At 37.8% G+C, this 144,179-nt stretch overlaps 6 protein-coding genes and 3 long non-coding RNA genes across 17 annotated transcripts in view; 4 read left to right on the top strand and 5 right to left on the bottom strand.

Annotated features, from left to right (window-relative positions):
• Window positions 1–14: 14 nt before the first annotated feature.
• On the bottom strand, window positions 15–12,780 carry zdhhc20b (zinc finger DHHC-type palmitoyltransferase 20b). Of its 2 annotated transcripts, XM_067434923.1 has the most exons (14): window positions 12,337–12,780; window positions 11,727–11,753; window positions 11,163–11,257; window positions 10,877–10,997; window positions 9,073–9,142; window positions 8,889–8,921; window positions 8,692–8,812; window positions 6,136–6,171; window positions 5,813–5,945; window positions 4,852–4,978; window positions 3,551–3,643; window positions 3,329–3,444; window positions 2,922–2,969; window positions 15–776 (listed from the first exon to the last, which is right to left on the bottom strand). In XM_067434923.1, exons 1-13 carry the CDS (start codon window positions 12,452–12,454, stop codon window positions 2,926–2,928), a joined length of 1,134 nt encoding a protein of 377 aa, XP_067291024.1. In that variant the 5' UTR covers window positions 12,455–12,780; the 3' UTR covers window positions 15–776; window positions 2,922–2,925. The 2 variants fall into 2 exon arrangements, with proteins under 2 accessions (XP_067291024.1, XP_067291025.1); XM_067434924.1 differs by lacking the exon at window positions 6,136–6,171 and having other exon boundaries at window positions 12,337–12,777.
• A 1,232-nt stretch (window positions 12,781–14,012) lies between these two features.
• Window positions 14,013–24,762, bottom strand: nup58 (nucleoporin 58). Of its 4 annotated transcripts, none has more exons than XM_067434515.1 (14): window positions 24,377–24,761; window positions 23,783–23,940; window positions 23,660–23,692; window positions 22,888–23,157; window positions 22,641–22,803; window positions 22,497–22,562; window positions 21,271–21,445; window positions 21,099–21,178; window positions 20,889–21,007; window positions 20,694–20,776; window positions 19,327–19,528; window positions 15,917–16,000; window positions 15,036–15,128; window positions 14,013–14,760 (listed from the first exon to the last, which is right to left on the bottom strand). In XM_067434515.1, exons 1-14 carry the CDS (start codon window positions 24,454–24,456, stop codon window positions 14,591–14,593), a joined length of 1,776 nt encoding a protein of 591 aa, XP_067290616.1. In that variant the 5' UTR covers window positions 24,457–24,761; the 3' UTR covers window positions 14,013–14,590. The 4 variants fall into 4 exon arrangements, with proteins under 4 accessions (XP_067290616.1, XP_067290618.1, XP_067290620.1 ...); XM_067434518.1 differs by lacking the exon at window positions 14,013–14,760 and adding an exon at window positions 14,774–14,938 and having other exon boundaries at window positions 24,377–24,762; XM_067434517.1 differs by lacking the exon at window positions 15,036–15,128 and having other exon boundaries at window positions 24,377–24,760.
• Window positions 24,763–25,467: 705 nt separating this feature from the next.
• Window positions 25,468–38,104, top strand: mtmr6 (myotubularin related protein 6). Its single transcript, XM_067435098.1, has 14 exons — window positions 25,468–25,681; window positions 27,193–27,312; window positions 31,179–31,341; window positions 31,585–31,742; window positions 33,279–33,407; window positions 33,777–33,911; window positions 33,998–34,130; window positions 34,223–34,332; window positions 35,582–35,707; window positions 35,783–35,832; window positions 35,913–36,113; window positions 36,191–36,325; window positions 36,412–36,538; window positions 37,399–38,104. The coding sequence occupies exons 1-14, from the start codon at window positions 25,658–25,660 to the stop codon at window positions 37,714–37,716; spliced, it is 1,929 nt and encodes a 642-aa protein (XP_067291199.1). The 5' UTR covers window positions 25,468–25,657; the 3' UTR covers window positions 37,717–38,104.
• Window positions 38,105–46,524: 8,420 nt separating this feature from the next.
• amer2 (APC membrane recruitment protein 2) lies at window positions 46,525–50,146 on the top strand. Its single transcript, XM_067435292.1, has one exon. The coding sequence runs from the start codon at window positions 46,817–46,819 to the stop codon at window positions 48,785–48,787; it is 1,971 nt and encodes a 656-aa protein (XP_067291393.1). The 5' UTR covers window positions 46,525–46,816; the 3' UTR covers window positions 48,788–50,146.
• Window positions 50,147–66,064: 15,918 nt separating this feature from the next.
• On the bottom strand, window positions 66,065–125,142 carry phldb2b (pleckstrin homology-like domain, family B, member 2b). Of its 5 annotated transcripts, XM_067434874.1 has the most exons (23): window positions 124,855–125,142; window positions 109,887–109,955; window positions 109,695–109,818; window positions 106,365–106,547; window positions 100,935–101,054; window positions 97,363–98,510; window positions 94,696–95,037; window positions 89,987–90,124; window positions 88,662–88,799; window positions 81,953–82,081; window positions 80,442–80,597; window positions 79,431–79,541; window positions 79,226–79,315; window positions 78,826–78,960; window positions 78,071–78,244; window positions 77,329–77,472; window positions 76,381–76,486; window positions 73,469–73,667; window positions 70,780–70,870; window positions 70,305–70,451; window positions 67,895–68,114; window positions 67,730–67,815; window positions 66,065–67,377 (listed from the first exon to the last, which is right to left on the bottom strand). In XM_067434874.1, the coding sequence occupies exons 1-23, from the start codon at window positions 124,876–124,878 to the stop codon at window positions 67,237–67,239; spliced, it is 4,215 nt and encodes a 1,404-aa protein (XP_067290975.1). In that variant the 5' UTR covers window positions 124,879–125,142; the 3' UTR covers window positions 66,065–67,236. The 5 variants fall into 5 exon arrangements, with proteins under 5 accessions (XP_067290975.1, XP_067290977.1, XP_067290976.1 ...); XM_067434876.1 differs by lacking the exon at window positions 78,826–78,960; XM_067434875.1 differs by lacking the exon at window positions 81,953–82,081.
• LOC137063628 (uncharacterized) lies at window positions 109,352–115,674 on the top strand. Its single transcript, XR_010901410.1, has 3 exons — window positions 109,352–109,461; window positions 110,421–110,534; window positions 115,404–115,674. It is a non-coding gene; the product is annotated as an uncharacterized lncRNA (long non-coding RNA).
• Window positions 112,220–114,130, top strand: LOC137064067 (uncharacterized). Its single transcript, XR_010901480.1, has 3 exons — window positions 112,220–112,300; window positions 113,496–113,583; window positions 113,679–114,130. It is a non-coding gene; the product is annotated as an uncharacterized lncRNA (long non-coding RNA).
• An 8,545-nt stretch (window positions 125,143–133,687) lies between the features above and the next one.
• On the bottom strand, window positions 133,688–136,253 carry LOC137064077 (uncharacterized). The gene is made up of 4 exons (XR_010901486.1): window positions 135,983–136,253; window positions 135,350–135,442; window positions 134,701–134,822; window positions 133,688–133,982 (listed from the first exon to the last, which is right to left on the bottom strand). It is a non-coding gene; the product is annotated as an uncharacterized lncRNA (long non-coding RNA).
• Window positions 136,254–139,009: 2,756 nt separating this feature from the next.
• The window catches only part of plcxd2 (phosphatidylinositol-specific phospholipase C, X domain containing 2), a 12,503-nt gene continuing 7,333 nt past the window's right edge, over window positions 139,010–144,179 (bottom strand). The window contains exons 3-4 of the mRNA XM_067435396.1: window positions 142,378–142,619; window positions 139,010–139,266 (exon numbers count right to left, since the gene is read on the bottom strand). Of these exons, the coding sequence (XP_067291497.1) occupies window positions 139,113–139,266; window positions 142,378–142,619 (396 nt within the window). The 3' untranslated portion in view covers window positions 139,010–139,112. The remainder of the gene's footprint in view (window positions 139,267–142,377; window positions 142,620–144,179) is intronic.

Below are 144,179 nucleotides of genomic sequence, written 5' to 3'. Positions count from 1 at the left end.
ATAGAGTTCAGAGCTCTGGTATTAAGCCCTTTATTTGGCATACGTAAAGTGTGCACAACATTTCACACCAGAATCATCTCAAGACTGACAACAAAATAAGTCACCATACAAGTGGAGCAGCTTAAGAATACACAAGGGTCTTTTGCAGGCATCCTCTGCCTGGTCACACTCTGTTGCACTTTGTGAACACGTGTGTTTATATCTTAGAAGAATGTCAATGAAGTAAAAAAAACAACAAAAAAAGTATAATATTCCAAAAAAAGATAGAATGACCATGCCCATTTACTCTGAAACCGGCGACATTCTGTGGCACGCAGGATTTCCAGATGTCCATTCGCTTGGCACAGATCCAGAAAAATATATTATTTCCCCTCACGTAAATAGCAGTTGGTACCAGATGTGCTGCGTTTCCTGGTAAACTTGGGGAAGTTGTATCGCCAGTATCAATTGACATGCAAGTAAAATCTGCATGTCTTGTGGGGTCTGTGCAGGCCTGAGCAACAAAACTGTTTGTTGTGCAAAAAACGATGGATGTGAGAAGACATGCGTGCAAATCTCTGTTAAAAGAGTGCAGCTATTGTAGCTGAACGGGGACTGGGAGTCATTTTATAGACGTCATGTACAGCACAGATTTGGGATGCTCTGTAAGCGAGGGGGAATGGAAAATGTTCAGGAGCTGTTTAAGGCATCAGCTTAGATGGCTGTGATTCTCCTCAACAGTACTGGGAGTCAAAGGCACGAGACCAATGAGGACTCACCCCTCACCAGCTTCAGTCCTAGGAAAGGAAATGACATCAGAAAGGTCTTAACGCATGCTCACCAAGGCTACATTTATTTGATCAAAAATACAGTAAAACCCTTTTCTGTTGTAATATATTTTCAAATATATTAATTTATGGATATATAATTTATTCGTGTGATGGCAAGGCTGGATTTTCAGCATCATTACTCCAGTCTTCAGTCACATGATCTTTCAGAAACCATTCTAATATCCTGATTTGCTGCTCAAGCATTCTTATTAACAAGGTTGAAAACAGTTGTATTGATTAATATTTTTGCTAGGGCTGTGCAATATATCGAAATATCGCAAACGTACAAAATCGCAATATGCATATCGCAATGGCACACAATATCTGAATGATTTAAATAGGCTACTTCAACTTTGTGAAAAGTATACATTTTTGGCGGACGTGTATAGCAGAGAATAGACTGGGCACACGACTGTTACTTATGTGACTTTCTTGATGTTAAAAAGAGTTATTAAAGACAATAACTTGTGAAAAACAACTCCTTGCAGTCTCGCGCTGTCTGACACACACACACCAAAATGTGCGCACAAGCCGCCTCTCTGAAAGTGTGTGATCCCTTCAGTTCTGTTTCGTTTCTTGTTACTCACACAAAACTGTCAACACACAGAGTTATGTCAAAACGGCTGTCTTGACGAATAATCATGTAAAAACAGTAGGTTATGCTTTAACTGAATGATATCAGTTGAGGAAAGATACCAAACAACAGAAGAACAAGAGAAAATCACTCAGTACTCTTGGCTGAATAACCTTTGTAGCTTTATCATCAGTGTATATTTAATTCATGTGAAGACTACTGTTTTTAGTTCTTATTATATTGACAAAGATAAATTAAAATAACCAAAATAATCTTCCACCCCTATAGTTCAGGAATCTTTGTTTACCTGGATGTTGTTGATGTTCAGTTTTAGGTAGATATAACTATATATTACCAAAGTCAAGCAAAGAGTTTATGGTATTTAAATATTTGCATTACATTTTTTGTTTGTTTACATTGATGTTAAAATTATATTGTCAGATTTATGAAATACATTTTTGCTAAAACGCTGCTGGTCACTTTCAGAAGTTGTAGCGTTGCTTTATTTTCCCAGAAAGACTGTGTAACACATAAATAATATCTCACTCAGATTTTAAATACTTTTTAAATAGATTTTACACACTAATAGCAATATGATGTTGCATATCGCATTTTTCTTCAATATCGCACAGCCCTAAATTTTGCCTAAACTGTGATACATTTTTGTTCTGAATTTTCTTATCAATAGAAAGTTGAATACAATTATAAATATTGAATGTTCATTTTGATCAATTTGATGCATCCTTGTTGAACAAAAGTATTAATTTCTTTACAAAAAATCTTACTGAAGGCCCATTCACACCAAGAACAATAACTATAAAGTTAACTATAACGACTACTATATTAGCATCCACACCAGCGGACAATAACATTCGGTTAATTCTAAGAATGCATTGCAGTTTTGTTATCTGTTGTTTTAAAGGTGCAGTGTGTAATATTAGTGAGGATCTATTGACAGAAATGCAATATAATATACACCACTATGTTTTCAGAGGTGTAAAAACCTTACATAATTAATCATTGTATTTTTATTACCTTAGAATGAGCCAATTATATCTACATACACTGCAGGTCCCTGTTTCTACAGTAGCCCTAAATGGACAAACTGCTCTACAGAGCGCTAGCTACTCTCTGCTGTCTCAGATGAAAACGTTTTTGTCCTGTGTTGGCCAGTGTAGTTTCTCTGTGTTTCGAAATATAGGGGTGAGCTGTTGCAATTCGCGACCTCACCGCTAGATGCTGCTAAAATGTACACAGTGCACCTTTAAAGGTTGAAGCTCTTAAACGGATTCTGATTGGCTGTCAATGCTTTTTAATTATTCATCAGCTAAATAAAAATGCTCTGAAAGGGATCCCAATGATATTATTTCTCTGTGCCATTATCGTTATAGTTCTTTGTGGACTTTTATATTTCAATTTTTTATTTATTTATCTTTATCGATACAGTTACTGTCTTTGGTTTGAATGGGCCTTGACACTAAACTTGTATACTGCATATATTACATATTCAAACAATACTTAGTGTGATATTACCTTACCTGGCTATGACTCGCTCTCAATGGAGATAGTGATGGCCTCACTTTCATCTGAAAGGCAAGATGAAGGTTATACCAAAGTCCTTTTAAGAAAAGCCATTTCATATGGCGGTCATCTTTGAAACAGCTCTCAGGCATGATAGTGCAGGATGTGTAGTCCTAAATGCGTCTCAGATCACTGCCAGTTTCTTTAGCAACCGGAGCTTCTAACTGCAACTGTGGTGATTCTAAGCCTTTACTACTCAACGATTGGCTCTTTCATTTAGAAGGTGGGGCTTAGTCACCATATTGGGTGTTGCACTTTCTCCCAAGTAATCGGAGTGTATGTCTTCCTATATATAAAATGTCTGGTTATTCTCAAAAATTATTCCACTTAGGTCTGCTAGAATGGAGCAAAATACGAAACGTACCGGACTTTAGGATGTCTGGCTCTTTGTGATCTCCTTCACTGTGGTAATCGTTGCCTAGCAAACGGTTTTGGGATTCACTGAGAGGGCTGGTTTGCTCAGCCGATCCTTCTACAGCACTGTGGGAATAAACCACACAGAGTTACTGCTATTCGTCTCTTTTTGGCTGGTTTTCCACAAACACTGCTACTCAATGGTGAGAGATGAGATGAAACGCCACCTCACCATTTATCCAACCCGCCAGGCTGGGGACATTCAATGGGCTGCTCAGGATCAACAGTCACCAACCGTGTAGGAAAAGAAAGTCCATCTCCTTGACTATAGCAGAAAAAACAATATTTAAATGAATCTTTTTATACTTGCTTTATCTAATTCTATCTAATCTAATTTTATGAATGTCAAATAAATTTTACCTGGTAGCGTCACTATACTTAAAGTGAAGCCATTTAGTTACTAAGAAATATATGCTAGAACTTTCTTAGTTTCTAAGCTATTTTATTAATAAATCACAGACTAGTGTTGACATTACATTTTTCTGCGCTACTGAATGTTTCTATGCGCGGACGATTTGCACGTGATCTGCGAGTTACTTGTATGTGTGTGCATTACAATGCAGCAGTGCTTTAGTTAGTTAGCGAATGACGATTAACTTTATGCGACCTGATTATTTATATTTATACTGCGTCTGAACTGTGCCGTAGCCTCTACACCAGGGGCTACTGTCGATTTTCATTTACTTTTGCATCGTTGTCCGCATTGACATGTAATTACACAAGCAGAGGAAGCATGATAAACCCTGACTGTGCGTTTACACCGGCGGTGGCGAGAGCGTCAAGGTGGCCGGAAGTCATTCATTTTCAATGGGAGCCGGCGGCGAGCTTCGGCGAGAGTGGCGCGGCACGTCTTAGACGATTTGGCTGTTGAGGAGAGTTGAAATCAGCTCAACTTTATGGTAATGAGCTATGACGTGGTACAGCGGCAACCAATTGAAATAGAGAAGTGCTCCGCTTGAGAGAAATCCACAGAACGCAGGCCTGTACACTTTGGTTCTGACCAAATTAGTTTCCAAGCAAAATAGAGGAGAAGTTGATCATTGCTGTGCGGGTTTCCCTATCATTTATGACGTGATCATTCATAGTGATGTGTAATTTGTTAAGAAGGCACGCAAATTTTTGGAGAGGTTCATGTCAGGCTATACACAGATTATGACCTAGCTACAGCATACACTCGACATAGAAGTAAAAAATTTGGCTTTACATGTAACATATTGTGGAGTGCTCTTGGACTTCAAAGATTTCTTATCCTGTTGCGCCCATGACCAGCAACTAGTCAACAAAGCTTAAAGGGATAGTTCACCCAAACATGAAAATGTTATGTTTATCTGCTTTCCCCCAGGGCATCGAAGATATAGACACAAACCGATTGGTTTGTGCGAGAAACTGAACAGCATTTATATAAAAAAATTAACCTCGATCGAATACAACACTGTCTTAGCAAGTAGAACTAATACAAATATTCAAAGTCACCTGGTAAAGACAGGAAGTAGCCAGTACTTCTTCTGGTCCCCAAACACCTGAGCAATGTTCTTGCTGAATCCCAAGGAAAATCCACTTTTATCAGGGCCGTTTCGGAAGACTGGGGCTCTGAACGCTTCTGAACATAAAGAACAATCCAGAAGAGGGTTAAAATGCAGTTTAAAAGTTTTTAGTCGGTAAGATTGATTACTTTTATTTATCAAGGATGCATTAAATTGATCAGTGGCAAAAGTGGCAGTAAAACATTACAAAAGGTGTTTTCTTTACATTACAACTTTCAATATAATCAAATCTTTTTTTCTTCCAGTTTTCACAAAAATATTAAACAGAACAACTGGTTTTTAAAGATAACAATAAAATAATAAGAACCAAATCAGCATATTAGAATGATTTCTGAAGGAGTTCTGGAGTAATTATGCTAAAAATTGAACTTTGACATAACAGGAATAAATAACACTTTATAATATATTCAAATAGAAATCTTTTATTTTAAATTGTTAAACAATATTTCACAATATTGCCACTTTTACTGTATTTTTGATCAAATAAATGCAGCCTTGGTGATACTTCTTTAAAAAAAAACACAATCTTAACGAATCCTAACTTTTGAACATAGAATAAATGCATGACAAATCATTGAGCTCTTGTTGTGACTGAAGCTGACTGAGTGCATTAAAGCGTTTTCAAACTAAATTACAGAGGCTGATGGGAAAACAAGCAGGAAATTGCTTCAAAGACTGATTTGGTCAACACATGGAGATTTGAACGATCAGTTTACCAAAATAAAACTGAACACCTTTTTGCTTGTGCACAGCAGGCCTACTGTTGTTGCTATGGAAACAATAGTGAGCAAGTTGTCTACAGGCATGTAAGCTTTGTTAGAAACATGAATCTATCTACACAATACATGTAGACAAAGATACAGAGAAGTGAGTATGGTCAGGTGTGTTACCTATGGTGGACCTGTTTTTTCCCACAAGCCACAAGTGGTAAGTGAAGAGTGAAAGAATGCTGATGCAGAACATGGCCGCCACAAAAAAGAGAAACAAGACATGGAATTTGGCGTGAGACTCTGGCAGGTCACTCTGAGAGAGGGGGGGAGAGAGAGAAAGGAGAGCTGTGAGACAAAGATAAACAACAAGCAAGACATGGGCACATGTCGTACCCACACACTCCTGATGGGTACGTTAGGGTCACAGGGTTAAAACGACAAAAAACAGTCAACGTAACAATGCGCTAACACCGACACGTTTACTAAACACTGTGAGGGATTACCTTTGGACAATTCTCTGCCGATTTCCTCCGGCAAAGCTTAGTGCAAACAGAGACAGACTGTTAGACACAGGAAGAGCACAGCGGGAGAGCAAAAGCTGAGACGCAGGCGAGAAGGCTTTAAAGCAGCAAACAAGTGCTTATGGAAACATATACACTATTACTGTTCAAGAGTTTGGATTTTTTAAAGAAAGATTTTTGAAAGAAGTATCTTATGCTCACCAATGCATGAATACAGTAATACTATGAAATATTATTGCAATTTAAAATATCTGTTCTTTTTTAAATCTATTTTAAAATGGAATTTATTCCTGTGATGGCAAAGCAGAATTTTACTCAAGTCTTCAGTCACATGATCTTTCAGAAATCATTGTAATATGTTGATTTGCTGCTCAAGAAACATTTCTTATTATCAATGTTTAAGTTTTTTTTTTTACGATGAATATAAAGTTCAAATGAACAGCATTAATTTGAAATCTTTTGTAACAATTAAAGCATCACTTTTGTTTAATTTAATGCATCTTTGCTAAATAAAAGTAATTGATTTATTTTTTATATATAATTGTAGTGACTTTTGAACTGTGTAGTGTAAGTTAAACAAGCAGATAAAATGGAAAAGACAGGAATGGACAGAAATGGAAAGGACAGCACAACAGTAGTAAAAGGGTGAATGAGTAGACAAGGATGGTAGATTGGTGGGGTGACCAGATTTCTCAGGGTGGAATAGGGGATGGGATGGGACAGCTCCCCCCAAAGCAATTGCATACACTAGGACAAATACGATAGAAATGAAATAAAAGTTTTTGAGGTACAGTATAGGATTACATTAGTATAGATTAACATTAATGATACAGGTGTTTTAGGCTGCTGTCACCTGAAGACCGAATGCTAGGATCTAATTTACCGACACATACCCAGGGTTCATCGGGCCGTTTACATTCACTTAAGTCATAATCTACTGTGTTAAAGTGAGATATTCCACATGATGGCCATTTTGACCACCGTGACTGTATTTGACCATTCAGGTGCAACAAGAACTAAATTCGGGACTATGCGTTGTCTGAACTGTCCCTTTAAGGACAAGTGTTCACAATCAGTAGGCTGCGCTGCTAAGACCTGCTCGCATCTCATAAGCCCCTTTCACACTGCACGTCGGACCCGCAATATTCCCGGAACATTGCCGGGTCGCCTTCTGTGTGAAAGCAAACACGTCCCGAAATTGAACCCAGGTCGGGGACCTTGTAACATTGCGGGGTTCGATCCGGGATGAGCACTGTGTGAACAAAAGCCAAAAGTAATGCCGCAACGTGTACGTAGTTATCGTGTGACTCCTAGAGCTTGTTTTTTCAATAATACAACCCTGCAGTGCCAGAAGAGCTAGTCTGCGTTTTAAACGCAGAGAGTGTTCGTATACAAAAGAAACTAAAATTAAACATGCAGAAACGTGCACAAACTGGACACAACGCGAGACCACGGAGCTTCTTACTCACGGAGCTCTTTTGTGGGCGGCAGTGGCTCATTGGTTCATGTAGGTTGTCTACAAACCAGAAGGTTGGTGGTTCAATCCCCGGTTCCACCTGGATGGCGCCTTACATGGCTGACATCGCCGTCGGTGTATGAATGGGTGAATGTGAGGCAAAAATGTAAAGCGCTTTGGATAAAAGCGCTATATAAATGCAGTCCATTTCACTTACTATCCGCGCTGAAGCGGAGATCGCTCGCCATTATACGTCACATCCGGATGTCACGTGTCAACTCGATCCGGGACCATTACGGGTTGTGTGTGAAAGCGCACATATTATGGAATTTCACTGGCAGTGTGAATGGACCAAATCTGGCGGCCCAGGAACAAATGCCGGGTCGCATTATCCGTGTATTTGCCGGAATCGCAGTGTGAAAGGGGCTATATACAGACACACGCGACTGAGTTTATAAATGTTAACCTTGTTTATCTGAAAGTATTAGCGCAGTAAGACTACTTAGTCAAGTAATCACACGTATTTGACAGGCGTGCATGCTCACCTCAGCGCATGTGAAACGAGAATGAAATTTCTCGTTGAAACCGGCAAGGCTTTAAAATGCGGCTAAACACCCCCTACCTTTAGTGCATATGATTGGATATTTGGTCATATCAGCACGTAGATTCACAGGCACACTCAAAAAGGGTAAAATAAACTAAGAGAAATATTAAGACGAAGAGAAATAGAAATAATTAATTAAATGCAAAACGTATTGAACCGTGAATGATGTACCAAGCGGTTCAAGATTACATTGATAATTGTGACATCTCTATAGGACACTAAAAATAAGAGCTGAAATATGGGACTGTCCTGGAGAAAAAAATACTCTGGTCACCCTATAGATTAGACATAAACTGATGTATGACTAGCAATGTAGCACATGGAGGAAATTCAGACAGGAAACCGCTGGGATCACGTATCTATCCACAGGTATAATGCATGATGACCTGCATATGACACAATATGACAATGAAAACTTTCACATACAAGGAAGTACGGTACACGAACGAGTATGATGAAAGGTGAGGGATCTACTTACGGTCCAGAACTTTATGAAGTATTGGAGGACAGAGGCTGCGATGAATAAGCAGTAAACAAGCGAGTAGGTCAGGAACAGGATGAAGAACTTGTAGTTGGAGAAACCCACACAGTTATTCACCCTGTGGATAATGGAGGGAAAGAGAGATATAAGCTAAAAAAAATCATTTGAATCCCAACCGCCTGTATTCCACTTACCACGGACAGTGATGATCCATCTTTAGTACACACCTGTGAATAACAAGAACAAGCATTTAGAAGAAAGAATGAAGGCCACCCAAAAAATATATGGTATGTCAAGTCACTAAAATGACATTAAAATTAAAAGTGAAATTAAACTAAATGCCATCAGAACTGACCATGAGACCCTACAGTAACTTACATGTCACACGCAGAACAATGGTGACATCTGTCTGGCTTGATGACCTGGCAGCGGTCACAGTACCGGATAGCTACAAGAAAAGGAAAAAAAAAAATCCAAATTTCATATTTTTTTAATGGCAAATCCAGGTTGAAACAGAGAGCAACAAAAGGTAAAAATAAATTAATAATACTAAAAGTAATAATAAACAAAGAATAATAAATAGGTAATAAAATAATAATTAAAAGACAATATAAATAACAATTATTAGGTTGATATTAATAATCATAAAAGATTTGGGGTTTTAGATCTCCAGAGTGAGCCACATATGGTCTTAAAGTGGCTTTGAGTGAGCGAGAAAGCAAGCAACGGATGGATGGATGGATGGATGGATAGATGAAAAATACTGATTTATACAGGACTCCATACAAGGGTGGTAATCTTCTTGGCTGCACCTAAACTACCGGCAAAGCTAAAACCTTGTCTTCATAATTACTTTTTTTTTGGAAAGAAATTATATATATATTAGAATTTCCAGTCAGGATTTAGACTGACTGCTCTCATTAGAGTTACAAATGATTTGCTCTTATCATCCGACCGTGGTTGTATCTCTGTTAGTTTTACTCGATCTTAGCGCTGCATTCGATACTATCGACCACAACATTCTTCTGAATAGACTCGAAAATTATGTTGGCTGTTAGTGGAATTGCATTGGCATGGTTTAAATCATACTTATCTGACCATTATCAGTTTGTAGCAGTAAATGAAGAGATGTCACAACGATCATGAGTTCAGTATGGAGTACCGCAAGGCTCAGTGCTAGGACCGTTGCTTTTCACTGTGTACATGCTACCACTGGGAGATATCATTAGGAAGCAAGGCATTAGTTTTCATTGTTATGCGGACGATACTCAGCTCAATATTTCTTTGTGCCCTGACGAAACTTACACAAACTCCATAAGTAGTAACCTAGAATACTGTCTAACACTTCATGGCTGCTCTGTCAAGCCCTCGTCGTCAGTGAGGAACCTGGGTGCTCTTTGATACTAATCTTTCATTTGAAAGCCACGCTTCTAGCATCTGTAAAACCGCATTCCACCATTTTAAAAATATAATTACGGCACATGCTTTTCAATGGATGCTGAACAGTTAGTTCATGCGTTCATGAGCTCAAGGCTAGATTATTGTAATGCTCTACTGGGTGGTTGCCCTGCTCGCTTAATAAACAAACTCCAAATAGTCCAAAACGCAGCAGCTAGAGTTCTTACTAAAACTAGGAAGTATGATCATATTAGCTTGGTTCTGTCAACACTACGCTGGCTCCCTATTAAACATTGTATATATTTTAAAATCTTGCTTATTATTTACAAAGCAATTCTGGCCAGTTGATAATCTAGATTATCAAAATCAACTGCAGGCGGTCGATCCTTTTCCTATTTAGCACCTAAACTCTGGAACATTCTTCCTAGCATTGTTCGGGAAGCAGACACACTCTGTCAGTTTAAATCTAGACTAAAAACACATCTCTTTACTATGGCATGCACATAGAACATTATCAATTTCTATTATTCAAATCAGTTATATGATCGTTAGGCTGCATTAACTAGGTCAGCCGGAACCGGGAACACTTCCCATAACACCTGATGTACTCGTTACATCATAAGAAGAATGGCATATACGCTAATGTTCCAGTGAACCACTGTTGACAAAGTAGGGTAAACCTGTGTTTGGCTAAATCTAGTATTCATGCCCGTGAGGTTCAAACCAGTTGGTCATATTTTGTTCAATATTCTATGTGTTTCAGGGTGTAAAGTCAGTCTCTAACCTCCTGCCCCAGTGCGGGTGTAGAGGGGAAGACTGGTGGCCACTCTCTTTAGGATCTCCTGTTGAGTTTCTGGACGCTGTTCCTTCTCATACTGTTCCTTCTCAGATTTGGGTAGACAGAACTAAGACACAATACAATACAGTCAGCTCAGTGTTTGACAAATCAGCAACATATTTCATTTGAACAACAATAGTTTGTTAAAATTATAAATAAACAGCACTCTCTCCATGGAAACAAATAAACATTTTGTGCATTTATTCATAATGGCCGGATTAAAATTGTGTACCTCTTTGGAAGGGTTTGCTGGTCTTGTAAATATGGTTTTCCAGTACGACCATACAAACATGATAAATGAAAGGTGAAACACAACCAGGTAGATGCCTGAAAGGAACAAAGAGTATACAGTGATTAACAACAAGACTTCATGAGCCTGCAGAGAAACCTGCCAGAAACAGTCTGAATATAAATCAGTCACTATAAAGGCTTTTGTGATTACTAATGCAGTTTGACTGTGGTGGAGGGCACACAGTCAGCACAAGCTGAATGAAGCCCTAACACCCTGACAACTGTGCCAAAGTGACTCTGTACCTTTATAAACATACATACAAATATCTGCAACTCTAAAGTACACTGAATGGTTATGAATTTAAGAATTTTTTTTACAAGGCTCTTTGGAATAATTGATTCTGACTGGTTAAGATGCATATTTTATTTTTACATTCATTTTTTATAAATTCATATGTATACTTATTTATACAAGTTAATGCACCAGAAACAGGTCATAGACACATTTAAAAGAAATGAAACATCATGATTTGTACATTATTTCTTGTGTAAAAGGTTTACTCACATTTTTCACCGTTATTGGGAATAGTAACTGCAGAAAATATAAAAACAGAAAGAGAAAGAAAATGTTTAGCAGATGTGACTCATGGCACATCGGCCTTATCACACGTCTCCTTCTGTGAACATTGGTATAGAATATAGACGTGGACAAACTTCACTTGGACATGTGACAGAAGACTTGAGGCTTTGACGCTGCGTCAGGGATTTCTGAACTGCTTTTAAATTTATATAAACATCTTATCCATATTGAAAATAAAATGTTTTGCTATATTTCAGTAGGAATCAACAATCTAGTTTCTGATGTCTGGACACTGGATAAACAGGGACGGGTGGTATATTTATGGGTTCCCTACTGTAACACTTGGGGAAAATGTATACTTGGATAATGGTGTATATTTACATTAAAAATAACAGTAAATTAAACAAATAACTTAGAAACACTACCGAATGATACACCGCACAATGTATGCTCTAAAACCACATTAAAACCATAAGCCTTGTTTTGCTTCCAGTTTGAAATCAATACGCCAGTTCATGTAAACAAATCATTCATTTAGTACAGTGACTTCCGGTAGGCGTATGCCCCTGTGGTATGAATAATAAAGTACACTCACATATACACAGCTCCACCACGTATGCATAATACGACCAGCACACAACTAAGGCAATAAATATCACCGGTATCCAAGCTAGACCCCTCTGGCAGCATCTCAGTACATGTGTAGGCGCCATCTTTCTTCTTCCTTGACTACAAAAGACGGGAAAGGGAGGGATGTGATCCGTGCCCCACCAACATCGCCGGTTCGGATCCGCCTCTACTTTGCAGTACTACGGTAAAAGACTAGATCATGAATATTCACGACGTTGCACTACATTAACTCAGTAGACCTACCTGATTGGGCGAAAAGCAGACGTCGGTAGTTCGCTTTTAATATTTATTAGGTTACGTATCTGGACGTCAGGGAAGTCGCCTACGTAAATATAAGATTGCCATAGTTGGAGTCATAAATTCCACGCCAGTCTAGCACGGATATGATGTTTTTGCGTTTATGGATGCATTTTTGATTGGCTTACGTCTAGACCAATCGAGCCTAACAGAGCAGTTCAAAACACAAGCTGAAATATTGCCTTTTTAAATGCACACGCGTTTATGGACATGCACATTATATATATATATATATATATATATATATATATATATATATATATATATATATATATATATATATATATGTATATATATATGTATATATGTATATATATATGTATATATGTATATATATATATATATATATATATGTATATGTATATATATATATGTATATATATATATATATATATATATATATATATATATATATATATGTATATATATATATATATATATGTATATATATGTATATATATATATATATATATATATATATATATATATATTTATATGTATATATATATGTATATATATATATATATATATATATATGTATATATATGTATATATATATATTATATATATATATGTATATATATATATTATATATATATATATATGTATATATATATATTATATATATATTATATATATATATATGTATATATATATATATGTATATATATATATATATATATATGTATATATATATATATATATATATATATATATGTATATATATATATATATTATATATATATATATTATATATGTATATATATATTATATATGTATATGTATATTATATATGTATATGTATATTATATATGTATATGTATATATATATATATATATATATAAAATGCCACTGATCAGGCATAATACAGTCAATAACACTTATTATCTCTATCACAGCACCTGTCAGTAGTTGGGATATAGGCAGCAAGTGAACATTTTGTCCTCAAAGTTGATTGGAAACTTTGAAGCTTGAGGATTTGACAGCCCCCAAGGGCTCTGGGGTGTTCCCGGTCTGCAGTGGTCAGTATTTAGAAGTGATCAAAAAAAGGAACAGTGGTGAACTTCATAGCCGTAGACCAGTCAGGATGCCCATGCTGAACCGTATCCACTGCCAAAAGTGAGCATCAAACTTGACCACGGAGCAAAGGAAAAAGGTGGACTGGTCTGAAAAAAATGTTTTCTTTTACATCATGTGGGTTGCCGGGTGCGTTGTTTAATTAATTGGGGAACACATGGCACAAGGATGCACTATGTACATACACACATATATATTCAGCAATTAATAAATGCATCTTTCTTACAAACTCCTGACGCATAAAAAAAACATGACTCAAAACAATATCATTGTCGCATCTTTTAATAACACAAACTTCTTTCGAGTCAAAAAATACTTGTTTGCACAAAGTCTGCTTAAGAATAGAAATATTTTTCACTATTTTGTAACAAAGAGACAAAAACAAAAATGGGGTATACAAACTTAACAGGTTCTTTTTCAGGTTGACATCTATTTGGTACATTTAATCAGGAAACCGATTACATAAGTCATCTTAATAGGATGGGTTGACAGTGACACATTTACAATCACAGCACATGTGGTTTAAAATAAAGCCACTGACACAGGTAAACTTAGTTCAAAAGTATCAATATCAAGAGCATCTATATCGAAATTCCTTCACAGGTGTTCTGTGCATCCGTTAGCTCTTATGCAATTCATGGGACAACAGTAAACAAAAGAGAACAGCACAGTCACAAGGGTAAAAGCGAGAGCCGAACAAAATCTCAAAAATCCTTAGATGGCATCCAACAGAGAAAATATGCATGTACAGACACACACATATATATATATAAAAATAAAGATCTGAGAGACACTTCATCTTTACCTCGTGACCTTTCCCTTTACCCCAAAACAACATGCTGTTTTATCTCTTGCCTCTCTTGTTTCCCGCTGGTGGTTTTTTGAGCTGTAGCAGTGGCCCACCGGTCCCAAATCCAGGAGTTTGTGTGTTGGAAACACCAAAGGTCAACCCAGCTGATGCATTGATGCCTGGGTTACTGAAGTTGAAGCCTGAAGTGTTCGATGTTCCAAACCCTGATAAAGAAATAGAGTTTAAAATTAGTGCGGTAAAAATTCTCAACTTTTGCTATAGACAAGCATTACTGGGCATTTAAGCAAGCCACATTACAGCTGTTAAATAAACCATGCACATTTTACATTTCACTCTTTGATATGCAGTGCTTGCCCATACACAGCATGATGTTGATGCATTCTGGGGGGTAAAGGGAAATTATATTTAAAGGGGAGCAGTTAGCATGGTTAGTGTTGATGAAAACGGAGAAGATGGAGGAGGGTGCTAACAAACACACCTGCGCTCAGGCTCCCTCCAGATGGCTTGCTAGAGGAAAACCCGAACGACAAACCTCCTGTTGCGCCCCCAAACCCAGGGCCGCTACCAAACGCTGCCGAGAGACAGAGGGAGGGGGCATTTAGGTGTCACGACTACATATACACCAGAGAGAACCTCGCAGTCATAGGGCAGGGGAATGGGGGCCAGGAATGAATGATGAGTTATATGTGAGAAAAAAAATTCATGAAGGAAAAACATGGTTAGGGAAATGTGAAAATTCCACATCTTTGAAGGAATTGTCCACTCAGTAACAAAAATCATTTTAAACCATTTTTGCAATACAACACTACGTCAGAGATCATGCTTGCAAAGATCCAAAAAGACTTGTGTCCAAATAACATATACTATTTTCTGAAGTCATTGACAGCCTTGTATGAAAAATACCAAAATTTAAGATAATATTTCCCTCCAGTGATATGTAGTTTAATTATTTAGTACAGTTTGGGAACTGGACAGACTATTTTAATAGAAAAGAATAAGCTCTAAAGAACGACTTGTTTATAATTCAGACTCATGCATTTCCTTAATGACCCAGTTACAGCCATTCTTGAGTAAACAGAAACACAAAGCTATCACAACTTCAGAAGATATTGCATGGACCATTTTTATATTGCTTTATGTAGTATTTTCTATCATATTTTGGAGCTTGTGAACAGCAATGTTCACTATGAACTGTCATTGTATGACAAAGTCCTGCATGAAAATTTTTCAAAATATATAAATAAACAATAAGGATTTTCATTTTGGGATGAATGATCCCATTAAGATTGAATAAGAGTGAAAGACTTGTGAAAAATGTAGAGACAGAAAGGGAGAGGAGAGGTATATTACAGGAAGTACCTCCGAGGCTTGATGAGCCCATGCTAGTGCCAATACCCGAGGAAAATGGAGTGCCAAAACTGGCCCCCAAGGGCGCCTGTGGTCCTGGGACAAAGAAAGAGAGCAGAGGAACTTACTCTCATGCACTCTATCAGATCCAAATGATCAATTAGCATACTCATAAAAAATTGATTACAGTCTTGTGAGAGAAGCACATGCTTTGAAAGCATCTTTTGGACACAGTCCTTAATGAAAGTGGCACAGTGTAGATTTTAATTAACACTCATCTAAATTACTGCTCATTAGGGACCAAATGCAAACTACAATATCAAAAAAAAAGGGTGCTACTGGTGGCAATTTCACTTTTTAATTTACTGTACTAATCTGCTTCTAGTTTTGCTTTTACTTACCTTGGAGCCACACTTGTGTTCTTATTGTAATAGATTGACTATAATATAACTTAATAACTTGGGACAAAAGTTATTTATTTCCTAAACTACATCTGCTGGGCCTGCTGTTACTTAATGCATGAAATGTGCTCCTGTCTCGTTTCCTTTTAGCTGGTTTAAATTTGATTCAATTTTTAATTTAGAGATGTGATAAATCAGCATCTCAAATGCAGTCTTTTTATCCAATTCATTGACAAATATCAATGATTTATCAGTCAAAAAGAAACAAAGACAAGGGCTTTTCTTTAAAAAACTGATTTATTGTCAATTCAAATTACATTAAACATGACAGACAGTTGAGGACAAACCGATTCCTAGTAGTAGCTATGGCATTAACACTGTTCAAAACGATTAAAGCCAACCTGTGCCAAAAATGCATTTTAAACAATGGTTAAGACTAAATGCTGTATCCAAAAGGCACACAATTTCATATGCATCAACAAGCATAATTAAAAAAAAAAAAAAAAATTATAAGTTAGATTATATAATTCACTATGATACTATTTGTAAACAACCAAAATAATAAGCCCCATATGTGTTCCATGGAATGGAAACGTATACAGAGGTTCAGACATGTCTATAAACAGACATCCTTTTTAAGAGCTAAGGTACCAACACACAAAAGCCACAACTTGCTAAAAGCGTTTTAAAAAAAACATGACATGCAGTAAGAGCATTTGTTTGTATAATATATTGGTGATTAAAAGCAAAAAGAAAGCCTGTAAGATCTGAGATTCGTAACAGCCTGTGGTGGACGTCTGATCTGATTCTCATCTTTCCCACAGAAAGCATGTTACTTTCCTCTTTAGTAAGAAACGTTGTAAGAAAAGGTATTACCAACTCCACTATTACTCAGACTTTCAAGTTATGACAGCCATGGTAGAGAAAGATAGATTTAAACATGAAATAGCAGCTTTGGACCATCAAAAGACTAAGATTCACAAAAACTGCAGTTCTGAATACTGAAGTTTGGCACAATCCTTCACCGTGGACCCTAAACAGTCCCATAAAGCAGCAAGTTCACTCAAACTGAAGGCTTGAACGTTGTAGCCCTTAAATAAAGTGAGAATATGAACAACAACTAGTGTATGTGTGTGATTTTTATCTTTATCAAACTTTACTGCAATGTCTTAGCCATTTGTGATAGGGCTGATTCTACAAGGAAATGCCAAAAATTATATCTCACAACTGGTGATGTGTGTATAACACTGTGCAACTAAAGAAGCCATGCCACTGGTTTAGCGCACTACATATTTACAGTTAATTTGATATGCAAAAGGACCCACAACAGCCTAGACTTCCTTAGGCACAAAGGCATAGTCCATTTCCAAAAAATACTGTATTACTGTAAAAAAAAAAATCTATATATTGTGAAAACGACAATGTGAATGAGGAACAGTCAGGTATTCAGTCAAATGATTTTGATTAATGATCACACTGATGAAGCCCTTTTGTCCACTTATTTCTAGTAAAATCACAAATCAAAAACGCCTGAAAGTTGATTAGTCTCTGAAGCATGAGAACCCAGAACAAATTGATTCTGTGCCATTGGAAGTGGAACAACCAACACTACCTCTCACACCTCCGACCTGCTATTATTGCCAGCAAGTCACCATGGAAACCACAAATGCAACCATGGTTACAGAAGAATGGAGGGTGTCACACCAAAGCAAAAAAACCTTCAATCAAGAACGAAAAAACACACAAAGTTTCATGTTCACCGAGCTGTCGAATGAAATACAGTAAATGACCTTAATGCGCCTCAGAATCAGTAGCTTGCACACTCCCTTCATACATATCTAAACATGCATATGCAAACCTGGAAATCCAGTTAATTCAAATCACCACAATGACGCAAAGAAAGCCAATGTACATATTTGGGAATAAAACAGTCTGAAATCATCTTTCCATCACTAAACCAAACAAGAACCTACTTGCTGTTCTGATAGATCAAGACGTAAAGATGCACATTTTCTGTATTTAAACTGACCGCAGACGAGATGTGGAGGCTCATGCAAAAAGATTTACTTCAAAACAATCAATTATGAACATTATTCAAGAATAGTTTTGTATGCAGCTATCAAAATGCATGTTAGCAGTAGGATGCCATCAACTGAGAAAAATATGGAAAGAACTAAAGGTGTTCTTGTCCTGAGGTATGACAATCCCTTCCCTGCATGACATGTTCTTTTTTAAAAGAATTGGCCAGCCTGTATCTGTATATAGCCATCTAAATTAACAACATATTGCTCAGAAAGCCTCAGCGGTTGTGTTGGCAGAAAAGTGTATGTTGGCACTTCAAAATATCAACTTTCACATCTTCCATGAAGGTTTAGTTGATTATTATAAAATTGTGAGTTACACGGAAAGAAGTGTGAAAGTGTTTAATCCGTGTGTAGCAGGTACGAGTCTACAAAGTGTTTGGCTACTTTGTGTAGTGTGGCTACATTAGTGCTGTTGGAATATCAGAGATGGAATCCTAAGTCATTCTGTGACACTCAAATAGAAAACCCATCCATCCAAAACACAAACGGACCACCACAAGATGGAAAAACCCCTTCTAAACCCATACTTGATTTGGAATGTACCCATATAATCATGGTTAAAACTTATGGGCTGTATCTAAATAGCATTTGATGCTCCTGCTTTACAGACAGGAAAAGAGATTAGAAAGAAAACGGAAGTGGGCAAGACAGTCAGCATCTAAAATCTCAACACACTAGATGGCACACGTAGTCACATGATGTATGTGAAAAGAACCCTGTTGCTCCATATCTCCAAGAGAGACAAAGTTTAAAAATATATTTAAAAAAAAATACAGACATGGCACTGACTGAATTTACGGTTTATTCTTGAATTATTTAGCTTTTTATCTGCCTTTCTCTGTCATTTCCCCCTTCCCTCGTTCTTTCTATTCCTCCCTCCCCTCGTCATTCTATCAGTCTAGAGGTCAAGATGTCTAGAACTTGAAGGCGGTCAGACCTGGAGCCGGCTGCTGCTGCTGAGTGAGAGTGGCAGCCATGGCAACGGCTGCTGCGTTGGGAACGCTGCCAAAGGGGGCGGGGCCTGTGGTGACGTGTGTAGAGCTCTGCCATTTCTTGCCTGCAACACGCCTCGACTCGAACACGTCAGAGGAGTCGTCAAGGAAGGCTCGTCTGTAGCCCAGGTACTGATGTTTGAGAGTCTACAGAGAACAAGAGAGGAGATTTTACAAACAGAATAATTCTACTTTAATCCTATTATGAAATCTAAATGTATTGATAAATTATTGTGCTTTGAATTATCAGTGCATGATTCTAAAGAATGTGTATAATATACACTACCGTTCAAAAGTTTGGGGGTCAAAGATGCTTTTAAAAAATAAAAATACCTTTTAGCATTAAATTGATTTAAAAAAAAAATCTAATTTATGATATAAAAATGTACATTTCAAGTAAATAATGTACTTCCCGTTCACAAAAGACTCCTCAAAAAAAAATGTATCACTAGCTACGTAGACACTTTTGTTTCAATCTGAAGAATCTAAACACTGCACAAACACACAGTTTCCCACTGTTCACATAGCATACAGTTCTCCTAAACTTCTTATTTTCTTTGTTTTAAAGAGGAGAATTGATATTTATCTATTACGGGTCCTAATTAGGAGACGTCGAGCACATGAAGCTTTGTGCCGTGCTGCTAATATTAATCAAAGAGTAAAAATGCCCATTACTGTGCCCAAAACAAAGCATCTGTGGATGAAAGTCCTAAAAAAGGACTAGTGGGACATTGTCCTGCTCCACTCTAGACAATGAGTGGAAGGAAAATTTTAGAAGGACACGACTTGTTCTTCATTCAACAACAACAGCCCGTTCCACAAGTCATACATTTCTACGCGACTGCAAATGTGCAGTTCTTTCCAATGTCGGTTTTCAAACCTATCAAGTGTTAACATGTCCTCTCGATCGGATTAGAAAAGGTTTAAACCACCCCTTACAAGCCAAAGGAAATGTAAGTTGGATTTGGCCATTTTATTCTAACTGTGTCCGATTACAAACAGAATTATTAGGGTCCATGTAAACGCAACTATTGTTTCCACACACACAAAAATATTTTCAACATTAATAAGAAATTAAGTTTTTGAGCACCAAATCAGCATATTAGAATGATTTCTAGATGATCATGTGATAAATGATACTTTGCCATCACAGAAAATGTAATATTTCACAAGATTAGTTTTTATTACAGTAAGAAACTCTTATTGATCTCAAACGTTTGAACAGAACTGTGTGTATATTTAAATATATACATTTAAATAATAATAATAATTTATATATATATATATATATATATATATATTGTTAACTTACCTTAACATTCTCATGAACTCCCTGCAACTGTGCAGCAAGTGCAACAAACGTCTGGTAGAGTCTCTGCATGGCCAAGGACAAATCTACATGATAGATGACATCATAAAGTCACTAGGATACAAGAGCTACGTTTCAATCATGTGAATCAGGGCAGTGTTTTATTTAGTTGACAAATAGCATAGCGTTGATTAAAACCTTGAGGGGTGATGTGGGAGCCACTGCTCTGGGTGGTCAGATGATTCTCGAGTTCTTCAATCTGCTGACGGTACTGCTGTAACTGCACCTCAAATTGCTCCACCAGAGCCCGGAAATAACTGGAGGGAGAGATGGACAGCACATTGGTGGAAAATTTATAGTAAGCAACTTTTACTGTCTTTAGTTGTAGAAGCAGTGTGCTTCACTCACTCAGAAGGTGCTGTGTTTTCATGTTGGAGTCCAGGAGGTGTCTTCTGGGTGCGAAGTGCGATATCAGCATTCTTCAATTCCTGGATGAAGAAAAAGATGGATTACAAGATTGAACAACGCTCAGCTGAGCTGCATTAGCTGTTTGTAATGGTCTGAAGGACATCTGACTAACCTGAGAAGTTTCCAACTTCAGTTTGTCTATGGAGAGCGAATTTCTCTGCAGCCCACTGGCAGAAACAGAGAGGAGCTGTCTGAGCGTCTTGATGTCCTCCTGTACTTTGAGAATGGCTTTAGAGGACATCCTGCTGATCTCTTCCTGGACTTGCTTCTGTTCCTTGACAAACTTCCTGTGGAACAACAGATATTAAAGCTAGCATGAAATGAAAGTTCTGATCACTATATTGAAAAAATGACATTGTAATATTTAGATTTACTGTGATATATATATTGCTTTATGAAAACAGTTCCACCATATGAATAGCCTTATTAGGAAAAGAATGAATCAATTTTGTTGGGAGTGAATCGGTAAGCAATAAGTTATTTTATGAGGACGCTAACTGGTAAGGGCCTTTTGACATCATTTTGTGTGTGCGTCCGTTTATTCACAAACAGACGAGACAGATAACAGAGAAAGAAAATGGTGTTCGCATTATGTCTGTGCCGCTCTGTGTGTGTGCACAGAAAACAAGGCAAAAGTTCTGAATTGAGCTATCTTGCAAATTATAAACTTTGACTCCATGATGGTTTATTTTGTTATTAAAGCTATACTATGTAATTCTTCCATCCACTAGAGGGAGCCTATTCAAAACAAAGGTGTAGTTTGATGACGCCAGGTTTGAGCAAAGAATCTTGGTACATGTGGTCTTCACCTCACAGCCGGTGGTGAAGACTCGCGTAGAAATAGTGTTCATGGATGCGATTATTAACGTTACTGCAGTATGAAGCAGAGCAGGACAGAGTGTTGTGGAGCTGAGTAAGGCTGCTAGAGTGAAAGTTATGCAACACACGGCTCGCAAGCAGCGGGACTTATTAAGAAGAGACAGTCGCTGGCACTATTTCCTCTTTTCCGGTCATGAGTGTGAGGTAATGCAACTCCTTTTATCATATCTGATACATTTGAGTGTGTTTAAAATGATGTTATGATGTTACTCTGTGCGTTTGATCAGCAGCTGCTTTGACACTTGTACACTGCTAAGAGTAAAGAGTTTCTGGCAAATAAACACGGAAACCGAGGGTAAGATATATAACGCAATTGACAGGCGACTCCCTCAGACGTCCCGGCATTAGATGTGCACAGATTAATCATTTAAAATAAACACTTCAATATTTAATTAAAAATAAGAATTGTTAAGTTTGATATCATGGTTACTTAAAGCACCCAAAAAGTGGTAAACTCACTGAAAGTAGTCTACATCTTGACAGATCGGACCAGGCAGGTTTTCATCTTTGAGGGCTTTACTGTCCCTGTAGAGATTAACAGCATTGTAAGAACAATAACAACATAAACTCTGAGTCAAAAAGTTATTATGGTATGGTTCTTACTCCGGTCTGGTGCTGGATAATTTGTCAGTATTCTTTTCAGAGGAAGTGCTGAAGTCTACTCCACCTAAGCCAAGACTGGGTGCAGGGGCAGAGGTGGTTGCAATAGAGGTAGAGACTAAACCACCCAGACTCAGAGTTCCACCTAATGTAGACTGTCCCAAACCTGAAACACACATTAAATAAGTAAGAGAGCAAAACCACTAGTTTAAACTGAATGTAACATGATCAAAGAGTGAAAATGACTGACCAGTCAAGGCAGGGTTGGAAAAGAGACTGGAACTAAAGGAAAAACCAGGGGCAGGTGCAGATGAAGTGGTGGTTGCTCCTCCCAAGTTAAGGGAGAAGCCAGTGGAGCTGGTTTGAGGGGCTGTGGAGGTGAGGACGGAGCCCAGGGTCAGGCCTGTGCCTGCGGGTGCAGCGGTGGTGGTGGTCAGTGAGAATGGTGCAGCAGAGGCCGCTGGCTTTCCGAAGCCCAGGCTGAACCCAGTGGATCCAGCAGTCGAGGTGGTAAGACTCCCTAAGGACAGGCAATAACAAAAAGTGGCTGTGAGTAAAGCATGACTGACAGACTCAACCAGGGGGCCACAGCAAATGTGGGCTTCAAAGCAAAAATGAAGATGATTTTTTTTTGCTTGTTTGTTTTTAACACACCAGCTTCTGTGGCTATTTTCATGGCAAGAAAAAAATATGGTAATATCATCAGGTTTTTACAATTTATTTTTGTAAAAAAAAAAATATATATATACTTGTTAAAAAAAATTTATATAGTTAACTATGTAAAAAGGTTTCCCACTAGGTTAAAACCAGCACAATCTAATGAAACATGCATCAATGATAAAAAGGTTTTAGAAATAGTGAGTAAAGGAATATATTTAGTTTGTTTCTTGTTTTAAATAACATTGTTGCGGACAGCATAAGTCAAAAAGGTTGAGATCCACTGGAAGATATAAGAAAGTGATGGAATAAAGTGACATTAATGATTAAATCTCTTTTGGCTATCTTCTTGAAGAACTGCTTACCTAAAGTAAGGCCAGTAGTGGATGCAGCAGCCCCTAAAAGTGGTAAAAAGATGGTGAATTAACCATGACAATAGTTTTTATAGTCAAACTAATCAGTGTTTTTGTCATAAGACAGACAGGAACCTGAGGCAGGTGTGTTAAAGGAGAATCCAGTTGTTGGTTTCTGTGCAAATAAACTAGACCCAAATCCCAGTGTGGAGGTGGTACTAGTGGCGGCCGGCGTAGAGGTCTGCGTGCCAAAACCTCCGAGTGTGAATCCACCTGTGCCTGCAGCAGGTGTGCTGGAAAAAGATACATCAGACATTACAAATATTTATATTACAAATATCACCAAATGATAGTACTATACATTATATTAGACACAAACAAGTAATACAGATTTACAATATATACATTTATATACAATCTATATATAACAAACATATTCTTAAATCTGCAGGACTTGAAAGGAAACCACAAAAGGAAACTCAAGAATGACTAGAGATGTCATACAGAATTTAATTAACGTTACAGAACTTTGTATTTGTTGGGGGCGTGAACTTTACTATCGGTTAAAACATTTAAACCATAAGTTGAGGGAACCATTTAGGACTTCTTTTGTGATGCTTGTGAAAACATTTCTAAAATGTGAGAACAGCAAATTTACCAGGCAATTAATTTTAATACTTTAAGCTGGCATTCTAGACATGCGTTTATGTTTATGATGCGTCATCATACCTGGTCGCAGCTCCAAATGAGAAGCCCCCGCCGGTGGCGGTGGACCCGAGGGTATTTGCGCCGAAGTTAAAGCTGGACATTCTGGAGTTAATTCCCAAAACTTCACAATCAAAATCAGGCGGGTCCGACCTCGTGGAGGCCCTAAACAACACACTACTTACGGCATACGCAGCATAATAAAAGCAACTGCCACAAAAATCTGAAGCGTATCGAGAAAATATAAATAAAAGACTCTAAACAAGGCGGCCAAGGTTTACTTTATTATATTTTTATATGACTATAAATTTCTAAGAATTGTAAACGTTGCTGCTCCGTGTTTCCGCGCAAAATCTCCTCTTCTTCTGTTTCCTTGGTTTTGCTTTAAAGTTCAAACACTATTTGTTGCGCCGTATTGCCACCTACTGGCGTGGAAAGTCCATGCAGGTGCATTTTATTGCAGTGATGATGTTTGTTCTGTCCAGCTTTAAACACATATTGTCACCATTTACTTCGTGAACCAATCTGTTTTTTGAACGAATTATTTAAATGAGCCTGTGCAATGATTAGGATTACCAACACAAATAGTACAACATGCAAAACACATATACCGATAATCTAATAAAAATAATGAAAACAATATCTGCATTGCTGCAGTTGGTGAGAGAAAAATATAATGTTAAATAATGGTTTCACAAACTAAAGAACCACTCCTAATGGATCGACAATGTGACCTGCAGAAAGGATAAATCAAATGGAGGAAATTCTAAATCGAATGCAAGGAATTTCAAACTGGGAACAAAGATGAAAAAAGTATTAAAAATGTAAAAATAAATTTGTAATAATAAAAATAATAAATTAATACATATATAAATAAGATTAGATAAACTAACTAAAATATTAAATAAACGAATGAGCGTTTAGAGAAACATAATACAAATTATATAATAATAAAAACCTATTAAATAAACAAACCAACAAATAAATAAACCTAACATTAGTGAAGTAAGTAGGTAGTAGAAAAATAAAACGCGAATACAAAATAATGTATGACTTTATGAAGAAGGTCGTAAAACTACATTTCCCAGAATGCAGCTGTCTGTTTTTCACACAGACACGCCCCAAGTAGGAAGTGCTGAGTAGAGCAGCAGAAACTGTTAGCTGCTAGTTGAAGAGGTGATGTTTTGAACGTGGCTTCAAACGTAGACGGATTTATTCTTCACTTGATCATCCGATGTGTGAACGCAGCTATTTGGGAAATTGTCATCCATTCCTTGTGCTGACCACACTAAAAACAGCGGCATCATGGAGCACATTCGCACACCAAAGGTAGAAATGACTAAATACAAGAATTCTGCCCTGGTATGGCAGAATCAGTCGTGATTTCAAAGTCACAAACACTTGTTAAATGTCACTGAATGTATGTATCTATATAAGGATCTAAACTATAACATGTTTTCACGGTAAATATGCCGCGTGACTCTCATCAGTGTTTGTGTTCATTTATATCTTCTGGCCTTATATGAGTCGAATGCACTTTAATCTGGCAGTGGCGATCCGTATGTGGATTTTCTTTGCCAATGTGGCCATTTTGACAGATTTGAAAAGCTGTGCAGAACTGGATTGTCCTGAAAGCTTTAGGCCTTGGATGCTGATTCTGGATTTTAATTTTGGAAATAAAAGAAATAGTTAATGGATCCCTGCCCCTTTTTCCTAACTGTGTTGTCTGTTGTCTTTTTGTTATGATAATGTATCACTTTAGTACTATATATATATATATATATATATATATATATATATATATATATATATATATATATATATACTAACGTATTACTAATATATATATATATATATATATATATATATATATATATATATATATATATATTAGTAACACGTTAGTTTAGGTAAAAATCTCAATATTAACTAGTTACTAATTAGAATGCATATTACTATGACTTTGGCGTATATATATATATACACACACGTGTGTTTTATTTATTGTGTGTGTGTGTGTGGGGGGGGGTGTCTATGTCTCTGTAAAGTTTTTATCTCACTCATGTAGAATATATCTTATTTTTGCATTTTATGCAAAGATTAAACTTTCTTTACATTTTATACAACTAGTAGAAAAAACAACTTTGTACATTTTTTACACACTGGTGTTTTTGTCAATTTCCTCTTAAAGTCTTACCCGCTGTTTGTTTTGCGATGTCTGCAGATTTTATTGCAATCACAGGAAGTGTGTTGCTTAGCTGCAGGCCAGTTGCTGGGAAACAGAGCCAGATCTAATTGTAATATACAGTAGTTTTAGATCATGTGAATGGATGTCTAATATATTGATGTCTGTGGTCAGTGTCTCAGATGGGTTTTTTATTTATTTTTTTATTTCTAAACTAACTGCCTAAGCTGACTAATAATGTTTCCTGTCTTACTGTATGTGAAAATCATATCAATATGATATACATTGTCAATAAGTGTGATGTTAATGTAATACAAGCTATTTAACTAGAGAGTCTGTTGCATTCATGGTTTATCAGCTTGAAAATGATGCGATATGTTTAGATAATTTTATTATACTTTAAGCTAAGAGCTGTCTTAGTTTAATAGATTTTACTATGTTTTAATCAATTCCACAGGTTTCCCCTAAAATTATAAATGCAGAAAATGTGAAAAACATCAGTGATTCTGCTCGGTCCTGCCATTTATTTTGGATTTTGCCCATATTGCTAATGATTTACAAGCTGGAAGATATATTTGGCTTGACTCTTTTACAGTTGATCTCAATTAATTAAAAAAGTAAAAAGAAATTGTGTAACTGGTGCTTTCTTCCACAGGTAGAACAGGTCAAGCTGCTGGACCGCTTTAGTAACAAGTCTGTGACAGGAACCCTGCATCTGACTGCCACACATCTGATCTTCGTGGAGAGTAATTCAGCCAGTGCCCAGGAGATATGGGTATGAACAGCCACCCTTAACCGTCTCTAAATGATCTGTCATGATGTGATAAAGAATTCCTGTGTGACCGGCAGTGTATAGCTTGGATATACAGTTCCACTCTTTCTGTTTATAGGATAATAGTGAATTAGATCATGGGAATGAGGTTACTAGTTCTTCACGTTGGCGGTAGGCATTGTTGCTGTGGAAGCCTGTCGGCTAAACTTGCCCTTAAGGCCGAGTGAATACGAGAGTGTAGGGGAGGCCAGGAGAGGACATGAATACCAATGACCCACATAGCTCAAGACATGATCTGCCAGAGTCCACTAATCTGTCCTTCTCCGTGTGTGTGTGTGTGTGTGTGTGTGTGTGTGTGTGTGTGTGTGTGTGTGTGTGTGTGTGTGTGTGTATATGTATCACAGATGAATAACCATATCTCACCATCTTCTCTGGACAGGAAGCAGGTTGCTAACACTGACAAACAGAGTTTATCATTATAATATACTTGAGAGGATATTGCTATGCTATTAGTTATCTATTTTTGCCTGAACGATTATAAAACTTTTGAAACAATCTGATAGACTTACCTTCAAGTCTTGGAGGAGGTTCTTTTGATTTAGGCCAGTAAGTAACCAACCACCCATAACTTATCAACACCCTATGCACCCAGAGTACCCTAGCAATTGCATAGCATCATATATATATTAGCATTTAAATATATATATATATATATATATATATATATATATATATATATATATATATATATATATATATATATATATATATATATATATATATATATATATATTAGTCAAACCAAAATTAAAAAATGTATTCACATTTCTCACATTATCACAGTTTATTCACTATAGTTTAGAAAATGCTAATAAAATATGGCAAGAACTCGGAGTTAAACTGTGTCAGAACAAATTCATCTTGATAATGTCAGATAACTTTGATGGAAAGGTATGTCATTTCCATGTTAAAGCTATGTTAAAGTTTATTTTTTTATTTTTTTATGGTCAGGTCAAAGTGTCTGAATAATTTTGGTCCTGAATTATTATCAATTTTATTAGTAGTCCACTGAATGAAGAATTTTTGGGTATAATATGTCACAGTTTACTTTATTTTGCTATCCTCACTTACATAACGTAATCTACATAAGTATATAGGATTATTACAGCTGTAAGTACATGCCAGTATTTTTTTTAAATATAATAAGTGCATTGTATCACATGATTTATTTAAATGTTAGTACGTATTAGTTAGAGCCACTTAATATAAAGTGGGACATTTCCCCCCCTCCAAAAAATCAATACTTTTATTCTGCAAGGGCACATGAAATTATGGAATCTTAATTCCGCCACAGAATTTAAAAATAAGGTTATTGCGACTTTCTCACAGTTCTGACTTTTTTTTTTTTTTTGCAGTTGCGAGTTATAAAGTCAGAATTGTGTGATTATAAACTCAGAATTGTGAGTTTTAAAGTCAGAATTGCGAGATATAAACTAAATTCGGACTTTTTTTCTCAGAATAGTGTGATAAACTTGCAATTGCGAGAAAAACATGATGAATTGTGAGTAAAAAGTCACAATTATCTTTTAAATTGCTTTATCCCGTGGCATAAACGAGCTTCCATATTAAATTGATCACAAGTGAAAATAAAATAAAAATCTTGTACAAAACAAAAATGTTCTAGGGTTTCCACAAAAATATTAAGCAGCACAACTTTTTGACATTAATAATAAATAATAAAGAAACGTTTCTTGAGCACCAAATCAGTACGTTAGAATGAATTCTGAAGAATCATGTGGCACTAAAGACTGGAGTATTAAGCTCTGCTTTGCCATCACAGGATTAAATAACCTTTAAAACAATTTTTATAAAAATTAATAAAATAGAAATAAGTTATTTTACCTTTTTAGTGTGTTTTTGATTGAATAATAAAGACTTTTTTCCCGTTTGTTTTTCCAGAAAACTACAGTGGAAAATAAAAATTTGATTAATTATACAATGCACAATTGGGCATATATTCAACATATTCAATATACTATCTATTGAGATCTGTTATACTAGCAGTTTTAGTATCCTTGATCTTATTTTAGTTTATGAGCAGATGAGAGCTGGTCTCAGGAGCACATTTTTGAGACTTTGTTCCAGCATTTTCTAAACTAGTTGACTGGATGGCGTAACAGATGTTCACATGACAGTCTGGAACCCAACTGAAATAAATTCTGCATCCTCACGTGCTGCTTCTTCGCTCTCAGCTCACATAAAACGTCTCTGTCTGCCTGTAGCACTGCCTTCTGTTCCTTATGCATTATGCATTACATAACACACTTCAGTGATCAATGACAACAGCACCCTGAGTCATGATGCAAATGTAAATGCAGATACATGCGCATTTTAATAACACCCCAGATTTTGACCTTCCGAAAGTGCTGTGTAGTTAGTTGAATATGGTAATCGCGTGTCTGTGTGTAGTGATTTCTCCTTGTTGTGGTCTTACACATTACATTCATCTTAAAGATAGAGGAACCGCAGAAGAGGAAATAAGAATAAAATGGAGATTTCAGCATTTAAAAAAGGGATCCAGACCAATCTGAGACTAGTTGATGTAGTAGATATAAATGCAGTATTTAGATAAATAGTAGTTCATTAACATGTACCCTGGTGTTTGACAACCACAAATACTTTCGGTAACACTTTCTTTTACAGTGCTTGTGTTACATGTAGTAACTATAGTAATAACTATAAATTATGCATAATTACATGCAACTAACCATAAACCAAACCTAATCCTAACCCTATAGTAAGTACACATAGTTACTTAAAGGTGCACTATATAATATTTTTGCAGTAAAATATCCAAAAATCTCCAGGCCAGTGTTATATATATTTTTTCAGTTAAGTTCTTACAAAATATTGAGAAAATTGTTATTTCAACCAAGGAGCCGGGACGTCTGAGGGAGCCGCCTGTCAATTGCGTCGTATCTGCGTTACCCTCAGTTTCCTGTTTTATTTTGCCAGAAACGCTTTGCTCTTTGTCCATGTGCAACAGTTGTCACAGCAGCCGCTGAGCAAACGCACAGAGTAAAGTTATGACATCATTTTTAAACACACTTAAATGTATCTGAAAATAAAAAACATTCTCCTAATTTATTTGAGGATTTGTTTTCAATCCTCAAATAAAGATTTGAACGGAAATTAATCAGCGTATTGATTCATGATTCAGATCGCCAGCGTCACGTGATTTCAGCAGTTTGGCAGTTTGACACGTGAACGAATCATGAATCAATCCGCTGATTCATAACCGTTTGAATCTTTATTTGAGGTTTGAAAACAAACGCGGAAGAGAAGACAATGCTGAATAAAGTCGAAGTTTTTGTTATTTTTTCACCAGAATGTATTTTCGATGCTTTAAGAGATTCTAACTAACTAACTGATGTCACACATGGACTACTTTGAATATGTTTTTATTCCCATTCTGGGCAGTATAGTTTGCATACACTCTCAGGCTAAATATAAAATATCTTCAACTGTGTTCCGATGATGAACAGAGGTCTTACGGGTGTGGAATGACATATGTTAATGACATAATTTTCATTTTTGGGTGAACTAACCCTTTAAGTATTATATTGTTAAATTACAATGTTATTATATTTTGAGCAGGCAATAATTGTATTTCGTAAATAAAATCCTGACAATGTCTTTTAAATACCTGTAAGTATTGTGGTATTCTGCCACGTTTCTCACTGACACACTCCCAACTCATAAACTCTGGGTTTAAAGAAAATCCTGAGCTTCCTACTTATATTTTATGAAATCGTGGTGGCGTTAATGTGCGTTTAACTGATTTGAACCTTGTGTGTTTGTGTGTTCAGATCCTGCATCATCACATCGCCTCTGTGGAGAAACTGTCCCTCACAACCAGTGGCTGCCCGCTCCTCATTCAGTGCCGGAATTTTCGCATTGTCCACTTTGTGATTCCTAGAGAGCGTGACTGCCATGACATCTACAGCTCTCTGCTCAGGCTACTGAGACCAGGTGGGTAAACTCACATGTCTGCCCTCATTAAAAATAAATAGACTACATAAGTTTCCTGAAAGTCACAGAGGAGACATTAAGTCTTGACCACCCTCTGTTCTGTGACTAGACAACAGATATTATGGTCATGCTTGAGGTCAGGGAGATCTGCGCATCATTACAAGCTCCAGATGGTTGCCTAAACAGTATAACTTTCATTTTCACTTTTTGTAAAGTTATTGATTCTTTTATTTTGTACTCCAGTGTCCTATGATGAGCTGTACGCATTCTCCTACAACCCAAAGCAGAATGACCAACAGAGAGAGGAGGGGTGGCAACTCATAGACCTCGCAGCTGAGTTTGAACGGATGGGTGTGCCATGTGACCAGTGGCAAATGACAGATGTTAACAGGGAGTACAAGGTTTGATGTGAGGGTTCATTTATGAAACAAGCTCAATGTCACTTTTTCTTTCTTTAAAAACAGCATTGTTGACTCTTAAGGAATATATCTAAGGAACTATACTTAGATCTCATGAGGCTGTCAAGCAACCAACAAGAAAGTGTAGTGTCCTTCAAGATTAGTATTAGTGTAATGTTTCTGATAAACAAACCCCAGGCCAAGTTAGTAGTGTTTTATTTGTGAATAAATCTGACATGATTTAGTTGCAAATATATTAACATATCATTTGAGTGAATGATTCAGTGATTCATTCATAGTACTTGAGAGACTTGATAAAATAAAATAAATTAAAACTAAACAAAAAATATAGCAAAACCCTAAAACAAATAAACTGACAAAAGCACAAACAAAATAACTTGAACGTAAACTGAAATTAAAATGAAAAATAAAATGTTAATAAATTATAATAGTATATAAATAAATATAAATGCTGGACATTTAAAAAATATTTTTTTTGATGTATTTTTTTAAATATATTTTTTAGCTATAACTAACATATAACATAACTAAATAAGCATGTAACGCTTTCCCCACCAGCATTTTTCCCCATCATTTTTGGTCATTTTCGTTTTCAATTTCATGGCCCCTATAATATTTTGTTGTATGAATATCTAAAAATGCATATGTGACCCTGGAACACAAAACCAACAATAGCCAACAATACATTGTATGGGGCAAAATTATTGATTTTTCTTTTATGCCAAAAATCATTAGGATATTTATGCTCAATGAAGATATTTTGTAAATTTCCTACCATAAATATATAAAAAAAACTTTAAAGGTGATTTTCTCAACATTTAAATTTTTTTGGGGACCCTCAGATTACAGATTTTCTGTAGTTCAATAGTTATATCTGTCCTATTCTAACAAACCATGCATACATCAATGGAAAGCTTATTTATTCAGCTTTCAGATGATGAAAATCTCAACAACAACAAAAAGATCCTTATGACTGATTTTGTGGTCCAGGGTCACATGTATCAAAAGAAAGAACAGACCCTCTACTTTTAAACAAAAAGAAAATCAGCTTTATTCTAGCTTCATGCTTTATTTAACACTTAAATGTGGGTAAGTTTCATAAAAAAAGCAACATTTTGAGCAAAAAGCTGAGAAAATCGTATTCTTGTCTAAGATTCAGAACGATGATCAAAACATAGATGGAGATCGAGTCCATCAACACTAAGCTTCGCCGTCCTATAGCTTGTCCTGGGTCGACATTTCACTCTTTCCCTTCTTTTTCGACATTTCTTCTTTTCCTGTGTTTTATTGTGGAGATACTTAACTCGTTCAGGAGATGCATAATAGCTCCCCCTACCTTACAACGGTGATAACATTAAGACTAAATCTCGTAAATGGCAGGGAAGCATTTTCTCATAAAAGAAGGGATAACGCGTCAATGGCAGAGAAAGATTTAAGCATAAGTCTTTAGATCAAGAGAAACACAAATTCAATGAAGTGTCCATAATTTTACTAATTGACTATAAATTCTGTTTTTAGGTGTGTAAGACATATCCAAGAGACTTATACGTACCGATTACGGCCAGTAAACCCATCATTGTCGGAAGCTCCAAGTTCAGAAGCAAAGGTCGTTTTCCTGTTCTTACATACTTCTACCAGGAGAAGAAGGTAAGAATGGTTTATTCTGTCTCTACTAATGAGAAAAGGAAGCCAGTGATTGATATGAAGAATGTTAGCCTTTTGTTAATCATTAGGATTGATGAAAATAGTCTCTGGTCACATTGTAATGACTGTTAGTTGCTTTTGATGTGTGTGTGGTGTTAGATAAGAGGAATAAAATGGTAAACAGGTAATGGCTTGTCAGCACACAGAGGCTGATTATGTTAAACAGTAGATTTACTGGCAAATCAGGGCTGTATGCCAGCGGCTTCTTCCCAGCATCTGCACAGGCCTTGTTAACTCTGTCGTTTCTATTTACTCTGCTTTTATATTGTACTGTGTAGTGAACATTTATATTTGTTTGTGTCATGTCTCCAGGCGGCAGTGTGTCGATGCAGTCAACCTCTCTCTGGCTTCAGCGCTCGCTGTTTGGAAGACGAGCACATGCTTCAGGCCATCAGCAGGGCCAATCACAACAGCCGATATATATACGTGATGGACACACGGCCTAAGGTAGAACGTCAAGGAGTTTTATTGTGTTCTTCTACCCAGTTCATTGACCATAACCAGTTCCTTAAGCACTATTTGTGTTTTCATAGTTAAATGCCTTGGCGAATCGTGCGGCAGGGAAAGGCTATGAGAATGAAGACAACTACTCTAATATCCGCTTCCAGTTTGTGGGCATTGAGAATATCCATGTGATGAGGGGAAGTTTGCAGAAGCTTCTGGAAGGTATGAGACGCTGAAGTGTGAGATTTTGCTCCATTCTCAATTTCATCTCATTTTGTGAATCGTCAACATCTCTATATTTTCATCCCTCAAAGTGGTTGGAACGCGCTCCCTATCAATGCCTGATTACCTGGTCGGACTGGAAAACAGCGGATGGTTGCGTCATATCAAAGCCATAATGGATGCAGCAATATTCCTTGCCAAGGTAAAACCTGTTGTATGTGGTATTATGCAGCTGATTGTTTAATATCCAGTAGGGCTGTCCCTGGAAGATTTTTCTAGTCGACTAGTAGTTGTTTGTTTAATCCATTAGTCAGCTAAACGCATGTTTATATTAATTCCATTACTTGGATATATACAAAAACATAATGGGCCTGTTTTGCGCTCACATAAGTGCTCACATAAAGCTTGCCACAAAGCACAGGCAAAAGTAATGATTTATGAATGTGTTGGGGAAAAAAATATCAAGGAGTCATTTGCATTTATTATTAATAAACTAGTGAAGGGATGTAACGATACCAAAATTCCAGTAGTCGGTACCAGTACCATACAAATGCTACGGTTCTCAGTACCAATTTTGGTACCACGGCAAAATGTTTTTTTATTTAAACATAAAAGTTTATTATTTATGATGATAATCATTTTAAGTAAATAATACATATAAACATTTAAAGGCTACATGCTGTTTAAAAGTATGCATTGTTTATAAAAAAAGATCAAGTGAAAAATGTTATGATATGTTTATTTCATTCTCAAATAAAATGGTAAATGCTCATGAACATGCAAGATTTATATTTAAATGGTATTTTGCATTTTAATATTCACAGACACTAGTATATATTCGGCAACAGTCTAGAGGCCTGTGCTTAGATACACACGGAAGTGACTGAAAGCGTCGCCACATTTAAAAAATGTAATTACCTACTTTTGTGCCGAGGTACCGCTGTAAAAGTTCCGCTGTTATCAGGAAAAAATGCAAATGATCGCACCTTCGTGTCATGGAGTAAGTGCGGTAATACTTTGGATTCCACACTCCGCACAGTCACTTGTATATGTGCCTAATAACAGCGCACATTTACCTAGGTTAATGTTAGAGCGAGCAGCCATGTAAATTTGCTGATACTTATGTATTTGAAATGATAAGCCATATTTAAGGTCGATGGATGGATGATAGGTAAACATTTGGAAGTCCTGTCTGACATACTGTAATAACCACAAGGACCCGCTGTTACGATCTGGCCCTCCACTCACTGCGTGATTTTTCCACTTCCTGTTTATTTTTATTTTTGTGACTAACCAACTAATACAATTTTGGTCGACTGAGCCTCTTCTTGTTGACTAACGTTTAGTAATTAGACTAATGGGTTTAGACTAATGGGAATAATCTATCTTTAGTAGTTTTCATTAACAACAACACTGGCATGAATTTCTCATATATATTTTTGTTATACCAGGCTGTGACTGTGGAGGGCGCTAGTGTCCTAGTGCACTGTTCTGACGGATGGGATCGGACGGCTCAGGTCTGCGCTCTAGGCTCTCTATTGATGGATCCGTACTATCGCACCATTAAAGGTTTCATGGTAGGAGCCTGTCGTGTGTTCAAGCTGATGCTGTCGTTTGTCTCTTTCCACCTCCTAATATATTTTCTATCTTAGGTACTTATTGAAAAAGACTGGATTTCCTTTGGACACAAGTTTGCAGACAGGTAAGCGTGATTCTCTGTTTGGTTCTTGACTCTAGTTGCTTGAAGAGCCTGAAATAACCTTGCCTTCTGTTTCCCTGCAGGTGCGATCAATTGTACACCGAGCCTAAAGAGGTGTCGCCCATATTCACGCAGTTCCTGGAGTGCGTGTGGCAGCTGACTGAACAGTTTCCTCAGGCTTTTGAGTTCAGTGAGTGGTTTCTCATTCAGATCCACGAACACATCCATTCCTGCCAGTTTGGCAACTTCCTGGGCAACAGTCAACGACAGAGAGAGGAGCTTCAGTGAGTAAAACCAACCTGAATTTGCTTCCTCCTTCCCACCATCTCAAAGCCCTTAATTCATTTGTATATCATTACAGGTTGAAGGAGAGGACATATTCATTATGGGCTCACCTGTTGAGTGAAAAGCAGCTCTACTTGAACCCCCTCTACAGCCTGAGCTTTGCAGAATCACACCCAGTTTTAGAACCATCCACCCAAGCCTACCACTTCAAGTACAAATGACTAACCACTTCTCTTTAAGACTCTTCCTTTATTTAGACACTGCAACGGTTTAATCAGTAACTGGTTTGATTTACAGGTTTTGGAGGAACATGTACCATCAGTATGACCGCTCCATGCACCCTCGGCAGTCAATTCTTAAACACGTCCTCACCTTGAAAGAAAGCAACCGAGAGCTTGAGGCCACAGTGCAAGCCCTGAAGATTGTAAGTTTACCTCAGGAATTTGGTTACCAGATAAAAATTAAGCCTTGAATGCTCACTTCCCATGAAAAATAATTAGTAATGGATTTGTGTGTTGCGATACCTCTGAGGTATCTGAAGACATTAGTCAGTACAAAATGAGGCTGGGAAGGAGTGAAATATTGTTTTTTGTCAGGCGATTAAAAAAAACTCACTGACCAATATAATGTTAATATAAATAATAAAAAATAATTAAATAATGGGAGAAAAAAAAAAAAAATATATATATATATATATATATATATATATATATATATATATATATATATAATGGATAATAATAAATTACAGTTATTAATTATAATTAATAATTGTCATTGTTATTATAAAATTTTATATAAATATATATTATATATTATTAAAATTAATAATATAAATAACAATGTTATTATTGTAAAAGTATTTTTTATTTTTTTATTATTATTATTACAGTAACAATAATAACAATAATTATACTAAATAAATAGTTAATAGTGTTGAACTGTTTATTTGTATTTAATTGTTTATTACAGCAATTATAATAATACAATTAGAATACATAATAATATTGTTTATTAATAATAATATTTAAAATGAATTATTAATGTTATTATTATAAAAGTAATAATAATAAAGTTGTTGTCTTTTTATTACAGCAACAATAATAACATAAGTTATATTATTTCCCAACTGCCATTAAATACCAAAGGAACAAAAATCATCAAAGCTGTTGTCTTGCACCTTTCATCGTTCTATCCTTATGGCATCCATTGGCAGCCCCTATTAGTTTCCTTCATTCATCTGAAATCACACATGCTCTCCTGTGTCTCTGTGTGTTTCCATAGAAGCTGCAGAAGTTTGGGGTGAGCACGTCTCCCCTGAAGCCAAAAACTCCCCCAACAGAGCGCAGTCTCCCTCCCCGACCTCAGTCCCTTATCCTGGGAGCTCCTCTTCTCAGTCGGAAGGAAGTACAGCAGGAGGAAGACGAGGAGTTTGGAGAGGAGGCTAGAGAGGATCTTCCGGCCAGTACCGGAGGAGAACGGACTGTAGAGGGCAGCAGTGCTACGGAGAATGGTTACGGAGAGCTGACAGGATCCTTCGGTTCCAAGAATGAGCCGGCCTTGGTCACCTTGGAGTTTGGAGTGGCCAGAATGACCTGCTAAGGACACTTGAGGACTGCTTGATTTTTTTGATTTTTGAGAATTAAGGAATTGAGCAGGATTAGAAAAAATACTATTTGTATATTGTGTAATGAGAAACATGAAGTATGTTTGCTGATGTGAGTGTGTGCGTGTGCGTGTGAGTGTGAGCGCCCGTGTGCGCATTTGTTTACTCTGCGTGATGGCACTGCACTCATGTACGATAGACAAAGAGATAAATGGAAGGAGGAATTCAGAGGTGGATCCCTTAATAAAGTCATTGTTATATCTGTCAATTTAAATGTTATCTGTCATCATCTACATTTTAAAAAAGCTTGTTTTTTTGTTTGCTCATTTTTTAAAGAATGTTAATAGCACTAAAAAGAAAAAAATTAAACGGAGAGCCGATGGAGTTGTGACTTTTTTTTTAATGTGTTCAGACTCAAAACATTCCACGTCACTCGTTGTTATCTTGAAGGGTGAAAAGATAGATGCTGTTCAGAATGAAGGATGACTACAGAGATGCCCTACACACAAGTGTTCCATGTGGTGTCTGGTCGATTGTGAGGGTGGGGGCGCAGGTTAGTTAGGAACTCAAAAGGTTAATGTGATGTCAAAGATCAGGTCAAAGGTCATATTTACTTATAGGTGATTATATGAGAATACAATAAATCATTATGGCTACTAATCTGAATGAATCTACAGCAATTTGTCATTGTCACATATAAAATAAGCAACAGCCGATATAAACTACCTCAAGTTTATATGGAAAAAAATGTATAGATGTGATTGTTTAATGCTTTTGAATGAAATCTTTAAAGTTTACCAAGGCTCCATTCATTTGATCAAATATACAGTAAAAAGGGTAATATTCTCAAACATTAACTGTTTATCATTTAAATATATTTTAAAAGCTGAATTTTCAGCATCGTTACTCCAGTATTCAGTGTCACATGATCCTTCAGAAATCATTCTAATATGATTTGAGGCTCAAGAAAAATTTCTTACTTTTAATGTTGAAAATGTTTAAGGTAAGATTAAAAAAGATAATTGTTCAAAAGGGATGCATTACATTGATCAAAAGTTATAGTAAAGACAATGTTTTACAAAAGATTTCTAACTAGATTTTCAAATGAATATTCTTTTATCATATTTGAATATTCTTAAATCTATTCATCAAAGAATTCTGGGGAAAATGTTATCAAAGTAAAACATTTTAAAATATATTCAAAAAGAAAAGTTCTTTAAATTGTAATATTTGACAATGTTCTATAAAAAACAAACAAATGCAGCCTTGGTAAACATAACTTCTTTCAAAACCACACACAAAATTATTCCAAACTTTTGACTGGTATTAGGCTATATAATAATAAAGAAATGAAGGCATATGGCATAAATGTCTATAGTGTTTAGGATAACGTGTTTTCAACATATGATTTCAGAGCTGCCAACTTTTCAAAAAAACTTAGAGTGAGATTTAGTCGTGCCAACCAAAATGTTGCCGTACAAAGCAGAAATTGCTAAAATAAATAATAATAATAGCGCTCTCTATTTATGCATCAGCATTTGAATGGGGTACTATTGTTTGTTTGTTTTTTGCATCTATATGGCGGTTTGTATATACATCCTATAGACACACACAATTTTAAAGCACTAGAGACAGTGACGTAACTTAGTAATGACGGGCCCAGTGAGGCCAGTGAGGGTATGACAAAAATGGTAACACTTTAGTTTAGGGTCCAATTCTATATTGCGATATTGGCTGTTTATTGCTACTTATAAATCAAATATTAAGGCCTTATTCTGTATAAGACCTACATTCCTTAATCATAATAAAGGCACGGTTTTATAATCACTGAGATTCCTAATGAGAGGTAGTTAGGGGGGTTCGGGGGCATGCACCCCCGAGAAAATTTTGATTTCTATGATCTACATATGTGCATTTTAATATGTTCTGAAGACCAAAAAAATTTGATAAAAATAGCTTGAAAACCATGTCGGGGACAATTTTCGTCAGTGAAGAAAGTAAATCTGGTTAACTGATATTTATGTTTTATGAATCATTTTCGCAGACACGTTAATTTATTGAAGGCTATTGGGAAAGGTAATTATGTTTATTAAATTAATTCACAATATGCACACATTCATTAGGCTACTAATCTTATGCCCAATACAGGCAGAAAAAAATACTGAGCTATTTAATTTAAGGCTACAAATGGAATTGATTTAGACCATTTTAGTTGGCCGTCCATGATTTAGACCAACTAAAATCAGTAGCTTAGTTTGCTATAGTTATTTTTTGCGTGTATCTCTCTCCAACACACACGCTCGTATTCTTGATCATACTTTGCTTTGGGGTTAAAAAAAAAACTGGCTAACTTCACAGCGTTATACGGTTAATGAACATCCCGACGCCGTTTAGATGAATCGCCTATATGTGAATATATGCTGTGCAATTATTATTAAAAATAAAAAAAAATAAAAAACAACAACAGAGAAAGCGTCCGATCTGATCATATCAATATGGATACGTTTGCACCAGCTCTGCAATTTAGCACTCCAGACAAGTTACATCTATTACACTTTATAAAATATAGCATAGCCTATTGCTTTAAAGGCACACATATAATAACTATCTATAGGCCTAATTAAAACATGTATTCAAGAAAGACTTAGCCTATCATTTCAGCTTTACTGGAAGGCCCCGGAAACAGGCAAGAGGTTTTGTTACGCACGTCAATCGCGCCGGCGAGTTCTGATGGTTTTTTTCCTCACTAGTCATGATAGCGGATATTATTTTTAGTCATACAGATAAATGTGAGACATAATTTATAATAAACTTACAATAACAACAAAACTTTGTGCTTTTGTAAAATAAAAACGGTGCACTTTCTGTCTGCGAGAGAATCTGAAACTCACTGAATACTTATCACATGACATAAACATGAAACATACGTCTGAAGAAAGCTTGAAATTGCTACTTTTAAATCAAACAATTCACATTTTAGAGGGAAGTGTGAGTGGAGTGCACTGGCACACAACGGGATATCTAGCGCAGCGTCACACCAGTCTGCTTCGCTCACATGCTCTGATGAAAAGGTGGTCAGTATCCTAAGCGTGGCGGTTGAGTGCGAATGCCGTGTGATTTTCGAATCTGAAACCAGTGCATTTCATTTGAAATGTGAGTGTCACAATATCATGTGGAGTCACTTTGTCGCCAGTACCCCGATGTGGGTAGGGTTGCACTGAAGTTACGCCCCTGACTAAAGCCATGATTTTCTCTAAATAGAACAGATTGATTATACATCAACCTACAGCATACTTTTACAAGGAAGAAAAAGGAAAAAAAATCTGTCTGTCCTGTCTGTTGTGCGGCTTTTTTTTGCTGTGGCTGATCTAAAAAAAAATGTTTTGTAGTAAAACTATTTTAAGTAGTTAAGTTACATTCAAGCTACCCTTATGAAAAAGTAGCTACACTACTTTCAAAAAGTTGCTAGCTATATTGAAACTACTTTATTCTTCTTCTTTTTTTACAATGAGATTGTTACAAATAACTGAATAACTGTTAATGAAGAATGTTGTAATATTTGGGGTTCCAAGCAACATAATGCAATGTAATTATGATTTCACAGAGTATGGGGTGAATTCGGGTTTATTGGGACACTTTTTCCCAGTCATTTCAATGGGAAAAACTGTCAGAATTATTGCACAAAATTCTGAAATATAGCCTATATCTCAAACTGGCTGTCAAAGTGCAAAATGGCTACAAATTTAACATCAGTGCAAGAACAAAATGTATGCAACTTAAATGAGATCCTCAGGAGTCAGGATTAGGCTGAAGATGCGCAGGTTACTCACAGCACATGCAGTGATGAAGCACGAACAGAACCGCTCGGAGACTCCAGTCATGAGCTGCTCGCGTGCGCATTGCTTGACTATTTATTTTCGTTACGAATTGTTTCGTTAAAAAATGGACATAAGTCCACGTCATGAAACCAAGATACTCTGCTATAATCACAGGTCGACAGCTGTCATTCCAACCAACTTTGTGATGCAGTTTGCAAACGTTTGTTGGAACAATGTTTCGGGAAACACCAACTCGTTTAACGTTAATGATGGAACTTGCGACCATAGTTAGCTAGAGACGCTTTCGCGCTTCGCTCATTGCTCGTTCTCGTCAGAACTTAAAACGGAATGTAGCTTTTGGTCGCGCTACACTTATTTAGTTGCACATTTATCTTGAACCCCCTCACCGAAAGCATAACTAATCGATTACGAGTGGCTCATCAGGTAGATCTATAGATTAACTTATCTTTCAGGCATTTGACCGTTGACACTTCAGCGTGAGAAATCAAGAGTGTGGCGTGTGAGCGTGTGAAACCAATCAAATGCGTGTGTCTCACGGCCAATGCGTGAGAGTTGGCAGCTCTGTGATTTGACACATACTAATTCTAATCTGAAATATTTAGCACAGATAGTACAGTATGCGAATTTATTATACAGAGCTCAAGTTAAGCTGATTAAAAAAAGTGTCTAATTTTCTATGTAGGCCTTGCCCAATTAAGTCTCAACGAGTTTCTAACTCGTTGAAAACCATCTCAAACTGGTTTAGAGGCTGTCTGTATCTTACCACACTTCTGTAAGTACCCGTCCGTCATACATCTTGCGTTTGGAAGCACATCATAAAAGTGATTATTGGGCCCAAACCCTCGGGACCAGTATTACTGACTGGAAGAGGATCGCTAGGCGAAATGGGTATTAGCACTAATCCCTGCAAACGTGGCCCTAGACGATAGTCTGCTGCATGTCTGTAAAGATATACGCACACAAAGGCCAGTGTGAGTGTGAAATGTGTACACTCAAAAGTCTTTTGTCTTTCATCTAAGCATAACTGAACTTGATCTGATAAGTAGGCTACATCTAAAAAAAACATCCATACAGCAAGTAACAGTGTTTTCTGATTTGTCCATAGCATAAGTATATATCCATGTAATAAGCACGCAGATTAATCCAAGCTACTCATAGAATGGTGTAATCACTCACTCTTCACTGTCTCTCAATTTATACTGGGTGATGTGGATGTAAACAAATAGGCCACTACCCATAATCCCCCCCCCCCCCATATCAAATTTTCATGTTCGTTGTGAATTATTTATAACATTAAAGCTTTCTATATCGTTTTTTGCTTACACTCAGGTAATTATTGTAAGCTTTATTGTAAATATCACCTTCTACCAGAGGTCAAAGCTGTGTCACGTGACTCCGTAAGCCCTGTTTGTTTTGCAAATCTGAGCACCGGTGACGGGACGCGTATGAAATGCATCCGCCAGTCAGGCTGTATCAGGGCTGTATTAATAAGACAAAGCAGCTCAGCGCTTAAGTACAGGAATGAGTGAGCGGGGCCGTATAAAATGTGTCCGTTACCATGTTTTGCTACATTTCCCCGCGAGAATTTCCTATGGGTTTATAGAATGGCGGATGGAGATTTTGGAATTTTTTTGTCAAAGGCTATCATGTTGTACAACAAAGTGCACTTTTTCAAGCAATGTTACCTATATTTTGATTTTAAAAAATCCTCTATTTAAAAATAAAAATAAAATTCCCGTCACATCCCTATTTGGTGTCATCAAAAAAACATATCACAATTGTGACTATTTCTTGTAGCCTAATTGGGAATGGGATTAAATATGCCATAAATGCTGCCTACAATGCGACCTAATTTCATAATTGTTCATTAATAGCTGTGATTTCATATCTCGCAATGCAACTTTGTCTTACAGTGGTGATTTAATTTCTTGTAATATGATGATTTCACACAATGGGATTTCTTTTAAACCACATTTCACAATGTTTAACTCTGAAGTGGAAATGGGCTTTCATATAATCAGAACAGATGTAATAGAAAGTAAAAAAGTATCAACATAATATGAATAACAATTTGACCAGTTTACTAAATAATATTTGTTTTGTAAAAAATTACAAATAATTTTTAATAATTCATTTTTAGTTGTCATACAGTGAATTATCCTCCTGTAAGTCTCCCAAGTAAGCCTACACACAATACAGATATTCTTGATTCATTTAAAGTTCATTTCATTAACCATTAACTTATAATTTAGTTTCAGTATTTACAAAATAAAACCGGTTTTGAATACTTACTTGTTCTAAATTCCCAAACCTTGGTTATTATTTTCACAGAAACAATGTTCATGTTTCTGTGCATGCTGCTCCCTCATAGCTAATCAAATAAAGATGCAGCCTCATTTACCTGTTAACACAATGAACATCTGTGGTTTCAGATGATGATGATGATATATCTGACATGGCAAAAATGTTTGAACAATTTCTTTTTCAATTGCATATGTGAAACTTGTCTGTGGGAAGGTTAAACACAGTTTGAGTTGGTTCATAACACTCTTTGTCCTGTGAGTGCCAAATTCAATATGCCTCAGTTCATGACAAGATTTGTATTTAGTTTAAAACACTGCCATTATTAATGTCATTGATCCTGACAAACTCCACAATAAGAGCTATCCTGTGCTTTGAAGAATCTGCGTACACCTTTGTCCCTTTCAGCTGAAGATAATAATGGGGGAAAGCAGCATTGTAAAATCTGGCCAACACACCCTTATTAGCAAACAGTCTAGCTCTATTATATCTTCCAAATGTCCTAGTTTGTTTCTCAGGAGAGTTTTGTCCTTGGCAGTGACAGAGATGTTAGTGATGTGAGCACTGTGTTTATCCACCGAGGTGGATCCTGAAAAAAATGGACTTCACACTGAAGTTTTTTCAGATCATTTAAGGTCTTTCTTTTCTTTTCTCTTAACTTGTGGTCCTGGTTAATTTTTCTCCCCATATGCCCTCAAGCAGACAGGCCCCCAGTGTCCCAGAGAGTGGAGAACGAGTATACAGACCCAAGCTGACCCGAAGAAACAAGGGGTGTGATGAGACATTCCAGCCGCCATGCCTCAGGGGCTGCTGACAGAAATGACAAACACAGGTGGGGAGTTTTGGTCTAGCGCAGCAGACCTGGAACCAAAGCTGAATCAGAGGCCAGGAAGACTTGACCTCGCTGAAACTGCTGAACGGTGGCTTCACTTCACACATACACACACTGTATGCTTCAGCCCCCCCTGTACATTGTGTGAAGAGACATTGTTCCATAGCAGTGAGGTGGAAGAGGAGGCCTGTGTACAGATAGGGGTGGATGGGTGGGCACATCAGTTTCACAGGGATTTATTCAAGCTGTCTTAAGGGCATCTTAAAAATAATGGAAGAGGCCAATAGAAGGAGGTATCATTATTTAGCCATTGTTTTAGAGTAGCTTGCATTTTTTTATTAGGGTTCTCACAATCACGGAAAAACTGGAAATGAAAATAATGAGTTTCTAGACCTTATTATTAGTACAATCTGAAAGTAGTCAAAGACAAATAGTTTTTAATTTCAGTTGGTGTAAATTAATTAACAGTTAACAGTGAATGATAGTATATAAATTAACACTACTACCTAGATTAGTGAATGTATTAACATTAATGAATTAAAACTTTTTTCAATGAGTTACCATTTTTTCAATTTGCAATTTGTTTTTTCTTTAAAGTATTTTTCATTGTTATACATTTCACTTTGCAAGTGCAATCTTCATACAATTATTGTTTTAAAAAAACAATCAGCTTGGCTTATGATTATTAATTGTAAGGTTGAAAATGTAAGGTCCACCCAGTGTTCCTAACTGAAAGGCAAGTGAGGGCTAACCATAGTAGATTACCATTTACTAATTGAACTTTCATGCAGTCCAAAGCAACTGATAAAGACTTTTGCTTAGTCTTAAAGACATGATTTTATGTGGCAGAGAATAATCTTGTATTTGTATAGTGATTATTTCAAAAAGTAGGGGAGACATAACCCTCCACTAAATGAAAGACTAGAGTGTGGGAACCTTGTCTATTAGCTTTGCCACAACATTTAGAAAGTATAATGTTTCTCACCAAATGTCTCCATGTATATATTTCAACCGCTAAAAAAAGAAAACCCAAAAGCTTTCAGTTGTTCACTACTTTTGCACACAATTGGACTAACTAATTGGAGTTGTGGAACACTGGAGGAGTGTGGTAACAGGAGTCCCCCTGGGCCCATATGCTGGAGGCAGATGGACTGCGGGTTATTGAAGGATACGTTGAATATGATCAACCACTCCAGACGGCCAAGAACAGGTGAGGACCACCAGCGTGAGCTGATCTAATCTCATTTAAATTTCATCAGCCATTTCCCTAAACCATTTCCATTGTGGTGTGTACGCATTCATTATAAGTGAGAGAAATGTTTATCTAAATCTGCCTCGTGTCTTCATACTTGTAATTTCTCAAATCAGCAGCTTTTGCTTAAATCCTAAGTACAGACTCTACAGCAACCACACATCTTGAATGTTTTCCTGAGCCTTTTCATCTGAGGGGGATTTTCAGTGGCTTATTTTCATTTACACTGAGAGGTTTGTCCTCACTCCATTCATTTCCTCTAATACTCCTGATCGTTATAGCAATTCTGGAAACGTTCCAGACTGAAAAACATCCTAAATGCAACACTAATTCCATTATAGCCCCTATAAAAACACAAGTAAAGAATGCAAAAACTTTCTGTCTATTATGTACACATGCACACACATATTTGTGCACAGCTGCAGTCACATACATGACGACAATCATGATGTTACAAAGCAATACACCCATTCTTTATAGCCCACACATAGATGCATATCTCGCGTCTTCAGTGAGATAATAAGAGAATAATTGAGGCAAGAAAGAGGAGAAGGATATCTGATGTTTGCAGTGTGGGGGATGAGGGTGTGTTTGTGTGTACGGAGGGGGCGAGCTGTGGGGGCGGAGAAAAAAGTGCTGGCTCGCCTCCAGCGCTGACGAAAGCTGCTTAACCCTCCCAGTTACCATAGAGACTGTCAGGCGCAGCCACCAGTGTGAGAGAGAAAGAGAGCGAGGCAGGGAGAACACCAACAAGCAAAGGCAGCGGATAGAAGTGGAGAGGGAGAGGAAAAAGGAAGCAGTTAGAGACAAGGTAAAATAAAGGGAGGAGAAGAAAGAAAGAAAAACAGGGTGCAGCAGACATAGTGGCAGAGATGGAGGTTCAAAACGAATGCAGTGAACCGCCTCCATGTGACCCTCAGCCACCAGGAAAGCTCAACAAAGCCGCCTTCAAGCTGTTCGGCAAACGTAAGTCCGGCAGCAGCATGCCGAGTATTTTCTCTGTCAGGAACAAAGGGGAGTCCACCGGTAAAGCCGCTGGCAAGCCGTTGGAGCTCGTTAGGAGCAAAACCCATGATGGCTTAATAACGGACACTCCATCAGAGCTTGACGGCCACCGGAAAGAGGAATCTGCCAGTAGCGACCAGCTCCACGCCGGCACACCAGATGGTGTATCCAACGCCCCCCTCCGCAGCTCCATCACTAAGTCTTTCAGCTTCTTCTCTTTACTGCGCCGGAGCAGCAGCCGTGCAGGGGATGGAACTGCTACGGTCGGACGGCGAGGACGAGGACTTAAAGGGCTGTTTAGCAGCATGCGTTGGCGGCGGAAGCCCCAGGTTCAAGAGGACTCTTTTGAGGTAGCCAAAGAGGTAAAGGAGGGAGACCTGATACTTCCCCCTAGCTCTGGCAGCATGGAAACAGAGAAGGACATGACACTGACTCTTGAGCCCCTGCCACAAGTGTTTGAGAAGACTCCTCTCCCAGGGGATGCTGAGAAATGGAAGCCAACATCTATGCAAGAATTACAGGGTACTAATGAAGTGGAGTGTGTTTACTCTAGTCCTCCTCTTTCCCAACAACACACAGTCACTGAAGAGTCTCCTGCTCCTTCCCCTTCTCCAGTCCGAGTCCAGGCAGGAGAGCATCATCATGATAAACACAGCATTTCAGAACTTTTGTCCTCCATTCCGACCTGCGCTTTGACCCCTCCGATGGAGCACAGCACAGCTGACCCACAATCCGAGCAATCTGTGGATCGCTTATGCTCCATGTTCACCGATGTTACTTCACTTAAAAGCTTTGATTCTTTAACAGGCTGTGGTGACATCATCGCTGACCCAGAAGAGGATTCTGGGAATGGGGGAAGTGCCACAAGCAGTGGAACCGGTAGCAGTAGTGGGGGCTGCATGGGTCGCAGATTAAGTGGAGCTGGGACGAACTCTGAGAGATGCTCTCCTGCCAAGCCTCCACTTCCTCCCCAGGTCAGTAGTCTAACATCTATCCATGCTTCTTGCTACATTCCAGCCCACCACAGACCACGTGCAGCCCCCAAAAAGCCACAGGGCAGTGGAGTTGTTGCCTACATGGGTGGAGGGGAAGAGATGGCTAGTCCGGAGGGTGTTGACGATGCTGACATGCAGGGTCTATGGCATATGTTGCCCCAGAAGGTTGAGGACTCCCCAGCATTACGACGTACAGAGCCTGTTCTGCATCATCAACCAACCCGGCTTGAGAAGAGGCCACCTCAAGTGAAGGCACTTGGGCTCAGTAAGATCCCTGTGAGCGGAGTTTGCAAGATGGGAAAGCAGCATCCCTCTCGTCCCTCACCTCCCCCTGTTGATAAAGAACTCCAGGATGCCCCACCGAGTGATGAAGGATACTGGGACTCTCCCACACCTGGCCCAGAGGATGAGGACAGCACCTTCCTCCGTCGGGACGGCCTGCTGAAGGACAGTTGCTCTGGAGATGCACTCTATGACCTCTATGATCCCGACAGCCCTAGTGCTGCTGGCTCAGACGATGATGTGAGTTCACCAACAAAATCTGCAGGGGACCTAAAAATGAACATGCCTTCCCCGAAATCCTCGTCTTCCGTCACTTCCTCATTCCGATCCATGAAAGGCAGCACCAGCCTACCTCGAGATTCTAAGATCCCCATTAGTGTAAGGCAAACACCACCGTCCCACTCTTCCAGCCAAGGAGCGCTGTCTTCTAATCTTAGCCCCACTTCAACCACCCCTCCTAAAAAGACTGATGCCCCACCACGCACTCGAATCCCTGTCTCGAAGGTTCCTGTCCGTCGTTCTGGCAACAAAAGCACCCCCTCTTCACAAAGCAGGAAGTAGAAAGCTTGGAGGCCCATCAGATGTTTCTGACAACAGAAATCTATCACAAGAGCTTTAGGCCAAAACTGTTTTGTTTTTTTTATATATGAAACAATCACTTTTTGTCACAACCTCAATTTTTGATTTCACCCGTCTACTGAGGACTATATCTTAACCGTTTTTACATCTTTAAAATGAATTGTGATGTTGCATATTACACCCTAATATAATTAAGAATTTTGTATAATGCACTGCAATATGTAACACATGACATTCATAATAATGTAAGCTTGAGTTTTTTTTTTTTTTTTTACCTTACCAGCCTTTCAAAGAGAAATAATATGGTGAGAATGCTGATCCTAAGAAGAATGTTTAATATCAAAAAATTTCTTATTCCCTTCTATTGGAATAAGTGAAACTGTGGTAATTTTTTTGCTCTATCAACCTATAAGCACTGTGTAAAACGCAGCTGCAGTCTTCATCTCTCCAGTATTTCACGTTATGAATTTTAAAACTGTGAGATGAAACCAAGCACTTCTGATACTCCTAAATAAAGCTGCATGGAGTCTTGTACACTCAAACTGGATCAGGGAACACAGCCTTTTGTTCGAGACACTCTTTCGTATCACACAACGCAACTTCCTAACGATACTGATGAAAAGAAAATTGTTCTTTTTACTGAATCTCCACTTTTGTAACTCTTTTATATTGGACAAGGACCTCCGTGTGACCTCACTGTGGATATGTGTGCACTGCTTGTTTTGTCTTTTGGAAAACACAGCAAAAAATAAATCTCTGGATCATGAGTATCCTCCTCTTTTCACAAGTTATTTGTACTACTTTCACTAACCTGGACATACTGAGCTGGATATTTCTTAAAGTAGCATGACATCACTCTACACACAAGTCTGTTTTTTTTTTTTGCCTGCTCACTGCTCATGTGAGTAAAGAAAAGAGAGAGAGATGGAGAAACCCATATGTATCAAGAGTTAACTGTCTTCCGTCATGTGGTCATTCCCCTGGAGATGTCATCACCCCTTGGCTCTCATATTTGTGAGCAATTGCTGCAGAAATCATTTGCTTAGTCAATGTGTTTTTCTAGTACATTTACATTTTTAAAATGTAAAAAAAAAAAGATATAGTGATTAAGAAAATTGTTTTTGCAGTATTTGCCTTGATTCATTAATCAATAATTGTATTTTTTTTAACAGTTTTTTATAAACTCCACTGGGACATTTTATTTGTAAGCTGTAAAATATTTTCTCTTCAGAAGGTCTGTGACATGCCTTCTTTCTTTTATGATATGCTCTCTTTCTTTTATGATATGCTCCCTTTCTTTAAATTGTTCATTATTTAATAAATAAAACAACTCTCTATGTACATCAAGGAAGTGGACATCTATTCAAGTGTGAATGTTTGCATCATTTCCTACACACATAACAGGGCCATGTGGGCAGCTTAGATGTTATCTGTATTAATCGCAGAGACGTAAAGAGCATCATGGTTGTCTTTTTAGCAGCCAGCCACATGTCTGCCAGGATCTAAATCCCACCCGTTAGGAAGGAAGAAGAAAGTTGGTCTGGGTTCAGCTGTCGTTGTGAATCCGGTTGACAAAGGGAGGTGTTTACTGTGGGTTATGGGGGCAAATCATGGGCTTCTATTGTCATGGATCTGTTACTGATGTGGTTTTGGGAGAGTGAGGTGAAAGAAGGAAGTGCGTGTGGAGTGAATACAGATAAGAAAGAGCTATGCGCGATTTAGTGCTTGTTCATTAAGGCTAAGTGGATGGAGACATAAATGTGTGTGTGTGTGTGTGTTTCTGAGGGGGGGATTTGGTGCAGTCCCAACAGTAATGGTGCAGGGAAAAACATTCACTCCTGAGCAGCTTTCGCTGCAGTGTGGCTTCTTATGTAAAAGTCTTATGTAACACCATAACCCTCTGATATCACCCCTACAGATGAGAAAACGACTGGAATGTGTGTATGTTTATGTGTGCAGAGCTATTAACTGCCATGGTCTAAAGAATTAGTTAGCATTAGCCATTACTGCGCTGTAATTGGGTCATCTGGATTTACCCTTTAAAATGTGTTTTATCTCTCTCTCTCTCTCTCTCTCTCTCTCTCTCTCTCTCTCTCTCTCTCTCTCTCTTTCTCTCTCTCTCTCTCTCTCTCTCTCTCTCTCTTCCTCGCTGTGTGTATGTGTGGTAGCAGAAAATTAGACATTACTGCTGTTTGCATAAGCAGAGCTGACTGTGAGTGTGTATGTGTGACTAATGGTTGGATGGCCTAGTTTTCAAAGACCTGATTCTGTGAATGAGAGAGAGAGAGAGAGGGAATTTGTGTCAAATGGAGAGAAACATGGTTTATTTACATCAACAACAAAAAAACTTTACTATGCTATAGTGATGGTAAAACGGCAGTACTTTGGTATACCAAGATATTTTATATTCTTACATTGTCATTTTTAAACAGTACTTGTTTATGTGTATGTAATTCAAATAATACCATGGCATTACATGCATGTCCAAATAATATGGTAATGGTATGTAAACAGTGTTTACAGTGGAATAAATGCATTGTAAACATAAGCTACGTACTGGCAGTTGAGACATGACGTGTTGGCGTATCAACACATGTGTCTGACGGAAGGGGGTGGCTTAACCTGATGATCCCTGAGCTCATATTCTCATTAGCTCTCATCGCACCTGGGAGCCGGATGGGATACCCCAGGGCTCTATCCTCAGTTTGACACCCGCAGGGGCTTAGAGAGCCTGTTTAATGAGCTCAGAATCTGTTCCAAAACCAGGACCAGCGGCAGAATCATTAGTGTGGCAATTCGGTAACCATGCTCATGGTATACCCTGGGTGTTCAGAAATTTCTGAGGCTGCATTAAAATAACTTTTTTTCTATTTGAATATATTATTACAAACCTTAATTTTCAGCAGCCAACACGATTCTTTAGATATCATTCTAAAATGCTGATTTGGTGCTTAGAATGTTTTATTATGGTATACAAAGTAACTTGTAATCTGATTACTTTTTTCAAGTAGGCTAACTAGTAAAGAAACACGTTACTTTTTTAAAAATTTGAATAATAAATTTAATAAAATAATAATAATAATAAAAAACACAGAAATTCAGAATATTCCGCAAACCTGCAATTATTAAATGTGAAATAAAACAAATATACTTTGTCTCACTTTATTAACCAGTGTCTTTAATAATCCTTTGATGATCCAATTCAAACATATGAATAAGGAACAATTACTTTAAACATCACATTTGTGTTCAGTATTTTGTTGTTTTTATTGCTGAAGTGTTATTGTTATTTTTTTATTAGCAAGCCCAGCCCAGGTGAGAAAAAGTAACACAAAAATAGCGTAACACATTACTTTCCATAAAAAGTAACTAACACAATTAGTTCCTTTTTGAAGGAGTACCGCAATATTGTTTCCCCATTCAAGTCCTTCTGGGAAATTTGTATTTACGAGTTGGTAAGTCGTAATTATCATATAAGTTGTGTTCAAATCACTTTAATTAATAATTAATAAAGAAGGCACATGGTACAATGCTTTTCATATTATAAAGGTGCTGTAAATTGAATCATAACATACTGGTAATCGTACAATACCATCGTATTTTGTCCATGCAATTTAGTTACTTTTATAGTAAACTGCGTCCCCCATACACACCCCCAACTTAGAAACTCTGGGCTTAAAGGAATCTTGTACAACATTGTGGTAAAATTTGAATCGAAAATACTACTTTTTTAGCAGACAGTTGAAACATGAACTCTTCATAGTTTTAAGAGCCATACTTTTGGCAGATTTATATTACAAAACAATGAAATATCTGTAAATTACTGCACATGTTGCTTTTTGTATGTGCTATGTTGCTTTTTGTATGTTGTATGTGCTTGCATCCTGTACCTTGTGGCTTTTGTTTAGCCTGTGTTAGTGTAAGAGAGGACAGAAAAGAGAGGAAGCGGAGACAAAAAGCTGTCATGGAGTGAGTGTAAGCAAGGGGGTCTATTTAGAAGGGACTTTGCTTGGGTGGAATTTAATTGAATTTGATTACAATGAACAGAGAGAAGATACATAAGAGTGCATTTACACAAACAAGTGAAAGAGAGGCAGAGAAAGAGTGCTGTATATTCAAGACAGAGTGGAGGATTGTCCGCAGTAAACCCTAAATGTCAAATGGCTCTTATGAGGTGAAAAAAAGCCATCTCACTATACTACATTTGTGGGCTGCTATGATCCTAAAAGCTAAATAATTCAGAAATAGCCTACACAATAGCAACATGGGACAAATAGGGCAGAATTTCTCTGAGCAACTCGAGTTAAAAGTCCATGGACAGTTTCCCTCACGCCCCTCTTTTCTCAGAAACTCTCTTTCCTCCTTCATCTCCAGGGGAAACTGGAAACGGTTGCTTAAAACTTCACAAGGGTTCGCCTGCTATCCAAGACTGAACTTTTGTTTTGCACTTGAAGTGCTGTGAGTGAAACGCTCCTTGTTTTTCCTGTTTGTCTGCTTTTAGTTGACGTGTGTAACCTGATACGGAGTAAACGTAGACCTCTAATATCTTTCGTTTTCTCTGCTTCCTCCTTTTCTCCTCTTTTCCGTTCTATTTCCGTGCTAAAAGCCTGTCACACCGAGAAAATTCCTGATATTTGAGCAATGTGAATTTTGAATACAGCTTCCAAAGAAAATGATTTATTTCCTCATGCTGAATGCTTACTATAGGTAAATAGTGTGTGTATAAAACCCTATTGCTAAAATCACTCTTGTCTAAACTTGGGTATGTCTACATGACAACGGTGTACTAAAAATAGAAACGTCTTTCCTTTGTCAGATGTCAACTTTGTCAAAGCGATCACCGTTGACACAAATCCACGAAAACAACCAAAAACACAATTCTGCTGTCAGGCCAGTAGTTGGCGATGTCACTTTGTAAAGAAACGTGTATATGTGCCTCTACACTTAGGGCCAGATTTACTAAACAGGACAAATTATCAAATTATCTGACAAATTATCTTCAGGTTTGCGCTAACGCAAGCTGTTAGTAAATCTGGCTCATAATGCTCATGAAGACACAAATTAGCATTTTTGTAGTTTACACTGAGAGGCCATTTCCACAACACTGTTTTCGACTAAAAACTGAAAACATTTTACACAGCGTTATTAGTCGTTTTTGTGGATCTATGTAAATAACATTGACGTCTATACAATAACAAAAAAAATCTATTTTTAAGACATAGTTGACATGTAAATGTATTCTGAGATGAAAATGGCATTGTTTTTAAAAACTTGCACTTTGAAACTCATCTTCAAAAGTTTGCGTTTTCAGGCCCCCAAAATGCTGTTGGAAATGAATGCCCCCCCTCCCCAATTTTTTTTTTTTTTAAATTTAATTTAATAAACTAATTTAAGCTTATAAACAGTAAGATATACATATATATCTTTTAGATATTTATTTCTCTTTTTTTTCTTTCTTGGTCATGAAGTGAACGCTAAGACCACCCTCTCTGAAAAAATAAGATGACACCACCGGGCCGCCAGGAATGGGCAAAAAAAAAAAAAAAAAGTGAGATTGGTTGGTTTGGCTGAATCACTGTACGCACTAGGATTGCGTGATCAGAAATCTGTGTTTTTGTGCATATGGAATTATATCACAGGGGGTTTGGCCATACAAAATCTGCACCCTTCATTTCACACGCTTGCCCTACTACATAAATCTCCATGGCAACCTCAGTAGGTCATCCAATGAGAGGTGGAGGTGGGGCCGGGGGGTGGGGGGTACGCGCGACTGACGGAGAGTTTTGAGGACACTGATTGGAGTGAGAATGGTGCAATGTGAGTTTGTGCAAATTCACACACTTGGGAAACTCAAATCTCATTTCTCACACTCTTTGATTTGCTGCAGCCTCATGAGTATAACACACCCTTTAGTTTCCCTTCAGTTTCATGCTTTGAAAACAATAATTTCTGCTTCTTCATTCTTCATATATTCTTCATTTTTACACCAACTCTGACATTCTCTACCCAGTGGATGATGTCATTTCCTTTACAGTCGTTGTTTCTTCCCAAGCTTCTATCAACATCAATAATAAATCCACTTCACAAACTTTACATGTATAATTCATTCTATCTGAGCCGTGGAAACAGGGTCTTCCATCTCTGAAACAGCAGGAACAAAATGACGTTTTTTCACGAGTTTGCAAGTGAAAACTCTTGTGAATTATGCCTTGTCTGTGGTGTGAACCACTAATATACACCACGGTCACTCGAGCGCAGTCTGAACTGAAGCGTAGAAGAAAAGCCTCCTGAGGTGGATTTAAAAAAAAACATTCATGTAATCAATACACTATCAATTAGTCTCATATGCTCTGTCAGTTTAACATAGTTACATCCCTCATTCTGGAAAGAGAGAGAGAAAGGGCATGGAAATGGTGAAAGGGCAAACGATTCATCTCTAACCTGATTGTGTTGCACCGTCAATTTACAGGCACCGTCGCAGACGTTGTGTGACGTTCCTTTGACAAACGAACCCTCATAGTGTCATTGATAGATCCCAGTCACGGTTCAATTAATATAAATGAACCATGGAACACTAATTCACTCACGATTGGTCACCATTGTGTTTCCTATCACTGCCACTGACATGATGCCTCAAGGTCACATGATCTCAAGAAATAATAGTTAGAAGGGGTCATACAGCAATATTCATACAGCCCTCCCCCTCCCTCCCTTTTTTTGCGGATGACTATGTGGACAGCAAAAATCATGTTGTGCCTGACATTTTTAATTGTGATCATAAAGCATCTGATTTTTGTGACCATTGTGAGCAGGTTATAATTTGTAATATGCACACATTATAATCTATTTACATTGGTGAATCAGTTGAACGATATGATATATTACACAAACATTTATAATTTTAAAATAATTAAATGTTTAACATATATAATACTTTCAATATTAGTGCTGCTGTTATGTATTATATTTTAGTCCTATCAAATCGATTAATAATGATTGACAATGTATGTAATATGCATACTGTATAAAAAATGTATGTGTACACACACACACACACACACACACACACACACACACACACACACACACACACACACACACACACACACACACACACACACACACAAACACACACACACCTAAAGGATTATTAGGAATTATGCAATTAATTAAATTTAAATATAAAATTTACATTTTATTAAATAATGCAATTGTCGAATCAACCAATCACATGGCAGTTGCTTCAATGCATTTAGGGGTGTGGTCCTGGTCAAGACAATCTCCTGAACTTCAAACTGAATGTCAGAATGGGAAAGAAAGGTGGTTTAAGCTATTTTGACCATGGCATGGTTGTTGGTGCCAGACGGGCCGGTCTGAGTATTTCACAATCTGCTCAGTTACTGGGATTTTCACGTACAACCATTTCTAGGGTTTACAAAGAATGGTGTGAAAAGGGAAAAACATCCAGCATGTGGCAGTCCTGTGGGCGAAAAACACACACACACACACACACACACACACACACACACACACACACACACACACACACACACACACACACACACACACACACACACACACACACACACATAAAGGCTTGAGGTCATATATTCAACTGCAGACGAACTGCCTAAAGTGAGTAGACATGATAGTCCTACTGAGCAAAAAACACAAAACAAAAACTTTGACATTGAGTCAATACCAAGTGCAAGTCTCTAACCTATAAGCAGAAGACCCCACCAGGTACCACTCATCTCCACTACAAATAGGAAAAACAGGCTACAATTTGCACAAGCTCACCAAATTGGAAAAAAGACTGGAAAAATGTTGCCTGGTCTGATGAGTCTCAAATTCTGTTGAGACATTCAGATGGTAGAGTCAGAATTTGGCATAAACAGAATGAGAACATGGATCCATCATGCCTTCTTACCACGGTGCAGGCTGGTGGTGGTGGTGTAATGGTGTGGGGGATGTTTTCTTAGCACACTTTAGGCCCCTTAGTACCAATTGGGCATCGTTTAAATGCTACGGCCTACCTGAGCATTGTTTCTGACCATGTCCATCCCTTTATGACCACCATGTCCCCATCCTCTGATGGCTATTTCCAGCAGGATAATGCACCATGTCACAAAGCTTGAATCATTTTAAATTGTTTTTTTGAAGATGACAATGAGTTGACTGTACTAAAATGGCCCCCACGGTCACCAGATCTCAACCCAATAGAGCATCTTTGGGATGTGGTGGAACGGGAGCTTCGTGCCCTGGATGTGCATCCCACAAATCTCCATCAACTGCAAGATGCTATCCTATCAATATGGGCCAACATTTCTAAAGAATGCTTTCAGCACCTTGTTGAATCAATGCCACGCAGAATTAAGGCAGTCCTGAAGGCGAAAGGGGTTAGTGTGGTGTTCCTAATAATCCTTTAGGTGAGTGTGTATATATATTATATAATATTATATATATAATATTTGACTATATGACTATATTATATATATTGAAATATATAATAATATAATATAGATCCAAGTCTTAGATATTGTAAAAATTGCTTTGAACTGTCAAAACAGAAGTTATAATGTTTATCATAATCCTCACAGATTGAGTTAGAGGTCCGAGTGTACACTTTCATATTAACTTAATATAATAAATTACATTACAAAAAGTGCTATGTTATCATGAGCATGGAATAGGGTATCATGAAAAGGATAAGGTGAGTTAAACTAGCAAATTAGTTTAGCTGACCAGTGTCCAGTATAGTCCATAATTAAAAGGTAATGCGATCAACCTCACAAAAAATAGGATTTGAGCAGAAAATCTGATTTTTGTGTTTTGGCTTGTGTAGTGAACATAGCTTTTGTGTGTGTTTGAAGGAAAATTGCTGCTATAGTCTGCTGGTGTTGTATGTGCTTAATCACAGTGTCTATACAGAAAAGACCCACTCAGCAGACACCAATCAAACACAATCATGATTCCACACAAGACAGGACAGGGAAAGGTTTATCTGACTCTGCAGCTGGACACCAGCTGGGCCCCCCACCATATATATATATGGACCACCACGAAAATGCACAAAAAAAAAAAAAAAAAAAAAAAAAAACAGGGCAGGGCTAAATTACACTCTTTCCACAGATACATTTACTAACCATGGAACCTCCCCCACTAAGTCAACCCCTCAAAAAACGGCTGTCACACACACACACACACACACACACACACACACACACACACACACACACACACACACACACACACACACACACACACACACACACACACACACACACACACACACACACACACACACACACACACACACACACACACACACAAACACACACACACAGGCTTGAGGTCATATATTCAACTGCAGACTAACTGCCTGAAGTTAGTATACATGATAGTCCTACTGAGCAAAAAACACAAAACAAAAACTTTGACATTGAGTCAATACCAAGTGCAAGTCTCTAAGTCTCTAACCTATAATTTCATCAGCTAAAGTGTAATGTGTCTCTCCCATTAATTAAATATTCATGAATTCAGTGAAAGTCACTCAAGGTTCTCTCAAGAGCTCACAAAGTCAATGTCCATTCTCCTCATAGCATACTGAAATAAGTATGCAAAAATTACAAACTTGGTCAGTGTGTATAGCGTGTGGTTTTGTTGTACACACTTAGTGTTATATATTAGCTAGCTATAAACATGTCAAATAGCAAGATTCATGTATCTGACCTTAAAATCCTCATGAAATGGTTTGATGAGCAGTTCCTGTTTCAACTGTAAATATGCCAATAACAATTTATTTTACTCCCTTTTTGTTATACTGATTGAAACTCTCTTCACATCCTTAACAATTAATAATAGAAGTGGTCTGAATATTAAAACATGTAGGCCAACATATATCTTCTGTGGAAGTCTCAGGGCCAAAAAAATGTCATCCAATCATTGCATCATTGGACTAAATGCAAACAAATAGCAGCCGCCTTTTACAGTTCCTCCTAATCCAAAACAACAAGTTTATATATGCTGTGTTCACGCCATGTCGTAACCGTAATTACGAGATGACAACAAGTGACGTTCTACCCTGAGCTGTTCACATCCTCAGACTTTGGAATTTCTATTTCTACTTTAGCCCTATTCGGACGGGATTAGATTAAAGGGTTACTTCAGCGCTGGAAAGATGAATCTGTATTTAAATTGGGTTATTAATGTAGTAGAAATGTGAAATTATTTTTGAATTTGGTGCCTTCTAGACTGAGAAAAGACAGAAAATTTATTTTTGTCTGATGGGGATGAAAAACTACAATTCCCAGAATGCTTCGCTGCCCTGTGAGGCCATTCCCAAAGTCACCTACTGGATTACTGTGACTGAGTTGGAGAAGACACTACAATTAAAAACTGAACGTGTCTATTCAATATAATGAGTGAGTCACCACGCGAGTATCACAGCACTGACTGCAGGTGTCAGATAAATGAGCTGAATGAGCTCTCATGATGAGGTCAGGCCCGGAGTGACCATCGGGAGAATCGGGAGAATTCCCGGTGGGCCGCTCTGTCCGCTCATAAATTGGGCCGGCAGACTCGGCTGCTTCATTTTTATTTTCTATACATTTTCTCTGTATGTCTATATGTGTTAAGTTACTGTGTGACTGATATAACAATACCGCTGAGATTACACTAGATTTGAATTTAAAGCAGCTGTATTATCATCAGACAGTGCATTAAAAAGTGCGCTTTCTGTTGTTAGAGCGTGCACGCTCTCTCTCTCTCTCTCTCTCTCTCTCTCTCTCTCTCTCTCTCTCTCTCTCTCTCTCTCTCTCTCTCTCTCTTTGAACTTTGAACTTTAACGCGTCGGGTGTACTCAGGTCGTTGCCATGGAGAAAAAAACAAACAAAACAAAATCGTAATTTTATACTGTGGAGAGAGTAAGCTAATCGCGGAAGGATAAAATGGATAGTAAAAAGATGCTGGGGGGAGCTGCCAGGTTAAAAAAAAAGAAAGGCAGAAATGGTAGATCATCTTTCTTTCTCTCTTTCTTTCTTTCTTTCTTTCTTTCTTTCTTTCTTTCTTTCTTTCTTTCTTTCTTTCTTTCTTTCTTTCTTTCTTTCTTTCTTTCGAGATCTAAATTCATTTTCCACTTAGTTATTGATGACTGCTTTGCATTTTTCAATCTGGAATGCATTTTCCCCCAATAATGCGACTATTGTATGTTTTGTAGCAGAAAATGTTTCTTATGATTCATTTAATTATTTTATTTATCAAACTGATATGACTATAAAAAAAAAAGCATAGCAAAGTTTCTTAGCATAGCCTCCCGGGCTGAAAATGGGTCCCACTCCGGCCCTGGCTGAGGTAATCACGACTACACTCGCGGCATACATTCACAATGTGAGTTCAGTCTGGCGCGTTTCAGTTCATGCCTTTGCAAGCTTAACTTTCATAGAAATTAATTTGAGAAGTTAAAAGACTTACATTGCTCACCATAGCTCCGTTTAAATGAGTGCCTGTAGCTGCGAGCTGAGCTCTGAGTGTGATCTCCCATCCCCCATGCGCGGATTCAAAACATGCGGAAATGGCTCCCTCTGCTGGCTGTAGTCTTTAGCCTTTGGCCAAACATTCCTCCGAATGATGATGCAAATATCGTCACTTTGTGTCATAGGAGGAATTTTTCCAGAAATAAAATGCATAAATCTCTTGTCTCAGGGGGATATGAGGGGGGAAAGCACAATCATTTGAATGTACTCCAGGGTTTCTACTGATACAAAGCCATATGCTAATCACTGAAGTAACCCTTTAACATGGGGAGGTTGGGGTAAAGTAAGATTAGCTCAGGACGTCTGTAATATTAATGGCCGATTCACACGGGATGAGACCATAGACAGTAAAAGAAATGGACACAGCGACCCCATAGACTTCAACGGGGAAAAGTTAAGTAAATTAGAAGCACTCATGTCCTGATGGCTGAGCGTACTGCGCAGCCTCCGACTGAGCTTGACAACGTAGATGTGACGTGAGCAATGTCTGACAGTTGTAAGTCTTCTAGTAGTTGTGGAAAGAGGAATCTGAATCACATTGTTTAAATGTTTTGTCCCGTTGCTTTTGGCTCACTATGAGCTTCTCCCCATTCTTCTCCCTTGACTTTATCAGACTTTATGTCTCCACGTCCCACCAACTGCCTCATAGACAGTAAAAGATTTGAACACCTCGAAATGTGTGTATGCTTTGGGCCTAATCTAATGCCATCCCCAAACCTGCAGATGGGGGTCTAAAATGCATGTGAAAACTCCCTCGAGATCTACCCTGAGGAAAATGACATGTGTAGTCTCTGAGGACAGGCGTAAGTGCATTTGAGTCAAAATCTCTCCAGCATCAATTATTTTTAAACAGACAGGACGACGCTTGACAAGATGGGGCCCAATTGCTCCTTCCCTGGATAATATATGAGGATGATGCGTTCAATACATTAGGCTCGTTTAGATGCCAAATGCCTCGCTTGAAAGTGAGGGGAGGAATTAAATAAGTCCTGTCAAGATGGACAGTTCTGACCCAAGCAATGAGAGGGGGGAAATGAAAGAGTGAGATGATGGACTAACGACTTACATGGAAACAGGATGTTTTATTGGGAACGCAGCGGCCCTAACACCTTCTAGGAAAGTGCACTTTTAAAGGAAACTGACAAATGATTTGCTTGGCTCGAGTTTGCACCTCCTCCTGAGAGAATCCTTTGCACACAGTATTCTCTCAAAAAGAAGGACAAGTAAAGGACAGTATTCCCACAAAAGAAAACCAAATATAGGACATTAATCATAGCACAGATGATGTCAGAAGATCTAAACCCAACATTCACATCCTAACAAGGCTGTACATGAAAAATGAGAGCAGGCCTGCAGGGCTCAACACTCACGCACACGCCTGCTTGGAGGATGTTGAAATTATATTACACATGTAAATATTCTAATTGCAGAACATCTGTTTATCTGTCGTCTTTTGGAGTAACATCGAGAAGAGAGTTTAATAATCAGGCCTGGAAGGACACCCAATCTATACAGTAATCCTAAACAACCGGACTAATCTACTGTCCACCCTGTTATTGCTCAAATCCTTCATTTGATTTCAGTCCAGCGTGTCTTGTTTGTCTGTGGGGAGCGAGCCAGCGAGGTAAGACGTTAGATGGACGACCACATAGCCACAAAACAAAAAGTCTTATCAAGTCCAGAGATCATAATCAGTATAATCATATGCCTTATTATTTTACTGTATGCAAAAATAAAGGCACATTCATGGTAAACAAAAGTATAAATAGCCTATTCATCTCAAATGAGTGTTGACAATATTCAAAACAGACAACTGCTCATGGTTAACATGTTCAGCACACGTGAATGTGTCGCCTCCTGCTGGTGGTATAAAATTACATGTCAAATTAAGATTGTACCAATACAACTGCACAAACTGTATGAAATTAAAAACCTGTTGTGTTGGAGCACTGGCTGAAACTGAAGCAAAATTCTAGGGATCAAGAAAATCTTACTTTTATATGTTTTCTGATGATTTTTGTTTGTAGCACGACTGTTCTTTCAAACCAAACACAAGTAATCAGGTTGAAAATGGGCCAAAAGCATTAAATACAGTCCATAAAAATGCAAATGTAACAAGAGTTAAAATGATCAAGTCTGACCATACAGAAAACCTAGTTTCTATGGCATAATTTAAAACAGAGGATGTACCCTTTAGAATCGGTGTAATACCTGAATTGTATGCAGCTTTCTTTTTTCTTGTGGAAGTTGTGATACGTTTATAATGAATAACTGTAGTGTTGAAATTAAAGAAATTAAAACTTTTAACCAGAAAAGCATGTCTTGTAGCACCTTTGGTTAATCTGAATGTATAAAGGCCTATCAGTATAATATAGAACTGAAGGCACTGTGGTAAACACCAAAGCACATCTATACTATGCACAATCTCTATAGTTTTTTAAAAAAAAAGTATATTTCTTTCTTTTGTTTATTTTTAAATAACAATAGGGGAATATAGAGTTATGCAAAAAACTTGAACCTATGAGACAATAAAATCTAAATTCTGCAACTTGTATCAAAATCAGTCATACATAAATCATAAGTGTATGTAAGATTGTGGCCAAAACTGGTTCTGCAATCACTTTCAAATTACTTTAGAGCAGCGTATCCCCTCTCCTCCTCCTCCCCCTGCCTCAAGGTTGCCAGATAGGCTGCAGGATTCAGCAGGAAAGTTTGTAGCTGCAGCTGTGGTAATTAGAGCAGATCTGGCAACCCAAATGACGAAACACAACTGTCTTCATGATTGGTAGATAGGTGGAGGGCGGAGCTTCAGGCCAAAACACACATGTCAACATCAACATCAGTTAAGGGCTGCAACAGCAATTTTCAAATGACAATATCCTGGCCTACTGTTGTCAGTTATATAAGTATTTGAAATTAACATGATTTCTTAATGTCTAGTGACATATCAGGGCAATTTATGATTAATTAAAATAAATTCTTACATACAGTTCCTTTAACAGCTTTCCGATTGTTCTGTATAGAAGTCAGAGAGTCATAAAAAACCTTTAAGTCAAAAGAAAAGAAAACAGTTAACATAATTTTTGCTTTATGTATATGATATTTCCCAATTTTAATGTTATTATCCATTTGCAATAAACCGGTATCACAACCCATCAGACCATTATATCAGTTATAGTGACAAACCTATAAAACATCTAAAAAAAGAAACAGAAAATTGGGACCAATAATTTTGTATGTTTACAACTGAAAAATACATGGAAAATGTTCTCTTTACAAAAAAAAAGCATATGGCGAAAACAAAAACCTTTTCTATAGTGTGTGGAGAGGCTGCTAACTGCAGAGCCAGTGGGCGGAGCTAGAAGTCCAGCTCCTCCTCTCTCGATGAGTGGCTTGAATGTCCAGCCACACCTTCATCCGTCCAGACAGAGAGGGTGAGCTGGATGCCATTTGGCTCTGAAGTGAGCACCACTTGCCGCTCTCAGCTGTTTATATCATAATGTGTGTGTCCCGGAGGCCTTGCACACAAAATAGCAAAAAGACCACACAATGTGGCACATTTATTGGCACAAATTTTTTTTATTTTTTCTTCAGACAGACAGACAAAATACCAAAAGACTCAATCACAAACACACACATACACACGATCAGGGCTTGGCATTAAATCTTGCTCAACAGCCACTGCTAGTGGTTTTCCAAAGTTAACTAAAAGCAATGTTAGTGTCAATGTGGCAAATATGAAAAGATCAGTCTCAGTCTCCAGTTGGCTAGAGTACAATAACACAGTGAAAAGTTGCGTGCTTCAAAATAGTTTATTACATTTTTTTAAAATGATTCCCCAAAAATTGCCATTACCTGTAGCTGCTGTACATCTGCATACATGTACCGCTCTTCTTTCACTCTCTTCTGAACTCTTTCCCTCACACTGCCCCTTTTGCATTGCATTATCATTTTCTCTCTGGATAAACTGGTTGGCTTGAATCTCTCTATCTCTGTGTCCTCCTTCAAACTTAAGTCCTGACAGAGTGTTGCCTGGTACATAATACTCTTGGGATGGTCCATAAAGGCTGCCTCTTCCATGGGAGGGAGCAGGCCTTTTTCTTGTCAGATGGGCCTTGATCGAGTTAATATGTGGCGCTGTTGCTCTGGTCTGACAGCAAGAAGCTGTGAGATTTACAAACGTCACCTTAAGATATTGACAGTCTTATGAGTCAATTAGATGAGAGGGGTGCTACCGAAAACAAGCCAAACACGTAAGCCATTATGTTATTAAAAATAACACAGGAGATGGGCACTATAAACCACATCATCCACTCATAAGGTTCTCTGATGATTAAGCTGGAGTGAATCGCTACATTCAGCAGATCACATGAGTACAGGCGAACATGTAGAACGACTGGCGAAACCACTTCTTCACCAGACTCAGAACAACCATGCAGAACCCCGCGAGGTACAAGGCAGAAGAAATGAAGGGATGGTATTCGCTGAGCATCTGTATGTACTCCTCTCTCTGCACCGGAGTAAAGAAATAATCAGTGACCATTTCTCCATAGAAGTAAATCATGCAGAGCAGGAAGTACAAGCTTAGGGCTCGGAACCACGGTATGTAGTAACAGCGATACACATTGTAACCAATTCGGATAATCTGTTGAAAGCACTTGATCTGAACGTACAGCACACTCATCATCAGCGCATTTGGTCCTAGATCAATAGTGAAGAAGATGAAGGAGATCATAGCCAGAGTCATCCAATGTGAGGAAAGGCCTGAGAGGACTTTGCTGAGAAAAGCTGGTGTGTCATTGGCAGGAATGAGAACTTCGAGAAACCTGTAGTCTGGTTTAGTCTCTGTGTCCGAGGCTCAAGCTCTCTCTTTATCCTCCGAGTGTTGATGTTGCTGCTCCAAAAGAAGGAGTTCAGTATAATCCTAGAAAGAAAGACAATTCTAATGATGCTGACATGAAACTTAAATTCTAAGCTTGTAAACTACAGAATGTCTGAGTTCTAAGAAATATGGAAACCTCACCTGAAGGCCATCAACTTTACAGTCTGACACGGCAGACACTGTAAGTTTGGGGGCATTAAAGTTTAGAGTGTTGATGTGAAAGTCACACACAACGCTGTTGTGAGCATGGAAGATGTCGTCATCATCGATTTCAGGGTGAGCAGTTCCTCTACAGTAGGGAGGACTTCAGGGTCACCAGAGGTGTCAAGTAACGAAGTACAAATACTTTGTTACCTTACTTAAGTAGAAATTTTGGGTATCTATTCTTGTATCTATCTGTTCTGGGAGTTCCAGTTGGAAAAACAAGACCATTCTTTTGTGTAACTAAGGCCTGTTTTCACAGACAGGGCTTACATTAGGCCAGGATTAGGCTTTAGTTCAATTAGTACATTTAAGTAGCTTTTTTTTTTAACGTACCTTAGAAAAAACACAGCAACAATATTTTGAGAGCTTTCAGTTGCTTTTAGTTAAAATGTCTCAAATATGCATTTAAGTCTTGCATAAGCATAAGCCTTGTCTGTGAAACCGGGCGTAATCAAGTATATTTAATTTAAGATTCATTTAAGCTCTTTATCAATTTAAAAGGGTTACAACAATCTTGTTTCTGGATATGATCTAATGATTCTAGATGGCACTATACTAGTCTTTAATTTAATTTCAGTCCAGCATTTCTTGTTTGACTGCTTTGAGTGAGGTAAGTAAAGTACACACACAGAGATCATAAACAATATACATCTGCTTTATTTTGCCGTATGCAAAAATAAAGGTGCATGCATGGTAAACAAAAGTATAAATTTTCATCTCAAATGAGAATTAATTAATATCCTAAACAGACTACTGGCTAATTCACAAATGCAAGCTTATGTTTAACATGTCCAGCACAAGTGAATGTGTCGCCTCCTGCTAGTCAGTGGTAGCGAAATAACACTTAAGATTCAGTCTGAATGGACATAAAGCTACAAAATCTGTATTAAATGAAGTATATGTTATGTTGTAGCACTTGCTGAACCTTAAGCTAAATTCTAGGGATCAATATATATATCTCTTATATTGTATCTTTGATCCCTAGAATGTATTTTTCCTGATGATGGCTTATTTGTGGCCAAACCCAAATGTAAAGTAATCACAGCCTGAAAATAGACCGAAAGCATTGAATACAGACCATAAAAATGCATAAAATGATCAGTGTTATAAAACATACTAAAATAGCTTCTATGTGGCATAATTCAAAACAGAGGACGTTTTATTCTTTAGAATCGGTGTAATACCTGAATGGCAATGGTTTTGGAATTGTGAGACTTTATAATGAGTAACTGTAGTGTTAAAATAGCCTTTGTCCACAAATGCATGTCTTATAGCACCTTTGGTTAATCTGAATGTCGAGTATAAAGGCATATCAGTATAATATAGAACTGAAGGCACTGTGGCAAATACCAACACACGCATTTATATATAAACTCTATAGCGTGTGGTAAAATATAATCTTTGGCAGAACAGCTGTTTATATCATAATGTGCGTGTCCCTGAGGTCCTGCAGACAGAGTAGCAAACAGACCACACACAACTTGGCACATTGGCACTGAATATCATTTAACACGTCTTTCTCTCTTTACACAAATGGACAGATAATATACCAAAAGACAAACACAAACAAACATATTTCATCACACTCCATTTCATCATCTGGACCGCCAAGTAAAAGTTCATGTTGCATTAAAAAAAAAAATGAATGCAGCAAAGAAAAAAGCTTCAATACTATGGATTGAGTTTGAAGCATATGTTCAGTCCAGGAGTCAAATACTGAAACCAGCATGTTAAAGAGTGCAGATCAAGTCCGGTGGATTATAAATCCACACACTGCACATTATTATTCCTCTGCATGATTTAGACAACATCTATATCATGAACTGAGTGTATCCCTCTGCCCCCGTTACGATAACATCCATCCATATTCTCATAGCTTCAGGAGAGGGCGCCACCATGTAGTAGACGCGATCGTGAGTCTTCACACTGAATGTTAGGGAAGGGTTTGGACTCTGAGAGTGAGAGTGAGAGTGAGAGTGAGAGTGAGAGTGAGAGTGAGAGTGAGAGTGAGAGTGAGAGTGAGAGTGAGAGAGAGAGAGAGAGAGAGAGAGAGAGAGAGAGAGAGAGAGAGAGAGAGAGAGTGAGAGTGAGAGTGAGAGTGAGAGTGAGAGAGAGATGGAAGATTACTGTTTGGTCTCTGGGGGGCAACATTTCTGATGAAGTCTGTAAATTATCAAATTAATCATTTAAAGAATTTATTAATTAAAATAAAATAAAATAATATAAAATAAATAAAAGTCAATTATTAATATTATAAATATGAATCTTATTATATTCATAACTATTAACAGCAGGAGAAAGTACCTTGTGGGCGCTCTTTAAGTGGTCGTAATAGACTTCCTCTATGGCCTGGAAGTAAATTACTCCTTTCAGTTTGGCCTCGTGTTTATCTTAAACCGCAGAAAGTGCAAAAAATCAATATTGATGTCATTTGAATCGACCGTAGTTATAAGTGAATATTCATCTGACCTGCATAGTAGCTCAGGGTCCTGCGGTTACGGTCGAAGACAAACCAGCGCTTCTTCCAGGTTTTGATTTTGCCACCCATTTTAATGAGGAAGCCCCTGCAGGTTTTCTCTGTGATGGAGACGTGGTAGCAAGTCTCTGTGTTGTGGCCGGCCGAGTCTATGTGGCCACGAAGGTCAAAGTCGTCCTTTCTTACAGGTAGGTAGCGAGTCAGAGGACGAGACTGCGACAGGGTAACATGAAGGACGTTACAGGGAAATCCTTTTTATTGAATGCAATTCCAAGTATTTGTGCATAAATTAATCTAAAATTAGATTTTTATATTTTCTAGATGTTTTTATGTGTTAACTAATGTAAATTTTGAATGCTTTAGCATGTTATTATGCCGTTTCTAAAGTGTTGTGTAGCTGCTAATGTGTTATGAGTGTTTAGCATGTTGCTATGCGTTTAGTAGGGTGTTCTTAAAGCTACACTGTGTGATATTTTCCCCCATCTAGTGGTGAAACGGTATATGACCATCCAGTGTATAATAGTTTCTGTTCCTCTTAATTTCGATTTCGTTTCAACTCCTACGGTGGCCGATTTAGTCATGGCTTCCAGTTCGATCTCTTCGGTGAGTGTTGCAAGTGATGAGGTTACTTTTGAAAACTATTATAATTTGCAGTTATTTAATTTGCCAAATGATCTATGATCAAATTAATATATGTAAAATGAATAATAGTTTTACGTTTTCGTTATTTTTTACCATTTCATTGCTAACATCAGCTATCAGGTTCCAGACGAATGCAAGCTATTCTTAGTAAAGGAACTTTTTTTATCAGTGCTATTGTTATTCTTTATATTATATGACATCACTAGCGTAAGGCAAACAAATTATAATGCAATTCAAATATTCATCTCATGTTATCCGTCATAGAACACTGATTTATGTTATAAGGTAAACAATACTTTTTCATCATTGACGCGAGGAAAACTATCCTAGACGTCGTTCTAGTGTTATGCTCAGCACACCATGATATAATTAGCCAAGCAACAATAAAAGGCTGAATTAATATTACCTGTCGAGAAGAAAGCAGGAAACGTCGGCGTTCTTTTTAAAATCGTTGCTCCTCATGAGCTCTTTCCATCTTGGAAAGGCCACTCCAATATTTACTTTTGTCTTGTTGATTTGCCCGTTGCGTTGCCGTCTTAATTCTCTTTTCCGCTTCCTTGGCGACTCTGATACATATCCAGCAATGTTACTAGGTCCCCGACCCGAGTCGAATTCGGTAATCAATTCCGGGACGTGGTTGCTTTCACACAGAAGGCGACCCGGCAATGTTCCGGGAATATTGCGGGTCCGAAGTGCATTTAGAAAGGGGCTTAAGAGTGATGATCCTCCATCATCATATAGCAGCCTCAAGCAGTCCTCCTCTTCACATTCGACACGGTGCCATCGAGTGTAAAAACGCGAAAAGCGAAGCTTGAATTTACGGGTATGTCCCTCTTTGGCAAATGGTCTTTCAAGATGGAGGAGCAACATGGCGACCGCCATCCGAACCCCTAACACTTATGCATTTTCAATGGTATATTATAATATTACGAGAATGCATTATTACTTAAAAGAAGTAAATATACATTAATGAGCACATATATTTTTGAAAGAACTAAGTGATTTTAGCTAAGAATAAACTAAAAAAGTTACACAGTGTAGCTTTAAGTAGCTGCTAATGTTTTCTGAGAGTTTAACGTGTTTCTTTGCAGTTGCTAGAGCATTCTTATGTGGTTTCTAATGAGTTCTGAGTTTTTGTTGCATTTGTTATGCCGTTGTTAGCATATTCTTATGTGGTTTTAGGCATCACTCATGTCTGAAATGTAACGGGGTGAATTACAGAACAAAGTTATTAAAGGTTCACCCCAAAAAATGTATTCTATCATTAATTGCCCTCATGTCATTCCAAATTCGTACAACATTCGTTCATCTTCGGAACACAAATTAAGATCTTTTTAATGAAATCTGAGAGCTTTTCGTCCTTCTATTGACAGCATATGTAGCTACCACTTTCAAGCCCCAGAAAGGTAGTTAAGTCATCAGAAAAGTAATTCATGTGACCCAAGTGGTTTAACAGAGATTATATGAGGTAACACGAGAACTTTGTGCAAAAAATACAATTTATTAATCAATACGCATCGTAGTGCTCTCAAAAATGCGCGTTGGAGTGAAAGTGGTAGTTGCATAGGCTGTCAGTGGAGGGACAGAGAGCTCTCAGATTTCATTAAAAATATCTTTATTTGTGTTCCGAAGATAAAAGTGAGGGTGAGTTAATATGACAGTTTTCATTATTGGGTGAACTAAACCCTATATATTTAAGTTTAGGCGTTTGTTTAATCTCGAACCCTAAATATGAGCACTAGTAAAAAGCTCAGCGCTCACCTGTGCTCTCTGTTTCTCGCGGAGTTTCACTTCTCTGTCAATGAGTTTCTGCCTCCTTGTGGTTTCTTCTTGCAGCCGTTTTTCCAGCTCTTCTCGCCGTCTCTTCTCTTCTTCAAGGGCCCTGCTCTTGCTCTCCATCTCTCTCTCCTAAAATACAAATGACACTGTAGTGTACAGATATGCACCGAAACGAGTTTCTTTTTAAAGCTGCACACAATCAGCACCCTCCATTCCAGCACAAACTCGCATGAACAGCATCAGAAACAGGAAGAAAGGCTCAATTCCCACAGTGTTCCTGCATTTCATGCCGAATTTGTCGCTGTTCATGGCTGACCGGAAAACTTCTAACAGGGCAAACAAGCTTAAAGTTTAAGATCCGTGAAGCCAAATGGAGTTCATGTGGGTTTATAGCGTGCTGAAAGACCTGAGGTCAACTGTAGCGGGAAGTGGCAGGTTTGTGTGGTCGTTTCATTACCCTGTGTTCCAAGAGCCGGTGCTTCTCTGCCTGAGCCTCCCGGAGAAGACGCTCCATCTCCTCGATCCTCGAAACGTTGGAGGTGCTGGCGCTGCCGAGAAAATATGAGATGAGGCATTATGAGTAAAAGCAAAAAAATACCTTTACATTTGACCAACGGCGAGAAGAAAGCTTACACTTGCAAATGTAAACATGTCGTATGTTACACTGGCATGCATGTATATATGCTGAAGAACACAGAAGGAACCAATAAACTTGGTCAGTACTGGAATGCATTATCAATCCAGACATAGTGCGGCCCATAGTCTGACGTCTGATGTTTTCCATTTAGACTTCAAAAAGAACACGTGGAATAGATCTGACCAGCCCCTCCTTTCTGTAAAACTTCAAATTTCCCCCTACAACCTTCACATCACTGCTGGGCTCCACAACATTATCCCTAATTCCTTCACCTGTAAAGAATATACAGGAGTCATCTTCCATGTCAAACCCCATACGCTCCCATTCCATTTGTCATACACTGGCATTCCTATAAAACAACATGCACTCAAATATGCTTTCCAGTAACAGATGCCTTTGTGACGTTTCTAAATATATCTGCATGCAGACAATTGCAGTGCTTGCAATGCTTACCACAAAAGAAAAGGTCAAAGTTTGAGTTTAATTTGTTTTGCATAAATGAAATGCATTCAGGGTGCATTATTTTTTGTCAGACGTGCATAAAAAATTGCATTTGCCAGGCTGTTGTTGAAAATAAGAACTTTTTCTTAAATAACTTGACTGGTTAAATAAAAATAAACACATAACTCTTGTTTAGGAGTTGGCTATAGATGGTTATGTAAGAAAAAATAAGACTAATCACAATTCTGTATTCAAATGAACTCAAGGAAGACCAACTGGAATTCACTAAATGAATACTCATGACATCACAGCTGTCAGATACATTTCTAAATTACAGTGCCAGTCTTGCATGTACAACTACATTTTTTTCTAGATGTTTCTGTGAACATACCGTGCATGGTGTGTGTAAAGCTGAAATTGATTGGTATAGTCTTAGAATCTGATGATGGACAGCTGTCAATCATTAACAAAATACATCTGCATCCGTGGCAGAGAAGTCTTTCTTGTTAAAAAACAAAAAGACGTATTTTTGTTGGCTAATTTACATTTAAAAGATACTATTTAAAGAGGATTCAAAATGCAAAACAAGACAAACCCATCATGCATTATGTGGACAACAGATTTAAAGTAAGCCATAAATAAAATTCTATCTGATCACCAAGCAAGACCATCTGGCCACCTTATTTCCATCTTTTCTATCCTTTTGCACGCATTGTATTCCTCATGTCCTTCATCAAAGAGTTCTTTCATCTTTATCTTACCAGTGATGCCGGAGATGAACAGAGGTCATGCCTGCTTTAGAACCCAAATATCCAGCAGAGAGAAGTGGAACATACTACACAAAGACCCAAGAACAGCCCGAACCCGCGCTCTGCGTCTGATTACATTCAAACTTGGGGGAAAAAACCCTGAATCTGTTTCCTCTAACTGTTCCTGCTGTAACCTGAGTGGATCCATCCCCGGAGCAGAGGAGGGGGACCAACGGTCCTTCTCGGGCCCCTCAGAATTCACATTATTCAAGCAAACCACTCAAATTACACAAGCGCCGATCCACTGCCTCCAGCGCACACGCATACAGCATAAACACACATCGCTTTGAGAAATGACCTCATGTGGTCTCATCTGTCAAAGTCTTTTCACTAAAGTCTTTAACTAATCGCTCTCAAACAGATTTGAGGTTTATGGTATTCTACACAAGAACATCCACCCGAGCATTCAAATAAGGTTCCTGGATTTCGGTTCCTCTTCGGTCTTTCTCTTTACACAAATTACCATTGTCTTCAATATTTCATTCGTTGTACCGCAGACAGAACTCTTGGCTTGAACTACAATAGGAGACGTTTTCTATTACAAAGACCTGGTATGTGTCATGAGTTTATAAGATCCGTCTGTAGGTCTGGAAACACACAAAATCCAAATGGGCACACAGGATAGACATCTGCTGTTTTTATATAAATACAAAAACTTCTTGTTTATTATTCCATTTATACACAAACTAACATTCAAAAGTTTGTGGCCAGTAAGATTATTGTTTTGTTCTGTTCACAAAGACTGCCTCTAAACTACAGTAAAAACAACAATATTGTGAAATCTTATTAAAATTTAAATTGTAAAGGTTCACATGATCATTAAGATATCATTCATATATCCTGATTTGATGCTTAAGAAACATTATTATAAACTATACATATATACATATATATATATATATATACACACACATACACATGCACGCACACACACGCGCACAAACACCCATTACTAATTTACTTAAAATAAACGTACTAACCCCAAATATTCGAGAGGATATTTGAAAATATTTTGGTGTAGAAACAATTTTCACTCAGAGTTGCTAGTAAATCTCAAACCATGACAAGGAAATGGTAAGAAACACATTGAATTAAACATTACATTTCATTTTGAGGTAGAAAAATGTATTTATTTACATCTTTGATATCATATTAATCATTTTTTCAAAAATCCCCTGATGCCACCAAATTTAGTCAGATTTATCTAACTTTCGAGGGCATACATATATCCAGATAGAATTAGTGACCAAAAAACTCACCTGGAGACATTGTCGGGCGAGCAGGCGGAGATGCTGGTTTCCATGCTGTCCGAGCTGTCCATGCTCATTGTGTCGAAAGCCCGACCGTTGTCTTGGTAACCAAAGGAGTCTAGGTAGACGTTGTTCTGCGAGGACGCACGGCCACTGAGGTCGCTCAACCTCGTTCGGTGCTCCTCGCCAATGTGCTGCTGACTGTGGCCTATGAAGAAAACAAGAAATTATTCAGCAATAATGAATAATGTGGAGTAGCACCATTTAATATCAAGAATCCCATGAGTCCTCCTGCCTGTTTCCAGGGCTAACTCTGCTTTACCTGAGAGTGCAGCATCACTCCCAGGAGCAGATTCTCCATTCCTGCTTCCCAGCTCAGTGTCCTCCGGCCGGGTAACGCCCAGGGCACCCTGTGGCCCTTTACTGAGCTCACTAAGACCAGCCACCGTGAAATAATATCCTGACCCCCTACACTACTGTTCAAAAGTTTGGGGTAAGGGTTAAAATTTTTGATTTTTTTTCAGCAAGCATGCATTAAATTGATCAAAAGGGCCAGTAAAAACGTTTATAACACAAAAAGATTTCAAATAAATGTTGTTCTTTTGAAATTTCTATTCATCAAAGCAATATCAATTATTATCTTAAGCAGTGCAACAGTTTTAAATATTGATAATAATAAGATTTTTTTCTTTAGGACCAACTAAGCATATTATAAATTAAAAATATTTTTTTAAGGATCATGTGACACTGATAACTGAATTAATGGTTGATTCAGCATAGCCACTGAAGGAATAAATTGCGTTCAATTATTTTGGATTTTTAAAATATTTAACAATATTCCCACTTTTCTGTATTTTTGATCAAATAAATGCACCCTTGTTTAACATGAGACTTCTTTTAAAAACATAAAATACTCAAATGTTACCAAATTCCCCCAAATTTTTGAATGGTAGTATATGTGAGAGAATACCTTACTCTGATTCCCAAATTGGATCCCAAGCCCCTAATGACATCCTTCTCCAGCTACAAATCTAGAATAAAAAGATGAATTGATATATTTGCACTTGATATCCATTTAGTTGCCGTCTCCTAGAGATCCACAGCTTAACTTGTAAGCAGATCATCTACTACTGAAAGAATTAGCGCAGCGGATGAGACTCAACTCCACTACAACTTGATAACATCAGCGAGAAAGAGCAGAGACCCGCCTCTCTGATGATCCTACCCAGGGGACCTTCAGATAAACCATCCAAAAACACAAAGTTAAGCTTTTTTTCACCTACATTTGTAAAGTCATAGTTCCCACATATTCAAAAAAAAAGCTTTGGTGTATTAACATTAATTAATACATTACACATACATTAAAAATAAAATTATCACAGTTAAACTTGTCAGGTTAAAAAGGAAAGAAGATATTTGTTTCAAAAAAAGTCTTTCCTGTTCTTCATCTTCCCAACATTCTTTCACTATCTTCACAAAACAAAAATAAATATACAAAGTTTCCACCCAGTTGCAAAAAAATCCTCCTATTGGAAGACACCAGGGCCTTATAAGGCAGACTCACTTTAATTAAACAAGTTATGATTGGCTTGTTTTGATGATCTAGAGTCTTTTTTTTTATTACTGAGGTATTACACAACACTACGAGTGACCATGGGCATGCTGGGTATTTGAGCAAATTAAAAATGATTAATTTCAGAAATCGTGTACATGACAAAGATGTACTAAAAAAGAAAAACTTGCTCCCCATGTCACATGGATCAGCGAAAACGACTTAAACGCTGTATTTTGCTGCCAGGCCAGTAGTTGGTGATGTCACTTTGTAAAGAAACTACACGCCTATAAATCAATCATATGCCCATGACGTCACATGATTTTCACAAATTTGCGTTTTTGTAGTTTAAACGGAGATGATAACAGTATTGTTTTCAAAAATATACACTTTGAAACCTGCATCCAAAATGCCATTAAATTAAAAGTTTTTAGTTTTAAATGATGTTGTGCAAACATCCCCTAAAGGTGCGGTCACATTTAAGATTGTTAAGCAAATTTCTGCAGGTGAAAATCCAGTCATTTTACTGCAGTATTGCACATGATTGGCAATTTCGTGTGAGGACGAAAGATTTTGAAACAGGATCAAGTTAGTCAAACGGATTGGCCGCATTGACCAATGGAAAGCTGCTTGGTTTGAAAGTGACTTTTGGGTGAGCTTTGCTTCATACAAAGCTACACTTTTGACATTAGACAATGGACCTTTTATTCGCCTGCAAAATTTCACTAATGTGAATGTGGCCGGTGTGCATTCTGCAGAGGAACTCATTCCTGCCAAAATACCCATAAACACCCACCATCAGCCCTCTAGTCCATAAACGGCAGGGTGACATAACAATTTTAGTCTATGAATAGAAATAAAATGACTACAGACACACACCTAATCATGCAGAACTGAATTACTAAAATAACATCATACCATTGTATGAATATAATTTCGTGCCTTTGTAATATGTATAAAATAGCCACTATATTTCATACAAGATTCAACCTCATCCCATAAAATCCATAAAAGGTGCTGCTTAATAAAAGTGAAGAAATGCTACAGGTTTCTCCATTTCATTAAGACCAGACTTAATAAAAAGCATTGAAAGTGATGCTGACATCAGCCAACTGACTGAGGCAATGAATGTCCCCCAAAAGAGGACATTCTTCAGCAGAGGACATGCTTAAAGACTTCAAACAGGCATATCTAGACTACTGTAGGCAAGCTACTGTACCTTTCTTAGATTTGCCTGCAGAATAGACAAATTCATCCAAGATTAGGTAACATTTGACTTAAAAAGAAACACATTTGAGGAGTATGATGCAATTCTACATAATAACACTGTATATTTTAAACATTGTGTGTTGGAGGTGGAGAGCCCTACCCTTGTGCAGGCGGTGTGTATCCATGTGTGTTTCTTTAGGGGAGATGGCAAGGGCTCGATTCAACACACTCCCACAGCTGGAGCTTTGAGCTAAAGGTGGATGAGACTAAACGCAGGGAATGACGTTAGAACGTTTTTTTTTCCATACATACCTTATATATACTCATTCAAAAATTTGAGGTGGGTAAGATTATTCTATTCTATTCTATTCTATTCTATTCTATTCTATTCTATTCTATTCTATTCTATTCTATTCTATTCTATTCTATTCTATTCTAAACAATTGTTGCCAAGTAGATATTTATAGGGTTAGTTCACCAAAAAATGAAAAACAATTTTTTTATCTGATGGCTCAGAAAGGCCTTAATTGACACCAATGTAATTTCCAAACAATTTCCAAAAATATCTTCAAATATCATTTGTGTTCCGAAGAAGAACAGAGGTCTTACGGGTGTCGAACGACATGAGGGTAAGTAATTAATGACAGAATTTTCATTTTTGGGTGAACTAACCCCTTTAATGTTTAAATGAGTATGACAAAAGGCCTATTTTTGAACATTTATACTAAATAAACAAGAAAGAATTATGTAATCCATTTTACTTGCACTAATATAACAATACATTACAGTAATAACCAGCAATTACCTAGAATATATTTAAGAAAACATTTTAAAACATCAGGAACTTAAAATTTACTACACATTTGTTAGAAAACCAGCCAGTTTTTGGGAAACTTAATGGCCAAATTAAGAGTAAAATCAATGCGACACAACAAATATTGGATACATTTTATAATTGCAAACAAAATACTGAATATATAGTAAATATTCAGTAAATATCACCCACCCCTTTATATATAAAGTACTGTACCTTTAAGAATATAACATGTAAATGCATTTTACATTAAAGACTTTTATGCATGCATGTAAATGTATACCATATTCTTACTTTAGAGGGTATGTTACGACCCAGGGTGGCACAGGTGAACTGCGGGGTTATAGCGGGCTGGGTCTTCTTCCGACGAAGAGTGTCACTCAGATGAGCTCCGCCTTCCTTACCATACCGTTTTCTTTCTTCTAGCGTGCGGAAATGCTGAGGAACAGAAGGGTAAAGGTAAGAAATGTCACTGATAATTGCACTCGTTTGTACATATGCACTCGCAAGGTTTACCTGCCTGTGGCGGCGCTGTTTTTTAGCAGGTAGAGGAGGAGGTGGAGGAGAAGGAGAAGGGTTGAGAAAGGTGACTATGTCTTCAGGCCAGTGCACAGAGGGAGGTTTAGGGTTGGGATGAGAGCATGCAGTGAAAGAGGAAGAAGGGATGGAGGAGGACAGTGAACAGGAAGAGGGAGACAGCTTTGACAAAGAGAGAAAAAGAGAAAATCGGAAAATAAGGATGCCAGATGAAGGTAGGCCGACAGGATAATTGGTTTAAGTGGGTCATATATTATAAATAAAAAAAAATGTTATAATATAAAAAAAGAAAAGAGTTAAAATATTCTGGACAACTTATATAGTAAGGAAATGACCTCTTTAATTAAAAAATAAAGCAAAGAGAAAGGGAATTAAATTCACACAAAAAAAACCATAGTGAGCATGTAACATGACCTTGTACTTGGCATGTGCAATTACAGCCAAACTAAATCCTGGACATGCTTAATTCCGAACACATTTAACCATCCTGATCACACACCTCACCCTCTCCCGGTGGGGCAATGCTCTCTGCAGGACTGGGGTCGGGGCTGGGGTCAGTCCCAGTTGCATGGGCGTCAGGGGAGGACTGGGCTTGGGTGGGGAGGGGGTCTGGGATAGGGTCTACCCCCAGCTGTGAGTACAGTTCATTGATCTCATTGACTGTAACATAGCCCTGTGGAACAAACCATTCGGAAAATGGGGGGAGAGGTAAGGGGGTGAAAAGGAAAAGACATTCAAGTAGGTTAAAATTATTAATAAGCAAATGAATAACAGATGAATTACTAAAATAAAATTAAAAAAGTAATGAAATTAAAAATATAAATAAAAAAATTAAATCCAGTTAATGCTTAATAAGATAGTTCACCCTACAAATTATAATTCTCCCATTATGTTCTACAGTGAAAAGTCAGGTTTTGACCAACATGAGGGTGAATAAAAGAAGATAGGTTTATGCCCATAATATTTTCAAAATATCTTCTCAAAATAACTTCTTTAATGTTCCACAGTACAAAAAAAAATCAGGGGTAATGATGAATTTTGGGTGAACTATCCCTTTAAGGTAGCCAAGCAAAAACCCCAAGGAATTTAAAACATTGATAAAACAGTAAAAGGGGAAATAATTAGGATGTTATTTTCAGTAATATGAGCATTATTAATCTCAACTTCCCAGAAAAGTTGCATGTTAGGAGGTATTTTGGAAAGCAGGAAATGAGCAGCAAACATAATCTTGCATGCACATTGCTAGTGCGTTACCTCAGCGTTTTTGATAGACAGAGTGGAAAGAAGAGAAGAAAACATCAGGAGGTCAGCAGGAAGTAGAGACAGGGTTTTGTGGGCATGGCAAAATTCAGTATGAGGCAGACACACGTCGGCCAACTGGAAACAGTCCTGGAATACAGGGGGAAAAGACCCCGTTTCCACGGTGAGGAAACACAAACAACTCTCTGCAACTCAAGATTTCCAGTTTGCAAGGTTTGTGATAAGGGCAAAGTAAAGACTTCTTATTTATGTAGTTTATGGTGTCATAGAGCCTTTTTGGGGCTGCCACACATGGTTGAAGTGCTCAGGCCCATGTGTAGTCCAAGAGAGGATGCCATAATCCATGTCAAGACAAAAAAGTTTTGCCTTAAATACACAATCCTGTCAGGCTTACCTCCTTCATACTGATGGGATTGACAGGGAAGCCCAATGCCCCAGTGAGCTCGGAATATTTCTTCTCTAAATTGACGAGATTCTCCTTTTCCTGGACAAGAGCAAGAAAGACTGTCATGGTACAGAAGAACCAAAATGATTTTCAATAAAGAGTGCAAAAAAAGAAACAACAGGCAATGCAGCATGGTGATATTACAAAGACATACCCGCTGTAGCATCATCTGAAGATTGTTCTTTTCCTTAACAAAGCTGTCCTTGTCCCTCTGAGCCTGCTGAGAAATCTGGGTACACTGTTTCTTTAGGGCTAGGAGCCTCTCCTAAAGGTGTCACACATGTTGAAATGATCACGTTTATAAACAATTTTCTTTGAGTCTCAATCATGGTAGAAGCTAAATGGTATTGGTTAATTTACATTCATATTTTAAATGTTGACAGTTCAATATACAGTAGTTTGTACTCAGTTTGTGTACAATTGGTAGACAGCTATAGATCTTGCCAGACAATATTACAAATTTCCTACTTTAAGAGGAGACAGGTTTGAGACAAAAGTAGATTTCCCATCATTCTCTGTGGTAGCACTAAAATAATGATATTAGTAGTATCAGTATTCACCAGGGGTCAGTAGTATTTTTTAAAGAAACAAATAAATGCATTACATTTTAAATGCAAAAATTATGAACCTTCTAATCAATAAATCCTGAAAAAAGATCACATTTTCCACAAATATATGAGCATATAATTAAAATATTAGAAAGATTTCTGAAGGAACATGTGACACTGAGGACGGGAGTAATGATGCTGAAAATTTAGCTTTGCCGTCACAGGAATAAATTAGATTTTAAAATATATATAAAATAGATTATTTTAAAGGTATTTTAAATGTCAATAATATTTCTTACAATATTACTGTTTTTACTTTTACTTTTTTATATTTTATCAAATAAAAGCAGTCTTGGTGAGCATAAGAGACTTCTTTTAAATACATAAAATCTTACCAACCCCAAATTTTTAAAAAGCTAGACTAGAAAACACTGCAATTACACACCTAATGCACATCTATTGCTCTTCATTTCATTTCATGTCATGTTAATAAGAGAAAAAGTCCCCATCTCATAATTTTTTAATGCACACAAGTTCATACTCATAAGTAACTCACAAGTAAGAACTTCCCAGGATGACTTGAATTGTCAGGTCCAATGCATATCCAGGAAACTCACCTTGCGTGTGACGGTGCTCCGCTGGTATTCTGCGATCTCCCTGAGAATGTGTTGGGTCTGAGTCTCTTTCTCCTCATCCTGACGACTCTCTCGTTCCAGCTGTTGAAACTCTAGGTCTTCAAAACGCTTGTTCTCCACCTCCAGCGTCTCAACATCCTGATGCACAAAAAATATGACTGTCTACATTTGTGCTAGACCCATATCTTCAAAGTGGAAAGGAACTGAAGTTGTAATACTCTCAGTTCAATCAGGCTCAACCAACAACAGTTCACACCAATTCCCCTCTGTTCAAACCAACCTCCCCAGGGATGGAGACAGAGGTTAAAGTTTCACCCTGCTGGAACCAGGCCAATCACAGCTATAAACAAGCCTTCAGCCGCTACATGCCAGTGAACAGAGGACCTGCCACAACTTTCACCCGTAACCACTGACCTTTAGAGATCAATCACGTCAACACTCACATAACATGACTTTCAGCGACAAAGAAATTCAGCAGCCATTCAACACTGTTACAGAAACCGCTACCGTACTTCAAACTTTCATTCAAGACCCACCAACTTTAAATATATCCCTTTCTTTCCTGTAACTTAATTACCAGCTTATGTGGTCCAATCCCTACCAGGAATTGTACACTAGCCAATCAGGGTAAATCTAATGAAACTTGTCAATAAAATGTATGGGACATTTAGAAAATTGTTTTTGTATATTTTTAGTATTGTTACATTATCTTTATAACAATTAAGCACCCCTACCATCTCTCAATATTGTAATTAAACATTTTAATAATTCAATTCATCAAATGTTGTTTATTTGGAAAATAATTTATGTATATCATGTGAATTAAAATCATCTTCAATGTAAAGTTTTTTCCGATTATAATAGGATATATAGCCTACAAAAAACACCATCTTTATTATATTGGAAGAAAATATACACCCATATATATTTTTTCTTTAAATGAATAAAGATGGTGTAATTTTTTTTTTTTGCAATATGAGATATGAGATGTATAAAAATATAAAAAGTGTAAATGTTTTAAATATTATATATATATATATATATATATATATATATATATATATATATATATATATATATATATATATATATATATATATATATATATATAGTCTTTTAAGTAAAATAAAGAAAGTTTTGCAATAAAAACATTTTCTCCTTAACCTTTTTCTGTTCCTGTCGCCTAAGAATGGAATAGCCAAAAAAAAAAAACGTAACGAAAACCGTGGTTAAAAACCGAGGTATGTATTGAACTGGGGACTAACTGTATTGTTGCATCCCTAATATTATATATATATATATATATATATATATGACTTATGAGGACATTCACACATAGTGTGCAAAACATTTAATTATTATATAAAGGAAGCGCATGCAAGACAGCCCAAATGTCTTTAATGTAAGCAAGACAGATGCAAGCAATAGTGATGAAGATGAGAAGGGTCCGGTTATGAGGAAGAAGAGGATGAAGGCTGTGTGTGAGTACTGACCCTGCAGAGCTGCAGCTGAAGTTGCTCTTTCAAGGCTTCGGGGCAGGTGTCCAACTGAGTCTTCTGCTCTGCAAGCAGATGCGCCAGTCGCTCTAACTTTAAACGCTCCGCATCTAGCTTGGCTTTGTCCTGTGCGTACGCGCAAAGGATGCAGGAAAAGAGGAGAGAAGGGTTAGTGCTGGGGCAGGTGGGGTGGGTGGTTAGTTACTACATAAAGTCAGCAACAGCACAAGTGGGGCATGATGGATGTGGAGGTGTTGAATTAAATGGAGAACATGAAAATGCAGGAAAATAATCACATAGAATGTCGTAATGCTGATCTAGTCTACATAAATATTCAGAAAAATACCTCATCAGTTCAAACTGAACTGCAATTGACAAAATATTAAAGGGTTAGTTCTCTTAAGGTTAGTCATCATTTACGCAACCTCATGTCGTTTCAAACCAGTAAGACTTTCGTTCATCTTCGGGACACAGATGAAAATAAAATCCGAGAGATTTCTGTACTCCCATAGACAGCCAGGGAACTACCACTTTGACGCTTTAAAAAGTTTATAAAGAGATCATAAAACTAATTCAGAGCGTATTAGTCCACATATTTGGAAGAGACTCGATCACCTTATATGATGAACCGATTTATTTTAGGCTTTTATTCACATATAAACATTCATCAACGAAAAAGCAAAAGCATGCTCGCTTAACGTGCGAGAAGAACCAATGAGGAACCAATGTGAAAAACCTAAATCCAATCTGTTTGTCATACAAAGCGATCCAGTCTCTTCATTAAATATGGACAAAAATCGCTCAATTCACATGGATTAGTTAAAAGTAGTCAAAGTAGTAGTTGTGTAGACTGTCAATGGAGGGATGGATATCTCTCAGTTTTCATAAAAAATATCTTCATTTGTGTTTTGAAGATGAACAAATGTCTTAGGGGTTTGGAACGACATGAGGGAGAGTAAATGATGACAGAATTTTATTAGTTGTGTGAACTATCCTGTTAATAAAAATGGCCACTTTGAATGCAAACAATACTCACAGCAAGGAATGGCCCCAAGTGGCGGCAATGGCAACATAACAGACACCAATGTTCAATAAATGACTTCTGCCAAGTTATATTGTCCAACTGTAGGTAGTTTATGTATGCCAAGCAAAAAAACACAATAGAATACACTTGATAGTTCTGTTCCAAAATCTTGCTAGTTTTCTTGCTCCATTGCTTATCCTACATAAGCAGCATCCTAGCCAGACTTGATGAATGAACAAATCAACCATCCTCCAACAGAGAACTGGAATTTCAATTTTTGTATATCGAGTGTCTCTGCAGCTGCCAGGCTACAGTAAATGGAATGAGCCGGAAGTCAGGCTGAACTTGAGACGCAGGTGCCAGGGTTTCCACCACCTCCTAGCTTAAAAATCCCTCACATCAACACAGTGTGGGATGTCACTCAGTTTAGCAGAGGTGTATTTAGAGCAGGCCTGGGATTACCAACCTTGACACGGGCTGAGAGGCTGCCAGGAGAAAAGTGTGTGTGTGTGTGTGTGTGTGTGTGTGGGACACACAGACACAAATGTGTATAATGACATGGGTATGACATAAGTATTACAAGAAGAGGGTGACTTATGAGGACATTACCATGTCCTCACTTTTCAAAAGGCTTATAAATCATACAGGATGAGGTTTTTTTAGAAAGTAAAAATGCAGAATGTTTCCTGTGATGGGTAGGTTTAGGGGTAGGGGCAGTGTAAGGGGATAGAAAATACGCTTTGTATGGTATCAAAACCATTACGCCTATTGAATATACGCATTACGCCTATGGAATACGCCACATTTCACAAAAACAAACGTGTGCGCGTGTGTGTAATGCTAATGAGTGTGAGACTCTATAGTTGATATTTTAGGAGTAATATGTATTTTAAACTTAAAATTTTGTATACATTTTGTGCTGAAAATGACACTTTGAAACCACATCTTTGCATAACTTTAAACTACCGTTGTAAAAAATGTCATTAGCAGCAATAGTAGCAGCCAACTTCACTAAAGCTTTCCATTAGATAATACAATTTAATAGCATTTATTTAGCTCACAACCAATGAGAAAGGGTGACATCAGTAAACCTGATAACAAAATGCCTCACAGGGACTTCACACATAGGGCCTCACATGAATTAGTGATTCATTTTGGTAAATTGGTTCACATACACTATTGTTCAGAGGATTGGGGTAGTTTTTTTGAGTCTGCATTTATTTGATCAAAAATAAAAACATTGTGAAATATTAAAATATAAAATAATTGTTTTGTGTTTCAATACATTTTAAAATGTAATTTATTCCTGTGAGGACAAAGCTGAATTTACAAAAATCAATACTCCAGTGTCTCACAATAATAATTCTAATATACTGATTTAGTGCTCAAGGAACATTTATTATTATTAAATGTTGAAAACAGTTTAAAACAGCTGCTTCATTATTTTGTGGAAACCGTGATACATTTTCAGGCTTAGTTGATAAACAGAAAAAGCTAGATAGTTAAAAAACAGACTTAAGAAATCTTAGGACCAGTTTCAGAGACAAAATGTATGCTTAGCCTCAGACTAAATTGCATGTTTGATCTGTTTTAACTGAAAGCAACTTACACTGATAAAGTAAAAATGTTTTTTTTAAATGGCGTAATGGTTTTTACATCTTAAAATACATCAGTGCCATTGTTTTGTCTCAAGATGCACACCTGTAATGTTTTTTTTCCCCCTAAGACACGTTAATAAAAGCTACTTAAATTTCCTAACTGAACTAAGGCTTAACCCTGGCCTAATCTGAGTCCTGTCTGTGAAACCAGGCCATTATGTCTTAAGTTAACGAACACTTTTATTCAGTTAGGACGGATTCAAACTTCAATCAAACTTTATTTGTATAGCACCTTCCAACAACCAAAAGGAGGACCAAGGTGCTTTACATTTAGAACAGAAAAACATCTACAATAAATAATATATTAATACATGAAGCAATAACCAAAGGAACAGTTACACAAAATACAAAAATAAAATTCAAAAATAAAATTCAAAGTGCCACAGTGCTACTGTGTGTTAAAAGCCAGTTTAAATAAATGCGTTTTTAACCTGGACTTGAATAGGGCCAGGTCTGTAAGAACACGCAGGTCTACTGGTAGAGTGTTCCAAAGTTTAGGAGCAGCAAAAGCAAATGAACGATCGCCCCACTGCTTGCACCGGGACCTCGGAACAACTAGCCTCATCTGGTCAGCCGACCGGAGGGCTCTGTTTGGACGGTGGACACTTAAAATCTCTGATAAATAAGGTGGCGCAAGGCCATTAAGAGCTTTAAAGGCAAACATTAAAATTTTAAAATCAACACGGTACCGAACCGGGAGCCAGTGGAGGGAACAGAGAACTGGACTAATATGGCTGTGTCTAGATGTACCGGTTAGAAGACGAGCAGCTGCATTCTGTACCAGTTGGAGACGATGGAGTGAAGACTGTGTGATGCCAATGTAGAGTGCGTTACAGTAATCAATGCGTAAGCTGATAAAAGCATGAATTGCCTTTTCCAGATCACTGCGGCACAGAAAAGGCTTTACTTTGGCTAAAAGTCGCAGCTGGAAAAAGCTTGCTTTGACTACAGAGTTAATTTGTTTGTTAAAATTCAGATCTCTGTCAAACATCACCCCCAGATTCTTTATTGCCACACTAACTTGAGGGGTTGTGCTTGATGATAAATCGTGGTGTAAAATAGGGGAACCAAAAATAATATATTCCGTTTTACTCTCATTCAGATGAAGAAAGTTTCGTGAAAGCCATAGTTTAATATCAGATAGGCAACTATGCAAGGAGTCTAGAGCTGAACCATCATTTGGAAGCACAGGCATATAGACCTGGAGGTCGTCTGCATATAAGTGGAAAGAAAGATTGTGCTTGGCAATGATGGAACCAAGAGGTAACATGTAAAGTGAAAATAGAACAGGGCCAAGAATGGATCCTTGTGGCACTCCAGAGGACAGAGGAGCAGTGGATGACGAAAATTCATTGATCATAACTGAAAAGCTCCTGTTGTTCAAGTAGGAGCGAAACCACTGCAGGACTGAACCCGTGAGGCCGACCTGTTGAGCAAGGCGGGCGATAAGTACTGAATGGTCCACAGTGTCGAAAGCTGCTGTTAGATCCAGCATCACCAACAGCACAGATCTTTTAGCATCAAGGGATAGAAGGATGTCGTTGTGGACTTTCAGCAGCGCAGACTCAGTGCTATGTCGTGACCTAAAACCAGACTGAAACTTTTCTAAAATTGAGTTATTTTCTAAAAAAGGCTGTAACTGTGATAGCACAACTTTTTCTAGGACCTTTGATAAAAATGGTAAATGTGAGACAGGTCTAAAATTAGACAAAATGTCGGGATCCAGGTTGGGTTTTTTTAAAAGTGGTCTGACCACTGCGTGCTTGAAGACAGTTGGGACAGTCCCTGAGCTGAGGCAGCTGTTAATGAGCGAGAGGACGCATGGTCCTACAGTATCAAAGACCTGTTTGAGCACCTTGGTTGGAACAATATCGAGGGGGCAGTTGGTGGGCGACAACCCCTGCACCACCTCAGAAAGGCATGATAAAGACACCGGTTCAAATCGTTCAAACACTGCAGGTGAGACAACAGGAGGGACAGCATTGGTGTAAAAAGTACTGTTCATATTCTGCCTAACAGAGGATACTTTCTCAACAAAATAATTCAAAAAGTTTTCACAGATGGATTCTGACACCTTGCTCAAGACATTGCAAGGTGGATTAATAACAGACTGTATTGTGTTAAATAAAGTCCTTGGACGATTGCAGCTGGTGGAAATAATGTTCGACAGATATTGGCGTTTGGCCTCTTTAACAGCCTTTTGGTAGCTTGCCAAACTGTCTTTTAGTATATCCAGTGACACATGCAATCTATCTTTCCTCCACCTGCGTTCGGCCTGTCTGCAGCAGCGCCTAAAGGTGCGGGTGGTGCCATTTAGCCAGGGTTCCGGTGCAGTGCTGGCCGGTTTACGCCTAAAAGGCGCAATAGAATCCAAAATCTCTGAACAGGAAGAATAAAAAATGGAAATCAGGTCATCCGGACATAGCGGAGAGGCCAGATCAACCTGGGTATATAAGCTAGTGTTCATGAAGGCAGCTGTAAATTGCCCAGCCGTGGATGGAGTAATGACACGGCGGCGACAGGCAGGAGTAATAGACCTGGTTCTGAGAGGGGTTACAAAATCAAATATAATAGGAAAGTGGTCTGAGATGGAAGTATGGCATATCCTACTGAGGGACACAGGGAGACCATGGGAGATAATGAGGTCAAGAGTGTGTCCTAAGTGATGTGTGGGACCATTAACTGATTGTATTAAATTAAAAGAGTCAAGAAGGCTTAGAAACTCCCTTGCCATTGGGTTAGATGGGCAGCAGACATGAATGTTAAAATCACCACAAATCAATAGATCGTCATAATTCGGCATGAGCTCAGCTAGGAGCTCAGAAAATTCTTGAATAAAAGCCTTATTAAATTGTGGTGGACGATAGACAACTGCACATAGAACAGGAGACCCTAACTCAATAAGAAATAGTTGCAGCTCAAAACTACTGAAGTTATTTGATGGAATTATGCGACAGTTATATGTGTGCTTGAATACAGAGGCCAGACCACCACCGCGGCCAGATGCTCGCGGTGTGCTGAGGAAGAAATAGCCAGGAGGGAGGAGCTCAGTGAAAGCACTGTTGTCACCTGGTTTCAGCCAGGTCTCAGTCAGCAGAAGAAAATCCAGATCGTTTGTGGAGATGAAGTCGTTCAGAATAAAAGTCTTATTTGTGAGTGATCGGGTGTTTAGGAGAGCCAAACGTACTGCTGTGCAGCTCTCAGACTGCAGCGCAGCGCGGTTGAGCGGGCGGAGGTGCTCCAGCACACAGCCCCGTCTCTGAAGCCTGACAGGCCGGCAACGCGGAAGCGAGCCGCTGACATCGGGGATAGCAGGCGTGAGCCAGCGGTGGGAGTAATCCAGAGAGCGGCAGTAGTAAAACATGCCGTGATTCGATGGTAATCTGTTCCGTGAACGGCGAGGATCATGTTCACCGGAGGAAGCCAGGTAAGCTTTGAAGTAAACGAGGACTCCTCCTCTCTTTCCGCGTCTCTTGTAGCGTTTATTCCGTGGTAACGGAAAGATAGACCACCGTAGATAGGCCGGGATAGATGCTAGGAGAGGTGGCGGCGACTTTGATTCATTGACGCCGTGAACGGGCAAATTGTTCACGGAGTCCCGGATCTTTAACAGTGTCAGGCGATCATAAACCAGCAGCGACGACACATTTTGAATTGCAAATAATATGGATAAAATAAACAACGATAAACTCAACAGAAGAGGACGGCAAGCCATACACAGCGGCGCCATCACTCAACAGTCACTAACAGGATTAAATTGATCAAAAGTATTTATTTCAAAAAACAAAACTAATCTTACTGACCCCAAATATTTAAACAGTAGCATACATCAAGTGGACACATTTGGTATTTATATGAACAATCTAAATGAACTGATTTCCTAAAATGAATCTGATTTGCCATTACTGCTTATCAAAAAAGGATTTTAGAAGAGCACGTTTGAGTGAGGTGTAGTGTCACAAAAGTTATATAGTTACTCCTCAACCGAGTCCGCACCAATGAAGACTTCATCATGGCAACATACCTGAGATTTTTCCATCTGTGCTTTGTTCTCGATGTCATCCATCTTTTCTTTAAGTTGCTCCAGAGAATCTTTCTCCTGCTGTAGCTGAGCCATCTCGGAATCCTGCTCGCCTTCCAACAGAGCCCGCTCCATTTCCAACTAAACACACACACACTCTCGTACTTAATTTTTTATTTTTCTATATATTTCTATATATTTATATTAATATTTATATTAATATATATTAATTTTCTATATATTTGAATGTTGCTGACAGTAACTACAGCAACATATTCAATGATTTTGTGGCAAACTGATGTCATGTCACTACATTCAGGACCACCTAGAATGTGCCTCATTTCACACAAATAAAAAGAGGCCCACATTCTGAGCCCATAAAAGCCCCAACCTCATAAAACCAGAACACAACACTGACATTATGGGTTTTTTGAACGGAAGTCTAATGGAACAGCTGACTTAGCAGAAACTGCTGGCACAAGACCAACCTATATGTATCATTTATAAAAAGATGGGAGTTTCTGTTTTGAGGTCAACTTAGTGATAGCTTTCTCTTGCGCTTTGGACCTTGGATTTGATAACATTTGCAGGGTCTAAGTGTGTGTAGAAACAAGATATTTTCTTACACTACTTGTCAAAAGATTTCTGGCAAAGTTGAATTTTTAGCAGCCATTACTCCAGTCTTCAATGTCACATGATCCTTCAGAAATCATTCTAATATGCTGATTTTTAACATTTTACCCGCAGTTCTACAAAAATATCAAGCAGCAAAAACAGCTTGAGCCTTAAATCAGCATATAAGAATGATTTCTTAAGGATCATGTGACACTGCACACTGGAATACTGATAATACATAATCAATTAAATTTTAAATGTATTTATATAGAATTGAAAAACTGTTTCGATCGATCGCAAGAACACATCCTGAGTGTACACCACCTATCAGTAAGAGCAAATTTGCCTAGGTCTTCAAACCTCACTAAAACTTCACAAAGAGAAAGAATCAAATAGCAGAAATGGGGATGCCAGGAAGGAAAAGTGCATTACAGCAGAGGGTGGAAAGACAGAGGTGCATTAAAATATTGAAATCAAATCAGGAATGAAATATGTAGTTTAAAGGGAAAAACAGGGAAAGTGCGGCTCAAAGTGAGAGAAAGTAAAACAGGCTTGGCAGGTCAGACCTCCTCGTCTAGCTGCGGTCCTCATCACAGCTCTTGATTACTTCACCACATGCACAACTCTCCCATATAGACACGCTTCTTCCATTACTCCCACCATCCCTGATCTCTCCCACTCCCTCCATGACCTTACGAATGTGTCAACTGTACCTCTCTCATGGACTCCTCCATCTGGTTGTCCAGGTCTTTGATCTTCAGCTCTAGCTCTTCCATATTGTTCAGAACCTGGATCCTCTCCTCCTCTATACGTCTTACATCCAGCTTTAGCTGTGTGTTGTCCTCAGACACCTGTTGAACACATGATACTGTAACCAACCACATACATATACTGTACAATGATGAATGCAGTAAGAATTAAAATTAAAATATTAATACTAGAATACTATGCAAATAATACTAACGTTTACTAGTTCTAAACCCTTGTGAGTTGCCTACCTAGAAAGCATTAAGTCATTATAGACTGTTCTAAACATACAACTTTTCGCTACCTTCTAATCCCTCATTTTAGCCAATTTATAGTGTCATATTTATTCTTCACAGATTTGGGAGATCCTTGATTGCACTGCAAACTCAGTTTGACATGCACAAAATGTGTTTTTGAAACGGTTTGATTCATAGTATGGAGTGCTGAACCATTTACACAGAGGTAGGAATTTAAAGGTTCACCCAAAAATGAAAATGCTGTCATTAATTACTCATCCTCATGTCATTCAACACCCGTAAGACCTCCGTAAAAAAAACGAAATAACGAGTTATAGTGATGGGCCGATTTCAAAACAAAGCTTCGAAACGTTATAAATCAGCATTTCATGTTTCGGATCTCGTGTCAAACCACCAAACTGCTAAAATCTCGTGACTTTGGTAAACGATTCATGAATTGATACGCTGATTCATAACGGTTCAAATCTTTGTTTTGAAATCGGCCCATCACTATACAAGTCGTTATTTAGGGGGGTTTTACACACAAAACTATTCTCTAAACTATTCTCGTCGCTTCATAAAATGATTGTAGAGCCACTGTAGTGAAATGGACTTTTTAACAACGTCTTTAGTGCCTTTTATGGGTCTTGAGAGAGGAAATGACATTGTGGCCAACGGAGGCCTTTCTGAGCCAACAGATTTCAACAAAAATATCTTAATTTCTGTTCCAAAGATGAGCAAAGGTCTTACGGGTGTCCAACAAAATGAGGGTAAGTAATTAATGACACAATTTTCATTCATGGTTGAACTAACCCTTTAAATTCGAAATTAAAATACCTCATTGGCCACAATTGTTTTGGGTTCCCTTAATATAGACTCATCATATAATTGCTATATAAATCCATTGTCCCCCAATCCAATTCTTTTTGTGGCCACATGTAAAAGACGAGCAACTTTTGATCTGAATCATGATTGTGTCAAGTTTTTTTTAAGCTAAATATAAAAATAAAGCTGAAACAAGATCAAATATATCAAACTTAAATGGAATTAAAATGAATGTTGTCTTGGCAATTAACTGAAGATTGAAGTTGAAGGGCAAATTTAAATACTTAGAGTACCTACTAAAACAGAGCAAAATAGGCATATTAAACAAACTAAAAATGAACAAAATTACTAAAAGCTAAATTTAAACTATTAAAAAAATACGTGCAGCTGTTAGTGTAGCGGTGAGCCAACAGAGTAGGGATCCAAATGCAATTTTATTAAGACAATGATCCACAATCGAAGTCCAGAGTACAGGCAAGGTCAAAATACATGCAGGCAGTCCAAAAATAAATAAATAAAAAAAACACAACAAGGCAGGGAACGCAGGCAAGAGAGTAGTCTAGAAACAGGCAGGTGATCCAAAACCAACAGAGCTCAGAATAGAGGGAATGCATGTGACGTCACCATCAGCTAGAGCGACTGCGTTTACACCCCGCTGAGTGGAAAAAGACAGAGGCAGCACTGGGTTACAGCGTGAATGCAGCGAAAACACATAAAACCAGGCCCGGTGCTAGAGGGGAGGCTTGTCCACAGACCCAATGGACATCGCTGTTCCAAAATTGAGACGGACTTGATAATAGCGTGTCATTTTCTCACTCAAACCACAGCAAACCTGCTGCTGCTTCTGCTTTAAGAGCGAAACGCTGCCCATAACTGCTTGTCTAGGATCTGTAATCCTCTGTAAGAATTCGTAATAATAGCATATTATTAGCGAAAAGGAGCTAGCAAATGATCCAGGGTGTATCTATATTTGCACTCATCAAATAATTACATTTCCAATGTGTTAACGCGTCGGTGAGCCATGTAGCCAATCACAACATGTTTGTAGACTTCTACAATGCAGTTGACCAATCACAGGTTTTGAACTTAAATCCACTCAACCCTTGAGTGTTTGTCCAGGTGCTGAGTTCAGTTAACACGCGTGCAGACATCGTGAAAATAAGAGATTCACTGTATACCAGCGTCACTGCGGAACTTTGTGAGATTGCGTTTATTGAATGAGTGACTGCTTTTAGTGATTATAAAGGTAGAACTCTTTGCGCTTTGTTTATTTTATTGTTTATTTTTTTATTAATAGGTCTATAATATATAAAACTTGTTTTCAATTCACGACAAGCGGCCACTTACACACTTCAATACATTGACCTATCCGCATATACATGCGGGATTCACTCGAAAAATGTCAGGAAAACACGATTCCTGGCTGCATGTCACTATCCATGGATGACTGAATCTGTGGTAAGTTATACGGAACACCATATTGAGCCCAACCTTTAGTTTAAACTGATTTTGATTGCTCAACTCGCAGTTTCCTCTATTTACTCCAGTCACGCAGCAGCTCTTCTGCCACTCAGCCCCGTCCTCAGAAAATGCCGTCGATGAGTTCCCTCTATTGTTGTGTTACACTTAAAAACACTTTGCCGTGAATGGCAGAGTGAACATGGTTTATATAGGCTGAGGTGATGTGGCTAATGATACACAGGTGTAAACAATGATGGCTGATGAACAGGGCAAAGGATTATGGGTAATGAAGTCCGGAGTGAGAATTAGTATTTGGGTGGGAGTGCCCTCTGGTGGCGATCAGAGGGAGCCACATACGTTTGATTTGTGACAGTTAGTTGAGACTTCTGTTCATTTTACCACTGAACCATTTCAAAGCAGTCACTTATTAGGTTCTGTTTCAGGTAGGACAATCCCTTAGCTGCCTATGTAGACAACACACCGCAAGGTAGCTCACTAGGCTTTGGAACAGAGCGATCATATGCATTTCTCTTTCGTTCAGGTATGTACACATTTGAGAATATACAAGTGAATGTTTAACCTTCCAAACTATTTTTTTTATTAATGCTAGGTTTTGTAATGATCCCTAATGGTACATTTATAACTGCATTCTGGGCTAGATGTCAATAGAAGTAGTGTAAAGCTCTTTAATGCAATCCATCTATGGCATGGACATGCCCCCTTCTGGCAGCTGCACTGATCTTTAGCTCTGAGAAACAGGATTCACTGAATGAACAACGATGAATGGCTCCAACGGAAGCTTCGAGGTACAGAGGGGTGGAAATGCATACTCGATTTCCTAAACCAATTATTTATCTAGGTTTTCAATATCCGTGAAAGGCGATCTGCTTATTTTGAGTTTTATAAGCAACAAGCTGACCTATGACCAGGGAGAATCCACATGCACGCGCACGTATGATTAGGTATGGGTGAAGAGACTGCCATTCTTCCACTGTGTGAGGCAGAGATCAAGCAAACAGAATGCGCATGACCCTGCTATATTTGGACACTGATGTTTATATCTTCTCATCACAGTTTATACTATGGAGGGCACGTCTCTGAGCTCCTTCGGCTCTTTCTGTGCGGTCTAGAAGAGAGAGAGGCTAACACAGATTTATAGTTTCTATAAACACGTTTCTAAAGTCGATAGCATATATCTGTAGATGGATAAATAACAGAACCAACGCATGACTGCTACTCCTGCATGAAAGACTAATTAGATTAGTCTATATGGGAGTTGAAGGGAAGACACCCGCACATTCCTTCATGGATTAAAGTGTGCATGAGGTTGTGTGCCAAGGAAGGGTGGGAAACTCTAATAACCTCTCCAAAAGGTCACAGGCATTAGCAGTAAGGAAACGACCTAGCTTTACAAACGATTCAATTACCTAACGAGATTAAAACGCACACTGTATGCAGAAAAGACTTCACGCATGAAGCCATAGTGGAAAACGGTCTGTCGGAGTAAAGCTGAAGGTCATCTGACCAGCACAGACCAATCAAACAAACCTTGACTTCAGGTTCTTTAAAGCCCTATTCGCACGGGATTAGTATTATCTAGGGACCTCTGTGATTTAGAAATTTCTCCCCCACATCTGATTTTTGCAGGGCACGTTCGCACGGGACAAGCAAAGCCTGTGATTTTACTCAAATTTACTGACTTATCTCCCGGATATGATGTAAAGACTTGTAAATGTTTTTCCGTTATAGATATACCTGTATGAAATCCTAAACAATCATATTGTTTTCATTGTTTTATAGTAATAAAAATAATTTAATTCAGTTAGAGAACAGAGACCTGTGGCAGGAGTCAGATTTCATTTATCACGAGTGAGAAACTGACAATATACAGCTGAAGAATTAGTTCCAAAGCTAAATGTAAAAGCGCCCATTTAAGCAAGCTTGTCGAAATTAAAAAATTAAACTAAAATACAGATATTACATTATTATATTACATTATGTGTATTATACATCACATTTGGACATTTAAAATGTCTTGATGCAGTGCAAATGCAATGATTTTTAAATGGTCGCAATTAAGGTGATTTTTAATAGATGAATTAAGTCAGATCCTCTCAATCATTCATTTTTTAAATTAGCTTAAGTGGCTTTACCTTGTTTATCCGTGCCTGCCGAGGAGAAGGGGTGGGGGCAGAGCCAAGAACAGCTGTTGCCTCCCCCCTAAGTTCCCCGTGTCCACTGTTCTTGGACTGTCGTATCCGTCTCTCCTCGCTGACCTGGGTCTCCCGGGATTTGAGCCCATAGTCGTTTTCAGCAGAAATGCTGGCTGACAGACTTGCAGAGTCTGAGAACGTAGACTCATCATCTGACACCTGTAATTTCTCCAGCTCCTTGTTGATCTTCTGCAAGTCTGCGACAGCCAAGCCAGTTTTGTCTTGCTCTGCGCGACCCAGCCCAGAACACAGATTGAGAATAGTCTCCAGACGCTGACGTTCCTATGGATCAGACAGAAAAAAAATAGTTTGACAAAATGCATTCATACACATGCGGCATCAAACTAAAATGTAAAACTTTAAACAGACAGCTGGAGGGAATACGTCTGGAAACATTTCTCACCTTTGAGAGGCACACAGATTTACCTGAAGCAGTTCTGAACATGTCTGCTATAGTTTCTTCTCCAAATAACAAACATTTCACACTAAATAGCCAACATAAAGAAGAGCTATTCCTTCAAACATCTTCAAGAAGGTCAAATATACAAACATCTTTGAATCAAACGATTTACATGAAAAAAAGGCATTTGACAGCCCTAAAATGTGGTCAGAGAAAGACCAGATGGAGACAACCAGGCATATACATCCAAAAACAGCCCTGGCTTATGAGGGAGTGCACTTGGCTTAAAAAAAGCCTGTATTTATCGACTGATATGGAAACGCAAACAGTACAGTACAAAAAGTACAGGCGAGCATTTCCAGAGCCAAGAAAGATGATCACACAGGTTCATATAACTGTGAATGAACAACCCAACCTGCATCACAAGCAGTCAGGCACATATTAACAGTTATTAAACTCATAAAGAAGACATTTCCTTGTAAATCGAAACCTGGTCCACGAAACAAGCCCAGCATTCTTACGCATTTACATGGTCCTATTTACTTACCATGTCGACATATCCAGAGGTTAGAGGGCACATGGTGACCTCCACCTCTTAGGAGAAGATCATACCCTCATCAAAAAGAGGCTAGGTCCAGTTAAGTTCCTCAGCACAGACATGAACTCAACAACTTCAGCGCCACACCAAGCCGGTGTCAGAAACACAAACCCTCTGATGGGAGGTCGATGAGCCGGAGGGAAGGGAGATTGCGAATGGGAGAGAGAAAGAGAGAGGGAGACGGTCCTCTCAGCAACTGGGCAGAGAGTGAAACTGGACCCAATAAAAACTGCTGGCACTTGATGGGAAAGGATATACAAATAGCAGCAGCGTGATTAAATCCTTTAGCTTTTATTCATAACGCTATCAGCCCCAATACATGAACGAAGGGCGAAACTTCACTAGATCCCCTTACAGGGATATGTAAATAATCCTAAACAATTTACATAAAATCTCTGTATCAATTCATGGTCAATGGCTCCATCTATTGCACTCTTACATTGTGAAAGTAACATATTTTAAAAGCAGGCAAAAAGTATTTCTGTTCACTAGTCAGTTATAGTCATTGTTTAACCGGGCAAAATCTTTGCAAACTACATTTTAATTGCCAGTAAATATATAAATAGATCTTAAATGGATGAAATGAACTTTTAGACATATTTTCCATTGTTGCTGACACTGGAATATTACATTCCTCTGAGAGAGAATGTTTTTTGAAGAAACCTTGTGAAAGTCTATGTGTGGATATATATCTCCACCTGCAGCGGCTTTGTTTTCACTCAGTTCTGGCCTTGTAAATATCACCAGCCTGTAGTTGTGGTGCTAACTAATGAGTGGGCGGCCTACGCTGATGGTTTGGCCTTTGCCCAGCAGGGCGGCGCCACAGGTGGCCTCCCTTAACCACAGCGTACAAAAACTCTGATGCCTTTCCTTTGAACCCCACTGAGAGCAGCTGAGAAGCAAGAATGGAGCATGTTACAGTAGGCAATTTGCCAGGATCATCTGCAGCTGTGGGCGGCCTCCCAGAGAGAGTGTGTTCAGGAGGCCGGGTTCAATGAAAGTGGATGTGGTTCTGGGCTGTCGAGCTGTCTATTAATAGGATAGACAGCCACACCTCTGCTTGGGTCTTCCACCGCATCCACTACAGAGAACGAGTGGGGCTATTCTGCACATGGTCTGTTTGTTATAACTGTGGAATGCCAAATCGCAAGTTTGACGGGGAGATTAATTATACTGCTGGTGGGATCCCCTCTATCTGAGCTCCCTCAAGAACCCATATTGCAAGAAGAATTGAAATATCACCGGCTTTTCTCTTGATACCCCTCACAATGAGAAAAGAAAACAGGGTCATGGAAGAGGAATGTTAAATATTTTAGAAGAAATCAATCATTGAAGTCATCTGTTCTTTATATTGGATGAGAATAATATGCTTTTAAGAATACATTTTTTTAATTATACTGATGATTGGACATGTCAATGTTTAAATTCTTCTATAATAATATGCATATAATTTGTGTTAAAGTCAACATTAAACAGAATTTAAAACCCATTTTACTAACATAATGTGACATTTGTGAGTCAGAGAAGATTTTTAAGAAAAAGTAAGGTGGGATTAGACAATGGATTTAAAGCAATACATCTACAAAACATAAAGTGTCTTTCCACTCACCAGTCTTTCCACTTCTTGTTCCCGCAGTCTTTCATCCCTCTGTCTCTGATGGTAGTCTTGTAGCTCTTCTTTTCCACTGAGAGAGCTGATGCTACCCTTTCTCTCCCTGAAGCCACTCGGCGGACCCAGCCCTGCCTTTCCGAATGACTGCCTCCTTTCCCCGAGACCGATCTCTAGAGCAGGTGAGGGACCATGCATGGCTTGCCTGTCCAGTTCTGAGTAGGAGCTGGTGGAAGTCAAACTCACCTTCTTGGCCTGCCGGGGGCTGGTGGCTTTTTCGGATCTCATGGTGACATCCGGAGGGGCTACGGTGTGTTTGGTACCAGGTCTGGTAGACAGTGAGATGGAGACTACTTCAGAATGACCATTCTGGTTGGGATCACCAGTTGGGCGTGAAAGATGGCTGTTGGGAGACCGGTAACTTGGCGGAAGGGTGAGTTGGGAGTCGGCAGGTCGATAGAGGCGTGGTAGGGAGCGACTGTGCGAGCTCATTCCTGTAAGTGACCCAGCTGAGTATTTTCGTTGCCGTGGAGTGGGCTCGAGTCCACCGTTACGTCCTGCATCTGGGGTGTGGAATCGACGAGCCAGACGGGGACTGGAAGGCATGCTGGCCGCACCACTACCGCCCCCTGATGCTGGAGGAAGGGAACTAGTCGCACTGGTGGAAGAGCCATTCCACATTGAGATTGCTGATCCTGAGGTTGCAGCATGGCGACTGTCTGCCGTATTGAGGAGCAGACTATCTTGAGATTGGTTCCGGCTCATGGGTCGACAATAAGGAAGTGATGCGTCGCGATCTCGAAGGTCGGAACTGCGAGGAGATGGAGGCATGCTGCTGGATGAATGCATTGGTACTCTGGCTACAATTGGTGGCCGTTCGGAGCTGTATAATCGGCGGGCTTGTTCCTGATACGATATTGGGGAGGACGAAGTGATGGGTGACAGCAAATTGGGTGTGGTGGGTGGAGACTGTGTCATGCTGAAGTAGGAGGGGCTTGAGTCTCCATTGGCTCGCAAGCTGTTCTCCAACGCCTGCTTCTTTTTTTGTAGAGTGTCCATCAAATCCCGCAGCTCTGAGACGGAGCGCATCCCTCTAGAGCCAGAAACACCCAGACAATGACTGAAGTCACTGCTGAATTTCAGATAATCTAAAAAAAAAAAAAACACAAGAAAGGTTCTTAAGAAGAATAAATAAGAGTTAAGAAGTAGCAGCTTCATTTTTGAAAATGTCAGACTAATACAAGCATGAGAAAGTGGTTATGAGGAGTTATATAACCGTCTGCTTGGCCATTGTTAACTTCTGGAATTGCTTTAATAGTTTGCAGGAGTACAGGGAACTCCGATTGCTGTACCTGAGACTTATTTGACCTGCAATGAGCTAGAAAAAAAAAAGATCCTCAGTTTTCCCTCAGGGATTAAAAAAACAAATCCTATCCACCTTGCTGTCAAACTATTCCTCATGGCTCTACAGCTTTACACAAACCTGGTCAGTTAAGACATTATCTAAAAACAGATAGTGACCAAAGTCCATTCTTTACAAAATACTGCAACATGTGGTGCGCTCGGAGTACGAAAGCCACAAAAAAACGTCCTTAATAATATTAATTTGTTCAATACTATAATTTTAAATAATAATCAGATGTCAGGAAGCGACTGGATAAATCTCCCTCCTTCACAGACACACTTTTCTCTTCTGCTTTCTGGACGAGAGTTAAGCTTCAATCTGCCACGTGCCAAGAGAACGAAGATCAAAGAAACCCTACCTCAGATGACTGACGTGAATGCTCATAAAACACATAAACCTGCGCATGCCAAGAAAAATCCCTTTATCTCTTTAAGGTGCGCGTGTGAGTACATTTGGCTGGAGAAGAACTTAAATCATGGAAGAATCTCTCACGTGAAGGTAACGAAGGAAATAAAACAGAAACTGAAAGGTATATCACAAGGATGACAGGGTTAAAGGAAAGGCATGCAAGATCACACAAATGTTGACCATACATGGGGAGGTTCTGGCTCACCATTTAAGCAACAAGCTTCCCTTTTTATGGCTACCTTAAGAAACTGGTGCATGCTGATGTATATACCACTCTGATATATCCTAATATCTATAAACCAACTAGACAGCAACAGAAGGGTTAAAGTTTACCGTATACTACTAGTGTGCAAAGTCAGTCCCAGAATGTGTGTTTTTCCCAGGTTTGCCATGTACTATGCACTTTGGGAGTGAGTGGGTGCACATTTGTTTATGTGAAGATTCATTCCTGCTGTCTAGCAACACTGTGAGAGAGAGAGAAAGACTGAGAGGTGGTGGTGGTCATGATTTATGTCACTCTCTACACCTCACTCAAAACGTTCAATCAATCAACAATCCAAACCACATCTGTGTACAGATCACACATTCCATGAGACAGACTGGCTCACTAACTGTGTGTGGGTTTGCTTGGATATACCAGAGTTAGTTAGCTAAATCTGGCAAAACTTCCTTTAAGAATGTACCCAACAGTAAAAGTTACTCATAAATAAATATATAAAATATAGATTTTGTATTGGTTTTGTGGCACTGCATATACACCATATATACTATAAAATTGTGAACTTTTACAGTTTAAATGGTACACAGAGAAGAAAAATCTATTCACAAAAACAAGAATGTTTTATATAAAAAGTTATTAAACTCATAAAGAAGACATTTCCTTGTAAATTGAAGCCTGGTACACAAAACAAGCCTAGCTTGTTAATATAATATTCTATCTATTATATTCTATCTATCTATCTATCTATCTATCTATCTATCTATCTATCTATCTATCTATCTATCTATCTATCTATCTATCTATCTATCTATCTATCTATCTATCTATCTATCTATCTATCTATCTATCTATCTATCTATCTATCTATCTGAATGAATTCATAAATTAAGATATTGTTACTAATTTTAAATATTATTTTATGAATATAGAAAAAAATAAATGAAATATTTTTTTAAATCACAGATATAAATGTGTCAACGCATTTACATGGTTTAAAGGCATTTGCACCAAAAAGAAATGTGAAAAAGTTGAAAAAATAAATAAATAAAATAATATAAAAATATTTACATTTATTTATCTGATACTAGGGGCTGAGGTGGGTCAGCGCAGCCATATTTTACTACTGCTTTAAAAAGTGCATCTTTTCACAGAAATCTGAGAAGAGATTGCTCTGAGCAGCCTTAACTCGGCTGTGTAAAAAGCCTTGTCTGTAAAATAGACGTTTAGCACCCTTAAAAGAGTTCTGCTACATCAAAGGTTTAGAGGATCCTATTGCACACTGTAAAAAAAGAGCTGTGACAGATAACTAAAACTATGTACTACACACACACACACACACACACACACAGAGAGAGAAGATCCTCCATGGAGGATGAGCTAGCATGTTGTGATATGGGATACAGGCCGTGTGTGTATGTACAAAAGATCGTTGGTTTCAGTTCCTGAGGGGGGTTGGGTGTAAAAGATGGATAGTTAAAGACGAAAGATGAAGGAAAGATGATAGTGGTGGTAGTTGGAACACTTAGAAAGAGAGGTTACCTGTGCTGTACACCAGCGGAGAGACAGGACTCTTCTGAGGAAGCATGCTTTTCATACGGTTGGCCTCCTCAGGATGGTTAAAGCGAAAGATATAGGATTTACCCAGACAGAGCGTGTAACCTGCAGAGAAAGGAAAATAAACACACATAGGTCAATCTGAGAAAGATAAGATTAGTGTTCACGTCACTCAAATCTACAGTTCACAGAAACCGACAGCAAACTGAAATGTGAAATAACACTGAAATCTTCGGAACACTGAACATTGATCATGATGGTTCACTTTAAATGAATCTTTCAACCATATAATTCAATAATTCATGTTGTTACTCAGCATGGCTTTACATACTGAATTTGAAAAGCTTCTTTCACCATACAAACTGACTTATACATCAGTTTTTCCTCATTTTGTCTTAGTACAGTACTACATCGTGAGGGTCTGGGTCTGTTATTTCCACTAATCTGAAATCAGAGACCACAGAACAGAAGATGGATGCGAGCCCGGAAAAAAGTCATAGAAAGCGGAATAACAGCTCATGGAAAATATGTAGGACCTCTTTTTCCTCCTCAGTGAAACCCCCAAATATTTTTTTTGCTGGATGTGAGGATGTAGAAGCAGACAGAACTTGTGTGAGCTTAAGAAGAAAACAATTCCATCAAAACAAGGATTTGGAATGGGAACTGTTCATATATTCTCACTGGATTTCAATGCATGAGACGCTTTACAGAAGCCACATGAAAGTAACTTTCAGCATAGTTGTGCAAAAATGGTCTAAGTTTTTATATCTTATCTATCTATCTATCTATCTATCTATCTATCTATCTATCTATCTATCTATCTATCTATCTATCTATCTATCTATCTATCTATCTATCTATCTATCTATCTATCTATCTATCTATCTATCTATCAAGTTATTTTATTTATTTCACAGTGCATGTGTTTGTCCATCACTTTTTACTCACTGATGCTACAAACGTCCAGGCTTGTGTGTCATTAACATGCCAAACCCCTGACATCCAGTCTCTTAAATCTGCCTCACACATTCTGGGATTTGGTACACTGGCAGAACATTTCTTCAAAGTTTTCTCTGGACTTCCCTTTAATGTGTCACAGAATGGCCAAATACAGCTTGAGCTGCGGGATGCGCCGATTTCATAACAACAGATGGACACAATGTGCAGGAAAATAAAACCCTGAGTCAGTCACTTCCATAGGCATAACACATCCAGAGCAACACTCCGCTGTCATGAAACAGAAACAGACACACGTGTGTGTGTGTGTGTGTGCGCGCACACTCGTAAGTGTTTAGTCTACACAGCTGTGCTCCTAAGGCTAAATAAATACACTTTCAAAAGAACAAAGATGCACACATCTAAGCTTGGCACCCATGGCGACTGTATTACAATTCTGTTTCATGCACTTCCATGCAGAATACATTTGTGTAGGTTCATAAAAATGTTTCCAAGACTTTCATGAACGTAGTTTATAGCAAGTTCTTTCCTGCCCTTCTGCCCCACAAATTAATCCACAAACACAGCTGCTTCATCTTATAAACTCTCTCTTTTAAAGTCAGGCTTGGATTAAAAATAAGATCCCTTTGATCGCATAATCAAATGTGCATGTTACTTTATGAACAGTTCTCTGCTCAAATTATGAATTAACCCAGCACCACAAGGAAACAATCTTCTGGTACAATAAAACATTTAATACATCTGTTTAACACTAAAAATTAGAAGGGAGAAACAGTTAAGATCATAGCTCATATATTAGGTAAATGTTATTAGATAATTAAGAAGGAGGAAATTATTTCTGGCCTTTTACTCAGGATATATAAGGGTCACAGTTCATGTGCTGACATACAAACTCCACTAAGAGAAAACAACAGCAACAAGATACTCTAAAACTATTAGAGGAAAGCTAAATTATAATGTATGCACGCAGTAATGTAAAATATTTATTGCTCCGAAATGTTTACCATTTTGAATTAAAATGAAATTAATTGTTATTTAAATTATATATATATATATATATATATATATATATATATATATATATATATATATATATATATATATATATATATATATATATATATGTGTGTGTGTGTGTGTGTGTGTGTGTGTGTGGAAAAATTATCAAATCTAGTCTCCCCAAAAATGTTTTACTCCATGGTCACGTAATGTCAATAAATTGACAGGTTACATATTTAGCCTACATTTATATTATGACATCAAAAAATATTAAGATAACTATTAGTCGGCTTACTCTTACAAGCAGATTTAAGAACAAAGTTTTACTAATTTAAAAAAAGTGACATTGTGACGTGAACGAGCACGTAGGCGCCTCCGATGCGGCTTCGTTGACGTTGACCTGCAGGATAGATTCAATGTAAAAGTCTAAACCACATAGCTAATCAATTTGCTGGAAGAAAACGATAAATTAGAAATGAAAACAAACCTTTCAGGAAGTCACAATGAGCAAGCCCTCAAAGCATTAGCGTAGTTCTGCAGTCAATTAGTGTTTCACGCCGAAAGCCATGACCCGCGTGGGTTTCACTGTAACAAACGCGCGCGCCTCTCACCCGACCGCTTCGCTTTCCTCCCTTCCTGAGGTAACTCAGCGAGAATAAAGCAAACGCTCCAAACCCAACCTAAAGGGGTGGTGCTCTTTACATACTCAAGTACAACATAGGAGGGAAGATCAGCTATTTCATTTAAGTTGGTACTCGCATTTGAAAGTAAGTTTTTACTTAAGTGTTTCAAAGATGCATAACGGGATCATTGGTAGCCTAATCTCCAATGTTGTTGTTAAAGCAAACACTACAAATGTTAGTGAAACGACTTAACCCCACCCCCTCCCTTTTCTTTGGCTCAGATAAGTTACCTGATGGAATGTTTGGAGGAGAAGAAACACTATATAAAATCTAAAAAAATAAATAAAAAATGTTTATCAAACACTCTGCACTTTCTACAAGATATTTTCCCTTTCCTCTGCAGGATTTGCCTGTTGAGTAATATTTTGTGCAACTCTTGACTGAAACAGAAATCAATGGTTCTTCTTGCACAAGAAAGAACATAATATTTTTTAGTTTTCTGACCTCTCCACAACATAATGGGGATGTCAGCACAAAATTCCCAGCCTTCATCAATCATGATGGTGTACTAGACAATGACAAATCTATTTTCAGTACGGCTCAAGTCAATTGCACAAAATGTATAGGCTATGTATAAAATCGTTTTCGTTTTGTTTTTTTCAATAGTTTTCAAACTTTTTAATGACAAGAATCCCCCCCCCCTTTATAAAAATGCATATTTTCATGTAAAGGCCTATTTATACTGTAAGATAACTAGTTAACAATCAAGATTGTGTAAAAGCAGCGTCACAGTGTCAAACAGGACAGTATTGCAACAAAACTAGATTTGGCTGTACAGTCGTTCTGGAGAAAACAGTGATGTTATCAGCTTATTTTAATTTATCATATAGCGACAATGTTGGCAGATCTGTATTATAGTTTATAGAATTAATTAAAACCTAATTCATACATTTTATTTGTATAATTAGTTGAACAACTTTGATTATAATTTTAGTGTCCCCAACTGAGCGAGCCAAGCCAAAGGCGACAGTGGCAAGGAGCCAAAACTCCATCAGGGTATGATAGAGAAAAATAAACCTTGGGAGAAACCAGACTCAGTCAGGGTGCCAGTTCTCCTCTGGCCTTTTAGCACACCGTGTATGATTATTATTCTGGCAGCCTTACAGGTCAGAAATCATATTAGATCGGAATATTCAAAATTTTAGGGTATCACGCAAGAGACGGGTTTATTTAGGATGGTGCGTTGATTACACAAGAGTATGAATACATGAAAGATCGGAGTTATTGTTGATATCGAAAGTATCAGCATAATATCATTGCAATTTGTTACTATTTTAAATTTTAGCGAATCGGTGGCTATAGTTCGTATGATCTCTTCTTCCTCCACAGTGAAGGGTATTTTAGGGTTAGTGGACCTTCTTGCTTACATTTTTCCTGCATGATAATCATGTATTTTTATACGATTCACATCATGAACTCGCCTCCTAATAATTAAGTAATATTATAATTTGTTACATTTATATAGTGCTTTTCTAGACACATTTAAAGCGCTTTACATGGAAGGGGGGGGGGGGGGGGGGGGTCTCAACCACCTCCAATGTGCAGCATCCACCTGGATGATGCTACGGCAGCCATATTGTGCCAGAACGCTCACCACACACCTGCTGATTGGTGGAGAGGAGACCGAGTGATGAAGCCAGTAAGGAGAGGGGGGATGATTAAAAGGCTAAAAAAAACAATAAAAATGTCCTTGAACATATGAATGATTACAAGTATGAACATCTTGAAATGAATAAACCTTTTTTTATACATTTAAACTTTTGAAAGCAAGACATAAAAATGCACTCAATGGTCTGTTTTCAATAGGGTTTCTGCTGTTTACATACCAGACACCTTAGTCAGGATTAGATAAATACCCAGAAGACTCACATAGCCTGGAACACTCTAATAATAGATTGAGTCTGACACCAATCAAAGAATTTGCCAATCAAATGAAGTTTTGCAATTGGCCAGGGGGACATGACGCTACTTGTTTCGTCAGAGAGTGAGTGGTGGAGGTGGAACAGACCTCTAACCGAGCTTTGCTGATTATTACCAGCCCTATAGCTTCTGTGCTCAAAGCATTTAGAGTTAGGGGAGGTTAGCCTCAAATATGCTTCTTTTTCTCATTGACAGCAGAGCATCCTTTAAACTAGCATGTGGCTGCTTGTTTCAATGCAGATGTATACAAGTTCCTCCACAACTGGTCTCTCTTCTAAAAACATTCAAAAGCAAAAAGAAATTCGTCTTCATTTGCATCACAGTCGTGCCTGTTGACATTCCCTCCAACAGAAACAAAGACAGAAGTCGAGGACGTGTCTCGCAATGCTGTCGATATTTGCATTTCACGACTGAAGAGTGTCAGAATAAGTCTGGTAAATGTTTATCTGACTCGCTCTCACTGCGATGTGAAAGAAAATAAGCATAGAGAATGATGGATCATTTGTTGAGGAACTCGCTGAGGCTAAAGAATGCAGGAATTATGGGAAAGTGCAACCTTGGTTTTAAAAGCTGAGCTCAGTTGCTCACGCTAACGCTTCTGGAAGCTCTGAGTCACAGTGTCGCATTAAGGAAAGATCCAAAACCACGCCAATTAAACTCTGAGTGACGTCCAAAACCAAAACCCTGCTGGATAGACACACCACACATTTCCAATACATAACACACCTCATTCCCAAGGTCATAAACCTCTTCCCCATTTCATTTACTCAGATACTCCAATGCAAACAAACAAAAACACGCATGCACATTTTTCAAATGCACTGAAGTGCTGCAGTTATAATTCTGTTGTGGTTACCTTGTGTGAGTTGTGTGGGCCTGGTAACAGGGACTCCATCGAGTGAACACAGGTGTCCGCATGGGTCAAGAGTGACGACCCCTCCTCTGTTCTCAATCCTGCAGTGTTCTGCTTCAATGCCAGGACCCTCAATAGTGATGTCCTGAGGTATAGGGGCATCGTCACGGCCTATGCGAGTCACTCCTGCAATAAAAATCAATTTAATCCACACAAATCTGTGAAAATGACTAAAAACGCTGTGTTATACCCTTAAAAATAAGGTGCCAGGAAGAACCAAAAAGGGGTTTTCACGGTTGATGCCATATAATAACCGTTTTTGGTTCCCTGAAGAACCGTTTTGTGAAAGGTTCTTTAAAGAACCATTTTTTTAATAACGATTTTATAGTCTAAAGAACATTTCTGTGCAACAAAGTACCTTTTGTGGTTCTTTGACTATTTAAGGGGTGATGAATTGAGAAATGAACTTTCCTTTGAGCCTTTGATATATAAAAGGTCATGGTAATAATATTAGAATATCCAGTAAGTTTCAGAGCTGAAAACTTGTTAGTAAAAGAAAAGCTTTTATAGACACCTAGCCCAGAAAATGAGGCTCTAAAATCAATGAAGCATTAGAAGGGTGAAACACCATCTCTATGTGTATGCTGCTTCTGTAGCCCCGCCCACTGACTCTTGGCGCTAAACCGATTGCGTTACCGAACAATAAACACGCCGAAGATAGCAGGATAGTCATTTGTATACAAGACACAGACACTGGATTTGCAGACATACTGAGATTAAAACACAATGCTTTGCCTTCTATATTGGATACGACAGGAATGGTGCAGCACACTTATTTGTGTAAAACATGTTTTTTTTTATATGCGATAGTAACTATTGCATAGTTACAGATCGTACTGATTATTTGTACGTGACGTGTCTAACAGAGCATATTAGGGTAAACCATATTTTGATTACCGAAAACCAGGACACCCGGTAATGCACGCCGTGCACGTAGGTTGCGCAGCCTATGTGTTTTCCAGACGAGCTAAAACGTAGGGGTGTAAGAAAATATTGATGCACGTGAGTATCACAATATTATGTTTGGCGATACTGTATCGATTCTCAAAAACACTGTATCGATATTTAAATATTTATTTATTTACATCCAAGATTCGTGGCTTTGTGTTTGTGTGCGAATTAAACCACAGACTGTTATACAACCAAGTTAAAATCCAGTAGCCTACTCGGGAAACATTGAATCTGAGAGCTCACTTAACATCCCGACGTCATCCGCGCTGCTGAGAAGCGTTTAGACAGAATATAGCACATTTTCCTCTCAGTAACAAAATAACCACACACCAAAACTTACAGGGGTGGCAGCAGAACGAAAGCATTAAACCATTATAAAAAAAAGTGCAGAGAGATAAACCATTGTGTTTGTTGAAACTGAGCCCCGTCAGAGAATTATTCCAGCCCCTTTCAAAACAATCCCTCACGTGAACTGTCGCAGCTCATTAAATATGCAAATATTCTCCAATCCTAGCCGTGGGCATTTACTTCGAAGTCTCCAATGCGGCACACCCATCAAAACCAAGCTTTTTGGAGAGAGCCTCAAAACCAGTGTAGAAAATAGCCTATTGCTTATTAGTTATGATGTTTTTGAATGTAAAAACCATGCAAACGAGTTGACCTCACACAACAGTAGGCCTATATATATATATATATATATATATATATATATATATATATATATATATATATATATAAAGCCAGTCCATGACACCTTTAAAAGTTCTTCATGGAATCTTTTAAGAGTATATGCTGCCAGGCCAGTAGATGGCATTGTCACTTTGTATGCAACTGAACCCATAATACGCATGCATGTGAAGTCACAGTTTTCACAAATGTGTGTTTTTGTACAATAAAGGACAATAAAGGTATCGGTTTCAAAAACTAGCAGTTTGAACCTGTTTTCAGTAGTTTTCAAGTTTGTGTTTTCAGGCCCCCAAACCGCTGCTGATGTGTAATGAATGTGATGAACGGCCAAAACGCATAAAAAGTGTTCACTTTTTAGTTGAAAATGGTGTAGACTAGAGTAAATGGCGCCTTACATATTTGTCACTGTCACCTCAATATATTAAACAATAACCAATAATATGTTTGTAAAATATTAGACATAATTTATTTATTTTAGTTTTTTTTAGAATACCATCGTAAATATGTATCTTTATTACATTCTCATGAAACAACAGTCAATAAATCGACTCCAACCTAATCTAAATCCTTCAAACCTCCAAACCTCAAGTGCATATTACAGGATTACATATTATGGTGAAAAACTATGAGATCGGAAGAAACATTTACTAATCTTTTGCATTCCCCCAAAAAAGTTTTCTTAGGAAATGCAAAAGTTTCGCGAGTAAATGTGTTTTTTTTTTACTCTCATGCAGGATACACTTGTTTGAGTAAATAATGCCACCTCATTAATTGATATCTGACTATAGTGTATACAGATGCAGATTCTGCACAGTCGCCAGGGGCTAAAAAAATAAAAATTATAAAGTAAATTATGCGTTTTTATATTTTAGTCGAGTCATGTTGCTGGAATGGAGATGTACTTTTCCAATGAATGGTGTGTGTGTTTTTGTTTTACATTTCCACTCTTCTCTGACCTCTGCTGGCTCACACACTCAACCAATGACGCAAATTACCCCATGGAGTTTTACTTAATCACCTCACAGTCTATTACTAGCGGATATGGTCAAATATTTGCTCTTTTTATATCAAAACATAATTAGACTGGCTTAAAATAGCAAGTTTAGATTGGTATTTGTGTGTGTCCAGCACTATGGCGGTACTGTAATACTTGTGACTTTATTACCCAGTCCCATTGGAAGGAAGTCAGCTTGACTCCTTGTCCTCTCTCTATTCTGATAGGTTGCACACTTCATTTCCTGCAGATTGCATTCCGGCGTTTACCATGGTGACCATGATAAGAGGGGCGAGGAATGAGCGGGAGCTTTATGTTTGCAGATGTGTGTCATTAAGACAAGCCTGACACCTGTGCTTATTCAGAGACAGGTGGACATGTCTTCCTGCCTTATTACGTTTCTTTAAGGTAAAGATTAAATAAGACGTACTGGGTTCCTGCTTTGGGAATATTTGCATCAGAAAATCCTAAGTATGCTAACAATAAAAGCCACACGCATCCTTTCATGAAGGCATAGACTAAGGATCTTATTTACAGATCTATTCTTTACAGGCCATTGTTCATGGTTATTTGGGGTTGTGTGTGTGAGAGAGAGGGAGATCAGGAGATAAGTAAAATCAAACAGAGAAAAAAGCACATACCCTCCTTTAGAGGTAGCAGAGTAATGGCCACACTTAGCCTTCCACTTCCCAGGCTGACTAGGTGAGGGGTTGCTGTTTGTACCTTCAGTCCTTTTCCCGTGTCAATCAGGTCCAGTGGTGGACTCTAAAACAGAGTATTAGAGCATTAACAGTTCAGATCTCAAAGAAAAGCTGAACAATTGCTCCACTAACCTTAGGAGAACCAAGGCTCTGATCTGACTCCGGCTCAAGGACACTCGCTGGGCAGTTTGGCTCTCTATCCTGTACCACACAAGGAGAACAAAGGGATGATATTTTTAAACAGACACATACTTGTTGGATAACTGAATATAATCACCAATGGCTTTACAGACTTAAAGGGATAGTCCACCCCAAAATGAAAAAGACAGTTTTGTCATGATCTACTCAACCTCAAGTTGTTCCAAACCTGAATGAGTTTCTTTCTTCTGTTGAACACAAAATATATTTTAAAGAATGATGGTAATCAAACAGTCGATGATGAGCATTGACTTTCATAGTAGGAAAAAAAATACTATGGAAGGCTACGTCAACTGTTTGGTTACATTCTTTACAATATCATATTTTGTGTTCAGCAGAAGAAAGAAATTCATACAGGTTTGGAATCTGGACTTCAGTTTAGTTCTGTGGATTCAGAAGACCTGGAATATAGTGCATTAGTGGTTTTATATATTTATATAATTGTATTTATATTTTTGTCTTTTTTAGAGCTCAAATGTGCATTGCCACCTTTAAATTGAATTTATATGGAAAAGAATCATTTAGAATGTGTTTGCATTCTATGGAAGGAAGAATACAATACAGCTTTGGAAAAGATTAAAGGTGAGTAAATAATGAAAAAATAATCATTTTTGGTTCATCCACTACTTCTCTCTACACAGCAAATTACTGAGGGATAAAAACCTGGTGTTGGGCATCTAGTGATAAAATCTGGTGTTAATTTACAAATATTATATGCTTTATCACTTGTTTAGTGATAGAGCACAGTGTTTCCTTTGGGTGTTAAAGCACACCCTGCGTCCCAATTCGCATACTATCCATCCTAAATAGTATTCGAAAATAGAATTAGTATGTCCCAAATCGTAGTATGTTGAAAAGAGTAGTCCAAAGATTCCCGGATGGTTTACTATTTCCGGTCCAAATTCACAGTATGGATCGATGGGCACTCTAACGGCTGATATTGCCCACAACCCATTGCGAGTTGGACGAGGATTCGATTAGAACTACAAACGCGGATAAAAAGCGTCAAAAAACTACAAACATGGCGGATGTGCGAGTTCGACGGTTAAGTAGAGAAGTTAAGATAAAGGGGTTTGAGTGACCAACTATCAATATTTTACCCGTCAAAAATATATTTATTCAGTGGTGTCCACATTATATTTCACCTGCAGCATTGTGAACTTTTTTAATGACACGTTTGGCCATTAACTTTTAAATGCATCCTTATATTTAAACTGCAAACACATGAGGAGAGTCTCTGACCCACAAAGAACCACACATGGAAGATCAACGAGCGGCTACATTTATCTCCGATACGGTAGGAGATTAAACTGAATGTGGAGGATTTGAACTGTGACGAATCTGACGATGATTGGCAGGGCAGATAAACGGTGACGGGATGCACGTAACTAAGCGACAGAGTCCGTTAAAGATGGCGCAGTAGTATGTCCCGAAGCTTGCATACTTTTCTGCTACACACTCAAAAGTATATACCTTTTCTTCACAAAAAGAGTACATACTTTTAGGACGTAGTATAAGTAGGCGAATTGGGACGCAGCAATAGTGTTTCCTTTGGGTGTTAACAATCAACATCTGCGCATGTGCAGCAGTGTTGCCAAGTCCGCGGTTTTCCCGCGGAATTGGGCTACTTTTAACCACTTGCCGCGGGTTGATTTTTTATTCCGCGGGTTAAAGGTTTAACATATTGCATTATATTTAGCTGAAATGGTTGTGTTGAAATAAATATTTTACTTTAGCCAATTCATATTCCACCAATGATAACAAGGATTCTAGGATGATGACATAAGCAATATCGTATCAGCATAACTGTGCTGATAAGCGCACACTTTGTGAGGTACAGTGGCACTGCTGGGCTTGTTCGCTAATGTGTGTGTGTGTGTGTGTGTGTGTGTGTGTGCTGCGGCGCGCTGCGCGCGCACCGGCTGTTTTCGTTTCCATGGTAACCGAATGCGTGCTCTCCAGGGTTGTTGCTGGTAAATAATAATTTAAAAAATAAATGTCATACACAGAAGAATTTTCTGTAAATTAACATTTAATGAGGAATATATGAGGAATAAAATAGACTGTTTATAATTACTTATACAATTATCTTTTAGTATAAATGGTGTGTAGTGCATAACACTACCATAAAATGTGTATTGGAGTGTTATATTTAGATTTTTTTGGTATTGGGCTAGTTGGATTGGCCATTGGGCTACTTTTGGGCTATTTTTGATTGGCCATTGGGCTGGTTTTGTTGCGAAAACCTGGCAACCCTGATGTGCAGAGCATTTTAAATTTCCCAGCTCATCCTTCGGTCTCTCCATCTTTATGGATTTCCCTGCACACACAACGGTTACAAGGACAAGGTATAGTATAGTATTATTATCTTATCAACTTGTGATTTATTAATGAGCTTGTATAATGAGTAACGTAGCCGATGTGGTTGACTTAACTCTGTTAGCGTTTTTTTTTTTTTTTTTACCTCAGTTTAAATTTAGCGCGCTTTTGATCCGCCATTCAGTTTAACATAACTGAATAACCCCCACTAACACACCAAATTCGTTAATGGAGGACGAGATTTACGTAAGTGACTTAATTTCGTTGTACTAATTTTGTAATAATGTAGCAGCATTAACATTATGTGTCATTTTTTAACTCACTGGACTTGGATAGTTATTTCTTCTCATTTGGCATAACGTTAAGTATCTTTAGGGCTTCCAACCTTTATAAGACCGTTTATATCTTTCACCCCGTAACTACGAGTTAATTCTGGTGTTTTGAAATGTCATTCAAATGAGAAAGCAGACGTTAATCGAATGAATTAATTGCTCTTAATTTTTTGTTTCTTGTGTGACGCCGGGGCTCGATCCCTTGCCGAGCACCCACGGATAGCACGGTCCATCATTGTCGGTGCTGCGCATACTGATCGGCCTGCAACATTTTGCGAGTGAAATGCTCTGTGTGTTCTAGCAATCTTCTCGTGGTACTTTGATAACATACGCCGACCATTCTGTACAGCGCTCCAAAATGTCGAAAACATGTCGTAGGACACGCTTTTCTTCATGAACTGCTTCAGTCAATATATAGAAACTCAAGATCGAGTACGAGTGTGCAATGTCGTGGAATGTATGATACGCTGTTTTTTGCGTGCATATGAGACGCAATTTATGGCGTATTATACATACGAACCCCCCACCCCACTACCCTAAACCTACCCAAGAGAGCGTATCATATGCACGCCGAAATGAGTTTTGGCGTATACATTCCACGACATTGCACACTCGTACTATTTGACATTTTTCGTCTTATTTTGTATTAGTTGAGCAGACATGCATTAGTGCCCTTCCATGCGCGATTTTTTCTGTACTAGCCTTTTCTAGTTGTAGCATTGTAAATCTGTAACAGTAGTGCTTATGTTTTGAATATAACGTTTTCTTGCTGTGTTGGTATAAAAATAACCTGAAGTAAAACACAAAGTGACCTGATAATTTTGAGTCTTTTTTTTTTTTGCTTTCTGCTTTGGAGGATTTTTGTTTCATGGAATATTGTTTATTATTGCAGAAGGAAACCACTTAAGGCCACAATCTATGTATGCCCTTGGCATTTTTACTCTACAAACCTAAACAATCCTGAAAGGAAGACAGGCTATGTAAGTATCTCTGCTTGTTGATTGAAGATGTTTGAAACTTTTTATCTTAGATTTTTTTAATGTGCTTGTTTTAACCAAATTTGTCTCTTTAACAGGAACGATATGTGTTTGGATCATTTTGAGGAGCGATATCAACGCCAAGATCGTGGGATCGATTAATTGGGAAAGCAAGAACTGATAAAATGTAAAAATGCGTACATTGAATGCAATGTAAGTCGCTTTGGATAAAATTATCTGCCAAATGTAAATGTATTAATTTATAAAGGAATAGTATTTTTTATCAGAATGAATTACAAACCAGACAGTTTTTTAACATTAAGGTTGATTTAATATATACAATGTTGAATTTTTGTATTTTCAATTAAAACATTACTTTTAAGATATTATAGCATTGGAGTATAACAAGAAATTGTTTTATTCAATTGTATGTGTGACAACAATGGCTTTACTGTAGCGATTCCCGGCGAAAGCAAAACTGACAAAAATGTTTTTTTTTTTAATTAAAAATGGTATTGAATGCAGTGTAAGTCGCATTGGATAAAAGTGTCTGCCAAATACATAAATGTAATGGAATTGATATATTACAATTTCAATAAATATTCAAATAAATTTGTAGTCACTTGATTTTTTGGGGAAAAAATAAAATAATATATATAAATTGTTTTAAATTTCATTCACAGTGCCATTTTAGTATTTAAGTATTTACATTAAATACACTGGGTGTGTGAGATTAATCACCATAAAGTGTTAAATGTACACTTATGAGTAATACATTTCTCAACACCTTGAGTGACTAAAAAGAAACACTAACACAGTGTTTGTATAACGAACACTTTCGTCAGTGTTGTTTTAACACTAGCAAAGACGGACCTGTATGTTCACCCGGAAAGTGATAATTTTAACACCCGTGGTGATAAATCTCCCAACATGTTTTTTGCTGTATATGTTTACAGGATTCTACTTTAATACTATGGTGGTTTAGATAATGTGCAGCCTACATTAACAAATAATTGCTGGCTATCTTTCAGTTCTATTTTAAACACCAATGAGTGTATCCAGGTATGGAAAAACCTATTATGTTTAATGGCTGGAGTGCAAGATAGATACCACATAGACACTCACAAACAGCCCCTGAGGGCCATAAACATCAGTGAACATACTCACACTCTCTAATTCAGCCACCACACGTAACTTAGGTTGGAATGTGTGTGAACACAATTCCAAAGGGGCAAAAAAGAGAGTGGGAGGAAAAGGCAGGAATGTTCCATGTCTACTATTTCCCACGAGTCATTGGGAGTGTTTGGCATACCATGCCACTGGAGATGTAGCCCTTGCCTTGGTGCCGACACCAATAGAGTTGCAGTTACCATAGAAATACAATACAGTACATTGCAGCTAACCCTACTAACCCACACAGACACATGTCTACAGATGCCCAAAAAGTATATGGACACTTAAGATACACTTAATGTAATAATTTCAATGCATTAAAAACAAAATGAAGACTTCCAATGCGAAAGCCTCTAAAAGCCACCTTGGTCAAAAAGTAGACAACAATACTGAGTAAATGCTCTCTGCACATAGTATACGTTCATCAAATACTTTCTCTTCAAACCCGCTAAATCCCAGCCTCAGCTTATTCAGAAGTGCCGGTATTGTGTATAAACCATATACATGACAAAAATGCTAATTTTAAAGAAAAACATCAGATGGACTTAGAGGCGTTTGCATCTAAAGTCTTCAAATATCAAACCAAATGGTTGCAGATGCCAAATGCTGCTAAACTGCATTATGAATCTTTTTTTTTTTTTTTTTTTCAGACCTGGAAACAACCATCTTGCCATACTCTTTTCCCACTCAGCCTGAGAGGAACATCTGATCATTACTGCCTCATGCTGTTCCCGTTTCCTCAAATACAAAACTAACTTCCTGAATGAGGTCACTGCTGTTTAAACACCCTAATTTCCAATCCACATGCCAGGGTCCAATCAGATTGCACCCACAACCACGCTTCTAGTACTTAAGTTTATCATTATGTTAGAAATACTGTTTCGCTAGTAAGTTTACACACCCCTTGCAGAATGTTTTTTTTTAAACTCGATCATAAAATTGCATACATTTTTTTATTTAGCCCACTAATAAAGCTATTTCATAAAACAGAAATTTACATTTGCCTCAATAAAGTATTTAACGAACAAAAACATGCAAGGAATAAAAAATTTGTACAACTTTTTTAGGCCTGCGTAGGTATAGTATACTATACTGTTCAAAGCTAGGGGGCGGTAAGATTTTTATATTGTTTTTGAAAGGAGTCTCTTAAACTTAACCTTGCATTTATTTTATATCTTGATATCTGCATTTATCTTTCGGTCTCAGTATTTCAACATGTTGTAATTTCATCAGACATCTTCAGTGTCTTAATCTTTCAGAAATACTTCTATTATGCTGATTTGGTGCACAAGAAACATTTCTTATCATTATCAATGTTGAAAACATGTGCTTCTTATTGTCTTTGTGGAAATCATAACATTTTTTTCATGATTCAACAGCATTTATTTGAAGTAGAAATATTTTGTAACATAAACATCTTTACCGTCATAATCCTTGCTGTATAAAAGATCAGTATTAATTCTTTTACAGTAGTAAATGGCAGTGTATGTATGTACAAACTCGATTAGAAAAAAAGTTGGGACACTACAAATTGTGAATAAAAACAGAATGTAATGATGTGGAAGTTTCAAATTGCAATATTTTATTCAGAAAACAACATAGATGACATATCAACTGTTTAAACTTAGAAAATGTATCATTTTAGGGAAAGATAAGTTAACTTTAAATTTCATGGCATCAACACATCTCAAAAAAGTTGGGACAAGGCCATGTTTTACCACTGTGTGGCATCCCCTCTTCTTTTTAACAGTCTGCAAACGTCTGGGGACTGAGGAGACAAGTTGCTCAAGTTTAGGAATAGGAATGTTGTCCTATTGTTGTCTAATACAGGCTTCTAGTTGCTCAATGGTCTTTGTCACATCTTTCTCTTTATCTTTATAACATTATAACCAAATGTTTTCTATGGGTGAAAGATCTGGACTGCAGGCTGACTATTTCAGTTCCTGCATCCTTCTTCTACACAGCCATGATGTTGTAATTGATGCATCATGTGGTCTGTTGGCAAATACAATGTCTTCCATGAAGCATATGTTGTTCTAGAACTTGAATATACCTTTCAGCATTGATGGCACACCCACTCATGCAACCCCATACAATCTGAAATGCAGGCTTCTGAGCTGAGTGCTGTTAACAACTTGGGTTGTCCTTGTCTTCTTTTAGGCCAGATGACATGGTGTCCCAGTTTTCCAAAAAGAGCTTCAAATTTTGATTCGTTTGACCACAGAACAGTTTTCCACTTTACCACAGTCCATTTTAAATGAGCCTTGGCCCAGAGAAAACACCAGCAATTCTGGATCCTGATATGGCTTCTTTTTTGACCTATAGAGTTTTAGCCGGCAACGATGAATGGCATGGTTGATTATGTTCACCGACAATGCTATCTGGAAGTATTCCTGAGCCCATGTTGTGATTTCCATTACAGTAGCATTCCTGTATGTGATGCAGTGCCGTCTAAGGGCCCGAAGATTATGGGCATCCAGTATGGTTTTCCGGCCTTGACCCTTACGCACAGAGATTGTTCCAGATTCTCTAAATCTTTGGATGGTAGATGATGATAACTTCAAGCTCTTTGCAATTTTTCTCTGAGAAACTCCTTTCTGATATTGCTCCACTATTTTTCGCCGCAGCATTGGGGGAATTGGTGATCCTCTGCCCATCTTGACATCTGCGAGACACTGCCACTTTGAGGGGCTCTTTTTATACCCAATCATGTTGCCAATTGACCTAATAAGTTGCAAATTGGTCCTCCAGCTGTTCCTTATATTTACATTTAACTTTTCCTGCCTCTTTTTGCTACCTGTCCCAACTTTTTTGGAATGTATAGCTCACATGAAATCCAAAATGAGACAATATTTGGCATGACATTTTAACATTTGATATGTTATATAATCTATTGTGAATAAAAAATGATTTAATGAGATCTGTAAATTATTGCATTCCTTTTTTATTCACAATTTGTACTGTGTCCCAACTTTTTTGGAATCAGGTTTGTAGATAAGGTTATTTTATACTATAAACTCTCTTGATTTAAATTAAACAGAAATTGAATATTACTATATTCGAAAAAAGGTCAACTTCAAGTTATTTAAGTCCTTTAAGAACTTTAAGACCCTAAGTTCAAGTTTAGTCACATCCCAAGTGGGCACTTGACAATAACATGACCTACTTCCTAGCTCAACAATAACTGCACATGAACCATAAACCCCTTCCTCAACTTTCTTTCCAGACAGGTAGACAGGCATGTTCTTGCAGGAATGTCCCAATGTTTTGCTTTTGAGAGCTACTTAGGTATGTCACCCCAGGATGAAAATACCAGCTACATTCCTCTCTAGCACCTCTCCATCCAATCAGCTCTTGGGATTATAGATGTGGGCAGCTGTGGGGCGATAAGGCCAGGTTTTCTGTTTACACACTGGCGGATCTTTGTTAGGGTGACCCTGACTATGCCTTTTATCATCAAGACTTCTTGATGCAGGTAAAAGCTGCAATGTTCAGGCATGTTCAGACATCTGCAGCAAACAAAGAAGCCAGATCTTTCATAAAGACTGCGGTGGGTTATTAACACACAGGAAAGAAATGAAAACGGGGAAGGAAAAGAGGGAGAGTGTTAATTTGAAAACAACATTTGTTTTATGAGCCACAGGATGAAAGATAAGACTGTGGAGAGTGTTACAAGTGTTACAAGACCACTGAGACATCAGATCTATGCTATGATGAAGAAATAGAGAGCAGGCAAGGCCAAAATTTGACACAAAGGACTTTTTGAGTCCATTTGCTTTACGCAAGACATGATGTGGGAAGACATTCCTGAAGGCTCCATCGGCTCAGCTGTAACGCACATGGGATGATCAAAGAGGGATCACGCTTTTTCAAAGTCTCACCCAGAGCTGCAGGATGGGTGGTGACAGCCACACACAAGTTTAGCGTTTCGGCGGACGGGTGGGAGATTTAAAAAGGGAAACGGTCTGTCAACCTCCCCCTGTTTTCATTCCTTTCCCTCATTAGATCTGACAAGAACTCGGGCAGAAACACGGTCGCTTTCCAGGTCATTTCCAAATACATTTGACGGTCTTGGTTGTGATAGCTGATGGTTGTTAATCTTTTTGCTCTGTAGGGGCCGTATGTCCTGAATGGAATACTATTTACTCTGCCACAGTTATTTGTTGACATTGATGGTTCCGTGAAGAACCTTTAACATCCATGGATCCTTTCCATTGCACTAAAGGTTCTTCAGATTCCTAAATTGTTCTTCACCCTATAAAAAAGTGCTTCTTTGAGAGCTATTCACTGAAATGCTCTTTGGAGAACCCGGAATGGTTCTTCTTTGTCACCGCTATTCAAAATTCCATATTGCTGGCATTATAAAATAGATAGATCCGGTCCCTGATTCTGATTGGTTGAGCTGTGTTTGAAGCCGCTGTAAATTAATTTCCAAACATACATCTGTGACCTCATTAAAATAACTATTTCAGGGACTAGCCCTTTTATAAAAGCAATAAGCCCGTGAAATTAGAAATAGCTAAGGGGGTTTTAGGCACTCCTCTCCACGTTATGCCTAACAACTCCCTTTAGCTGTTCTAAATTAACTGTAAACCATGGATTCTTGAGGCTTATTGCTTTAATAAAAGTTTCAAACATTAGCATGTTATTTTGATATCACATGACCTTATCACATGACAATGGGGTTCAGTTATAAAATGGCTTCATCTTTGGGAGTCCAATCCAACAAAAAAAAGTCAGAAAATAAATGTTAATAGATTGTGTCTGAAATGATTTGTAGTTCATTTATCACTGTACTCTTAAAATAAAGGTTCCAAAAGGAGATTTATGCAGTGATGCATTAGAAAACCCAACAGAAGAAGAGTTAGAAGAGTTGTCTTCACAGCAAACATGAAAATGGTTCATGAACAAATTACTCTTATGGACCTGTATTTTTGTGAATTGAAAATGTACATTACGCCCAGTCAGGGATGCAAAAGGGCTGAACATTTCTGGTAAATTTACAGAAAATTTCCAAAAGTTTCCAAAAATTCCAGAAAGTTTCAGGAAACCTTTGCAACCCTACGTCCAATGTAGCCTAAGTAGCGAACAAATGACTCTGATGAGCCGGCTAGTGAATGAAACTAGTGTGGTCGGATTCCTGAACAAATGACTCCTGCAAGCCTGTTCATTTAAATCAGCACTAGGTAACTTTTCAACCTTCATAATATATTTTCAAGACTCTTGTGATGATACATCGACTTTCAATAGGTTGAATGACACGTCTGCCATAGCTTGATGGGGTCTGTATCGTTTTTAATCGTACTTTTAAACTTCGGGTTTTGGGTAGTAACCCGAGAACAAAAAGAACTACAAAATTCGACAGCTTTACGGCATATATGTCACTTCCACCAACACCCACACTTAAATTCGGACGTGCGAGTCCAACTTTGTTCGTCGGATAATATAGTCATTTCCGAAGCAGCACAGACAAATAAGAAAGAAAAGGTTTTGTTGGAGGAAAGCAATAAGAGGAAACGAAAAAGTGATGGGATTAAAGGCAGGACGAGGATCAACATGTGACCAGCGTTTGCTCGTTGGCGTGAGCTGAAGGAGGCGTGCCCGACCGATGCTGTCCTGCTTGTTATGGTGAGCTACCACTCAAACATTGAACTGAAGTATCATATAGATTCTGTGAAACGGTAACCAATAGACTACTATAATGACGCTGGCTTGTAAACGTGAGCATTGCGATTATTTGGCGTTTGAAAAAAATAAAACCCATAAAATTATATTCATATGACATGCTGAAACATGCCACTGACTGTACCTGGGATGAAGACATTTCACACGTGCCGCCAGAAGAACACCTGCATGTGAACTCCTCCTGCAGTGTTCAGGGGAACTGTTAGTGCTGCAACAACCCGCGGGGCCGCTTTTATGAAGTTATCTAGCCCGCCCCGCATCACTGTATATATTTTTACAACCCGCTCCGCACCCGCGACCATTAAATAGACATACGGGGTTCGTGGGTTATGAGATGACCCACTCATCACTAGTTCAGGGCTATCAGGGTTGTCATGTCAACAAATGCACGCGCGATGGCATCCCCTGTTGTAGGATGACCGAGCTTACGACAGTAGTTGAGGACATTATTTTTTCCCAACTGTAGGGGGACCCCGAGAGCAAAAGTTACCAAGTGCTGCTTTAATAAATTGTTCAAAAAGTAGTAGTACATTTTTAGATTCAATCTGAAGGTTATTCGCTGAACCCATTAGAGCGGTTTACTGAATTAACGTCTAAAGTTATGATTATAACTTTTGCAGAAATAAAATGAAGGGACATTCATATATATTCATTCTGAACATAGCCTTAGATACAAGAAACAGCATGAATGCAGGCTTTGTGCTGGCTCTGAATTTATAGTGTCATGTTAAAGAGATGGCATGACATGCTTACCTTTCTATCAGGGGTCATTATCTTTTAATTAAAGGTTACACACATCATTAACAATATCAGCATAGAAAGCTCATCTGATCTCTCAAAGGTGACAAAGCAGTGCTGCTTATTTAGTCCAGTCTGTCATATGTGACAATGATCTCATTGTGCCTGGACCTCTTAATATGGGATTCCCTTCATGGCATGCAGCTCATTAACCAAGGGTTGAAGCAGCCCCCTTGCTTCCCCTGGACACACTCAATGATGCAAGATCTTTTAGGTAGACAAACCACTCTCTGTTCTGAGTTTCCTCCCCTTCTAGTCTTTCACTGACTATCAGGCCACTGAAAACCATTATGTTGCATAAGGAGGGTGACATTAATGGTGCTATGTTTAAAAATAACAATAGTTAGCTATAAAGACTGTAATTACGACAGCAGTTTGGAACAGTTTGTGGCGAGAGGGCGAACGTGACTCACAGACATTTTGTTTTTTAATGAACGACTTGAGGAACTGAATAAAAGATTTGCCTGCACCATTATAATGCAAGATTTTGAAAATTGTCTGAAAAAACATATTAAGACCTTTTAAGTCATTAGCCCCGAATTCCAAAGTTAACAAATGAAAGAGCGTGGAATGTTGTTACAGCTGCAGGGATAAGAACCGTAAAGGAAATCCACATTAGGTAGCAAGACCTTACGTAATATTATTATAACAGTTCCTCTCAAGCATAGATTTCTTTAAAGAAGATTTTACCATGAAGAGCTTTTTACATGTAAAGCCACCTTAATAGGTAACTTTACACTGTGTGATTGTATGTTTTTTCTGTTTATTTGATGAAAATGTTGGCTGCTTCTACATATTGGAATTTATTGAAATTAAAGTTCTATTTTTGTTTCAAAACTATTTACTTGATGCTAGATTACAAAGTTATCCACCATTTATTCTATAAATACAAATTTTCAATTCATGCAGTGATTAAGTTTAAAATGGAATTTAAAAACAATCTAAATGCTCAAAATACTTAATTGGTTTGAGTAGGACAAACGTAAACAAATTAGTTCAGTTAAATTAACTGTTATGAGTAGAAATCGTTTGAATTGTATGATGAACTAATTTCCTTTAAGTTAGACTAACTTAAGTTTAACTGAAACTGGACTTTTTTATTTCCCAGCATTGTTTGCCAATGGCACTCGAAAAGGAGAGTAAATGCTAAAATTACGTGTTATATACAGGTTTTTTAGGTTGTTTTTTTACGCCAGATTAATAAGGGAGATTTAATATAGTGATTGTTTTGTTATGCTAATGTAGAGTTTCTGTTAATGTGGAATTTGGAGCTTTGCCATCATGGTGACAAGGGGCTTTGAGAGCCTTGTTACATGTTTTAAGGTGCTGTACTCATTTAGTAACTGTTACACACTGTGCAACTTAGCAAATTTGTAAGTTGGCATTTTCTCATGTATTTTTTGTTTGTTTGTATTTCCGACAACTTATTAGGGTTTGCAGTGAAGTAAATAACATTTGATTTGCAACTTGAAACAAAAAAGTTAATTAATTAAATATTCTATGTTAATTCCTATCAAAATGTATGCGTTAGCTCACTCAGTACTTCAATTTAGGAGCAATGAGTACTGCAAACTCAAAACTAGATATTTCTGCTTACTGGGAACATCATAACTAAAATAACTATATGTACCTGATGACAGACAGAAAAGATAGCCTATCAATATTTCCTCTTATTTGAAAATTTCAAATATCTGCCAAAAGTTATTGATAACAAGTGAAACAATCTGATCCAAATAATGATTTTCCAGAACTCTCTTTGGTGACTTAAAGGGGCTGTCCTAATTACCTCAATTTTTTGTGTGTGTTAGATTTACAGTGTGCAGCCCTAAATATAAATATTAAAATGTATAGGGATGTGTATTCCTAGTTGCATATAAGAGTTTTTTCCCCCACATCATTACTTAATAGGTTTTACATTTGGATATGTGTTTAGACATCAAATAATTCATCAACCATTTAGCCTTTTCTAATCATGACCACATTTGTTGTGTTCATAAAGCAATTGCCGTAAAGGTAACCAAGTTTTGTACCATTATGATGAAGTAAAACAATTGACAATTCAAAACATACAAATTTTCATTAAAAAAAAAAATGTATTTAAAGGAATCTATGGTTTCATAAATAACCTGTAGCCTCCATAGGGATTTCCACTGTAAAAAAGTTCATTTGATCTTAATCTAAACAGAAATTATGTTTTAAGAATTGTTCAGAAAAGTTATTGAGGAATATCTGAAGTGGTTCTTCTGTATTGTATGAAAACCTTGTTTGAAACCAAGAATATTCAAAGTGATTCACCTGACTCTCTGCAAGCAGAGACTCTCTTTTTCTCTTGTCGCAACTGATAGACAGAATTATCACTAAGCACATGCAATTACTGCCTTTGAAACATCTGCACTATACACTCAACAATGATTTCACACCTGTCCACCAGTGAGGGCTCTGTGAGTCAGCTGGAACACACCTGAGCCAATTGTTAAAGTGTTGAGTGACAGGTCCAATGTTTTCACAACCATAGCCTCTGGTTCACTTACAGCATCACTTTCTGTGTCTGTCTGCACGTTTAAATCTTTTCATCCTCTCGCAGTGACTCATGGAATAATTGCTGCTCTTGCATGTAACTCATAACAATTGTATGCTGAATGTCATAGACCATGTTTTTACAACCATAACATCTGGTTTGAGGGTTCTAACGCTATTGTAATATAATACACTCAGTATATGAGTCATTTAAGTTGAGAAAAAAAAGCATGCACAAAAACAACTATAAACCGTCATTTGTTTGTTTAGTTCATTTTTATTTCAGAGACAATAAAATATTCCCTCATGGCACAAGTTATTTCCCTGTTGTTTTTGTGCATGTTTTTTTCTTCTTCTCAGGTTGTCTCAAAAGTGGGCTATCATTGTCTCTGGTGTTTAATGTTTATATGATGCCAATCTCTCAGTTCAGAGTCACGATTCAGTGCCCATGATGAATTCAACAGACAAAACACATGCCAATGGATTGTGCCAAGAGTCAATAGATTAGGTTAAATAGAGACTGTGGGCAAAATAAACATTATCAGTCATATTTAGTGGTTTATTTAAACATTAGGCAAGCAAACAGTGATTCTTAAGATAGAGGGACATTTATATATATTAGTACAGTTTACTTTTTTTATAGAGATGACTGACTCACAATACTGCTGTCATCACACCAACCCATTTTTTCTGACAAAGTTTTTTAAGGTTTAGGGTGGAAATGAAAGTGATAGAATAGATCATAAGTGAACACATCACAGCAGAGAGACTTTTTTAAATTCATGATATATGAAAATACAATATAAAACGTGCAATTGTTTCCTCAAACAGCTGTTTTGCTTGATTTAACACAACAATTTATTTATCTGGTATTATAGCCTACATTTTTAGATGTTAGCATTTTTAGATTACCAGTTTTTCAGTGTATAGTTTTCGTCATTACCGAACCAATCTTCTCATATTTTAAGTAAATGTCCCTATTAAGACAGAGACAGTGTGCGCATATTTGGAGTAATTCAACTTAACAATTAATAAATAAATGGCAGCTTCTATTAAATAAAGGTTTGCTTCAAGGTTTGTGTAAGTGATAAAAAGTCTCACCATTGCCGAAACGATGTCTGTCATCTTGAATGGCAACTCCAAAGACTGTAGGTGCGCAGCGCTCTTCCCCAAATATCCTGTGCGCTTCCAAATGACAAACAGCCTATTCAATATATCCCCTTCTTCGAAAACTCAAAATCTCCGCCGAAAGTTATTGATAAGTGAAACAATCTGATCCAAATAATTAATTTCCAAAGAAATCAAACAAGTCCTTGCTCTTTGGTGACTTAAAGGCGCTGTCCTGTCGCTCTTGGCCAGCGGCGACTCCGCTGTGCTGTGGAATGCTCAACAGCTGGAACAGAGCCGTACGCTGATGTGCGCGTGCGCATTGGAGCCCCCGGCGCGTGCAGTGCAGCCTGTTTGCTGACAACCATAGACATCATATATGATGTCTAGGGCTGACAACATTCACCTGCCATTAAAAAGCAACAGTTTGAAATTATTCCATGATTAATATATTATATTCTTAACACAAATATAGCCTACACAATTTCATGTTATCTGTTAAATGTATTAATACGTTAAAGCCAAAATATGTGACATTTTTAGATCAAAATATCCCCAAAACACTAGAACACTGTATATTGTTGTATTTTGTACTTACATTATCCCAAATGTTTCCAAAAATGTTTCAATCCAGAGAAATAAGCCATTTTACATGCATTTTACCGATACAGGCCGTGTCCGTGTGTCGCCTATGAGATCATACACGCTCGTTTTCCGGTTTTATTTTGTAGAAACCACGGAAACACCAGAGACGCTTTAATATTATGGCCCGGTTTCACAGGCAGGGCAGACAAATTTTAGGATTAGGCCTAGTTCAATTAGGATGTTTAATTCACTTTTAGCCTATAATAGCTGCTCTAGAAAAAAATAAAAATAAATTCATGGTGTGCGTCTTGAGATAAAACAATGCCACTGACATATTTTACAATAAGTCTGTTACATTCATCAACAAATTCATCAACGAATTCTTGTTATATAGCTCACCACATTTAGTCTTATTGTTTAAGGGGGGGGGGGGGGGGGGAAGAATGCTGTTTCATGCATACTGAGCTTTTTACACTGTTAAAGACTTGGATTCCCATCCTAAACATAGATAAAGTTTCAAAAACTAATGTTGGACGTTTGATGGAGTATTTCTGTGTTAAAAATACCCCTTCCGGTTTCTCACAAGTTTCGGAGAGTTTTTTTCGAGTATGGCTCGGGCGGGACGTTAGTAAGAGCAGAAGGTCCTTGTATGGGCCGTACGGGCTCTTCTCCCGGTAGGGTGCGCGCAATACCTTCCGACCCCACAAGAAACAGTTACCGTCCGAATAGCTTCAGCCAACTCCTTCATCACAAACCCCAGCAAAGACTGTTATTGCTCGGGGCTTTAACTTCTGGATATTCGGCAGCGGTGCCACAATGCAATGAATGGTTTCGTTCACATCTTTCACCTCCGCCATTACTGAACTACATCTCAAACTAGCGCTCGACATCAACGTCATCGTTCTCAGCCACTCCCTCTGTTCGCTGATTGGACCAGTAAAAATTTGTTCGGAGAAAACCTAAGACTACACAGCAGTCCCAGACGGAGTACTGAAGGAAAATGAAAATTGAGCGGAAGTACGTAGGAGGGCATAGCCAGGCTAGGTACAGCCCATATTTCTTTTATAAATATAATAAAACTAAAGACTTTTCGGAGATATGAAGGATGCAATACTCTATAGGTACTCAAGATTGACATGAGGTTGACTGAAACTGAGTGTTTCACCTCCCGTTTAAATAAAATGTTCTTGATTTATGCAAGAACCATGTTTTCCCATGCCTCACTTCATTGTGCAACGAGTGTCTCATAGTAGCCGCTGAGCGAACACACAGAAGCATTATAACATAACTTTCAATACACTCAAATATGCATCTAATATGATAAAATGTGCTATACCCACATACGCAATAGCGGAAGCGGAAGCGGAAGCGGTCGTCTGCAGCATAACACGAAATGAAGGCATCATCAAGCTGCCTTTGTTTTAAATAAGCAACCTAGCGGTGAAAAATTACATATTGTGGCTTTAACACATGCTACCAACCCCAACACCTGCCCTCTGACCATGATTTAGTAGGCTACTAACTACACACACACACACACACACACACACACACACACACACACACACACACACACACACACACACACACACACACACACACACACACACACACACACACACACACACACACACACACACACACACACACACACACACACACACACACACATGTGGTTTACACGGACTCTCCATAGACATAATAGTATTATATCCTTTTACACTAATACCCCTAAACCATGGAGATGGTTTCTGCATTTTTTTATTAAAAAAACTTTGTGTACATTTTAATACACATTATCACACACACACAGATGTTGTGTTTCCATGTTTTATGGGGACTTAATGGTTTTTATACTATATAAACTGTACATTCTATCCTACACTGGCATCCCTAAACCTACCCATCTAGATGCCCCTAAACCTACCCATCACAGGAAACAATCAGCATTTTTACTTTCTAAAAAAACTTGATTTATTAAGCATTTTGAAACCCTCATATTTCACCCTCTCCTTGTAATACGTCCATACCCATGTCATTAAACACATATGTGTCCTCATATGTTACAAAAAACATGCCCCGCCCCCACACACACATAATGCATCTTACTTGGCCAAATAAGGTGAACCAATTCTGATTCTGATTACATGAATAAAAATAGACAATCATATAAGACCTAAACAATGATAAAATCAACCAGCTACCTCCGCTCACAATTATCTAGAGTTATTAACTATCTACAGCTGTTGACTCAAAATATCCACGGAGAAACTATTTGTTTAATTAACACACAGAGTCTACAATGTGTGTCATAAATTCTCACCCACCGCCGCTCACACCCTACATCCAGTTTGTGATTAGAGGTCACATGTGGCTGAATTCTTTTGTAAACAGGATGCTCCAGCGCATGCTCATCCACGGTTTTCTTATCTCAGAAACGAGACGGATGCCATTTAGTAAATACATAAGTGAGATCTCCATGTGAAGGTTGTCTGCAATGAATATGAACAATGTGAAATGTGTTTTATACAATTGCAGATGCACAAAAAAAGGCCTTTGAAATCACCTGCTCTAGGCATGTATATTTTCCTAAAACTCCACCAAACAATCCTTCATTACTCTTTACTGTCCCCAAATGAGCTGGATAAACAGAGAGAATGGAAAACTGGATGACCTTTGGTCCGTTCACAGATGGCCTGTGTTGCCCATACAGCCTCCCTTCACCCTGGAGCCCAGGGGAACCCAGCAGAAGCTTTAAACTAAAAGGAAGCCACAAGCGTTAACTTAGTTGGAGAAAACATTGCAGCATGTCCACCGTAGCAGTCGTTACCCACAAGGCCACAGCGGCGTGTAATTGCACTGTAGTTAGTGTCCCTTTAGTTAGGTTACTGCATTACTGCCGACATGAAAAAAAACAACCCCTGACATTCTTTCATGATCTGGAATGAAATAAAGTGGGAGTGAAGAAAGGGAGAGCCCAGAGTGTGAAAGAGAGGATGGAGAGAAGGAATTTTGTTTGTCACGGTCTTAAAAAGACCACTGGTGCACACTTTCATGAAAAGAACAATGAATGTCACGGTTTGAAAATTTGTGGGCCAGGTCACCACATCTTGCGCTCTTCAACATTCTGGCAAGATGTTTTTAAGGCTTGGAATCACATATCAAATCATTGCTATAGAAGGGTTCAAATGTCTGACCACTAAATTCAGGTATTCACAATCTAACTTAGAAAAATAAATCAAATAAAGTATAATTTTGGAACATTTAAAGGGTTAGTTCACCCAAAAATAAAAATAATGTAATTAATATATATAACTATATAAGACCGCCGTTCATCTCCGCAACACAAAGTAAGATATTTTTGTTGAAGTCTGATGGCTCAGAAAGGCCTTCATTGACACTAATGTCATTTTCTCTCTCAAGACTCATAAAAGGCACTAAAGACGTCGTTACAAAGCCCATCTCACTACAGTGGTTCTACCATCATTTTATGAAGCGACGAGCATAGATTTTGTGTGCAAAAAAACCCCCAACGAAATAATGACTTATATAGTGATGGGTCAATTCCAAAACAAAGCTTTGAACCGTTATGAATCAGCGTATCGATTCAGGATTCGGATCGCCAAAGTCATGTGATTTCAGCAGTTTGGCGGTTTGGCAGGCGATCCGAATCATGATTCGATACGCTGATTCATAACGGTTCAACACTTTGTTTTGAAATTGGCTTATATATTAATCGTTATTTCGTTTGTTATGCACAAAAACTATTCTCGTCGCTTCATAAAATTATTGTAGAACCACTGTAGTGAGATGGGCTTTTTAACAACGTCTTGAGAGAGGAAATGACATTGTAATGACATTATTTTTATTTTGCGGCTCCGAGGACCCGGTACAGGGTCGGAAATGACATTGTCATGTATTTACTTTCCCTTTTAAATGTCTGTGGAGGAGCTATGATGTCATATGTGGTACCATTTGAAAGCTTAGAGTCTCTACTTTCTGGAGATACATCACTTTGGCATTTGTTTTACACAAATGTATTTACACTAAATTACTCTGATGTCATTTCTGCCTGGATTTGGCCTACCCAAATTGACAACACAGTCTCACCCCTACTCGTCAAATGTTGCCGAACGGTCAAGGGACCCTGACGTCAGCTGTTGACGCACAGGGTACCCCTAAATCGCCATTTTTCGACGTACTGGGTAATCCACTGATTTCAATGAGAAACCTAGGACGTCATAAACAGACGTGTTGGGCATGTGAATGTTATCGTTATGATGGAATATATTGGGTTATAATTTTTACATTATGACATGTTGGAGTGTGATTCTCAATTTAATCAGCCAGCACAATTGTATTTACATTTATTTACGCTACGATACACGTTTGAAACAGCAGTCAAACCCCACCCCGCCCTAAACCTACCCATTTGCGTATTATATGATATAAAACACAGACTGTAACAGACAACAGGCACACTTTATTGAAAAAGTCCAACTATTCCGAGGCCAAACGATTGAATTGTGTGAAGAAAAGACCCAAAAGCAATCACCGTCTCTATCCGCGCCGCGCGCCGCGCGTCACACTGAAGACGCCACAGGTAGACCCCTCGGCGTCACGCGATGGACGAACTGGGAACCCAATTGCTTTCAGTGGGAAACCTTTGGCGTCAACATTAGACGGCAATTCTATCAGTATGAAATCGCGCTGAAGAAGTCTCATTCAGAACACATCGCGATGTTTGGCATCAGATCACGTTTGCCACATGTTGGTGAGTAGTCATACATATTATGTCCTAATATTTGATATAAAGTATTTTCTGCTTGTCGTTATCGATCATGTTCAGTCACTGCATTGTATCTGTCATCATCTCCACTGAGGCTTTGCATTTCTTTCCTTTCTAAATAAACACACCTTGATAATAGGGTAATTTAACACTGTCACGTGACGTGCTATAGACCTTTAAACAGTTGTTAATATTTAATAATAATTACTAGTGTAGTTCCAACGTGGCATTTGTAGTAGAAGCACAATAAAAAAATAAAAAAAAATAAAAAAAAAACACTTGTCATGCGTTTACCACAGTATTGGTAGTTTTAATGTGATATTTGTTGTAAATAAACAGTAACCACAACAATTACCATGCTTTAAATGCATTTTAATGTAAAAACCAAATATTGTTATTTAAATAGTATAGTATATCCAGAGCTGTATTTGTATATGAAGAGTTCAGATGCAAAAGCCTCAAAAAGCCACTTCGGTCACATGACATCAGATATTCAATTATTTTTTATTATTATTAACGTCCCGTTTGCATGTAAATAATGTATGTGATCACAAAATCAAGTGCGTTATCTACATTTTCAAACAAATTCATATGATATAGCTTGCTATTATATACTTTTAATAATGGGAATGCACACATATCTGTGAACTTATTACATAAATGTATTTAACATTTAATTATGCATCGTTTTTTACAGAAATAAATCCTACAGTTATGTATAAACTGACAACATCATCATCATGTCCTGTCCTGGGCACATTGGGCAACATGTGTCCTCCAACATATTCGATCTGTGGCCACGTTTTCACATCTTCTCATGGAACACCGGCATTGAGGTCTTCGTGAAACATCTGTCTCATATCTTCCTTGGTTTTCCCTGTCTCGTGCGTCCTCCTGGTGGTGTCCACTTCATAAGTGTTTTTGGGTGTTGTTGTTTGGGCATACATGGGACATGTCCAGTGAAGTGCACCCTTTGCTCTGTCACAGTGTCTCAAAGTCTTCACGTGGAGTCTGTGGAGTCTTATGATCTCTTTGATATATGCAGAACCAATATTCATAAACTGTTCTTGATGTCTGCCTATGCCTTTATCATCAGGAGATTTAGTGAAGGACATATCTATTGCCATCCACTAGTTCTAGTCATGCATTGACTTCATGATGCTATAGTCCAATGTATATTTCTGCATTTGTTGTTTGTTTGAACAAATGAAGATAGTGAGAGTTAATACCTTTTGAAATCAATAATTATTCATTAAAACTTTTATTACAATGGTCACTAAAGTACATGTCCACCATAACTACCTCTATCATTATATCACTACCTTGTTAATGTAACTGTAACATGAATGTACTTTATAGAAGTATTTTCTTACTGAAAATGGTTAACATTTACAATAATCATCAACTATTTTAATTGGCATTTAATTTAGTTACAATAAAAGTGAACAATAATCGCAAATATATAGTATTAAAGTTTAGAATGTAAAATGTTATTTTTTTGCATATATATATATATATATATATATATATATATATATATATATATATATATATATATATATATATATATATATATATATATATATATATATATGGGCACTACATTTGTATTTAAACTGTTTGACATTAAATATTGGAATATGCTTACAAAATTGTGTGCATTCATTGTGCTTTTGTTATATTTGTTTTAATTCCAAGAGTTCAGATTGTAAAGGATGGCTTAAAGAAGTTTATGCTTGTAGACCATTGCATAGAAAAAGGATTCTCTTTCAAATATATTTATTATGCATCAGTTTAACCACACAAAGAAGACTTTCATTTTAAAATGTGAGTTTTATTATTTAATTAGAATAAATAAATATTTAGCCTATATTTAGAATAAATAATATTTAATATTTATTATAATAAATATAATATTTAGCCTAAATATTAATTCTTTAAGGAATCTACCCCTTCAGTTGAACCGGATGAGATGTGATATAATTTACCATAAATGGACAAGTAAGTGTGACGCCTCTGTTCAGCTGGGTTGTCATTGGCTGTGACTTTATCGCAGAACGCGCTGTGATTGGACTATCTGTTTTAACTCATATAAAACGGCGTTTCATGTTACAAAGTATGTTTTGGTGTTATTACGTCAGTAATACGTTAAGCTAACTATAAAGTGTCGCTATGTTGTGAGAAATGACTCCTTTACTGAGAACCCAACCCTAACCCTAAGCATTTCTGCACACTTCTATGAACTACAGCGCCATGTTTCCCATTGCATTGATACAATGACAGATATATGGGTAATGTAGTTTAAAAGGTTTCATAATGAAACAATAAATGTTAAGTAAATAACATATTTAATGGACAACTGGATATTAAAATATGTTCATTGTGTAAACCTATATGACATATATGAGGGCCAAGCTGAAATTGTATATTTTACTGTGAGCACTTTTAAAAAAACCTTTATGGCAGCTTTCCATATATGTCTGAAAACTGTGGCCAACATTATTTAGTAAACATTGCATATGCAGTTGTCCTGCCAATTTTCTCTGTTATACGCTAACCAGACTTTGAGTTAAAGCCATTTGAAATATGCTTTTTTTTTTGCTCTTCAAGGGGCCACTACTGGGTCCCTGGAGGTGTAAGGGCAGTACAACATACACAGATCTATTCTCCTCATCACGGACAACAAACTTTGAGTCACATTTAAATATCAGAGTATTTTGTCTTTTCTATTCTAACGTCATGCTTGTGTATAGGTTTTGATATTGTAAGACCATCTGATGAAATACAGAAATATTTGAAAGAAATGTTGTAAAATAATAATTATTAAGTTTTCTTTTATTTTATGGATAAACACTAATAAATATAATGGATGAACCTGCAACAACTTGCCATTATCCACTTTCCAGAGTAAACAAAAACTATTTATATTATTTACACTTCATTATTACTATTAAATATAGGACCATGCACCATTAAGTAAAATAACAAGAGACATTGTCACAATTTCATCTACACCCTCTTCACGTACCTGGCATCGAAAATGTGCATGCTTTAATTTTTATTGCAGTAGTAGATGTACCAGAATGATCAACATGGATCATCTTCAGTTAAGCTTGAAGTGTTTGTAATCCTTCCCTTTATTTCACTGAAAACTGACATACTTGTCACAGCATGCAAGTATATACAACTTTTTGGAGCATTGTACCAAATATAATATAACCAGATAAAAAATGTTTACTTCTCAAGTAAAAATATTCTTGGTAATTAATTAGATAACCTAAATAAACTTGTTGAATGTGTATTTACTGTACCAAACACCATACACAATACTCACCATACTTTATCACTCAACACTTTATTGGAGGATACAGTATACAGTTGATAAAGTAGAATAAAGTCAAATAAGATTCAAGATATATAAAAATGGGTTTTAAAAAACACATTAACATCATATTAATCCATTCACAGCTGCTGAAGCCACACAAATGAGTGCCACATAATCCCATCCAGTCAACTATGATACAGAAAACAGATTTGATATAGTGTTGGAAAATAATGATTCATTATTACAACTAGACTGGTTTCTGTCTCTTCCCTCTATCATGTTCATGTTCTTCTTCTTCTAAACAGTTCGCCCACTTGTACCCTACAGTATAATCAATGTACAGATGATGTGATCACTGATGTTGTGTCGCCTTTTCTCAACCAGAGGAAGAAGTCGTATAATCCGGCGTTCTCCAGTCCTGGTCTAAAAGTAAAACAACAAACACAATTCATATTAAGTTTAATGTACAGTCAGGTTAACCTATGTTCTTCAGTAAACTCTCCACCTCAAAATGGGCAGAAATGCCAATTCCTGATTTAAATTTACAAAGCAGCAGTCAGTACATAAAATAATATACACATTGAAGCATTATGGATAATATTGCAGCCCATAATATTAGCCAAGTACTGAACAAAAACTAATTTACCCATATCAACAGCAACCTTTTAAACAGTAGATCTTTTAGAAAGAACTAACCAGATATTTCACATAATTCAAAGAACATTTACTATTTGATTCCTAATATGTCCCAACTCATTATCTTCTAAAGCTACCCAGAACCATCCATGGTCTACAAAACAATGGAGAAATACATGGAGTTTATAACAACTAAATGCTTTTTCCCACACTTGTCTGCTTTTATCTAAGACAAACAGACGGTGCAGTTTTTAAGAACTGAAGGCCAAAAGTGTAATAATAATTGTATCAAAAAGGGAAAACAAATATTTACCATTTTAAATAAATCCAAGATACAGAACCTCATTTGCTTATTTTAGGAGTTATTAAAAGATTTAGACATGAATAATGGTACGTATTTTATCAGAGTAGAAAGAATGATCACTGTTGAAATGAATAGTCCTTTGAGAGATCAACATCAAATTTTGTACTACATATTACAGCATCGCTTCAATACAAGACATACCAATGGACTTGCGCACTTTTCTGTCTTCTTCGGGCACAAGATGTCCATCTTCCTTCCTCACCCTAAACAAAGGACTTATTTTCTTAGCTTGCTTCGATATAAGGTCTGGTCTTTCTTCTCTTCTGTAAAACAAGAAAGTATCATTTACTCTGTGCAAATACTATTGTTTTTAAAACATATAAATTAAGACAGTTAAAAGTATGTAATAGCAAGCTATATCATAAGAATTTGTTTGAAAATGTAGATAACTCACTTGATTTTGTGATCACATAAATTATTTACATGCAAACGGGACGTTATAAACAGTGCAAGTGATCTGATTAAGAAAAAATAATTGAATATCTGATGTCATGTGACCGAAGTGGCTTTTTGAGGCTTTTGCATCTGAACTCTTCATATACAAATACAGCTCTGGAAAAAAAATTAAGAGACCACTTAACATTTAGAAATCCATGTTAAGTGGTCTCTTCATTTTTTTCAGAGCTATATGTACGAGAATCATACGAATTTGACAACTTGTTAAATCTTGTGAATTATTAAGACTTCGGGAATATGTTCTTACTGATTGAGCTATGGGATTTGTAAGAATAAGTAACAACAAATGCTAAATAAAATGTTTGATAAAGGGTTCAAACCAACACATACATACCATTACAAATATTTGCTGTTGCAGCTTTTGGTTTTCTCCGTTACTTCTCCACAAACAAGAATGGGTTGACTGAGTCCGAGAGGCCCTTTTGGTCTTTTCAGGTAAAAAAAAAAAAAAGAAAGAGAGAAAAAAGTCATAATATATAATATATAGCATTATAAAGTATACTATTTAAATAACAATATTTGGATTTTACATTAAAATGCATTTAAAGCATGGTAATTGTTGTGGCTACTGTTTATTTACAACAAATATCACATTAAAAATATCAATTGTTGTGGTTACTGTTTATTTACAACAAATATCACATTAAAACTACCAATACTGTGGTAAACGCATGACAAGTGTTTTTTTTTATTATTATTTTTTTATTGTGCTTCTACTACAAATCCCACGTTGGAACTACACTAGTAATTATTATTAAATATTAACAAATGTTTAAAGGTCTATAGCACGTCACGTGACAGTGTTTAATCACCCTATTAGCAAGGTGTGTTTATTTAGAAAGCAAAGAAATGCAAAGCCTCAGTGGAGATGATGACAGATACAATGCAGTGACTGAACATGATCGATAACGACAAGCAGAAAATACTTTATATCAAATATTAGGACATAATATGTATGACTACTCACCAACATGTGGCACACGTGATCTGATGCCAAACATCGCGATGTGTTCTGAATGAGACTTCTTCAGCGCGATTTCATACCGATAGAATTGCCGTCTAATGTTGACGCCAAAGGTTTCCCACTGAAAGCAATTGGGTTCCCAGTTCGTCCATCGCGTGACGCCGAGGGGTCTACCTGTGGCGTCTTCAGTGTGACGCCGGGGCGCGCGCGGCGCGGATAGAGACGGTGATTGCTTTTGGGTCTTTTCTTCACACAATTCAATCGTTTGGCCTCGGAATAGTTGGACTTTTTCAATAAAGTGTGCCTGTTGTCTGTTACAGTCTGTGTTTTATATCATATAATACGCAAATGGGTAGGTTTAGGGCGGGGTAGGGTTTGACTGCTGTTTCAAACGTGTATCGTAGCGTAAATAAATGTAAATACAATTGTGCTGGCTGATTAAATTGAGAATCACACTCCAACATGTCATAATGTAAAAATTATAACCCAATATATTCCATCATAACGATAACATTCACATGCCCAACACGTCTGTTTATGACGTCCTAGGTTTCTCATTGAAATCAGTGGATTACCCAGTACGTCGAAAAATGGCGATTTAGGGGTACCCTGTGCGTCAACAGCTGACGTCAGGGTCCCTTGACCGTTCGTCAACATTTGACGAGTAGGGGTGAGACTGTGTTGAAATTGAAAAGCCTCCCATTCACACATACAGTGGTCTAGGTTCAAAATGTTGGTGTCATTTTACAGGAAACCCTTTAAAGTTACATAAAACACTGCTAAAAGTGATTAACATGTAAGTATATGTTGTGTAAGCTGTTATAACCCTCCAAAAAATTAGGCGCTTTTTGATTTTTTTATATAAATTAATTTTTGAAAGTGTGTAACTCAGGCCCTGTGTGCTCTAGGACCCTGTAAAAAAGGGGGGTCATCCCTTCAGACCCATTTTAGTAAATCTGGCATAAAACATGACACAGACAAAATTCTTTTTTCCACTATTTTCTGTAATTTAGTGGAAACAGCCCAAACTGTCTGCAGGTTCCTAGAGCACACAGGGCCTGAGTTACACACTTTCAAAAATGAATTTATGGAGAGAAAAAAATCAAAAGCGCCTACTTTTTGGGGGGGTTATTACAGCTTAGACAACATATACTTACATGTTAATCACTTTTAGCAGTGTTTTATGTAACTTCAAAGGGTTTCCTGTACAATGACACCAACATTTTGAACCTAGACCACTGTATGTGTGAATGGGAAGCTTTTCAATTTGGGTAGGCCAAATCCAGGCGGAAATCCCAAAAAATGGCCCTGAGTGTAAGAGGTTAAAACAAAGAAACAGCCCATTCTTACAAATAAAGCTTCCAAAAGGAAAACTTTCCCACTGTAAATAACCTTTTGTTGAATTGAAAGGTTCCATGAATGTTAAATGTTCTTCATGGAACCAGATGCCAATAAAGAACCTTTGTTTTTAAGAGTGTGGAACATTCCGCACTATATACTAATTAAACTAGCAAATTTATGAAATTGATCATGTGACCTCTTTGTACAGACATTCAGATGTTCTTGCTCTGTGGGACATCTCAAATCATGTTTGAGAATTTTACACAATTGAATTTTACACAAATGTATGATATTTCAGTTCAAAAAACATTTAGTCTAACTATTCACTCAGATTGTTATGCTAATAATGTAATTTGTATTAAAAAATTGCATAGAAGTATTTGCACTATAGTATAGTCTCAGATGTTTGGACCGTAAGGTATGTCTTCTGATTCAAAAATGGACTGCATTTCTTATTTAAAATTCATTACATTTAAACTAAAAACCCAAGAGGAAACATTCCCTTTGCGATAACAGCGATGAACAAAAACTGTGATTTTAAAGCCAAAGAGAAAGAGAGCAGCTGTGCTGATTAGATCTGTCTCCGCTTTCTTCCTCTCTTCCTAAATACCTCCATGCTTTGAGCACATAATTGTTCCTTCATTGGATTCAAATGCTCTGTGTGGACTCGTTCACATGGTCCTCATCATTATCTGATGACTTTCCCATCGCAGAGTCCACAGAAAACAGTCCCTGGAATGTGGACATGGTCACAGATGGGGAAGAACCTTTTGCAGGGCCCAGTTACATCTTTTATGAATACTGGTATGAACAGTTTTGTAAATATGAAGAGCAAAAAAAAAAAAAAAGAAAGAAAATATCAACTGACATCTCACAAAGCCTGTCATGTGTCACATTTCACACTAAAATCTAAATTATATTTTTCTATTCATACAATGGAAAAAAACTAAATTTTTATTTAAATTATAAATATTTTTATACCAATAAGGTACCCAACACAACACCTACGTTTTACTTAAAACTTTAAAAAAACAAACAGAGAACATGAAATTGTGTACATTTGTGTTAAGAATATTATATCCATAATCTGTGATTAATTTCAAACTGTTGCTTTTTAATGGCAGTTGAATGTTGTCAGCAAAAAATAACAATGATAATTATCCATCATGGCAGTATTTATTATAGTCCCAAATTTCAGAGACAAATCAAGGCAAATTATGAATAAATTTTTATACCAATATGAATTTACAGAATCTATTTATTGGAAAAAACACCAAAAAATCGGGAAAAAACATTGGAAAAATATATATATATTCATTAAATTATGAAAATTATTATCCATCATGGCAGGTTGCCACTTTTCTGAGAAAACCAAGGCAACAGAAAATAGGACAACTATTCAAAAAATAAAGTTCCTGTCATGATCGTTCTCCACATCTTACAGAGGAAAATGCGAATGAAGACCAGAAACTGTAGGTCATATACAACATATATTTATATCACATTTAATATGTATTAATATGCATTCTAAAACAGTATAATTAATCATAATTACACACATTATTTTTTTCAATGCATAAAGTATGTGAACAAGCGCTATTAAAAAGAAAACTTTCAGAGAAATGATCATAATATGGCACTTAAAGCTGTTGAATGATATTTAAAAAATGGCCAGTTTATATGGAGCTTATATGGTATCTGTCAACTTGATAATCACATGCAGTGACGTCCATGTGATCCCTGTTCTTCGTGGTCGGCACAACTTCAGTCTTTGCGGTGCTCAAAGAAATGCTCATTTGCCGGACCGATCTTGAAGGAGGAGGTTATTTAATCTAATGACAGTGCTTGCGAAGTCCACAAGTTCTACGAAGTCTGAAGTGATGATATTGACCCCATCTTTGCCTGGCTTTTGTGCCTCCACCCATGTCATTATGGTTGGAAGGTTCCTGTGACAGAAACAACAGAAGTGCGTGTAACAGATGTGTAGGATGCATTGAATATTGCATATTTTAATAACATGCTGATTTAAAGTGCACATGCACACATTAAGCCTGAATTTATTAATGTTGTGAGACTGGTCTTGGTCTTGAATTGTCATTTTTACTCGGTCTTGTCTTGGTCTCAGACTTAGAGAACTCAGGATTTTCTTTCAAGACCACAACTGCCTGTAATATTGCTAAACTGAGAGATTTATTTATTAATATCATGAAAGTGATTGGATGTAAAAAGTACTGCTTCAGATGCAATCTGAACTTATTTCTATTTTGATTTATTTATTGTGCCGATTCAGAAATTAATTAGGGATTGTGTCAAAAATGTCACCAAAAATTAATACAAAATTCAAGATATTGTTGCAAAAAGTTCTTGTAGGAGATCTGGATTTATAACGTGATATAATTAACCAATATAGCAAAAGCAAGAGAGCTGTTTTCACAAATTTGAGCATGACTAGAAACATGATATTGCTTAAACATTTAATATATATTTTTAAACATTATCCTCAACATTATTTATGCATTTGTAACGTACCAATTCAGGTGTATCACCTCTGTAGTACAAAGATAAATTTTGTTGTTAATGATTTCATTTGATTGGTAACGGCTCTATACATTGTCTTATTCTAATTATATTTATTATAAACCATTTATCATAAGTCATTTCTCGGGTGGTAATGTGGATCTCTAGTGCTGGTCTGGTCTTGGTCTTGACTCAGTCTTGGTCTTGGTCTCAGATTGGGTGGTCTTGACTACAACACTAGCATTTACACTCATTTTCCACTTTATCTCTTTAATAACAGGCTGAAAACTTTCAAAAGTTTGGTGTCAGTAAGAATGCATTTAATTGATAAAATAATGTTACAATGAAGACATTTATAATGTTACAATATATTTCTCTTTCAAATAAATGCTGTTCTTTTGAACTTTATATTCATCAAAGAATCCTGAATAACTAAATCAACAGTTTCCACAAAGCAACACAACTCTTTTTTCAACATTGATAATAATATATTATATTTCTTGAGCAGTAAATCAGCATGATTTCTGAAGGATCATGTGACACTGAAGAGTATTGATGCTGAAAAATTCAGCTTTGCCATCACTGGAATAAATTACATTTGAAAATATTACAAATAGATAATAGTTCGCAATGTTACATTTTTACTGTATTTTTGATCAAATAAATGCAGCCTTTGTAAACATTAGAGACCTCTTTCAAAAACATTACAAAAAAATAACAGGTTGTATATATAGATTTGCAGAAATACACATGCATGTATAATCCACATGACAAAGCCACACTTGACTCGTCTACGGGAGCTGTTGAAATAGAATTAGCAAACAGAGATAAGTTCTACTTCAGGTCAGCCAAGTCAACTCCGACTAGAAATAAACTTCCCAAGCACCGCAGTCATCTACAGCAGCAGCCAGGACAAAACCAGGAAATGGGAAGCTCAGACTGTGTTTTTCCTGGAATAATAAACAATCCAACATCCACACTCAGGCAGAATTAAACAGCTTCCTCCGAGACGGCTGTCTCACTAGGATGTCCGCTAAGACAGCACGAGGCTCCATACTTCTGTGTTGGTCAATATATGTGCCACTATGTTTTATTAAGTCAAGACAGCCTAAGTTCATGTGGCTTATGTTAAAAATAGGATACAACATCTAGATTGTATACTATTTCTACTGCACATAATATGCAGAACTAAATTTCAAGGGGCCTATAGGAATTTTTTGAGGGGCCCCCTTCAGCCTGGGTCCAATGAGTAGGCTGGGACCTTAGCGGACCCCCTTCATTGTGATGACATTATGGTTTTGCTCAACAATGGTTCCTCACTCTGTTCCTGACACTTACAAAATGTTGGGCTGCCACCTAGTGGATGAATATATAATTATTTCAACAGTACACACAAGTTTGTTTTTGTGAAATGTGGGACATTCCATAGACGTAATGGTTTTTATACTGTACAAACCATATTTTCTATGCCCCTACACTGCCCCTGGCCCTAAACCCACCCATCACAGGAAACATTCTGCATTTTTACTTTCTCAAAAAATCTAATTCTGAATGATTTATAAGCCTTTTGAAAAGTGGGGACATGGGTAATGTCCTCACATTTCCCCCTCTCCTTGTAATACCTGTGTCATACCCATGTCATTATACACATTTGTGTCCTGATATTTCACAAAAACAAGCACATAACATTATGTTAATAATACTGATTATCTCTTCATCACGGCACCTGTTAGTGGGTGGGATATTAGGCAGCAAGTGGATATTTTGTCCTAAAAGTTGATGTGTTAGAAGCAAGAAAAATGGTCAAGCGTAAGGATTTGAGCGAGTTTGGACAGGGCCAAATTGTGACGGCTAGTTGGCCGGGTCAGAGCATCTCCAAAACTGCAGCTCTTGTGGGGTGTTCCCGGTCTGCAGTGGTCAGTATCTATCAAAAGTGGAAACAGTGGTGAACCGGCGCCATGTTCATGGGTGGCCAAGGCTCAAAGATGCACATGGGAAGCGAAGGCTGACACGTGTGGTTCAATCAAACAGACGAGCTACTGTAGCTCAAATTGCTGAAGAAGTTAATGCTGGTTCTTATAGACAGGTGTCAGAATACACAGAGCAAATTTAGACCAAAACACAGCATTGTTTTGGATGTTTAAGTTCTCGCAAATTTTTTTTATCTTTAGGTTCAGTCTTAAAAATGACAATGTGAACGATAAGCAAACCAGGACTAAAGCCTGGTTGGTTTCACAGACAGACTAGAATTAGGACTTAATTCAATTAGGAAGTTTAAGCTTTTATAAATGTGCCTTAGAAAAAAAACGGTGTGCCTTTTGAGACAAAATAATGGCAGTGACATATTTTAAGATATGTCAGTGCAAGTTGCTTTCGGCTCAAACATGCATTTTAGTCTGGGGCTAGGCTTAACCCTGGTCTGTGAAACCAGGGGTAAATGTATTATTTTCTTCGTGGTCCAGCCCAAAAGAGTGTGAACACACCATTAGTACTTCAGCTTAAAATAAAATAAAAATTCCTCCACCTAAATAAATACTCACTTCTCCACCAGGTAGTTTCTTAGCCCCCGTACCAGGCCTCTGGCAATGGTTTTGACACGTGGGGTTAAAATGGCCTGAGATACATGAAAGCTGCCGTATTTGGCTCGTTCACCCAGTGTGGTCTCCAGGAACTGGATGAGCTTGGTGGTGTCTGTGGTATTGGCCCAGGGAGCAGGAATTTTACTACCAGGCCACATCACAGGGCAGCCCTCAGCAGATGGATGATGGTAGAACACTAGGACCTGTGAAACCAAACAAACATGAGAGACTGAATGAGCCATTATTCTGAAGTCAAAATGATATTATTAGCTCACTAACATGTAGTGAAGTATTAAACTTTGGTGTGAATCTCATACCGTTTCCACAAAAGTCATAAATTATCGAAATATCAAAATGATTAAATTATCAAAGCAGCTGTTGCTCTAGGATTATAAAAATGGACCAAACAAATCTGAGGTAGCTGTCTGAATGTATGAACCAGCATGAATCAGACAACAGCTGAATCAAGAACACTGTGTGAAACTTTTTCTCTGCGATACAGAATGCACACATCAGAAAAAGACAACATATAACACAGAATAGCTTGAGCGATACATGTAGGACATGATATTTTAGTTCAGTCTCAAAACCATTTCTTTGTCATCTACTCCACACAGGCAGTATCCTATTGTCATGACCCTGGGCTGATCTGTCCGTTCATGTCTGTCTCTGTCATGCGTTTGTGTTTTGGAGCACTTGGGCTTGCTTTTAGTCACCTTGTGCTTTGCTGTCACTGTGGTGTCTGGTCCCACCCCCTTGTTATTCCACTCATTACCTCGTTATTGTTTCACTCTTTCCACCTGTGCTGTACCTATTAGATCTCCTATTTAAGTCCCTCTTGTGTGTTGTCTTGTGCCAGTTCGTTGTTTGGTGTGGCTGTGCAAGCACTCCTCTAGTCTGGTTGTCTGGTAGTCTGGTATTCTCTGATTCTGGATTTCTGTCCTGTCTTTGTGAGACCAAGCTTTAAGGACTGTTTGCCTTTGGATCTTCTTCTTTTAGTTTTGTTTTTTTCTGCTACGCTTCTGTTTTCTTTAGGTGGATTCCCTCTTCATCTGGCCCTGGTCTCGCTCTCTAACGCTGTCCACAGATCTCCTTTGCTGCCCTGCTTCACGTGCCATCTGAGCGCCGCCAGCCCTGCCTACTCTGTGCCTCGTGCTGTGCTTCTCCGCCTGGTTGATAGTCCTAATATTCTTCGGCAGAAGGCTCTGCTATTGACTCTTGTGTTGCCTTTTTGGATTTTTTTGTCTGGCCCTGTCCAGATTTTGATAAGACTTGTGATTCCTCTGTTCTGCTGTATCTATCTGGACTATTGTTAGCCTGTTTGGGTTGTTCCTGTTGTTTCAATAAACTGTATTTTGTTGCCTGCAGACTGAGTCCGTGTCCCGATCTGACAGAACGAACTGGCCCTGTGTTTCCTGTTTTGCAGATGGAGGCGGCTGATTTGTCTGGGGTCCCGGTGGGATACCATGATCTTTGGCAGGCCTTCAGCAAGTCCCAAGCCATGTCCTTGCCTCCTCACCGGCCTTATGATTGTGCCATCGAGCTCCTCCCAGGCACTTCTCCGCCCAAGGGTCACCTTTATTCCCTGTCTGGTCCAGAAAGAGAGGCTATGGACAAGTATATTCGTGAATCTCTTGATGCCGGTCTCATCCGTCCCTCCTCGTCCCCGGCTGGTGCAGGGTGCTTCTTCGTCAAGAAGAAGGATGGCTCCCTGCGTCCTTGTATTGATTACAGGGGTTTGAATGACATAACTGTTAAGAATA

The sequence above is a fragment of the Pseudorasbora parva genome, chromosome 24 (genome assembly GCF_024679245.1).
Source record: "Pseudorasbora parva isolate DD20220531a chromosome 24, ASM2467924v1, whole genome shotgun sequence".
NCBI lineage: Eukaryota > Metazoa > Chordata > Actinopteri > Cypriniformes > Gobionidae > Pseudorasbora > Pseudorasbora parva.
The sequence above is the reverse complement of the archived record's forward strand: the minus strand, read 5'-3'. Positions and strand labels throughout refer to the sequence as shown.

Coding starts and splice junctions, on each gene's coding strand:
- phldb2b (XM_067434874.1), bottom strand. CDS start 124,878: ATGACAGACATCGTTTCGGCAATG. Junction 109,819..109,886: donor AGAGCCTTGGTTCTCCTAAG/GTTAGTGGAGCA, acceptor ACTCTGTTTTAG/AGTCCACCACTGGACCTGAT. Junction 68,115..70,304: donor GCGAGAAACAGAGAGCACAG/GTGAGCGCTGAG, acceptor ACCCTGTCGCAG/TCTCGTCCTCTGACTCGCTA.
- nup58 (XM_067434515.1), bottom strand. CDS start 24,456: ATGTCCAGCTTTAACTTCGGCGCAAATACCCTCGGGTCCACCGCCACC. Junction 23,693..23,782: donor CTTTAACACACCTGCCTCAG/GTTCCTGTCTGT, acceptor TACCACTTTTAG/GGGCTGCTGCATCCACTACT. Junction 19,529..20,693: donor GAGTTCATGAGAATGTTAAG/GTAAGTTAACAA, acceptor TGTTCTCTGTAG/ACTCTCAAACATCAGTACCT.
- amer2 (XM_067435292.1), top strand. CDS start 46,817: ATGGAGGTTCAAAACGAATGCAGTGAACCGCCTCCATGTGACCCTCAG.
- zdhhc20b (XM_067434923.1), bottom strand. CDS start 12,454: ATGGCGCCTACACATGTACTGAGATGCTGCCAGAGGGGTCTAGCTTGG. Junction 8,813..8,888: donor ATGGATCATCACTGTCCGTG/GTAAGTGGAATA, acceptor CATTATCCACAG/GGTGAATAACTGTGTGGGTT. Junction 6,172..8,691: donor ACTTCATAAAGTTCTGGACC/GTAAGTAGATCC, acceptor GTTTGCACTAAG/CTTTGCCGGAGGAAATCGGC.
- mtmr6 (XM_067435098.1), top strand. CDS start 25,658: ATGGAGCACATTCGCACACCAAAG. Junction 31,342..31,584: donor GCTCAGGCTACTGAGACCAG/GTGGGTAAACTC, acceptor TTTGTACTCCAG/TGTCCTATGATGAGCTGTAC. Junction 35,833..35,912: donor GGACACAAGTTTGCAGACAG/GTAAGCGTGATT, acceptor GTTTCCCTGCAG/GTGCGATCAATTGTACACCG.